General features: G+C 40.0%; 2 protein-coding genes across 9 annotated transcripts; both read right to left on the reverse strand.

Annotated features, from left to right (window-relative positions):
- Window positions 1–17191: 17191 nt before the first annotated feature.
- OSBPL8 (oxysterol binding protein like 8) lies at window positions 17192–110903 on the reverse strand. 8 transcript variants are annotated; one of them, XM_050982248.1, is made up of 25 exons: window positions 82261–82364; window positions 76850–76886; window positions 73830–73922; window positions 72954–73088; window positions 62047–62289; window positions 56385–56452; window positions 53006–53086; window positions 52124–52225; window positions 51246–51449; window positions 47520–47604; window positions 46249–46420; window positions 42580–42814; window positions 41127–41311; window positions 40349–40430; window positions 39537–39635; window positions 39016–39112; window positions 38569–38667; window positions 37739–37836; window positions 36983–37072; window positions 36284–36420; window positions 35752–35937; window positions 33382–33469; window positions 32894–32996; window positions 32244–32349; window positions 27899–32019 (listed from the first exon to the last, which is right to left on the reverse strand). In XM_050982248.1, the coding sequence occupies exons 5-25, from the start codon at window positions 62186–62188 to the stop codon at window positions 31884–31886; spliced, it is 2595 nt and encodes an 864-aa protein (XP_050838205.1). In that variant the 5' UTR covers window positions 62189–62289; window positions 72954–73088; window positions 73830–73922; window positions 76850–76886; window positions 82261–82364; the 3' UTR covers window positions 27899–31883. The 8 variants fall into 8 exon arrangements, with proteins under 8 accessions (XP_050838218.1, XP_050838205.1, XP_050838201.1 ...); XM_050982244.1 differs by lacking the exons at window positions 73830–73922; window positions 76850–76886 and adding an exon at window positions 110730–110903; XM_050982239.1 differs by lacking the exons at window positions 62047–62289; window positions 73830–73922 and adding an exon at window positions 110730–110902.
- On the reverse strand, window positions 25674–27822 carry BBS10 (Bardet-Biedl syndrome 10). The gene is made up of 2 exons (XM_050982266.1): window positions 27532–27822; window positions 25674–27462 (listed from the first exon to the last, which is right to left on the reverse strand). Exons 1-2 carry the CDS (start codon window positions 27717–27719, stop codon window positions 25701–25703), a joined length of 1950 nt encoding a protein of 649 aa, XP_050838223.1. The 5' UTR covers window positions 27720–27822; the 3' UTR covers window positions 25674–25700.
- Window positions 110904–144179: the final 33276 nt, after the last annotated feature.

Genomic DNA, 144179 nt, shown 5'->3' on the forward strand with positions numbered 1-144179 from the left:
GAAAGATGACACGGAGTGATGCACTTCACTCAAGTGTCCTTGAAAATACATTTTATCTCATCACTTTCATGTCAAGAAAGTGCTGCAAGCACTGAGGGAAAAAAATTCAGTATGCAATGTGCTTTCTGAGAGCTTTCCAGCAAACATACAGGAGTGCAGAAAAAGCCTCTATTTTTATTTTAATATTTGCATACAACTCTTCATCAGAAACCCAGATGTGCTGGGACTAGCAAGCTCCAGAAGGGCTGTGGCCAGCTAGCAAAAGGGAGAACATTCCCCAGTGCAAAAAAAAACCCACTGCTTTCAATCTTGCAAAAAACATAGTAGACCCTTTAGCTGGTCAAAAAGCCAGAAAAAGGGCTGGATGCTTTCCTCAGTATTTCTCCTGGGAAATCCATGAATCAAGGGCTAGGGCATCATGTGCAACATCTCCATGGGTTATGAGCTTGTGGTTACGTGGGGAAAATTTCCATCCAAAGGTGAGTGGGATCTTCCTCTGTAGCTCTGTGGGGATGCTGCAAAGCTCCTCTGTGAATGTCAGTTTGAAAATTGGTTGCTTCAGCCTCTGCTCATCATGACCCATGTCAGGGCTGCTATTTCCAACAGGCTGTTTTCTTTCCTTCTATGATTCAGGTTCCATTTTGTGTCATTTCTGAGTCTCACCTGAGCAAGAGAAATATAAAAATCTCCTTTGTCAAGAAAATTATTTTAATTAGCAGTAATTTACTAAAGAGTTCTCATGTGAACAATGAGAAAGATTAACATTACACATTGAAAATACATCCAAGTGACAAATATGTTTCTTTTACAAGACAACGTTTGACTCACTTCAATTTCAGTGGGTACTGAGAGATTAGTTTTTAGTAAATATGGTCCTGATCCAAAGCTATCTTGCTGAAGGGGGCAACTGTCTGTTCATCCAAGTGAAATGCTGATTCCTCTGACAAATGCTAAGCTCACCTGAAATCTCAATCATCTGAACTGATTTCTACAGCAAAGTTAGAGTGACGAAATCCAGATCAAAGGACTAGATTGCCATACTAGATGTCTCTGAAGCCAAGCCACCACACACTGGCTCTGCAGAAAGCTAAAATGTGGGCATTTTCATCCCGTTTTCTGTGCCAGTGATCAGAAAAACTTGGAGAAATTTCTGAGAGTACTGCTTATAGTGAGGGGAGCACAGGGTCAAAAGCAGAGGTTGATGATTTTGATGAGCTATTTACATGGGTTTTGTTTGCTGTTGATCAAAGCATGTACTCAGGTGGTGTGAAGAACAATGTGCATATGTTAATGTGTGCTCTCATATATATAACCTGTGGAGGAGCTTGGTTGTCTGTGTGAACAATTAGTCAGGGTCAGGCTTCAGGAGGGGTTGGGTGGGGTAGCAGCAGACTGCAGAGCGGCCTCAAACAACAGTTTGTACCTGATACAAGGAGCTGCTGTGTCCCTTGAAGGCAGAGAGGCCCTGCAGAGAGACCTTCACAAATTAGAGGGCTGGGCAATCACCAGACACATGCAGTTCAACAAGGGAATGTGCCGAATTCTGCACCCGGGACAGGACAACCCTGGATGTAAGGACAGAGTGGGGAATGAGATGCTGGAGAGCAGTGCCATGGAAAGGGGTCCTAGTCGATGGAAAGTTGAACATGACTCAACAGTGCCTGGCAGCCAGGAGGGCCAACCTTGTCCTGGGGGACATCAAGCACAGCATCACCAGCTGGGCAAGGGACGGGATTGTCCTGCTCTGCTCTCACTGGGGCAGCCTCACCTTGAATATTGTGTGAAGTTTTGGTCACTGCCATATAAGAAAGATGTTAAAGTATTAAAGAGTGCCCAAAGGAGGACAACAAGGATGGTGAAGGGCATTGAGGTGAAGTTGTGTGAGGAGTGGTTGAGCATGCGACCTTGTTCAGCCTGGAGGAGACCAAGGGGAGACCACATTGAAGTCTACAACTTCCTCATGAGGAGAAGAGGAGGGGCTCCTCTCCTCTCTTCTCTGTGGTGACCAGTGACAGGACCCAAGGGAATGGCCTGAAGATGTGTCAGGGGAGGTTTAGGCTAGTTAAGGAAAGTTTCTGCACCCAGAGTGTGGCTGGGCACTGGAACAGGCTCGCTGGGGAAGTGGTCACAGCACCGAGCCTGTCTGAATTCAAGAAGTTTTGAACAACACTCTTGGGCACATGGTGTGATTCTTGATGATGGTCCTATCCAGGGCCACGAGTTGGACTCAATAATGCTTGTGGGTCCCTTCCAATTCAGCATATTCTGTGATTCTGTGAATATCTGCTTGTCAGTGATAGAAGTCAAGGAGAACAAAATGCCACAGTCTTGAGCGAGGACAGCCCAGCTGTTTAGGCTTAATGCTGCTTAGCTCAGGGCAGGACTGGAATCATCATTATGGACAAAAAGAAACCTCAGTTGTTGTTGGAAGCTTTCAGAACAAAAGCAGGCTCGGAGCACAGCCAGTATCCTTCTTCTGGCTGTGTTCTCCCCCAAGATATAGTTGGAAAGGCACAAAAAAGTGGGACTTTATTTTTTTACTTAGTTACAATGGTGTTTCCCCTCCATCTCACTTGTCCTCTTCAGAGCACTTGTTGGTGCCCACCATTTTTGTTCATTACTATATTTCTATGAAGAAGGACACAATGCTAAGAAAGTTTTTGCCACTGCCATGGTTTAAGGTCAGAGGAGAGGCAAGATTTGCAAGGAGGAGTCATGTCTTTTAGACCAAACAATACACTCAGAAAAAAATGGAGACACCCAAATGTCCCAAAACTTGCTTGGTCTTTCCTCCTGCCTGTGTCCAATGGCCTAATAAAAGCTATGAGCTCTCCTGACAGAGCCTGTCTCCTGATGCCAAGGGATGTTCACTTTGCTCTAACACTTTTGGTGAGCATAGAGACTGCAGGGTGCTTTGTCCCTGCATTCAGGAGTCCCATGAGAGCCTTCCCACATTCTTTGGTGGGTGCATATCAACAACTCCAAAACAGGAAAGATCTCCCTGTTGTGCAAAGCAGTCCTTTGCATAGTCAAACACCCTGAGAGCACTGAGCCACCTGGGCAGCTAATTGTCTCCAAATGCTTTCCAGCATGTATAGACTCCAGAGAAAGGAAGCACAGTATTTAGTCATGTGCTGTGAGAAACACACAACCAGCCAGCTGCCTTTGTCCCCACCAGCCAGCCACGCCAGCCAATATCTCTAAGCTGAGCCTGTTTCATCCTTGATGGTATTTAATGAGTGATCTCTCTCCCTGTCCTTATCTCAACTCATGAACCCTTCATTAAACTTTCTCTTCTCTGTCCAGCTGCAGAGGGGAGGGAGCGAGAAGCTTTCATGTGTGCCTGGCATCTGGCCAGCATCAAACCACAAGAGTGGAGTTCCAGGCATGAAAATTGCATTGTTGGGTTGGAAGAGCCCTCACTACACAGGCTGGTTTAAGTGCAGAGGACCAGGTCTGCAGGGAGCTGTGTTTTTTTTCTACCCCAGAGCTATCCTGATTTGGGCTGTGCAGGTCAAACTGGACTCTGGTGAACAGGGGCTGGTGTTTCCTTGGCCAGGTGCTCCTCACCCTGAGAACCAGGTGGCTGCTTGCTGCCCTGGGGAGAGGGGCCACCAGCAGGAGCAGCTGAATGCAGGGGATCTGAGGGATGAGACAGTATCCTGCTTTGCACTTTTGGGGTTCCTGGGAGTCTGGGCCCTGCAGCTGGGTTCTGAGTACTGAGGAAAGAGTAATTTCTCCTTCTGCCCTAAAGAGAGGGCAGAATGGTTTCAGGTCCCTGCTGGTGCTGCTGACACACCTTGAAGCAGCCACAGCTGAAAATGCTTGTTTCCTTGAGCAAGAATTAAATAACTCACCAAATAAGATTGTTGTGGTTTCTGACTTATTTCAGTTTTGCAAAAATTTTAAAAGAGGGTAAAACCAGGGAAAGAGTTCACTTCCTCTTATATTCAGATTATTCTTTGGAAGCAGTGGCAGTAATGACCACTCATCCCTGAGCTACCTTCCCTCTCTCCGTGTCCTGGCTGAATGGGGTGGGACATGGGCAGCAAGGCAGCTCCTTTTGTGTACTCAATTTTCACATAAGCAGTTTCCTTTCACCTGTGGTCACATCATTCCATCTGGTATTTTACCAAAATTATGCAAATTGATGCCCCTCCTCTCCCAAGCAGTCTGAACTCTGGAAACTCATTTGATTACTTCTTTTAATGCATGATGTTTGCTTCCGTTCTGAAACCAAATAACGATGAGAAAACTGCAGAGGTCTGCTAGACAGAAAGAGTTGAATTCATCTTTTTTCCAGCGTGACAGGAAAAGGCCAGTATAAGCAATCTTGGAGGAGACATACTCCAAGGACAAGGACAAGAGCTGGCAGGGACAGTGGGTGGCCTTGGCAAACGACCCTGCAGTGAAACCCAAGAGAAACCACAGCTCTGCTTTAACTTCAACCTTGCCTGTTCACCCTTCAACCAAACTGTTCACCCTTCAACCTTGCCTGAGGGAGGAGCCCAGAAACACTACACATATCCCATACTCCCCTCCTTGTGGTCTGGTTTTTTTTGTTTCCATGTGCCAAAGCGAAACAGGCAGCCAGCAATTCCCAGGGCCTTTCCTCTTACAGACAGGGGATATTTTTGGAGATGGATTAGGTGGACTTTTTTGGTTGGCTTTTGCTTGTCTCGCACTGGATCAGATACCAGCAGCTCATCTCCCAGGAGCAGAGAGCCTGGCAGCTAGTGTGCCAGTAGACATGGCTTAGCTGGCTTTCCTCTCCTTGGGCAAATTGCCTCTCTGCATAATGATGGCCATATCCTCGGGGCTGGCATGTGCCAGGTAATCACACTGCAGGATGACTCTGCTCCAGAGGGCCTGAGAGATGCACTAAAGCCATCAGCACTTGGGCAGTCAGTCAGGAGATGCAGCAGCCTCAGTAACCTCCAATTCCAGCCAGGAGATGTCCTGAAGGAACCTGACCTCCAGATACCTTTAATTTTAGTCTGTACTGAGCTTCAGAAGGGTAAAATGAGAATCACTGTGGGTGACTCACCACTCCAAGAGCATGACGGACAGTACCTGTGGCCACTGCCCTTTGCTGTGGATGGTGCCACGTGGTGTCTGGGGGGGGACCTGAAGCCCCCTGGCCCTGGGCAAGCAGCTGTGAGCCACGCCAGCCACAACACCACAAGCTCCTGGAGCAGCCACTCTGGGTCAAGGGGCTGCATGCTGCAGGAGGTGATTGCTCTCTCTGATGGCAAAGGACCCACAGCAGCCAAGGGCACACAGACAGAGAGCAGCAGCAGAGCTGAGACTGGGGAAGACACCCCCGTAGGGTCTGATGCTGCATCAACATCATCAGAGCACATCACAGGCTGTGATGTCAAAGAATAAGCCACTTGAATCAGAAGATCCACATCCCTCCTGAAAGCCCAAAAGGCATAACAAGACTGGTGTGACATTCCCATTTTCAAGTTCTGGGGACAGAAACATCTTGATAGTGGAGGCCTTGTGTGGCACTAACAGCATAGGCAGCTGCTTTTGCCTGATATGGTTGGGGCTAAAGGCAAATGTCCTGTGGGCTCTTTTTCCCAGCAAATGAGGGTATTCAAGATGATTTTTAAGCATTTGGGCAGCAGCAGTAGCACAAGAGTAATTCTTTAGAGATAAGGGAGAGAAAGAAACAAAGAAAAATTGGCAATGGTAAACATCATTGGGAGGGCATCTTGTCAAAACAAAGCAAGAGTCAGCTGGGTCTCAGGACAGATGGGCTGCTTTGGCTCAGCTGTGATTTTGTTGTTTATGCAGCCTCTGAAGCCAGGCTAGGTCACTGGTCTCAGCTGTCCAGGACCACGAGCCCTTGCTCAGAAGAGTTCAGAGGAGGCTGCTCTCAGGCCAGCACAGACACACTTCTGCAACACGAGGCAGACAGAGATTTGGTGTTAGGTGTTATTTCTTCTAGACCAGCCTCCCAAGCAAGGGCTCAGCTGCCAAATACCCCCATTTAGGCATTCCATCTGTGTCCCTCATGCAGTTTCTTGGTGACCAGGTTGATAGCTCTTGAGGTTAGAGTCAAAGCTGCTCCAGAACTCCTGTTTACCAAGCTGGAGTCAGACACACTGAGGCTTTGCTGGAGCTTCACAACTGCCATGGTGCAGTGATATCACTTACTAAGCAGAAAGTGAATGTAGTCTGTGTGAGCCAAACCTACTTTGGTCACCTGTGTGTCCTCACCTACAGAAGATGCAAAATGAAAACTTCCCACACAGCACACCTGACCTCCCAAATCACTTTCCCACTGCCAGTTTTTAGTCTCCAACTGACCAGCAATGGGAAATGAGAGATTAACAGTATTCAAATGGCTGTATAGGACTCCTCACAACACCATGGCACTCCTGCTGCTTGTTTACAGTCCAAAACAAGTCACTAGCCTAGCACAGGTCTCCAGATGGCTGTGCGGCCCCTGCTGAACATTTTCCTGCGCTGACTGTCCATCTTTGCATCCCTACCTCAGCCCACCTGGTACCAGTCCTCTCCCCAAACCTGCCTCTGTGCAGCAGGGGAGCTGCTCATTGGGACTGAGGGCACTGACCTGCATAGTCAGTTTAGCTGCTATTACACATAAGTGTACATACACACACCTGTACCTGTGTGCTTGTGCACATACATACACACAGGGGCACACATGCACTCCTCCTGTGTGTGGTCCAGAGTGAGCAGAGAACCTTGTGCCCAGAGGAGGAGGCTTTGTGCACACACACTGCTTGCACAGGGCCCGTTAGACCCTGATGGGTGCCAAGCCTTTCTTGTGTCAACATGGTGCTCCAGAGGTGCAGAAACAGGGAGAGCTGCAGCACCAAGCCATGAGACAGCTGCACCCCACAAGGTCCCTCTCCATTGCCTTGGGCAAACACGCTGAGTCTGGGTGCAGCATCCCTGGGGAGAGCAGGTGGCATGCCTTTGTGCCCCATGGCCAAAGCATAGGCGTTCTCTGGCTAATTTAGCAGTGCCCACTGAAATCAGGCCTGCTCCCCCTCTTGGGCTGCTGGGCCCGCTGAAGTATCCCAGGGCGACCCAGCTGCCCATGAGCCAGGACGGGCTGGCAGGGCTGGGCTGGGCTGGGCTGGCAGGGCTGGGCTGGGCTGGGCTGGGCTGGGCTGGGCTGGGCTGGGCTGGGCTGGCAGGGCAGGGCCGACAGGGCCGGGGTGGCGGCCTGCCCGAGCACAGCGTGTCCTGCCCCCCGCCAGGCCGCAGCTCCCTCTGGCAGCCAATTCTCCGGCAAAGCTGCGGTGACACAGCAGAAAGAGCAGTGTTCACTTGCAGAATCATTGCACGGCCCAAGCTGGAAGGGACCTTAAAGATCACCTCACGCCATGCCACTGCTGTGAGCAGGAGCACCTTGCTCCTACTACACCAGGCTGTGCTAGACCCCATCCAGCCAGGCCTTGAGCACTTTCAGATGAATCTCCTTCCCTTTCTGGGAGGCAGAGGGAAGGAGATTCCAAGCTGGATGTTCAGCTGTGTGATTAGACACCCGGAGCCATGCACGGGCACCATGCAGGCAAGACTGGCAGGCAGAGGTCTCCTGGAGCCTGCCTGAAACACTCCAGGTCAGTTCTAGGGGAGCTGAACCAGCCAGGAGCTCATTCAGATCAGGCACCCACGAGCTGTGCAGCAGTTTCTGCCTGAGCACTAATGCCTGTGCCACCACTGTGGCCTGAATTTGCAGGGGAAAGGAACTCTGCATTGAAGCAATCCCACAAATACACATTTCAGTGCATTCACAAGTGTTCTTCAGAAACTGTCTCAGGGAAAAGATGCTTTTATTATGTGCAGATGGGTACAGGTGTTAAAACTGACACAAGTACAGGGTAGGACAGGTCTGTACCCATGCACGAAGAACAGGAAAATTTGCTGCGAAAGACTGCTGTGGGAGAGCTCCCTTGCAGTTGTCCTTCCCAGGTGTAAGTGACAAGATTTACTCAAACCCAGGTGAATTAGGTTTTTGGTACCTGCAGCAGCCTTCCTGTGGAGACCTGTGCAAGAGGTGCAGGTGGGCTGGGGGAGGCCACCCATCTGCACCTGCATTCCTCCTTTGAGACCAAAGCTGTTGCTTTGGGCCATGCAAAGAGTGGAAACACCTCAGGAGGAGATGCCAGTGAGCAGGCAGCCTGTTACAAGAACTGGGCAGCTGGCCCTGGCCAGCCTGTGGTACTCTGGGCACAGAACCCTTTGCAAATGTGGAGGCAAGCACTGTCTGGGTAATGCATGTTGCCCTGGGTTTGTTACAACCAAAACATGCCAGCAGGCAAGCCATGACTGAATGGATTTACCCCATCTGAGGTAGAGGAGTTGCTCACCTGGGACTACTCCTGCAAGGACTTTGCACATGCACTCCTCTGTGGTGTTTTTTTCCAGATTCAGTTTCATGGGAGGAAAAACTTGTTGCAACAGAAGAGCTGACAATGCATAATATCTTGCATCTCAGGGATGCAAGATATTATGCATTGCTTGTCATCTCATGGATGTATGAAGGAAGGAGAGAGAAAGAGTTGTAGGCGCAGAAGGCAAGGGAAAGAGAAGGCAGAAAAAAGGGAAAGAGACAAAAACAAAAGCAGCCAAGATGAAAACAAAACAAAACAAAACAAAAAAAAAAAAAAAAGCCAAAAATACCCCATCCCCAATTAAGCCAGTCAATCTGCCTCTCTTTTAAGCCAGTCAATTCCTCTCTTTCACAGCTGATTTCTCACTTGCTTGATGCCAATTGCTCAGGCAGGAATTACCTAATTAGAGGTTGAGTTTTTCTGGAGTTTGCCTTAGTACTCAACTGTGCATGATTCCCTGGCAGCTGTGCCAGCAGCTACTGTTGGCAGTCTTTGTATCTGGTAAGTGTGCTGCCTCTCTACAGGAGAGGCATGAGAAGGTTGCTCCCACTTTTCAGGAAGATTTTTGGTTGCAGGCCACACAGGGCTGATAGCTCATGATTCCTGCTGTTGTCTTACAGTCAGGAGAAAATGGATAGTGAGATTGACTTCTTTCACTTTGTTTTCTTAATTATTTTCTATTTACTTAACATGGGTAACAATGTTCATTCTGTAACATTTATTAAAGGCAAGGGAGAAAAAGCATTATAATGATTCATTCACGCAGAGCAATTTTTACAGGAAGGTTTCATTTCTTTGTTGAGAAGAGGATTCAATTAAAACCAGAAGGGAAAAAGCCAAAATTAAGAAGAAAACCCCAAAAAACACCAACAGAGGTAGGCTGGGAAGGGGTAATCAGAAGACACTGGGAAGGTGAGGCACAGCAAGGCATCTGTTGTCAGCCATCAAAGATAAATTGGATTGCATCACTGAGTTACATTGATTACATCATTCACACATACCTGAGGAGGCTGCTGCTGCTTCATCCATGGCTTTACCAGAAGAAAGATTGGAGGTTTCAGTAGCAACCCCATCCCTGTGCTTTTCTAATGCCAAGGGTTGCTGTGGCACAGCAACAAGCCCAATGCCCACCACACCAGCTGCTTTCTCATCAGCCCAGAGGGTGAAGCACAGGGAAAAGCAGGGTCAGTGTTTGGCAGGAGACAGCAGTGCCAGCAGGGGTTGGTGGCCAGATTGCCAGCCTAATTCCTCCTTCAGGCCCAGATCCTGATGGCAGCTGAGTCCAGGTGAGATTTTCATCCTGCACCACTTCCCTCAATGGATTTACAGACACAGGATTATCAACAGATTAGTGCACAAGTATTGTAAAGATTTTTTCCTAACAAGTTAAAAATAGAAATGTGAAAACATGCCCTTAGCTTTCCAAAGTTAAAGCTGCTGTCCCGGGTACACCAAGGACAAGCCCACACTTTTTGGATGGGCAAAGGTGCCTTTTTCATTTGTATTAGCATAACAGGAGTTGGCAGATGAGGATACAATAAACAAGCAAATATATTTTCATATGTTTGTGGTTTGGATCTCTAACAGACATCAGAAAAGTATCTCTTTTTGCAGTGAAGAAAAGGCCAGAGAGAGACATATTTACAGCAATAACTTGCTTGGACTGGGTAAAGAAAGGCCTAGTCTGTACCCTGCTGTTCAGTAACAGCTCATTTCTAGGTCTCTGACTCACTTGGAGCACAGCAGCCATGTACATTGTTTACTGAACTGCAGCAAAACTGTGCAGTGCTTACAGATAATGCCTGATGCTTTGTAGTGTGGCAGGCAGCAAATGCCTGCTGTGGGTGATTTATATCTGAAGCAAAGCAGAGGTACAAAATGAAACTCAAAGTTGCAAGGACTTGGGCTACTTCTGTAAGGGGAGAGAAGCAGCAAACACATGAACTCCTCCTATCCACAGCCATGGGAGTACAGCTGGACCAACTTCTTCTTTTCCAGAAGCATGACTGGGCAGGCATAAATGGCAGGTTGTGCTCAAAGAAGTCAGCTGGGGAGAACAAACCAAAGCGGCATCAGGGAAAGGGCCAATTCTGAGGATACAACACGCAATACTTTAAGATGGTGAGTAGGAGTGCATTGGTTGGGTAATTCACGTTACCTCTGTTGGGAAGGTCAGCAATTCCTGCTCAAGCTACCATGTTACTTTATGACAATGCAGCAAAAACATGCCTTCAGTATGACTCTCAAAATCTGGAGATATGCCAGTCATTTAAAGGCTATTTGATCCCATAGCTTACCCAATAATTTCTGGACATTTGAGGCTGGCTGCAGCTTTGCTGGCACTGGGAGTACTATACAGACAGCAAGATGTGAAGGCAGTTGCAGCATTTGAGTGCCACATGCCATGGTGACATTTGCCTGGTGTTCCTGTTCACAAGGGTTTGGAGTGTGCTCTGCCATCCTTGCTCAGAGCCACTGCCATCGCTCACCTCAATAGCCTGGAGTCCCTGCAGCAGCTGACACACCAGTGCACCTTCCTCTGCCAGAAACACGGGACACAGCCTGCCAGGGAGCACTGCTCTGCTCTGCTTCCCATACCTGCCCAGGGCATCAAGCCTAAAATGCTCCCTTTCCAAATGAGGAGCTGCGGTCCCTGCAACCCAGTCCTGAGATCTATTTTAAAAGAAAACCATGCAAAAATGATCAACTGCTAAGAAATACCATAGTCTTAATGGGTTGTTTGTAGTCACAGCGTACCACCTCTCAGAACAGGCTGGCAGGGATTTAAAACACTGACCATTAAACAAAATCCATGGATTTTGGTAGGACTTTTCAAAAAGTATTTTTTGAGCAAAGCCTTGTGACAGAACACAGCTTCATTTTCAACAACTCCTAGCACTTTTGAGATTTAATTAATTATTTTTCAGTCTTTTAAAATCTGGGTTTCAACTTATTTCTTAGCTATTATTCAGTGTTTTCATTACTGTTAACTAAATCTGGGGAGCTTTTGGAGTTTTAGTCTGAATTAAGCCTTTATTCCGCATTGTTTTAAATGCGTGGAAGTCAACCGAGTTGTTTTGTTTGATATTTTCCATGCCACAGTGAATTCTGTGCTGGTAGGACTGTAAATGGGCCATGTTGTTCATGAATTACTAATCCCTGTCACTCCCATTTTCTGGGGAACACACGCTATATTTAGTCTACATATTTGGAAAAATAAAGCTGGAGAACTCTGAGGCTTTTTTTCCTCATTAGGAGTCTTTAGAATATTCTCTAAAAATGATAATTCAAGTCAGATAATTCAGTCACCAAGTATAAGTGTTCTTCATTAACCATGGTGGAAATTAGACCCTTGAATTGAGAGGCTAATTAAGATAATTATATCTAAAGCCTGAAAGGAAACTATACAGACATTTCTTAAAATCTCATTTGTCCTTATGTAAATCTGGACCAACTCCACTGTCATTTTCTGGATTTACACCCAAGTAATTGAAAGCACTATTGAGCTCTTCTAAGCTCTCAATATCAGCAAAAGGCATTGAAGTAAAACAATTAACAGTCAGGCTGTGCTTTTCCCTGTAACTTTTAGATGAACTTAATATCACAGTGCTCTTCTTTCCAAAGGTATTTTGCTATTCTGATGGATTACTTATTTAAGAAAAAAACAAACCAAAACCCGTGATGTCTTTAGAGGGCTGTCACCAATTTAAATAGCTGCCAACTTTGACAACATTAGCAAATGAAGAGAGTTGAAAAGTTCCAGTGTTAACTACTGCCTCCTCCTGGGGTGATGTTATTTCTAATATGTTTTTCCTGTGAAAGGAACTTTCTCCTCTGCTCTTTCTTGTGACTGCCAACTGCACAGAGACCACCACTTAGTAAAATCCACTAAGTGAATGCTGTATATGAACCAAGTAGGAAAGTGGATAAAGTGAGTGAAGAACACCATTTAATCATACACAGTTATGAATTTTAGCAGTGTACATTCATGTGCAGTCACCTTCCATGCAGTCATCAGGAAGGCAAGCCTTTCTTGACTTATATTTAGTAGGAGGGCTAGGCAGATTTCTGATCACATGATGTGCTTTTCTGTCCCCCAGCCCATCCCATCAGTTATATCAGCTGTAGGCAGAGCTGTGCCAGTCTGTCCTACACGGAGCAAATGTGAACTGAAAGGCAGCCTGCCTAGACAGCTATGAAACACCAAGCCCTGCCATCTGCTTATCTCTTATATACAAAACCTGTCATGAAAAAGGGGGAGAGCTCACAGTTCTCTCTGACCCAGCTCACCTAAGACAATTCCAGGAGGCACATACCCTCACATCTAAACGGTACAGACAGGCAGGCATTAAAAAAGCTGAAGATCCAAACCTTGTCCATCACCAAAAATAGCATGTTATTCCATGTTTTGGATCTGGTTTTCTTCTCAACCTCAAAGGACTGGAGGAAGAACAAGAAGCAGCCTGGAGGAGAGTGGATGCTTCAGTTGCATACAGTTTACAAAAATACATTAACAGGAAAGAAAGAAAGAAGGGGATGGAAAGAAGGGCACCGTAAGATAACAGCAGGACCACCAGATCAGCCCAAGGTGCTCTCCAGTCTTTCAACCTGCTGGCTGACACCTACCATGCAAATACTAGCAAAGCTTCTTGGGATTCCTGGTTCTTCCATCATCTTTTCAAGCAGACACACGATGGAGGGAGTGTACAAAACCTTTACCTCTTTTCACAGGCAGTGTCTGGGATAGGAGGAAGCCCTTCTGGGAAAGAGAAAAGAAAGAGGCTTCCTTTCATCTGGGTCAAAAAAGAGATAGAGGGGAGCCAGGTTCATTTAGTAGAAAAGTACCTAAACTGCTTTTGCATACAGGTCTGAAGAGTATCCAGGATACCTGAAGCAGATGTGGCATCTGAGGCCAACAGTTGTTCTCATTACTGATACAAAGTGTTATTTCTTTTTAAAAAATTCTCTTCTTTGGAAGGTTTTCTAGTGCCACACACAGCAGTCAGACAGAGACTGCCAACCTCGGCAAGGGAGGCTGCTGCATCTCAGGGAATGTTAGTTCGCCTTTGGAAGACGGCCAGTTCTGTCTCCTGCAGTTCTGGCATCTCAGCAGGAACTGAGAGTCATTGCCTTGCAGACAGCAGATATCCTCGGCTCGATAAACATGCAGGATGCTCTCAGTGAAACTGGAGACGAATGCAAATAGGCCCCCTTCCATCCAATCCCTAACTCACATTCCCTTTTCATAGCACTTGCAGTCTGAATTCAAATTGGGGGAGTCCATGCAAACATTCCATCTCTGGAGTTCAGCATCAGCCCTTCCCAAATGTCCCTTGCCTTATAAACCTAAAACCTTCAAGTTGCCATCGTGTGAGAACCCAGGTTCTGTAGAGTATCTTGAATTTAGGAAACAAAAGAGGTCTCCATTTCACCAAATGCAAAGGGGATTCAAGCTCCAGGACTGTACGCTCTGTTTTGGGGGGCTTTTTTTTCCATTTGTACTTGGGAATTTGATTTTTATATATTAGGGCAAATCACTGCAAGTGATTTCTTTCAGCAGCAGTAAGGCAAGGCAGCTTTCCACAGCCCAGGCCATTAAACCAGTCTGCCCCTCCATGGCACAGCAAAGCCAAAAAACCTTCCCCCCCCATTCCCAGTTCCATCTGACATTTATTGTCACCCATGCACTGGTGGGATTGGGCTTCTCCAGTCAATCTCCTTTGCAGCAGCAGTCAGATTTTAATCAAAATCTGTTGCTTGTTTTATGAGCAACAATAGACATCAACCTTCTTTTTTTTTTTTAACATAAAATTGGGGTTTCAGTTGCTAATGACATATGAATCAGTTCTCTCTGACTTTCCCATATAACCTTGAGGATAATTAATCAGCTTTTTAACACAATCACGCCTCTCTGTCCTTGTCTTCACTGTTAGGATGTTCTGTCAAGGTACCTGTAGAAGTTCAAGTTCAAAGTCAGAGCACCATAACAACCTGGCTACAATTAACATATGTAATTCTTTGAATAAATATCTAATACTCTATACATTCAGAGTACACTAATTGCTATAGAAATGGCATTCTGTGAATTATTATACAGTGGACTCCCAAACAACCCAAACCATCTTTCATAACACTCAAAAAATGTTGCTTTTGGTGCATTAGAACAAATCTCAGCAAAATTACTTCTTTCTCTTTTGTAGATTAGGTCTGAAGGTTTTAAATGGGGATTAGGATCCCAGATTAGTACCTAATTTTGACCTAGAGGTTTGTGTTGAGCTGTTATCAGTGTAAAGTTCTAAATTATATAACTTAGTTATAAGTTTCTAATATTATTTTTTAAACATCATCTCCAGTATCTATGGAGAAAAAAGCTAAAGGTAAATGATAAATATGTAGGCATTGGACTCACTATTTTAATGGCAGTAGTAAGTCTTCCAAAGTGTAGATTATTTCATAAAGACTGTTGAAGTTTAGTAGTGAAAAGAGAATGAATGGCAAGACATTTTTATTGTGCTAGTGATTAACAGAAGCAAATATTGGAATGATGTGATGAGCATAACCCAGTAAATAGCCTCCATCTCCATGTTTCATCCTAATGTAATCACCCAGTGTTACACAGGTAGTCTGCTGTATGCTTAACTCAGGCTCCTAGCAAACCAAGCGACACACTACTTAACAATTTGTTGTCCCCTAAAAAGTTAGACCTGGACTTGGATTAAGGAACAAATAAATTAAAGATCTGGCTGCAAGGGGAGAAGAGAGAGTTTCCCAGGCAGTGATTTTCCATACGCCTTTCCGCCGCTGCTTTTAGGAGACAGAGCTGGTGCCAGGCAGTATGGCAATACCCCTGGTTGGCTGACCATGGAGAAGGTCATATCATTGACCTGGACATCATTATACCACACACAGGCCATGCCAGCTCCAGAAGGGAGGCAGCTTGCCCTTGAAGGCCGGCTCAGCTAGGGATACCAGGGCTTCCTTAGCACCTTTTGGAAGTCACTGCAACCTGTCCTGAGTCGGCTATGCAGCACATTTCCTGATTTTCACAGAATCACAGAATCACATTTTCAATTGTTCCAAGATGCTTGGAGTTCAAATCACAAGCAATGGCTCAGAGAAATACAGAAAAAAAGTATGGAGCTGCAGTATGAGAAAGGGAAGGCTCATTAAAACCATTGTATTTTAAACATTTCTCTGTACTGCATGCAGAAATCCTTTACATGTGAGGGAGCTGTTTTTTTATTGGAAGGGAAAGGAAAGTAGGAAATGGTGCCTGCTTCCTCATTAGCAACTCAGTTTTCCTACAGCAGTCATGGGTAAAGGAATACAATATGCAATATCTGCAATCCTGGTAGAAACAGTTTTCTTCACTGTATAAAAAGATAATTGAGAAAATGAGAGGATATCTAATATATTACTTTTCTTTCTTCTTTTTTTTTTTTCAAACAGACAATGATTGCCCTTGCATCTCTCCCCACCATTTAAAGCATAGTCTTAAACCTTTATGAATGTGAAGCCCCCTAGTATCTTATGATGAAAAATTAATCACATGGGCATTAACTGACTTACTCCAGGCTATGCAGTAAATCAGTGCCAGCAATGATAAAACCCTGGGGTCTTAAACTCTGCCTCCTCCTCTAGCTGATTATTGTCACTCCATGGTATTTAATAGCTATTTCAGTAGAAGACCAACAGTTGGTTTGTTATTTTTACAAAAAATGCCTGTTATTGTGAAAAGTTTGAAAAGTCCTTAGCATTTGCTTTCTTTAAATTGAATATTCATATCTTCTGTTCTCTATTGAATCATTCAATGACTCTTAAACATCATTTCTGAATAGGGTGATTAAAAAATGTGAACAGATAAATAGTAAGTCGAGAGAAATTCTGACATCTAAGATTTTAACAAAACATGACAACTCTCAACCTTGAGGAAAGAATATGGATAAGGAATGGTCAGTGTCTCATGGCACATAAAAACAGTGCCAGGGAGGAAAATTATGGAGAGAAAACACATGTCACATTATGGAAACTAAAGAAAGGTACATGCACACATTTCTTCCTACAGACGTGGGTGTTTTTACGAGTGGAGCAAATTTATTCCAAGTTCAAAACTGGAGCATTTGGAAAGCTCACGATGAAAAGTGCAACACCATTAGGAGCTCTAGATGCAGCATTTCAAGGCACTAGCATTTATTCTACCTTCTGACGTGAACACCCACTCATTCTGACAACAGGAATCCAGAGGGAATAATGATGAGAAATTTATTTCTCTGAATTCCGATTCAGACTTCGTTATAAACTTAAGCAATGTCAAAATGTAAAGGTACATATGTTAAAAAGCTGCACAGTTCATGAGATCCTAGATGCCATTTGCAGATGCTGTTGGTTCAGGATCCAATCCTAACCTCAGGCACAAATTGTTATAAAACTCCAGAAGAAAAAGTCCACTAGTTTCCCCCAGTGGTTCATGGGGTCAGATTTCCAAGATATTCAGAGATGTTTCCTACATTTTTATTATAATTTGATCTTGTTAAAATGCTACAGCCAAAGTCAGTCAGTTACTGAATCAATAAAAAGCTTTTGAAATCATATATTAATCATATTTACAAAGCCCTAGAGACACCACAGAATAAATGGTTAAAACTCAAAATATATTAAATACAATAGCAAGAAAATGATTGATGATCTTGTTCATGCATTTTAATTCAACCTTTTTTTTTTTTTTTTAGCAGGAAAAGCAATGTGAACTATTATTAAAAAAAAATCTGGTATCAATCATCTTCTGCTCTAAAGTGCTGGGCAATTAATTTTACTGGTCTGGTACTCTGTCAATTCAGTATCTTCTGTTTATAATCACTTGAATACATTTGGATTAGAGGTTTGGGGTCTGAATATGCGCAGGCTGAAACTTGCTGTTTTCAGCAGGACAGACGTTTTTCATAAGTGCTAGCTATTAAACAAACAAGATGCTACCAATACTGGATTGTTATTGGAGATGCTGGAAACCTATTACTTTTACAAGAATCATTTATCTTAAAATGTTTCAGTCTTATGAGAAGACAGAACTACACAAGAAAATTAATTTTTCCCCACAATTCAATGAGGAGGCTAAAAGCACTGAACTCCTGCTTTTCATATTTCACTATGAAAAGTAAGCTTGGAGGTCCTAGACAGTCTTTCTATGCTTTAACACAAATAAATTTAGATCCATTATCTAAGGCCTAGCAGATGGCAAATTTATCAGCTGATGATTTATGGCTTAAATAAGAGTTCATACAATTATTTTCAAAGCAGTAAACCCAGCAACTTCCCACTACAGCCTTGTTATTCACCGGGTGCCCTGAAACACAAACCTGTGCAGGTTCCCCAGGCACAAGACACCACTAAAGCTCAAGCCCTGAGCCCCTCATGGCTTGAGGCTGGGGAGCCAAACTCTTCACTGCTGATACCAGCCTGTACCTTCGAAAGACCTAAGGATCAAAGCACATTCCAGAGGCTCAGGACAGTGAGGACAAGATGTGCTATCTAAATAAATGTAATCCACACCCACTCATTTCTTACCCACTCCTTACCCACTCCTAGACACAGCTTCAGGAACAGAAATGTGAATCTTTGTCTCAGGCTGTTGCAAGTTTACAGCCCAGGACACCTTGAGATATGTAGACAGACTGTCTCCACAGCTCCGAACGCTTTCCAAGGCAGCTACTCCCCTACACCAGGACAGGAGAAAATCCGTTTTATGCATTTTATCTTTTTCCACTTGGCAACTACAATCTACCAGTCTTCCAAGGGGAGAGAAGAACTTAATGTCTTCCCTTTGCTCCTGCTTCTCCAGGGAGAAAGGTGTCAAAGCTGGGGCTGGTTCTCCCCATTCACTAATCTGAGAGTCCATATTCTTCCTTCTACACAACAGTCCTGTTGGGAGGCCGCAGGGTTTGCGACCCCGAGCTGTGTTAAAAGCCTCTGTTTCAGCCCGCGCATTCAAAGGATCAGTCAAAGCTCTGCAGTTTTTCGTTCTCAAGGTTGTTTATTGTATCTTATCTATAAAATTTTCTTCCTGCCCAGCCGAGGTCCGTTCAGCAGGACAGCCAGAGGCACTCTGCCTGCCCCCAGGGTGGTGTTATCTTTATGTACTAAAAACTACGTATAACATGTTTACAGTTATTTTCCAATACTTATCACCTATGTTAGACAGTGAGCTTCTACTCTAAACCAATTTAAAAGTGCCAACATCACCAGTGAAGATGGAGGTAGAGAAGAAGAAGAAAGGCTAGACAAGCCCAAAACCCTCTTGTTCCCAAAAACTGCCATACTAAAAATCCTAAAACCTACATTTGCACCCTGTGACTACTTTATTCTTACACTATTTAAACTGCTGTGGTTTTTATATCTTCATTTAAAGGTGGCAATTTGCTCCATGGTTTGTAATCGAACCTGCTGGTGTTCTGGGCTGTGTGCCAGGGTCTCCAAGCCCCCTGGCAAGGGTCCCGGCAACTCCAGATTCCCAAAGGGATGTCCTGAGTTCCAACACAGTCCTTTTCTATGTTCTATTCATCAATCAGCCTTCATCTTTCCTCCCTCTTCTTTCTGAACTGGGCCTTCTTATCTCCTGTCTTCTTCTCTCCACCCACATACCCCTGGAGTTATTACCATATTTCACTGCCTTATGAGCTCTTACAGTCAAGCAGAAAGAAAAAGCAATGACACAGGAGGGGAAAAATTCCTGCTTTCTGCATGATTACACATTGGCTCCTCTTATAACTTCCGCAGCACTTAGGATTATAGCCCAGGTGGCAAACTTTTTAACAGAGGGGAGTCCTAGAACAAAATGATCCTGATACTACTTGCTAATTACTGCCAAGTCTTAAAACGTGTCTCACTGAAAAATTCTGCAAGGTGACAAAAATGTCTCAGATTACAGGGAATGTAATTTCCGATACTTGCTGCATTATAAGCACTGGTTGTTTGGAAATGCCAAAAAACCCCCTCTGCTCACCTATACCACAGCCTGCAAGATTTACTGAGCTGCTGAAATTCAATCCTAAACACCCTGGTAAGGTGAACTGTACCACATCTAATCTTGGCACCATAGGACCTGTCTTTGTGTGACTGCTGGAGTGCAAGGGCAGAGCTACCTCCAGTGCCAACAGGAATGGCAGCAGCAGCCCTGCTGTGGGGCACAGCTCCTCAGGGTTATACTTCTAACACTAGGACGTTAAAAAACCCTCATGCCAATAACACCTCCAGTACAGTCAACACTGGTAACAGATTTAAATTGTTTCAGCACTTTGTGACCATTTTGTACTTTTTCAGAACTGCATCAGTAATTAAAAGTCTCGGAGTATTTCTGATTTTAGGTAAAAGTTCCCAAGCAGTTTATTTCCTCCATGAATATAATCCAGCAGTTTCTACAAACACTTTCAGTGCTCCAAAAGCAGCGGCATATAAATATAATCCTTATACATGATACCAGACATGTACCAAATCTGAAATTAATATCTCAGTGGATGTTACTCTAATCTGGAGCTGCCTGTACCCCCACATACACAAAGAAAGCCCTGCTGTGTATTTCCTCTCTGCATCCCCATTTTAAGGTAATATTTAATCAGATGCCTAGCCTGCAAAATGAAGACATCCACTGAAAGTAGGTCATGATTCTTATCAAAAGCAAGATCACCATGCTGGATTGTTTTACCAGGAATCTCAAAATAAGAACAGATTCAAAAATCTGTTCAGTAAAACAGTACCTTTTTTTAAATACCTTTAATGGAAATTTTATCTTTTATAGTGATTTCTGCTGTGGATGGCTTAGGACGCAGACATGCACGACAGAGCATTACTGATGTGCCCTTAATCCCACACTGGACCAAAGCCTCAGTGTAACAGCTCTTTTATCTGCTGGTGACTTTGTGAGAAACAAGCTGAACCAGCACAAATGGCGTCCCTATGGAAAATTGTTTTGTTTTCTTTTTGTCAGGACTGTTTTTAAAAAAAGTACACTGCTTGATCTATTACAGGAATGAACATCGCTTACAAAGTCTGGTCCTTTATTGAACCATATCATAAAGAAGGAGCTACTCTGTATTACATCTATTACATTTTTGCTATTGTTTTAAATTTTGGAATGCAAAAATTAGAATTCTTACTCCTGGAAGTAATTATTAGCTTAATACTCTATTCTATTAAGGGAGAAGTCATTTGCATAATCCTAGATCTAAACATCTATTTCTAGCCTCGTTAACAGAATGCAAACAACACTCTACACAAAATGATATTGCAAAACTATAATCGTGTTAATTACAGCCAATGCATTTCCTAAGTGACTGATGTTAAATTCATTACTCTCTTGTGTTGTTCAGTTTTGATAGCAATAATGGGATAAGTAAATACTAAATAAGTAAATAGAACAACTATTAAATATTTGAGTTTACAAGTGACAAAACCATAGTTTCTTAGGTTTCAAGATCAAAATTAAACTAAACCTGGCTACAATTAACTTATGTAATTCTATATAAATAAATATTTAATACTCTATACATTCAGAGTACACTAATTGCTATAGAAATGGCATTCTGTGAATTATTATACAACTGAACATTGAAAGTTTTGCAACTGAACATTGAAAGTTTCTCTCCCTTAACATGAGATTTAAAAGCACCTGACTAAAAAACAATATGCAAGAGGATAGATTAACCTAAACAAGTATAGAAATAATTCAGCATTGAAATCAGAAGTTTCTACCACTAATAGCAGATATGTCATGTAACAAAAGGGAAATTTGGAACAGATGAATACAATTCTAGTGAAGTCCAGGAGACATATGCAAGTGAAGAATTTAATCTTCCTTAATCTTCTCACATGGTGTGATTAATCCCCTACCTTTGGGCTCTGGAAGATGACTTACCTCTATTCAGAAACAACAGACACAACATAATTTTTCTGCATATGAAATATACAGAAAAATATAAAATATGCCACTCTACAGTAATGTTCCTAAAAAAATGTTGCATTCTCCTATCCCCTCTTACAAATGTGATTCAGCAGCATGAGATTTGTGGCACAACAGAACAATATTCTTTGTTGTGTCTGGCTCCTTTTTAACGATGCTCTCTGTATAGCTGCCAAAGATGCTGAAGGTCAGCTAAGCATGGATGAAAATGTAAGGCCACACTCAGGTTGCATAACTTCCACTAAAGAAGTTAAGCCATACCTGTCTGGTAACCAGGGAGAGCAGTGAGCACGGCCAGGGAAGGTGCTGAGCAGTGAGGAGCTGGCAGGGTCAGCAATGGGGACAGCGGCTCCAGGACAGCTAGGGAACAGAGGCTGCCTCAGTGTGGTCCCAGCACCTGCAAACCTCTATTCAGACTTGACCCCCACACAAATCAACAAATAAACACCAGTGTGTTCCTGTCATGTAAATAGATTATTCCTATTCTCAAGTACTGCATGCAGGAGGCAGTTTCAACCTAGTCTCACTGCACATTACTAGACACATATATTAAAACCGGGGTTTTTAAAATGTAAGAAAAAAGAGAAACTACCTGCCTGTATATGTGAATCTGCTACCTAACAAATAGGATTACCTTGCTTAAAATATACCTACGAGTCCTTGTGGGTGGGGTGAATGCCTTCAAAATATTCTGATAAATTTCATGTGGGGCAGAATCTAAGATTGCTAAGGGCTGCAGAAAGGAGAGTTAAACATCAAGATGTTTTAAAAGCCATTCTTTTAATCTTAGGCTATTGATGCCTAGAGAGGCTACGTGGAACAGAGGCTAGACAGAGTTAAAGGAATAAAGTAGGTATTTATTAAAAGGCCTTCAGAGGATGTACCTTGAAGAGGTGGTACAAGAGCTGTGACTCTACCCAAGATGGATGCAAGATAGAGACAAGATGGGTGTCCAGTCATGAGTTTTCACACTTTTATAAGTTTTGGTCCATTAGTATATTGGGGTTAAATGTCCAATTACAGCTTCAGGTTATGAAGTCCCATCCTCCCAGACTGCTCTCCTCAATTTGCTGTTGTTTCTACTTTTTGGGCCTGAAGCTGCAATGGTGTTCTTGGGTCTCAGGCTGAAAAAGGATTGTTTTGTCTAACTAAACTGTGAAGAGAACTTGCTAACACTTTATATGAAGTTCACAGTTACACACTAAGGGAGTACAGAATCTGCAAAATTTGAAAAAAAACTTAGAGCATCACTATTAGCATCAGTATCCCTAAACTTTTATGGCGTATTTCAAGACCGGATCAGAGCTGAAACATGTCCATGTGTACCTAACTTCCACTAGAATAATGGGAAAAATATAAATAATCTCTGTGAAACAGTGCATGAAGAAAAAGCCATAGGCTGTTACAACCCCAGTGAATGCCCCAACACACTGGTCCCTGTGGTTTTGAGTGAGTAAACATGTTGTCACAAGCTGTCCCAGGTAACCTCTTTGGTCCTTGTCAAGAGACCACTTGTCCCCCTGCCAAAGGGTAAGATATAGCTAGGGACAGCTTTAAAAATTGGGATAGCTGCCAGATGTCATGAGCTACTGCATACCTAAGGCTTAGGCACCAAGGAACACTAACAGCCCAAGCAGCCTCTGCAATGCGGGGCTGCTGCTGAAGCAGGTCAGAAACATCAGCAGAGCAGAAATGGTAGTGACAGCACCCAAGGCAGAGCCCAGAAGACAGACTGAGCTGCTTCTCAGGGCTATAAACAGCCTTTCTCTTAAGGGGTAGATGGGATAGCAGTGAACCCAAAATATTTTCTAAGATAGATCATGTTTACATCCAGGCTAATTACTGGAGAAGATTCCTAAGGATAATGAAGAGCTGAATCCAGCAGTAAATCTGTTCTTCTTTCCAAAGACTAAGTTAATGCCATTTTTTTTTTCCCTTGAGCTGGTGCACATCTTGTAATAAGCTTAGACTCCAGGACTGGAACCAAACAGCCAAATCCTGAGCAAGCATCCACTTCTGCAGACTAGGACAAAGAACGAAGGGACATTCCTCTCCAAGGGAAAAGCCTGTCATGATCCCCGTTCTGCAGACAGAACAGGGAAACAGTGGTTCAAAATGGAAAACAGATAAGTCATAAAATATAAAAGGACAGAGAAGTCATAGAAATATAGTTCCTGCCTCAATCAATCTTCAGACTCAAAAGGTTTCACCAAAAACAGGTCAAAAATAATTTTTATATAACTGTCATTTTAAAATTCTCCTTTGTATCTCTGGCATGCAAAAGTAAAAGTTCTATATATGATAAAATTTCTGGACTTTCTTCTTCCCAGTAAGAATGACACAATTTAAATCAAATGACCAGAAGGCTGTTCATGTAACAAAATATTTTTAACCTTTCAAAGAAACTGCAGTAAATCTGAAAGTAACCAGATGTGCAAATGGTATAAAGTAATGTGAAATGACACAGTACTCTCTTTATTTAGACAGCACCTTGATTCGGAATACAAAAGCTGCAGAGAACCCCTGCTGCTGCCAGGCTTCACGTGTTCTATGCCACAGTGGTTAGACTACCACAGAGCAAATCACTCCTCTCAGGCCAGCAAGTTGGTCAGTGGTTTGGAGAGAATTGCAGAAACTTGAGCAAGAGCAAAACCGTCTCATCAGCTCATTACAGCAGTAAAATGCAGACCCAAATGGCTGCTGAAGTGCCAGGGCTGGTGAGAGCTCCTGACGCCGTCCAGGCAGAACAGGGCACACAGCTCTGGAACATTCCACAAGAGAGATTTCTCTAGGCTCATACTAGACCTGTCATATTAAGCAGCTTCCAGCAGCACATGGCAGCAAGGATGGGATTCTCTTTCCTCCCTGTTTAATTCTTCGCCACCCTGCACCTGACAAAAGATTCTAACAAAAACAATTACTGTCCTCAGTTCTTTATTAAAGAAATCACTCTAGTGAGCCCTGAGTTTCACTATTATTCATCTGCACATGTCTGTAAGGGTGTATTCGTCAGGAAAAAAAAATATTACCATGTTTTATATTACCAGGAATATATGTAAAATGTCAATGGAAAGTTGCAAACGAAGCATTGCTGACTAAACACCTGAAAGAACTTCGATAGTTTGAGTCTTCTGAAGAAACTGAAAAAGCCTAAATTAATGGAGGGGAAAAAAAATCTCTTTTCTAATTGTAACCAACTCAGGTATAGCAGGTAAATGATTTATGTCTATGGTTTTAAACAGCCCCAATAAATTTTATTTAATAGATTAAAAAAAAAAAAAAAGCCATTACTCTCAGTATTATGCAACACTGGGAAATGCACAGAGAACTAATTTGATACCATTATCAGCTGCAGCTGGTTAATTTACTCAAAAGCCTCCTCCATCAAACCTGAATTATTTAGGACCCAGCAGAAAGGGAGGTACACATGCAGGTGCTTCTGGGCTTAAAGCAAATATTATTACAGTGAAAATTCATGAAAAAAGAGTTAGGGAAAAACAGAACCAACCAAAAAACAAACCCAGAATAAAATCACTAATGATCAAAAACTGAACTGTCTCAGGTTTTTCAAACACAACTCCTTTAGTGCCTGGGTAAACTTTTCCTCTAAGTACACAGCCTTCTATACCAGGACCACAACTCAACCTATTGTAGTTAAAATTAAGAGTTGTACTAAGCAATGTCATATAAACTAATTTTCCAGAGAAACTGACAGAAAGTCATGGTATGAAATTATATTTAACTCTTGTAGTTCAACTGAAATGAACTCAATGGAAGATAAAAATGCTGCAACTCCTATCAGAAAATTCTTCATTGGGATACACCACATTGGTTTACTGCTGCCTGCCCCAGTGCTGAACAGGCTAACAGTTAATATTTTCCCCTTTATAGTAAAAATCATGATGTGTACAAAATATTTTTGTTAAAGAAAACAAAAAAACCCCATTTAATCTAGCTGATTATGAAGGCTACAAAATCCACCACTTAGTTTGTAACTTGCAAGTTCAGTGGCTCGTGTCATACTGGAAACTTTTAACAAGCCAAAAAAACAAATTACATCTAGCTTGTGAAAACATTCAATCCACCAAAAAAGGCAAAGCTGACCCCTGGCTTGAACGTAGACAGGATCCTCAGCACGTGGATGGAGACTGCACTGCACATCTTCTGCAGTGGAAATTGGCTACAGTTCCTCATGCTCAAAATGTCAATCTCATATTGTTCACAACCCCGTTTTCCACAGTCTCAGCTGGTTAGCCTTTATCTTCTAAGAGAAGAAGCATCTTTTAGTCTCTAGCACAGACTTTTGAGGGTGTCCATTTGACAAGAAGACACAAGGACACAACACATATAAAAATAATTCTTTATTAATTATTTCAAGTGTCATCTTCTGAATCACGATCCTCAATTTTTTGGAGCGGCCGCCTAATACCAATTACTAAGTCTATGGAGAGAAGCTCTGTAACACAATGAAGAACTGAAATGACTAAGTGGTATTTGCAATACACTGACTCTAAGCCTTCATCGTTTACAGGCAGTGGCTGACTTTTTTGGAGTAAATTAATGGCTTCAAGATAGAATTTGGTAAAGCCATTTCGTTCTGCTGTCTGGTACAAGGCCTTGGGAATACTTAGCAAAGCATCAGCAACCACATTAGATACAATGGTTACCTCTGACTGCTGACACTGTTTTGCATAATCCTGAATATAATAATGTAACAGGATTTCAAAGTAACCTCCTACTGGCAAAACTGATCCTGCTTCTATGAGGCAGTTGGAATAATCCTGTGCAATACCTGCACAACTCTCCTCCTGTTTAAATGGAACTATATGGCAACATGTTTTCTTTAGACCTTTGCCAACATCCAGGCACTCACACACAGTGACTGTATCAGTGTTATGTGCCACTAACACTGGAGTGCTGTGGTTCTTTTGATTGAGGACCAGCAGATCACTTTTATCAGGGTCGAAAATCTTCCTCTCTGTTGTGTCACTAAGTGCATTCAGCTGACATTCAGAAACCTGGTTAGCATTACAAATATTTTCTATTACCAATTGTTTCTGAGTAGCTGAAGAATGCCAAGTGTAAACATCTGAGGCTTTACTCCGGCTTTCACGTTCCGCTTTCCATTCCCCCCTCTGATCAACTGTTTTAAACAGCTGCTGCAGCATTGTGAACGCCTCTTGCAGAGCAGCAGCATGTTGCTCATTAACGCCATCGACCGGCCCGCACAGGATCAGGCAATGGGGCTGGAAGGCACACACACTGGCCAAGCCAATGTGGACACACCTCTTGGAAACGAGCAGCAAGGGCTGGCAAAACGTTACCACTGCAGTTTCGGTTATTTCTCTGTCCGTGTTATCACCAAAAGGCACGTAAGGGGAGACCCCAGTGATTTCACTGATAAGGGCCATTTCTTCCGAGGATAAGCACTCTACCACAGACACACCATATAATTTGGCATAGTAGATAACTGCATCTTCTTGCTTCACACTCGACAGTAACAGCTTAACGTTGTTACTCTGCAAGTGTTTCATTAAGGCTTCTGTCCTCTTAGCGATCCAGCGAAGACAAGCCTGATACTGACCTTCCGAGTCCACAACAAACTCCACACCGGGGGCCGTCAGCGCGGGCCGAAGGGGCTCGGTGACGAGCAGGGCCCGCAGCTCCCCGTCCGTCGGGCAGTAGGCAGCGAAGTCCCTGCGGAGGACGATGCCGGGCAGGACCCTGGAGCTCGCCAGAGGCAGGCCGGGCACGGCGGCGTGCAGCTCCGCGAACCGCCGGCCGAGGAGCCGCAGCACCTGCGGCCGTGCGGCGCTGGCCGGGGCGCAGCGCCAGCACATCTCGGCGCAGAGCCGCGCCAGGCGCCGCCGCTCACCGGGGCCCAGCCGGCCGGCCAGGTACGGCTCCAGCAGCGGCTCCAGCGACCCGGGCGGCGCCGGCCGCAGGTGCCGCCGCAGCCCCCGCGCCGCCGCCCGCTCCAGCACTTGCGTCTCGAAGTCCCGCAGCACCCGCCGCAGCTCGGCGCCGCAGCCCGCCGCCCGCAGCCCGCCCAGCACGGCCGCCAACAGCACCACAAAGCTCTTGGCGCCGTCCCCCGTCGCGGCGCGGTGGCTGCAGGCGCGGGCCGCCATCACCCTGCGGGGACACGGCCAGCGTTAGGGAGCCGCCGCCGCCGGCCTCGCCCGGCCCCCCCCGCCGCGGTACCTGGCCGCGGGCGCCTCCACGCTCAGCGCCTCCAGCAGCCGCCGCCCGTCCCGCGTCGGCATCGCCTCGCCCGTGGGCCGCAGCAGCAGAGCCCGCCCGCCCCGCGGCCCCAGCGCGCCGCGCACCGCGCCCGCCAGCGCCGCCGCCTCCTGCCACAGCCGCAGCCGCTCCGGCCCGGCCGCCGCCATCGCCGCCACGCCCGGGCCGCCCCTTCCTTCCTTCCTTCCTTCCTTCCTTCCGCCCGCCGAGCGTCAGGGCCGCACCCGGGCAGCGGCGGAGGGGCGGGACAGGGGAACCCGGGGAGCGGGAGCTGCGCGGGAGGGACGGAGGAGCGGGAGAGAGAGCGGCGCACAGAGGCCAGAGAGGCGGAGGTGCGACACATCTTTATTGGAGGCGGGCCGTAACAGTTGAGATCCTCACACAAAGCGGCGATCCCGGGTGTCGGACAGGGCGGCACACGCGGGACGGGGAAGCGGGCGCTGTGTCCTGAGGGCTAATCTTCCCGCTTGGCAGAGCGAAAAGCCGGGGTAGGACATAAAGGAGAAAAAGTTAAGGAGAAAAAGTTTCATAATCGCAGCCCGAAGTTACATCGTTCGAGCTATTTCTGTATTAGCACAAAGTAGTGCAGCTTCACTGTAAACATCCCAAATCTTTCAGTTTCGGCTCACCAGCCAGAAAGAAGAAATAGTGAAATGTTTTAACAGCTGATTTTTTTCCCCCCAGAGACTGACTAAGCAGGAACATCAGTTCTCAAACACAACAGCCCTCACAAAAGATCTGATATTATATATGGCACAAATTTGACAAATCTTTACATGTCTCCAAACAGCATAGAAACCCATCAAGAAGGCACTGTTTACAATACTTGAATATCTGCTAAATTTTCAGTGATTTGCGGGTACTCCTGAAATAAAAATAATTAAAACTTAGAGATGTACAGATTTTTTTGTTACACATTATTTACACAAACAATGGTAATAGCTAAAATAACAGCCTTTAAGAAACACTGAATTACAAGTCCGTTTCATAAACATGAATCTAGGAAGAAAAAAATTGCCAAAGGCACAGAAGGGCAGCAAACAACAAAGAAAAAAAGAAGAAACCACAACCATTACATTTTACAGGACAAGCTTGCAAATAATTAGTGAGATTTCACAAGTGGGAGGAAGGACACGAAAACCGGACTATACACCCTCATCAAGTGATATCAACTATTTAAAAGGAATCAACACATGAAATATAAGAAACATCATCTACTGAAATTGATACTTGTATTTCACATGGCATATTTACTTTTTCTTAGCTTAGGTTATCTGTACCCAATTAGGTAACCTGTACCTAAATGGCAAATTAAAGGCATAGAGTGCATCTGAAAACAAACAAATCAACCCAACAAAACCACATGGCAAATTCTGCAGATATTTCCTGTACAAGGAAAAAAACCCAAACAAAACAGGAATTGGAAATCAAATGTGAAAACAAGTGCTGTCAAAAACTTTAAAAACTAGAAGGCCACAGCCCTCAAGCATCAAGCATCTGCAAACTGTACAATCAATTTTTATATAAGTGCAGAGCTCAGTCTTAAGCAGTTAGTAGTCAAGATCTGCTGTACATCATGGCTAAAGAGGACAATGGTGACACACTAAAAAAAGGATCCATACATGTCTGTGACCAACTGTACAGTAAAAAATAGGGAAGAAGTTTCTTTGTTCTATTCAAATGAAGGAACATACAAAATCCAGCAAAATAAGAAATCACTAGGTTTTCACTGTACTTTTAAGAATTTATCTAATCATAAAGTCTCACAGAAGTCTGCAATTTTACTTTTCAAGAAGTTTTACCACATATCCTTTTCCTTTCCAGATCATCACTAAAAGCACTTTTTCAACAAAATTCAACTCTAAAAAATAAACTGAAAAGGAAAATAAGTGCAAGGATTTTGTTTTGCTCTGTTCAAGTCTTTCACTCATCTTGAGCTAAGCATGAACTTCAGCTATGGATTATCTTTTTAGTCTGACATTGCCCAACACTGCCAGCCAGCCAGCTGGCTGGGTCAAATCCAGTCACTACCATGTGGTCCATGTAAAAATGCATGCAGACTGTGATATTCACTGCTCTTGAAGTGATTGAAAAAAATCAGCATGAAAAGGCATAAGGACATTTCTATTTACAGGGATGATAAAAGCTTGAAACTATCAGTCAAGAGTTTCAGCACCACAAATTTAGCAGAATTTATTTTAGGGGATTGAAGTTATTGCCTAAATCTCACTCATTGGATTATTCTCATGTTCAGAGGCTTGTAATGGATCTTAAGACAGGTGAAGCTTTGACATCTGGATGCAATAATGAACAGCCACATTCCAGGCTAAGAATGTTAAAGTGAGTGCTGTAATACTCTGCTTTCTTAATGCCATTTCATACATAGGTAACTTCAGTTTCCATTTAGAGACTGAGGCGTTTGTAATTATTTTGTTTATGAAGGGACTTTCTATGTTCACAAATTTTGCCCCTGTTAAATCAGCTGTAGATTTAATAGAAGTCCAACCAGGTTTGGTCTTGCTCATGGCTACAAGATCTGGTTAACGTAACACGTTCCAGAAAAATTATTCAAGACCAAGCCATGCTAATGTGAAGCTGTAGGAAATAAGCTGAAGTTCTCTGCTTACACAATAGACTTTCACACAGCTGAGGCCCACAGAAGAGGAAGGGTAAAAGAGAGGAGGAGGTGCATGGAAGTGTCAGCCACAGAAATATATAAGCTGGACAGATAAAGGAGTAAACAGGATTTTTACTAAATACTAGTGAGACTGATGCAGAAGAGAAAGGCAGATCACATGGAGAGTCAGGCAGGCTGCCCAAGGCAGAGGCATAACCTGGCCATGGCAAAAAGCCAAACATGACCTTCAAACTGTTCCACTGTACAGGATGGATTTGGTTCCTGAGAGGATCCTCTGAAAACAAACTTGGCCGTCCTTCACATGGTGCCACTCCTCCTCCTGTTGTCTCACCTGGGGTACTGAAAATACTTTTTCATTTCTACAGCCCCTTTTTTGCCTTGGTATGCTTGACTGGCACAGGGAACTCACCAGATAAATACCAGCACTACATTTTTTGCTGGAATTTTACAAATTCTATACATGCATACATTTCTTCAAATAAAAAAATGTTAGAAAACCTGGTTTTGAATTTAAACTTAAGCTTTGCATGAATTTGTATGGCTACAGCATACTAAGAAGGTGCATCCATGTATTCTGGTAGGTAGTATATACTTGCAGTACAGAGGGATTTCAAACACTTGGATTTTCCTCTTACTTGTTTTGAAATATGTGGTGTTAGCCATCACACAACTTCTGAGCTTTCCCTGTGTAAACACTCAGATTTTCATTTGCAACTCTACTCATGACAGTGCCTGAATCCTATTCTCCACTGCCTTTTGGAAGATTCAGCTCAAGCTATAACCTAAGCATACCCCTTGACATTTTGTTTCAAAAATACCCATGAGTCCTGGCATCAGCAGTCTGTCTGCTTACCATGACATGGCCATAAACAAATGCAAATCCAAACCTGTAGAGTTTTCAAGACTTCCAAACATACCAGAAATCCTTGACATTTGCAATTCATGAGTAGACCAAAACAGTACCTGGCTGCTGTACTGCTAAAAATGTGCTCTGTACAGTAGATGTGGGAATGTTTTTAAGATGAATCTTAAGTTTTAAAACTACAAAACAGCTGGCTTACAAACCTACAGTAATTCAGGATAAAAACCTCATACTTCCAAAACTAATCAAGGACATTATATTGCAGATTTCCCAATGACTTTAGCTTTTTACTTGCCATTTCCTAACACACACAATTTTTCCTATAATAATGTATTTGTTTGACCTTAAAAGTTTACTTCCAAACACCCAATGCCATTTACAAAAGCTGTTGGCTACTTCAAAAGTTTTTGTTACAAAAATGATAAGTTCATATGTAATGAAGTATGCCTGTTTATCATTCTACCATAATAGGAATCACATCCTACCTATAGGGTCTGAGCTCAGTGTTGAACTCGATCTATTCTGTGGTGAAGATTCATCAGTGTGACGCAATATAAACACAAGGCTGATGTCGTATGACTGTGAGACAGAGGCACACACCAGGAGCAAGAGTGTACTGGCACTTACACAGTTCTTACTGCAACTGGGTAGACACAAGTATGATTCTGAACCATGAATGCTGAGGCAAAGTTCTGTAAGTTGCTGCTACACAGTTCTTTTACGTAATATTGCATCATTTAAAGTCCAGCTTAAAATATGGTCCCCAGTGACAGTTTGATCATTCCAGTTCAAGAAGGCCCTTGTTCACACTTCTTATTTGAACAAGACATTAATGATAAGCTGTAGCAGAACCATAAGTACAATGAAGACATAGTGCTTAAACTGCAAGGAATGGTAGTCCCAGGGTGATGAATTAGAAGTGACTCTATTTCGTAGTGCCATGATCTCCCTGTAAGATAGAAAACAATATCCTGTAAATTGCAGACTAGACAATTTGACATTTTCTACTATGCTAGGGTTCCCTACAGAAGGCAGCTTTAGAGGAAAACTTTGAAACATCAATGAGCAATCAATATTTGAGAAGAGTAAAGATACATACCAGCCTCTAAGGGAAAAAAATCCTATGAGATTACTATTCTCTAAATAATTTTAAAGCATTTTAATTAGTACTACCTTTTAATGTCTTCCTGTGTGTCCTTTATAGACTCAATGGCACTATGCAGTTCACCAAGGTCTGCCCCTTTTTTCCTTATTCTTGTATTATGCTTCATAAGTTGTGCTAGAAGGATACAAAAGCCAGATGTAACAGACTGAAGTGACTGCTGCCACAAAAGGAATAAAGTATGAATGACAAACTAAACCTGTAGCAAAAATGAGGAGAAAATTTTTTAACTAGAAAACTTTATTTCAGTCACCTATACCACAGGACAGCAACTTAAGTGCTTGAAATATCTTTTAGACATTTGTCCTATTGTTTAGCTTCTGCAAACATTATCAACAACAAAAACCTACCCTCTATCCACATACTAATCTAAAAATTAAAGTAATTAACCTTTTAAGAAAGAGACCAGATTATGAGCACCATTCTTTTTCCCTCAATATTAAATATGTGCAGCACTTAAGCCTACCTACGCTGCATTTAAAAAGACAGGAAAATGTGCAATCAAAACCATGAGCCATTCTGCTCCTTTGTTTTCCAGAACATGCTTCACATTGGATAAAGCATCGTAAAAACATTGTGATAAGAAGAGTATGCATGACACTGAACTCTTCAGTTGTCAAATAAATTTTTTATTTCTGTAAGTAAATGTATCTTTTTGTACCTTCACTCCCAGAGGAATCCTGGTTATCAGGCTCTGGGGATGAGAAACCACACTCTCCTTTCTTCAGACTGGATGGCTTTCGCTTGATTTTTGGAACAGTAACCTAAAATTGATAAATTTATGTGTTATTTCCAGAGAACCAGAACTGTAGCAAAGAAGCACATTCCAACAATGGCAGTTAAAAGCATAATATCTAAGAGAAGTCCAAGTTAAAATTTTTGATGTATTAGCAGTCTGAATTTTGTGCATCTTCCCATTTAAACTGCTGAGCTCAAGTCTGCACATTTTATATTCCTATCCAATCAAGTAACTTCTACTGCTTAGGATGAAACACAGAAGTGAAAGACTTTGTATATTGTGTGTAAACAACATTTTTGTAGGCTAATAGCATTTCCCATTAATCCCAATGCTCCAATGATCTTTATTACATAATGTATAAGATGTCCAAGTTCCTGGATCGTGCATGTGCTGTCAGAACTGGAACATACCATTGGTGTCCGATGTCGGACTTTTGTCTGGATTGCGCCATCTTTTTCAAACTGGATCATATCATTCAAAGGGTCCCATGGTCTGGTACTAGACAAAGTAAATATTATTAACACTTCAGCAAATTTAAATAAGAAATTCTTTCTTTCTCAGAAACTACTCAGTATGAAGAGGATAAAGCTCTCCCTATATAGAAATCAGATATGGCATCATGATCTTATCTTCTACTTATGGTCCAGTTTTAACCTGCAGGGCCAAGAGAGCTAAAAAATGAACTTCATGTCCAGATCAAACCCCCAGCCAGTGACAGGAGTACAAACTATTACATTAACCGACAATACCATAATGAATTTTTTTTGCCAATCATATGTTATTGAATCATGAAAGATTTCCTGCTTCAGATACAGTTATTATTTTAGAACTACAGGGAAATTAGGGGAATTGAAAAATATTTAGACTGCTTTTTGTTGAGCTTTCTTTTTTTCCTTTTAAAAGATGCCTATGAAGGAGAGTTTAAGAATCAGTTACCTCAAACCCGCTTTCATCCCAAAGTGGCTAGTGGTAATCAAGACTGGTTTCATGAGATGCTAACAAGCTATGCACAGTTTTCTTGTTCTGATTTTTTTGAAGTGCTTTTCCAATTACAGTCTGATACAGAATTTAAAAAAACCACAACAGCATAAGACACATAACTCACTGGAGAACAAGAAGCAGCCAAAGGAAAACACCAACGTCACCACCGATTACAGAGCTTTCAGGACAGAAGCTGCAAGCGAGCTGCAGGAAGGATGTTCTGATGCAGAGCTTTAGCAAGAGTACATTAAGCATGGATTTCCTTTTGTGTCCTTCTGCATGCCTTTTAAATAGCTGTAGCTGCTTCAGATGTTGTGAACACAGACCTGCACTTACGTCTTAGCTTAACCTGACTTGAATTAAATGTCATCTGAGGTAACTGGGCTAAGAACTAAGCATTGCTCTCTTCTCTATTTGTAATCCAGATGCCTAAATCCATAATCCAGATGCCTGAACAAATGCTCCAGCTCACTGAACACATCTTTCACACTAAGTGTAGAAGACTGCTCTCTACATTGACCAGGTGGTGAGCCAGCATTATATGCTTGAAAGGAGAGAGGCTTTTTCCAGGGAATGCCATCAGTGCAGAGTGCCTTTTGATACATAGCAAAATTTCTGTGACTCATCCTTGAACCACAAGGCCTCAAGGACATTGGAAATAACACAGATTTACAAGATAGGTCTTAAGTCTAACAGATTTCCATTAGTTCTCTTCCTAATGGTTTTGCACAGCGTTCAAGAGTATGGGCAGTCCATTCAGCTGGGCTGTTCACAACTCTTCCCAGCAGGAAGAGGCATCAACAGCACTAGAGGATTCAAACCAAGAGAGGGTGCTTCACTGAGCATTTAGTCTAGTTGGGGAATTTCCCTGCTGCAGTTGTGAAAGTCTGCACAAACTTAATAAGAAGCCAATGAAATTCATGGGAAAATAATTTACTGAGAGTTGTTAAATACACAGATTCCTTGTTTGGTTCCAGGAAACCTCCAAGTTCCAAATTTGCTGGCGATACGTAGAGTACTCAGGATTCTTGTACTCTTCCCTGTACATACACTTAGGCTATGACCTCAATATCATCATTTTGGTACAGAAAGGTAAAGGCCTCCCACGTTTAGCCATGGGAATATGCTTCCAGCATCCATGGATTCACAGTTACTTAACTTTGTGTGTATCATCACTGGCTATTTAACTTTTACAATCCCTACAGTACAGAAGCATGCTGGGTACTGAAAAAAAAATCAACAGAACATGGGTGCTCTGTGAAAACCATCACTAATAAAGGGCTCAGCTTCAAGTTGACTTTTGCAACATTGGTGATGACACAGAATGCATCCTTCCAGCAGTCAGGGAGACAGCTGCATCTTCAGCTTCTGACTCAGAGCATCACACAAAGAGATTCACAGACGCTCATGTGCAGGACAGATTTGACAGCCAGGCAGAGCCACCTGGTCCCAGCATTAACTATTGATGTAAAGCTGCTATTCTCAGTTATTTTAATATATAACAAATTAAATGGCTCAATCCAACTATGCACAGCCTTCTCTGATTTTCAGACACTAGATTTTCTGATTTCCAGCTGGTATGCCCATATGTACCATTATTTTCCAGTTTGGGAAAATCTGCATAGATGTCAGTCTAGTGGGAAAAAAGAGAGGACAAACCCCAAACTGCCATGTCCCAATAAACCTAGAACATAGCACAGCTATGTTGTTATACTTAAATAAGCTATATGTATCAGCCCTTTTGCTGCTGGAACCCCAGGAAGAGGATCAGCAACATTACCAAGCACTCCAGGACTCACTCAGCGTATTTATAGTGCCATTCTCCTGTGACTGAATCCTGATCAAACAGCTTGCATGTCCACTCTTCATCCTTAAGTTTCCTCTCTTTAGCACTCTTTCTCTGAGCTTCTTCCAGAATATATTTCTCCTGAGTAGCTTCTGTTTGGTCTTTATTATTTATTGCTTTTGTCACTTGTTGCCAAAGCCTGACAAATGAACAATATACACAATCACCAGAGTCACAATCCGGTTGACAGAAATAACTGCAAACAATTTCCTCAAGTATCGTATCGTATTGTATCGTATGTAAATGGACCACCCTCCAAAGAGAATATTACCATTTTAATAGAAGTTTTATCTACATTTCTATCAAGATTTCCCTGATTGTAAGCTATATAAATAATGATCTTATATTTAACAGTGTTACTTTCTTTTATCATCAAAGGCTAGTATCATCAAATACGGGAAAGTAATGATAATTTGCTTCTATTTTGGAGAAGATTATGAGTTTTATTTTGGAAAAATAAATACATGGTTCTTTAGTGGACTTACTTCTCTGACTCAAAGTCATCTTGCTCTTCAAACTTCACAGTGTATCTATGTAATCTACGCTGCTTCATCTCAGATGTTGGGTTCCAGAATGTCTCTGAAACACCTGTCTTCTTGTCACTAATAATAACTTCACTGTCCTGTAACAGATATGATTGGTTTCTTAATTCTAATTATCTCAAAGAGTGCCAAAATAAGAACAAAGCAAGGCATAAGCCTTTTTTTTTGGTAATAAGAATTTCTTTTCTTTAGAATGCATGTAGTTAAGAATAATTAGATATGCTAACTTGAAAATTCAATTTCTGCCCTCTGTGCTAGGTTCTAGCTTGGAACAGAGATGCAATGGAATTATTTCCACATTCAAAAATGAGTGATGCCATGTCACCTCACCAGATCTGAAACAACCTTAAATATTTCATGCTGGTGCCATAAAAGTTCTTCATAGTAATAATGCATATACCAAAATATTTCACAAGATTCATGGGTGAAGGAACATTTCACTTTCTTCATAAACTACTTAAACTTTTCCACCTTTTAAGAGCTGGAAATAGAACAATGTTGATTCTATACATCCTGGAATACTTTCTGCAAAAGCAGTACTTCACTTTTTTAAAAACATGAGTCTTTTTTGTATTTAAGTGCTGTTTTCACCTGTCTCAACCGTCAGCCAGGATTTATAAAAGAGTATCACTCACTACTTACCCAGTGACCCTCTAAAACAGCCAGAACTTCTTTGCCAAGCTTAATTCTCCCTGATATTTGGTTAACACTGTCATTGTTACCCAAAAATGGCTGCAAAACAAAAACAAATGGTTTCGTGTTTATGTTAATAACATATTATTTTTGTTTATATATTTAGTCTTAAGGAAAAATGTCAATTTATGAAATGTCCTGTAAACAGGCCTGGTATCTTTAATACTGTATCTTCTACTTATTAATCTTAAAGAAGTCTGAAACCAGAGTATGTTGTTTCTTCTCTCTTTCTTAAAAGATTTTCTGAGTAAAAGTGTTGTCTAGCAGATGTTGAAAGAAAACAGAAAATAAGGCATAAAACAGTGACACAATATCCCGAAGGACACAGTCATTTGCTACATTAATTGCACAGCTTTGCCAAGGACCATTTGTTACTAGAGATTATCTTTTGTAAAAACAACAACGATTGCCAGGGATATTCTTTGGCCTTTTGACAGGCTGCACATGTATCCTGTGGACTGGCAAGGCAAATCAGTTAACACAGCCTCCCAACTTCAATGTTTCCCCTATAATTTCAACTGAATACAATTTCCCTCTCCATGTGCACACTTCTTGAAAATGGTTTTTTTATCAGTTTCCACCTCAAGGAAGGCAACTGCATTTTTCAGAAGCCATCTAGAAGTAGTTCAGAAACCTTTGTTTAGCTTATGCAAGTGGACATTATGTTCATTCTCCTTCTTGTGCCTGCTCACAGTGTTCACGAACCTTGAGTTTGAATTCAATTGTTGCGCTGTAGCCAGTTTTCTCACAGGTGATATTGACTATTCCTCCAAGCTCTAAGGTCATTGTTCCATAAAGAATTCCTGCAAGAGAAAAAAAAACCAAAAACAAAACAAAAACCCCCAGCTTAAACAAATGTTTCAATTGAACAAAACAAAACCCCTAAGTTACTTGGGTACAATTCCTAGAGTAAACATGCTCGTGCCAGAGGAAAAATTGTATTTTCAGATGACCTTTACTGTGTGATTCTTTGTATCCTGAAAGGGAAATCTGGAGTATATGGGTAGACAATACTGAGTAAGTTACAGCTTAAAAATGAGCAATTCTGGAAGCTATTTTGTGCTATTACTGACCTTCCAGAAAACCTTACAAAGCACTGACCCATTTCCCATAGTGAAACTGAGGAAATGTTCATAATTTAAAATCAAATCACACTGTGGTGTATATACTACATTGGCTTTTATGATTAAAAGAGGAAAATAGTGGAAAAGCTCAAAGCTGCTCTAATAAAAGACAACTCAAATAGTAAATTAATATCATGTACTGACAGATAACTATACATGTGATTTTACTATTTCTTACTAGTTATAAAAAAATTTTTCCTGTGTCAAAAATGAAAACATGGCTTAAACAACAGATGAAATTTTCTCCTGATAAAATATGTGGAAGCCTAGAGTCACCAATCTTCAGAACACTCTCCTCCAGATGACAGGCTTGAATCCAACACAGCACATTATTTTGAATAATGAACTATTTAGAATAACAAACTTATTTTCTCATAAGTTTGCCATCTAGAGAATTAAAAGAGCCACTACCTTTACAATGGGCATATGGCATTGTCATTACATAATCTTCTCCCCTATTTAGAAACGTTAGCCGTCCTTCTCCATCTAGTATGGCAGATAATGAATTCCCTGAAATTCAAAGACAGACAGTCACATTTCTCCCCCTGCAAGACAACAGCCAACACTCCCTAATAATTAAGCAATACAATTAAGAACATCAGTATATTTAGCACTGCAACCTATCCTCTCTAGTGGAGCCACTATAATACACAGTGTCTCCAATTAAATATTAAGACACTTCAAAAATAGAAATTCAGATTCTGAAGACCAGTAGCAAAAACTTTGTATGGAAATGACAATACAACAACCAAAACACTGACCCTTCTAACAGCCTTCTTTCATCTACAAAACACAACTCACGTGCACCAATTTTGCATCCCTCAATGCACATACAACCAATAAACCCCCATGATTTACCATAGAATTTTGATTTGGCCAGAATGCTACCACTAAGGCAAAACCCGTCCTTGCGGTTGCTAACATAGAAGGCAGATATTGGAGGATGATGTGACACCTGTTGGGAAAAAACCCATATTTGAGACAAACAAAAACAAGCAATACAGTAAATATAGTATAAACTTTGAGCTAATAATGACAATGCAAAATTCAGGCTGCACATATTAGAATGCAGTTAATATACGTGAAGTTTGACTAAAATCTTTAGAGATAAAGATCAAGCAATGACCTACTGAATTTCAAGAATTAAGAAAATCAGCAGTTGACTTGTTCCAGGGGAAGAGGAACAGAAATATTGGAAACACCTTCCTCCCTCTCTCTCTTTAGGAAGGCACACTTTAAACAGACAACTGTAAGAAAACTATGCTCAGCAGGAGTTTTAGGATACTACCCTTCAATACATTTTCTGAAACTACCATAGCACTTAACTAGCACAAATGTACAATACATTTATTTTTCTTAAAATTATTTTTTCCATTTACCTGTTCTGCAATATAAAAAGTCTTGCTGTTTGTCCTTGGATGAATCCACATGCAGCGGAAAAACTCTCCAAGTATAGGATTGTACGGCTTTTTTAGTCCCTAAGCAAAAATTTAATAGAGAGTAACCACACTGTGCAGGTACACAAGTCACAAAACATCTTATCAGTCTATCACTGAAGATAATACACACAGGAAAAAAAATTATCATAATATATATGCTGAAGTACATGGTACTTGATTTCATCATTTGAATAGTATGCTCCGTTAGTCTGCTCTTCACTCTAAGGAAATTATCATTCATTCAGTATATCCACTAAACTATTCTACACGTAAGAACACAAAGAGTGTAAGATTTGTTTTGGGTTTTTTATTGGGGTTTTTTTCAGAATTATTACAGAGCTTTCATCTGAAGTTAGGTAGTAGTAAGGACTTTCTGTCAATATTATTTCCCAACAATATGACGGTGAAGAGTATTTAGTGCAAAGCTCAGTGAAGTGGTAGAAATATTAGTCCTCCAATTTCAGACTGTTATCACTGAAGAATGGTAAATACAGAACTGGCTCAATTATATAAAAAATATTTAGTTCAATTTCTACTCCAAGGGACAAATGGAATAGAATATAGTCTATTTTAAGCATGGCTAAGGACCAAAAATTTCCATGTTGTGTTTGAGTAAGGAATGAAAACATAACTTTGCTTTTTTAAAAAATGCATTAAAATATAAATTCAAAAAGAAAAACTTACTCCAGCATATCCCTAAGTCCTCAAACTAGACACAGTGACTGAGGACAAAATAACATGTGAAAGTCTACCTTTGGCTTTTTGTAGAATCCTGACAAATACCACTTCACTACTTTTTTCATGCGGTTGTAAGCATTTTCTTCAAGAGCAGCTCTGTGAAACAGAACACACAGAATCAAGTACCAGTATTGCATTGCATCATTTATAACATGCTATCAATTGTTGTGACATATCTTGAATCTGTGAGCTGACTAAAGCAGGTCTGTGATTTGCACTGCTGTAAAACTTTCAGCCTGACCTCACCAAATTTAAAGTTTTCAAATATTTGTTTCAAAATTGAAGTCAAACTAAAATGCCAGAAATGATATTTCCATATTTGAGTCTGTTCTTTGCAACATTAAATTCTGTCCCACCCCCACTCAAGTTCTTCCATTTATAGGTTACTACTTTGGTATCTTTTTACTACCAGCCTACTTATATGCAGAGCTCCGAGCTGAATAATATTTCAATTTACAGTCTTCAATTTATTAGCTACATTTGAGCTGGCAACTCAAAAATCTGGATAGAACTAAACACTGTATTAAAAAATTAACTAGTATTGGTTTCTCTTTTTAAATATGCTTCTTGGAGAAAAAAACTAAACTAATTTTCAGAAGTCTTTCAACCAGTCTTCAGAAGCTAAACCAGAAATGCCTGCAACACGACTGCTATTAAATTATAAGAGGGGGCCAGACTTCAAGATGTACCATATGAGCTCTCAAGGCAGTTAGCTTTTGGAAAAGGGCAATATCTGACACTGTTACTCTATTTTAATTTTAAAAATGGTAAGAATGAAAACCAGAGACTTACTCAGACAGAAAGTCTGCATGGTAGTAGTAATCAGAGAGCTTGTCCAGGAAAGAGCGAGGCTCCAAAATAAATGTAGGCAGTACAACCTTGGACAAGTCCATTCCTGGCCGGACTTGCTTCAGTAGTGTCCAGATCAAACTTTTGTTTTCCTCTGACACTTCTTCTGTCTGAGCAGCCTCACCTGCCTAGGATGAACCAAAAAACTGCTTAGAGAGAGGAGAAAGCAAACAATGCTCCAGAAGACAGGTCAACACATTCTAAGGCTGCAGTAAGAATGGGAAATGGATACTTAAAATAAACCATTCTGTGATGCTGAAACAACTATGGAAGTGATATCCAGTTTCTATAAATACACTTATGATACATCTCTAATGAAGTATGATAGAGCATCACCTGCATTACTCTCTTCTCAAATGCAGGACTTAGACACCAAAGGGCTGTTAATTCTACTGGCTTTTCCCAACCATAAAAGCTGACATATCTATGCTTTTCACTGCCTTCAATCAGTCATCAGTGGTTATTCTTAAAGAAAATAGACCACTTAGGGGTAACTGAGCAAAACCAGCAGCCACATTCCATTGGCTCTTTCCTGTCCAAGAAGAAGGGAGATATTATTCCATATAGTTTCTGAAATCAAGAGCAATGGTTGTAGGAAAAGCAAGGAAAGGCATCCCTTTTTCCAGAACAGTTCTAAAATGCATTCTCAAAAATGTGTGACTTAAAACTCCTCAGCTTTTCCTAAAACACTGCTTTGTCCACACGTTTTACTAGAAAGCACTAAAGCATAAGATATTCAAGTTCCATGAGCATAAAAAAAAATCTTAGTAATTTCTCTTAATTAGAAAGAGGAGATTTCTGAAAAGACTTATTTCAATTTCTGTTAACAAGAGTTTTGGTTTACAAATCCCTGTCATATTTGCCTGTATAGGCAAATACATAAAACAACCTGCAGAAGTGGAATAGCAGCTCTGGGGAATCATTAGAATGCAAGCTGACATCAGAAGCACAGCAAGCCTTCCACTAAATTCTGCAGACTAAAATTGCTTAACTTTTCTCTTGCAGGAGAAAAAAAAAGAAGCGTCAGGTTGTATTCAAACCTTCAACTCGAAGATTTTACTTGAAGAAAAAAACAGGACTAAGTTAATAAAACCCAAACAGAAGTAACAACAAAAGAACAAGTAGTTATGATGAACCTCTGCTGCACGAGGTCCTTTCTGTACTTTCTGTCTGAGCAATATGCCAGGTAATTCCATTAGCTCTGTTAAAATCTCATACATGAGCACAAGAATGGCAAAGCAGAGCAGAATATGGGTGAGCAGAACCTTTTCTATACATTATTGCTGAAATATGAAAGCCAATCCTGTAAGTCAGCTTTCAAGTGTAGCCTGACCTTTAAAATATCAGCTTACTATTTGGAGAAGCTGCTTGCTCAGTACATCAACAGCACTTTTACCTCCCCAAGTTCTTCATGACTCTGTTCTAAGTAAGTGGTTTCCTTGATATCAATTGGTTCTGGATCAACATAAGAATCATCCTGTCGCTCTGATGTGTCACTGTCGCTTTCTTCACTTTTTCCCAGCCCATCGTTATCAGATTCCTCGTGGTCATGGTCATTTTCCTTATCAGACTTGTCAGAGTATGTATCTTGATCTTTGAAGTGATGCCTCTCAATTTCACTGTCATTTAACCTATTAAAAAACAAAGGCTAAATGAATCTTCAACTTCACACAATCATTTCATTGTTTCCAAACCAGGATCTTAATAAAATACACACCAAAACTGCCAGTATCAAGCCTGAGGTGGCAGCAGTGTCAAACTAGCCTTGCTGGAAACATATAGGATGTATACTCTTCTCACCAAAATGTCAACTGACACTGAGCAGCCTGGGACATCAACCACCTCTCTAGGAAGCCTGTTCCAGTGTCTGACCATACACTTGGTAAAAAAATGCTCCCTAATGTCCAGTCTAAACCTCTTCTGATGATACTTTAAACCATTTCCATGCTTCTATACCAGGGAGAAGAATTCAGCACCTCCCTTTCCAATTCCCCTCCTCAAAAAGCTGCAAGAGAGTTTGCATCTCAGCCTACTTTTCTCAAAACTAGACAAACAAAGTTCTCAGTCCCTCCTCACAGGCCATGCCTTCCAGCTCTGTAACAAGATTTGTTGCTCCTCCTCCCCACCAGTCACCTCAGGCCACCGTGAGGGCAGGGCTGTCCCAACCCACTCCTCTGCCAATTCATTCTTGTGCCTGGCATTACCCTGCCCAGTGCCTGATTCTGAGGTGCAGAATCAGGCACTGGGACTTCTTTAATTCCACGCCATTGATGATTGCCCAACTCTCCAATCTATGCATATCCCTCTGCAAGGCCTCTCATCCCCTGAGAGAGTCAGCAGCACCTCCCTGTTTGGTATTGTCAGCAAACTTGCTAAGAGTGCATTCAACTCTTACATCCACAGATCACTGATTAAAACACTGAACAGAACAGGCCCATGACTGAGCCCTGAGGGACATTGCTGGTGTCACCAGCCAGATGCAGCCCCACTCACCACACCCCTTTGAGTCCTGTCATTCACCCAGTTCTTCAACCAGCACATTGCAACCCTGCTCATCTCACAGCTGAATAATTTATCCAAAATGATCCTGTGAGGGACAATATCAAAAGCCTTATAAAATCTAGAAAAAACTACATCCACTGCTTTACCTTCACCCAGTAGGCAACTGACCTTATCTTATGAAGGGTATCTTATTAGCTAAATGTGACTTTCCCTGTGCTGACTGTGCCTGGTGATTCATTGTTTTTAAATGTCTTTCAACAGAACACAGAATTTTTCCATCTATCTCCACAATTTTTCCATCTACTGAGGTTAGTCTCACAGGTCTATAGGTTCCTGGGTCTTTCCAGGCCTTTCTTGTAAATCTGAATACTGTTGGTAAGTTTCCAGTCAGCGGGGACCTCCTCAGACTCCCCAGACCCTTGGCAGACAACTGAGAGGTGCCCTGTCATAACATCCACTAGCTCCTCCAACTACTCTGTGATGAATCACATCAGACTACGTGGACTTACAAACATTCAGTTGATACAGCTGGTCTCTTACAATTTCAGTCCCCACAAATGGAAAATCACTGATCCTGCATTCACAGGCCTCCAAATCAAGGAGATCAGGCAGCCCATTAATATTATTGGTATTAATGACTGATGCAAAAAAAAAAGAAAGCAGTGAACATGCCTGCTCTTTTTTCATCCCTATTGGATGGTCAGGTGACCATCTTCAACAAGTATCTGTCCAAGGTTTTCCTTGGACCTTCTCTTGCTATTAACCTACTTTAAAAAGCTCTCTCTCAGCTGAAGCTAAAATTGCTTTCACCTTTCTTCTCCCTCTTCTGCCACCCAATTAAAGCTATACCTGCCAGTTTTGCTCCTTAGACAGTTAAGCACACTGAATACTCTAAGAACATGCTATACCAGAAGATGTACTTAATTAAAGCATTAGTCTTAATTAGACTTAACAGCTGTAGCTAATTGCTGTGATTGTAATCTTGGCCAGCAGTTGATATAAAACTACTATTCTGGAGTGCAGATCTCCAGCTGAATTGTAAACAGCAGTTACATTGTTCCTATGAGTGAAAAGAAGGCACTAAACTGCAGCTGAGCCAAGACTGGTCATCTGGATAGGGTCTTTAATTGTTGCAGGGGGCAAGCATTTACCTTTTTTGTGCTTTTCTCAGACCATCTATGAATTGCATAAAAAGAATTGCATTTCTCCTAGTCCAGGTCTCGCTGTGGGACAGCATACTCCTAACAGCAGTACAAAATTCCTGCCTACCAAGAAAAGATAAATGGACAGCTAAATCTTCACAAAGTATATTGAACTGGTGGAAAATTACTGAGGTGAATGCCTGAGAGGAGGCTGTAAACCCATGGGAGGCCTGTGCTGGAGCAGGCTCCTTGCAGGGACCTGCAGACCTGTTGGGAGAGGAACCAATGCTGGAGCAGTGTCCTGGTAGGACCTGTGACCCTGTGGGAGACCCATGCTACAGCAGGCTGTGCCTGAAAAACTGCCCCTGGGGAAGAGGGACCCACGTGGCAGCAGTTGTGGAGAACTGTTGCCCATGGAGGAACTCATGCTGGAGAAGTTCAGAGAACTATCTCCTGTGGGAGGGACCCAGGGTGGACTCCTCTCCCTGAGCAGCAGCTGGAAACCCCCACTACCTGTCTGTGCCTCTGGGGAAGGAGGGAGGGGTAGGGCAGAGGTGTTTTTTAAGGTCTTATTTTACATTTCATTATTCAGCTCTGATTTTGTTAGTAATAACTTCAGTTAATATCTCTAACTTAAGCCTGTTTTGCCCATGATGGCATTTAGTGAGTGACTTCTTCTGGTCCTTATCTCAACTCATGAACCCTTTGTTAAATTTTCTCTTCCTATCCAGCTGCACAGGGTAGTGAGAGAGAGGCTTTGGTGGGTGCCTGGCATCCAGCCACAGTCAACCCACTACAGCCATTCATTCACTACACTTAATAATTTATTTTCACAGAAGCTTGTGCTCACAAAAACATGGCTGAAAGTATTTATTAAAATAATCAGAGAGTAATTGAAGGGCTCTCAGACATTAGATATCAGGTGATAAGACAATTTTAACTTTAATGCATTTAATCATAAGGTGACTGAATTATTATTCATCCATCTGATTATTCATGCTGAAATAATTTAAATAAAGGATTATTCATTTCTTTAACTAAAGAACAGCAACTTTAATTCACATCTACTGACTTTTGTCACGTGTACTAAGCTTCAGATTTTCCACTGAAGCTAACAAGGGACACCAACATAAAATTTTCTTTTTTTTTTTAATTTTGAACAGCTTAACCGAGTAATTAAACTTGCTGATGCAATACTCCAAGTTCCTTGGGCCAAATTTCCCCTGTATCCACTTCGCTTAAAAAAGGATTCTTTCATTTTATATGCAGGGTGTAAAACATACTGCAATTAAGGCATGAAAAGAGAACTCAGGAGCAAAAAAAAAAAAAAAAAAAAAAAGCAGCCTTAGCCTCCCTGTGGCAAAATTATCACTACAAGGTTCTGCCCAAAAGCAATCATATTTAGTAATTAATTCACTTACGGCAAGTTTTCTCCACTGTGCAAGTTGTTAGCACGGATCAGACCATAGAAAGAGACATGAGTACTGTCAGCTGAGGAGTTCAAATCGTGCTCTTTACCTTCCCTAATCATTGTACGCTTTAGCAGACTTGAACATTTCAGTGCCAGCTCCAAAGCATCCATCCAACACCTGCCTAAAGATAAATTTAGTATTAGACCAAAACTTAAGGATTTAACAGAACTATAGCACTTCTGTTTGCTAACTAGGAAAATCAGCCCTCTGGGCCTGCTTGCACTGCTTTTGAGGACACACATCAGAGCTGTTCCATGTTACATGTATTGGATTTTACGGTCTGGTAGGGACATAAAAACAACTCACAACCACCCAGCTTCAGTGTAAGGAATGCTTCAGAGAAGGAAAGCAAGGTAAATAATGATTTTGTTAGAGCATATTCCAGCATTTCCTCCTTAATGCAAGTCTGGTTCCACCCAAACCATGACTATGGAATGCCCCCAGAGTTGCCTGCAGCCCTGCTCTAATTATGAAGACTAAGTAATCACATCATTTGGCAAAATTTGCCCAAGCAATATGATAATAGTGTGGGAAAATAGCTATAATGATAGCTTATTTTTTGCAAAAAGTAACTGAACAAATTTGTCTATTTTTTCCCTTTCTTACTTCTTCTTTTCCATGTATCTAATCCATTTCTCAATACAGAAGGCAGAGAGAGTCCTATCTCTAAAGTCTGCAGGGGTATGCCTAATTAACCAGTAGATGAAAAGCACTTGCTAGAAACAGCTACATAACAGTCTTAATTTTTTCCACATCATAACTTTAGAGGGTAGTTGCACTGATCACCACCTTCCCAGTGACAGGTGTTTACAGAACTACATTTTGAAGAAATTTTTAGTAGTAGAACTCTGTGCAACTGATGCACTTAACACAGAAATGCTTTAATAAGACTACAACCACGTTAGCAGTTACAAAGGCATTTGATATTTATAGCTTGATATTTAGACATACATTAATATAGCTAAAACACAGATAACCCTTTTCCCCCTCCTCTACCCTGTCAACAAAAGGCAACTGCAAGCAGTTCAATAACTTTTCCTTTAGATTGATATTCTCCTTTAATAACCATGAAAAAGTACTAATACCAACATTACTGCATGCTCTAAATTAAAGGAGAACCTTAACAACAATTAAACTGCAATCAAAGTGCTGTAACAGACATGATAAGACAATTGAAACCATCTTTCTCACTGCTGAAAATCAATCAAGTGTCTATTTACCATCTGATTCTGAAGCAGCTCGGATGATCAAGTAACTGCTGGGCAATGGCAGAGTTATAGCACCAACTGCTTCACCTTTAGGACCCTTAAAACACACAAAACAAGAAACAGCATCAGATATTTTAATTCAGTTTTACGGTTTATCATTCAGTGTAGTAAGAAGCTAACACACTGCAGGGCTATTTACTGTCACTCAGCAACATCTAATGAAGACATGAATGGAAAGATGGACAGCCCTCTTTCACTAGATTTCTTCTTCAAAGACTTCATTCTAAGTATGGGACCCAATTCACGCCCACTTTTCAAAAGAATGGTCTTTGTGATTAAAAAAAAATTTAGTTTGGTTGGGGATTTTTGGTTTTAGTTTGGGTGCAGTTTTTTATCTTTTTTTTAGGTGGAGGGGTCGGTTTTTTGGTGTATAAATCAGACTTGGCTAAAGTTTTATTTTCTATTTACTGTGAAGTTTTTCACACTTCATATAAAAAAAAAATTAAAAGACTTTTCCATTTCTGTCAACTTTCATTTTGGAATAAAATGTTAAATAACCATTATGAAGTTCCTTCCAAAAATTTATGTATGATAACTTTAAACAACTGATAGGCAAAGAGGGCTGTATTAAACATACTTGAAGCTATTGCTGAAAGCTGGGTTAAGCCTGCCTAACTGATGAAAACATATTTTGATCTTACTGATTTCCCCCAGAGAAGCCTAATGGAAAGCCAATATAAGGCTTAGAAGAGGGAACTGGACAGCCAGCAGAAGTTTTGAGCAAAAGCAGATAAAGGCAGGTAATTTTAGAAGCAAGCAAATGAAACAGCCAGAACGTTTCTGAGGGCGAGAAGCGGGTTAAGGAGTAGTCTTGGTGGCTCTTAAATACCAATACAGACTAGCTAGTGCTGGTGTAAATGATGGTCAGAACCTCCTGAGGAGTCAGTATAGAGTAACAGCAACTGGGTGCTAGAAACAAGACTCCAAACCTTGGTCTCCCTCTGAGAGAAAGGAGAGGTGTGCCTAGAAAAAGCCTTTGGTGAGGCAGCAAAGGTATCAGGAGTTAGTGGGTAGCAAGAACCAAGAGGGACAACCCCAGTGCATGACCACTCCTCACCCCAAGGATGGGAAGGCATGGAAGAAGCCCAGTGTCCCCTGAGGAGGGGAGAGCACCACCACACCAGGCTGGGGTGGCAGAGATGCTGGGGGGCAAAGGCCTCAGCCACCAGAAGGCCTCGGAATTCTTGGGTGACAGGATACTAGAGCAGTCTAAGGGCAGATTTCTGCTCATGAAATCTGCCCTTTGGGTTTATACAGTGGGCACTTCAGGGTATGCTACTTACTCTGTACTAAACAACTACAATTTAGAGATGAAGTGTGGTTTTGTGTCTGGTTTTGCCTTTTTTTTTAATGCAAGAAAGTTACACTCCCTAAGTGTTTTAACAATATATTGATTAAAACCAAGTGAGTAATTTTTAGTCAAATAAGTATTTAAGTAAGTTGACTTATTTTATATAACTGCTCATGGATCTTGATTTCCTCTAACTGGCTACAGTTCCAACAGCACAGGATTCTTTCCTTTGGTATCACCCACTATGGTTTCAAAACCAATTTCCAGTAGTTAGTGATCTGTACAAGAGGAACATTCATTTCTGTTTGCTGGGTGACTTTATTTGGATTGTCTCTGTTTCTCATGGATAGTGCTACTACTCCAAGCCAATGGTCAAGGTAAAAATTCCATTAGATTAAAAAAGTTTACTTCTTACAGAATATTCAAATGCCATGAACATTGTTTTAAAGACAACAATGAAAAGTGATATGCAGTCAACCCTGACTAAATTTACACAGAAAAAAATACTTGCATTAACTTTTCTAATTAATAATTTCAGAAAACTGAAATGGCATCAGGAGCAGGCACACAAGGAAGATAATCAAGGTACAGTGCATTGGCTACCTCAGACTGTAGGAGGAACATCAAAGCAACAGGCTTAAGGGAGCATGTGAAGTGACTGGCCACAAACTACTGCAGAAGAGAATTTGCAGTCTGCCAGAAGGAGACACCATAGGGAGTGTGCTCAAGTGAGAAAATCTCCCACAGTACTTATAGCTCCATTTAAGATTTTTGCAATGCTGCCTTTCTGCACTAACTGCAAACTCTGCCTTGGACTTGAGGCTCTTTGTGGTAAGTTTGCCTCATGATAATAAATCTGTAACTAGGACATTTTGATTGACTAGGTAAACAAGGCAGAAAAGGGTTTCAAACTTAAAGGCCTATCATCTAATGGAGTCCAGGAATTCTCAACTGCAAATAGCCATAACAAAATGAACAAACGCCACTCCAGCTCTCAGCACATTTAGAATGGACAATATCAACTTGTTCAGGTTCAAAATTTGACCTACCTTAAAAAAGTAAAAATCTGGTAGGGCATGTCCTCTAAATTCTAAATATCTAGTTAAAAAAACAAACAAATCCATTTCTCATTGCCAAGCAAAAAAGAAATATAAGACTGATTTGTGATCTTCTGCAGACAGGCCACCACTTTGCAATGCATGTATATATATCATAAAAAAGCACATTAACACCAAATGCTATAGCTTTGGAAAAGGATATGGAGTTTGTGTTCTGCAAATGTGAGATCACCACTAGTCACTGAAAGGTTTGCCTAAGCAACAATTAAATAAAATTATTCAAAAGAAACTACAAGTGATTTGATCTAAGTTCGGTAAATTTAGATAACACTGATAAATGATCACAATCCAGAATAACCACAAGCATCAGGAATTATAGTGACTGCCTTAAGAAAAGGATGACAAATTTAACACAGTGTATTCTACAGATGGGACAATTCAGAAGATAGCTACTAATTGTGAGATTGTAAGATGTATATTTTAGAGGGTATAATTAATTAATTATAACAAGGGTCCTAATATTGTACAGTAATTTCATCTAAAGCAAGACATTATTTTAGAAGGAAAATATGTTCACCTGTGCTGTGCTTCCACATCCCCTCTCCACATGTAAACACAAAACAACGACTAAAATAGTTTATCAGATTATAAACAAGAAGTAAGAGCAAGCATTTAAGACCCTTACAAGATACTGAAACCAACCTTTGCTCTGCAGAACACACCTGTGCTTTTCAGCACAGGTAAGAGCTGCTCACAGTATTATGCCATGTGTGACAAGGCAAACAGACATCAGAACTGAATGAAAACACTTATCACCATAACATCATAACAAAAAGGAACAGACTTGGCTAACAAGTTGCAATGTGAGCCATTATTGGACAAGCAAATAATCTGCTTTTTGACTCTTACAAGCAAATTGAACTAAGGTGACACTTTACTACATGAATATAGAGTTGGACACAAGAAATGTTTATAACAACACTCTTTCATTTTGGCAAATCTCACCTTAATTTCTGAGATATGACTGATGTAAAATATAATGTTAAACATGCATTCCTTTAATTTGTGTGATTGCCAGTGATGGCATCAACCTTTTTAATGGCAACCCTTTGTACACCACGCTTCTGAAGCTCTTTAAGTACACAGAGCAGCATAAATCAAATACTTTTTCTGATGAATGGGACTAGATGTTGAGGGCTTATATTCAGAATCAACACAAACCACTGAAGTTGAAACAGAAAACACAGTTCCACTTTTGATTGAGGTTGTCTTTACTCATAGCTGATTAATGCTAGTCATCCCTTAAGAACCATGCATGCCACCACTAACCTTTGTAGCCCATATGGTTTGCTCCAAAGGATGAAAAAGTTTGAAACAAAAGCCATCTTTTTTAGAAGGCCTCTCGATGAGTTCACAAACATTCAGCAGCACTGTTCCTACCCACTGGTCATTTTTGGGAGTTTTGTAAAGAAGCAACACTCCTGGTTTCAGTACACACCACAGTTTGGTCCAGCTTTTCAAGGTACCACGAATCTGGAAGATAAATAGTTACACTTATATCTCAATACCAAACCATCCCCCTTACCAAATTAGAACTGAAAATTATTAGCTTTTATTTCAAAGCAAAGTTTATCAGGTCTTTCAAAAGTTTACCCAGGTTTATTAAAGAATGTAAAGGTATGCTTGTTCTTCTGTCTTGATGAATACTCAGTTCTACAAAAGGGTATGCACACATCCTGTTACGGGAAGTATGACAATTCAACTGCACTACTGTTGATAATATGAACTGCTGTCTTCAAGGTAGAAGTGCCAGCTAGCTCTTTAGAGAGGTAAGGAAAATTACCAGAAATACACAAAGAAACCAGATATTCAAATATCTGGCTGAATTACTTTTGCAATTGTTATATACGTAACAGAGCCACTTCAAAGTGTAAAATGAGAAGGACAAAATGAGGATTGTAAAGGCAAGTCATCCCAAATTGATGGCTATGCACACAAGAATAATGTGACAAGGGTGACTGCAGTAAGTTCCTTTATTAGTCCCCTGGGATTTGAGCACAGAGACCTGGGGATGCAATTAGTGGCTGCTGTGCCTGTAGGAAAACATTAACAGCAAGTAAAAGATTGAGCCTTTTCTATTCTGGTCAGAAAGCAGCAAGCAACTAACTGCTCCATCTTCAACTCGGGTTTCACACTTGGATTCTGACCTTCAACCAGTCAGCCATAACAATAACTGAGGGGTCCGTGATTGTGCTGAGTAATTCTTTCGTGGCTCTCTTCTTTTCTTCTCTGTAGTTTTTCTTTTGAACCTGTAAAAAATAATAAAAATGTTTACAATGTCATGGCCAGTTATCAGCGCAAAAAACGTATCAGCCATTACAAGCTGAGGAAAAACCAGCTAAATTCAATTTGCAATACAGATATAGAAAAACAGCTTTAAAACAGAGTATTTGACTTCAAAGTGCCAACAATTACTTCAAGAGCAGCTGTGACGTAGCCAATTTCAGATTCTTCTGCAATTTTCTCTAGAAACTGAGGACCTTGAAGCTCCTCTTAGAATCAAAGGAGAGGAATAACCAACCAAACCAAATTCCAATATACAGGTACATTATCTGATCTGTGGTCTTTACCCACCAGTTATGTTTCTCCTTAGGAAAAATTTGCAGGCCTCATTTAAAGCCGAATAATTTTACATTTCTCTTGAAATGGTATCTACCAAACAGTGGAGTTTGGTCTTGCTACAGTCCAGAGGGAAGAAGACAGTAGAAATGCATTCAAATTGCTATTTGGATAATTCAATTTGTCATTTCATTGCATGTAGATGTCCTGAGGTCCCTGCCAATCTGAAATCATCGATCATCTGAGTAATTCTACAATATTGTGCCATTTTAAAGACAGCATTATAGAAGCTATTATTCAAGTGAAAAACCAGTAAAATTTGAAGAGACTCAACAGCACAACTTCTCACAATACTTAAATATTCTCTAAGTCTAATTGTTACTTGGCATTTTTGTCTTCTCATCAGAGAATAAGGAAAAACTATGGGAATGCATTTATAGTCCATGAAGAGATACTAGGAAATTATTCACCTTGAGAGATTCCTTTTTTGTAAGTTTGCTTGAAGACTGAGAGATATCCTTTTCAGAGCCATTGAAAAGCTTGGATTCAGACTGAAATTCACAACACACATATTAAATAAATGACAATGACAGATACGAGAATATATTACTGATTGAAGTGCAATTACATTTGTAAGGTTCCCATTCCCTCTCACTTCCCTACTGCTTCCCCCTTAAAAAAACTCAAACCAATGAACCACTTCTTGTAACGTGAGCTGTTCACCACCTATTCACAGAGTGTCTTTTTGTAAGGGTTTTATGGGAAAGAAGTCTAAGGCTCCTTTGGAAGCAGCTGACCCATACACAGCAAATATTTAGCTCATGTAGACTGTTAATAGACAGAGCATGCTTGAATAGTTAGGTATTATTTTAGCAGAAAGAGAATGTTCTAGGAGAATCCAGGTGTTTTAACACAGGAGCCATTCCCAGGATTTATGAATCAGAATATAGAATCAGCTGTCTTCATCCACAACTTGACAGCTTCTCCAACAAGACTGCTATAGAGGCACTTACCCTGTGACTCATGAAGGAAAATACAGCCTCTTCAGTCTAGGATTCAGTGCTGTGTAAATCATCAGAGTACAACTGCCCACTAATGGCACCTGTTCTGCTCCTTGAACCCTAATTCCACGCTCTGATTACTTTGCAAGTCATCTTCAAGGAGCTCACAGTGGCATCAGGCAGGAGCAGGAGCCAGGTTTGTTCGTGACACCCAAGTCTCGTTCGTGCAGGACAACCAGCTGCCTCAGCACCACATGATTTCTCCCCCTGCCTCCCCCCATGTCTTGTAAGGTTCAAAGTTTGCACTTGGAGGTTTGCTGCCTACTAGTTACAAGGGAACTGAAGCCAACAAATATTCACTTTCACTTTGGGAACAGCACTCTTTAGAGAAAAAAAAAAGGGGAAAAGGAGGAGCCTAAGAGGAGTCTGTGGTAGAGTTTTCATACTATTCCTATTGGAGGTCAGAAAACACTGAGTAGGTATTCATTAAATACAGACTTCAAATAAATTAGAGAGTTGTATTTCTTTGTGTACTGAAACATAAGCCTGGTAGACCCAAAACTGCTGCATTCTCAAAAAAAGAAACAAAAAAACCCAAACCAAAATAATTTAACATTTTAAACCGAGTATTCAACTCAAATTCAAGGACATTTTATCAAAACTGACCCTTAAGATGTTCCACATTTCAAATCTCAAATGACAGTGCAAAGTCTATTCACTGAATTTGTGTTTTGGAATACTATAAAATGACAGTCCAAAAATATGCAAGCCTGGACTAAAACTCACAGCTATAAGAAAAACAGTGCACTTCAGCATTCTCTTAACTCACAGGTTGCTCAAAGAAAAGAAACAAAGCCTAAAGAGTCACAATCTGTACAGAACTATTTAACCTGGATTCTACTTTACATCTTTAATTCAGAACTAAGACTCTACAGGAGTCTACTTAGGTACTGTAAAAAGGTATGTGCAATAACTGGCAAAAAGTAGTTTTAGCTCACAATTATTTTAATGATAAGTAAATGTTCTTTAACTTCTGTATCTATCTTGGAAAAATACAGGAAACAGCTTGTAATAAATGTATGTTCTTGACACTCAAAATTTAGCCTTAAGATGAGCGCACAACTTGAAATTAAATTCCTCTCTCTAGAAATTAAAGGAAATACAGTACTTTAAATGTAGTAACAGAAGAGGGGAAAAATGATTATCACTGTCACATAAGAAGAGGTAATGAACTCATTATGCAAGCTATAATGGAACAACTTAAGCAAAACCTTCATAAATATTCTAGTTGCTCACCAATAGAAAGCTAAGGCAATCTAAAGGTCATGCATAGAAAAGCCCCAAACCAATAAGTTTCCCTACTTAAAAAACTAATTTTCTCATTGTCTCAGTTTTAAAGCTCATTAATATGACACTGAGTAAAGGTTTACATTTAGCTGTTCAATATTATGAGACAGGTCAGTGATCTGTGTGTATATTTTTAAGCCAGTAACCTTCTCACTGTTATATCCACACAAAGCCGATGGGATAAAAACTTCAGAAGAAAACACTTTAAAAGAACCTGCTGTAACTCCCAGCAAGGTACATGCAGTACCAGATTCCAGGCAACTCCCATCACTGCTTTCCATTCTCCCTTAGGAAGAAAGGCTGCTATTTCACTTCCATTAGTAAAATCAAGCCCCACATGCAGCAATTTAAAAAAAAGGGTGAAGAAAAGCATGTATTAGCAGAAGTAGGAATATTGGTATCATCTTTGACAGAAAGACACAAAAAAATGTAATAGCAAAGAGCCCAAAGACTTAAGATCCTGTTAAGACAACAGCTAAGAAAAAATAAGTATAAGGGAGAGGAAAAGGAAATTGGATAGTCAAAGATATATGATTCTTGAGAGTCTGGAATAAATCCAAGTCAAAAGAGATCGTATTAACTTGATGTCCAAGTCAAACTGATTTGGAGGTTTCTGGACCAACATAAATATTTTGATCACAAGAAAACTGGATGGTAAATATGCTTCCTTGATATTCCTGACAAGTGAGGCTCTAGGATGCAGTAAAGCAAAAAGATAGAAAGTTTTGTGATTCCAAGTCCTGTGTAAGACACCAACAGTTTGAAATGCTTAGCTACACACCACAAAACTGCAACATCACCTGCAGACACTAAACTGCTTATCCCACTGCAATTTCAATGACACTATTTAAGCCTGGAAATGCTACTATAATCTTTAAGCTTCTTCATTTTCCTTCAGTATCTTTGTAATATTTGTCTTTATGGCTCTGATACATCAAATACCACAGAAAAATTTGTGTCAAAACCTCGAGGGCAAACTCTATCTCCAAGGGGTGTGGCTGCCTGTGCCCAGGACAGAGTGCTGTGGGAACAGCTGTGTGCAAAAGCAGCAAAAAGCAAGAATTTCCCCCTTTCACCTGGGAGCTAGCTGTCACCTTCCAGAGCAACCCACCCCTGCTGCAACTCAACAATCTCTTTAAGTGGCTGTTACCACATTTGCCTCTTTAAAAAGACAGTGGATATCCTAGCAGAAAATAGAACACCACACAGCTGGGTAAGTTAGACCCTTTAAACTCTACGGCAAGGCAATATTCTACTCTGAGACAGCCACAAGAAGACTTCATATTTAATTTCCACTACTTTGAACCCCAGATTTGGATGTGATGTCATCCTGGGAACTATATTAAGAGATTCCCTTTAATCTTTATCTATTGCTGAATCTGAAGAGTAATCTTCAAGATTATCTACAACAAAAGTTAAATACATTTGCTTTTAATTAAAAATGTTTAACTTCTTTACACACCAACATTTTTCAGACAGGTTAGGAGGTGGTGTTCCTTACCTTGCTTTTTGACATAGAATATGCTGCATCGTCTTTTTGTGACGCATCGTCCTTCCCTTTGTCAGAACCTTAAAGGAAAAACAGCATGGTTGCAAATTATTTAAATTCATTATTAAAATTTATATGAACTAGCTTTTGAAATAAATTTGCCAATGTGTTTAGCATAAAAAAGTACAAGTAAATAAAATTTTCAAATAGCATATACATACCAATCTATCTCATTAGCTGAAAACATACCAGCTACTATCATATACACTAATTTAATACTTGCCATTAAGAGGCAAGAACAGTCCAGTGTATTTGGATAATGCTGTACCTGATCCAATAACCCGATGAAATGTAAATATAACATGCCAACTTTTGTCCTTTTATTTTCTCATTCTACCCTACCTGCATACATGCAGGCACAGAGAAGAGTACTAAACAAAGCCTTTTTTTGTTTGCTCATTTCTGAACCTTCTGTAGCTAGATAATTGTTAAATACCACCTACACGAAAGCAAATCTGATTAAAATCACCAGTCAGGATTTTTTTGCAAGACAACAGAAAAAGTTCCTTACATTAGCCTTGAATTTATACTTTCAACTTGACACTCAAGAAGCGTAACTACAAGGCCTTTTACTAAAACAGTTGTCAAAATCCCATCTTTCTCTTTTGTGACAAACCCCACACTTCCCCAGTATCCAGAATGCAAAGTAAGTTAGTGTCTGTGTGACAATGGAAAACAGGGACACAACTGGTATGGGTGCTGCCACACAGCTGCTCTGTGCCACAGAACATATACTGAGAACCTGGCACCCTCTCACAGAAAAATTGCCTCCTGTGCTTACAAGACAACATCTCACTCGTTGATCAGTTTAATCCAGCAGAACAGTGCACCCTCAGACACCACACCAGACATGGCAACAGCAGGCACACTGCACCCATGGACACCACCAGTGCTTTGGAGCATCCCTCTGGGCATGGTCCTGACTTCAAAACAGAAATCAGCATTCTGATCCCTGAAATGAGAAGACTTACCAGAGAAACTCCTTGAATTCACATTCTTCAGGGGAATGTGTGTATGTAAGGGGAAACTATGAGCTTTGAAGGAATTTTTAACTTTCTGTAGCAGTGTTGGGTAGTTTGTCCATAGTAGGAATTTTTTTTTTTTTTTTTTTTTTTTTTTTGTTATTATTATCTTCAGCCTTCCACAACTTATAATACCTAGAAACTCTAAGACAGAACTGATTCATTTGTCACAATTACACATCTTGGGAAGATTCATGGAGTTAAAGGGGCATTAAGTTGATCTCCAGGTTACATGAAAAATCTTAAGATTCCTCTTGATTTTGGTCTGGTAATCAGTCTTTTGGGGATTTTTCTCCCTTTATATTTATTACTTTGTGCAGATATTCCTTTGTAAGACCAGATTTTTAAAAATTATATACTGCAGTACAATATCCCATTTTACGTTCACAGAAAGGAAGCCCTACATGCTTTCACAAACTTTAACATCCTTAAAAGCCCCACCTGGGCATAGCTCATTAAATCCTTCATTTTTAAATTCCTCCAACACATCCACAAGAGACTTGTTCAGCTAATGAAAACTAGGAGACCATATGTAGGAATGTAGGAGACCATATGACAACAGGAAAGGAGTACCTTGACAGGCAGAAGATTTGTAGTACTAGGGAATTCACAAAAAATCTAGACACCAGAAGCTACATTTCCTAGATAATACCAAGAGCAAAAGCACATTTTCTACAGCACTAGTTATCAGGCATGAAACAAAACAAAAGTTGTCTAAAGCCTCAGAGGCTACTCTTGCCTTGGTTTATTGAGAAGTTACTGGATTCAATGCCAGTCTTAGGCAGTCAGACACACACCACAACCATAGCAGAGGCATTCTCCTCAACCAGTGCCCAAAAGAAAAGGAATCAAATCCCACTGAAAATGCAATGCAGGCATTTTCTAATGGCTTTCCCATTTTTGTTTATTTAATGGCACATACAGAAGCCTTAGTGAGGGGGAATCAGCAAGGAAGTGCTAAGTCAGGATTGTTCTTACAAAAGAGAAGCTATAATTCCAAGCTTGCTTTCTGAAGCACAACAATTTTATGGACTTTACACACCCTTATTCAACAGACATAGATTTTTTTTATTTTCACAAACAAGCTTTGCATCAGTACCACCACGAAGAAATGAAACCAGAAAGAACTGTTCTGTCTTAAAGAACTGGACACGGAGACCAAAGTTCAGTTGCACTTCCATGAATTTCACCTCCTTGCTTTCAGTCTCCAGCTGCAGAGGTGTTTGTGCCAGCTGATTCATGAACTTACCCACCACACAGATTGTTCCCCTCCTCACCCACAGCACAGAAAAGGGCTCTCTCAGGGGTTCAATAGCAAAGCCAAGTCAGGGTGGTGCACCTCTTGGAACTTGCACTGCCCCATGTTGGTCTGTGAGGAAACCCAGTCATGCAGCTTTGCATCCCCCACCATCCTACCGCTGACCTCCCTCTGTGTAGAGGGACAGGCTCACAATAGAGACAGCTGTCTGGAGCAGAGACTGCCAGAGCACAAGAGGCTAAAAGCAGGATACAATAAAAATAAAGTGTTTCAAGTTTTTCAATATTTATCAGCAGTGGTTTGGGCCTAATATTTTAGCTTACTTGTTCTTTCCCACCTTGTAATTCAATCAGCAGCTCCTTAACAAAATAACCTGAGCCCACATTTCACAATTTAGAAATTCAGGTGTTGAAGACAGTCCCTTTCTGTAATTTCCTGTCTATTGAATCCTTTGCATTTATGCATCATTTTCCACCTACAATCCTGAAAGCAATCTTTAGAGTTAGGAGCAGCACTACCGTACTCTCTAAAGCAGTTCTGAGCATCGGCGATCGCGTTCAAAGCAACACTACACCTGAACAGGCTTTCTCCAGTGTGACCTTCCTTATCTTAACAGCTCAGGTGCCATGGGCTCTGAAAGCTGATCCCAGTGCCAGTGCAGTCAGCCAAGTTCATGGTATGACCTCAGAAGCCAAGGGAAACTGTCCATTAGTGCATTCCTGCTGTGACCACTTAGCTCGTTCTTCCAAAACTTGCAGGTAAAAATCTACATTAAAACTCATTAGGAGCTTTCAGAGAGATTTCAGAGCCTGACAGAGGAACCACAACCCTTGCATACAAGAGATTAATGAAACAAAATCAACAGTGCTGCTTTAGAGACTGAGACAGACTGTGTAGTCAATAACAAAAACCAACCAAACAAAAAACCAACCAAACAACCCCCCACCACCACCACAAAACAAAACAAAAAAATCTTCAAACACTGTTGTTGACAAAAGGCTACATACACTGCAAAATTAAAGACCATTTAGGATAAAGACTGTGGCAGGGTACAGTTTCAAAAAAAAAAACCAACCTGTCTAGATAATAGATTTCAATTTTCCAAGCACAACATATACTTTTTGAAGTTGCACCCACAATCCATCCCTTCAGTCAATTTTGAAGGAAGGGAAAAACCAAAACCAACCACATAACTCTCACATCTCGAATACTGGCTTTGTGCTTCTCAATAAATGCCATCTGCAATTATGACACATGAGAAAAATACATCAGAAAATAAGCATGTTACTTTTTAATGTCAGATCTATTTTATTCATAAAAGAAATAATTACTATCCACTGGAGGCTCTTTTTCAAACATACAGAAAAAACAGTAGAAAAGCAATGCAATGCATGAAAAGATCACAAATAGCAATCCAAGCAACAGTATTACTGACTTCCAAGTGAAAAGAAAGGAACAGCCTGATTTGATTACTGGTGTGCATGTGTAATTTTGAGGAACAAATACTTCAGCTGGAAAATGCTTCTGGAAGAACTATGAGCTGTACTTAGTGGGAATTATCAATACTGGTGCCATATAATAAACACATCAGAAAAAAAAAGGAAAAATCTTTTTAAAGAGTTGAACACAGGGAACCATAGTCCGTAACTGACTGACTTGCAAAAGCTTATTGACAACCAGATTTAGGAGAACAATCCCATATTAACTAATTCAGATTCCTCCATGGACTTTGAAAGCAAAAATAATCAGAAAAGTAAGCAAAGTCCTTTAATACATTTTTTAACAGTAGTGTTCCCTTCTGTAAAGCACCACATAAAATAAAAAAATACCCAAAGACTATCATCACTGTAACTATACATGAGTATATTTAAAACAGACAATTACTCTTTGCCTAAACCAATCTGAAAGAGCACATAAAGAACATTCATTAAGCATGTTAGGAATGTTGAAACTCTTCAGAGATATATGCAAGATTCCAAAAGAGCAAGCATTTTTTAATTCTATGTACACACTTGAATTTTTTCATTAAAAACTGCTTTCCATTTGTTCTGCATTTTAAGTACTCATTCATTGTCTGCTTATGAACAGTGATCAGCTTTAGCTGCAGAATCCTATACAGAAAGGAAGCAAATACAAAATGAGATCCCTTTTTTCCCCACTAATCACCAGACTACACATACTTATTTTAAAGGTAGGAAGCACCTATCTAGTTGCCAACCCCATGCTTTCAAGCTTTGAGATCTTTTATTTTGTAAGCAGCTTGAATAAAACTCAGTGTTAGATGGTTGGTAGAAGGCTAATCATTTCCTGAAACAGAGTGAAAGGAAACATTCCAGGATAAAAATGTTCAATAAAACATGGTGTCTGCAACCTCCCCCATGGTCTGCACCCAGCTCTGCTCTGGGACTTCAGAACCAGGGCTTACAAATTCAGTGAGCCATGCTGTAGGAGGCAGGCAATAGAAAGTGAAATCTATTTTATTCCCCCCTTTCCTTCCCCCCCAACATCCTGTGTAGTCTGCAGGACTACACAATAAAGTGCATTCTGCGCATGCACAAGACAAGTCACACATCCAGAGCAATTCTGGAAAGAATGCACAGTTTGTACTATGTCCCCCTTCAGGAATGGGTGACCTTGTAACACATTTTCAAGTACTGAGGCTTCCTGAAATAAACTGCTGAATTTCAGGTACCTACATCAGAAGTGCACATTATGAACAATGACATGCAATGACCACCAAATTCATTTCAATATTCCAGTACTGATTTTCAGGAAACAACAAATCTGCGCAAAAGAAGATTAAAGCCCTTTCAGAGGTTTTAGTATTCAAAATCTTGCACTACAGAGTTTAGCAAAGCTATGTTTTTAGCCCTCATTTTCTATCTTGTCATTTTATGTCAAACCTGCAGATTTTCCAGAAGTTACAGCTAAATGAAAACCTTCTGCTGTACCTTACAATTTTAAAGCAGATCCATTTATGGGGGGGGGACGGGGGGGGGGGGCAGTGGAAAGTACAAGAAAGAAAGGCATTTGTAAACCACATCACAGAACCTCAGTCCTAAAAGCCCAAACAACCAAAACAAACATTCCAGTCAGTCTCAAATACACCAATGCATTTTAAAGTGAGATTTGTGGCACTGTGAAAGCTAACTTATTCCTTTCCCTGTCTGCAAATCTAGCCACTACAAAGAGCTGTTATCGAAATGCATACACACAGTACTCTTTCTGATTTCTACCCACATCTCAGTACATTACTTTCATTCAAGCATGAACATTTGAGGTAGAAATTAGATTAGCTTCTGTACATTTTAAGAAATGCAAGACCAAAACAAACCTGGCAAAGCAGGAGAGAGCTCGTTATATCCGCCGAATGAAGCGTTCCGGACGAGCTTTCGGCCATCAGCTCTTGGAGAAAACACAGATGAAATCCCAGCACATGAAGAAAACCTACGTCGCACTGGACCTTCTTCCTTCATGAGTTAAGGTGTTTGTGTAAGGATTATGTTCTCTGTGAAAGCTGGTTAGCATAAGCTGCTTGGAGCAAGAGTGTTGCAGTAGCAGCCTTTTACCTCACATTCTGATGAGTAAGATACAAAAGAGGAAAAAAAAGAAACAAACGAAGGGCGCACATGAAAAATGCAGTGAAGAGACAGAGGCTGCCAAATCAGCAGCAAGCCAAGCAACACTATACTCCTCTCATCAAAGCTCTTAGGATGCTTAAAGTGGAATGGCTTTGCTTCAGCTCCTTTTTTCTGGGAAACACACCATATCTTATTTTTTACCTCTCAGTTTTAGTCCTACTCATTTCTAAGTACACAAAAATGGTATTTATGTTTTAAGGATTCCTTAAATTGAGTTCCTGTTAGTCTTTCATGTCCCAAATTTATACTGCACAAAGGACAACTCATGAGCTTTGTGGCTTCCCTGTTTGATACTGTGGTACGCTATGGGAATCAGAAAAGGGAGTCAATCGTTTGCATTATGCAGCCAAATTGAACTTTCCTGTTCAGGCACACACCTAACTAGTTTTTGCCAACTGACTACTATGGCCTCTACATCTTCATTTCTTATTTTTCTTTAAAAGGTGAGGCAATTGCTTTTTCTTCTTAAAACTCTCCCATATTTTTATAAACAAACCAGCCTGACTCATGGAAGAGCTGCCCTAAATAATCTCCACAAAAAAGGCTTTTTATTATTAATGCCCCAAATATTTTATTCAATGAATAAAACACTTAAATGGGCCAGCTTAAATTTTAAACACAAAAAGGATTCCAGTAAACTGTGATTCAAGACTAGAAATCTGCTGATCCAAACTCCTCCTGCTGGCAGCTACCATAATGAAGTCAAATAATCCCTCCCTAACCACCTTCATCCACTGCTCGTCACATCAGCAGCTTCTTTGCTGCAAGGACTAGTGTGCACAGGCACCCTCTTGCAAATGTGGAACTTCCTTCCCATTTGATGTTTCTCTGCTGGTCCCAGTTTCCCCATGAATCTTTACTTCTGACAAAACAGGTTTGTGAAAGCTTCTCTACTAAAAAACAGGACAACAGGACACCAAGATCTGCCTTGAAAATAAGAACCTGAATTCTTACCTTATTCCATACTCTCCTTTTGTTACAAAGTGAATCACATGCCATAAATTAAATCAATAGCAGCATGAACATGATTAACCCTCAAACAATACTGTTTACTCTATGGCCTTATACAAAGAAGTGTAGTTAACTTCCCAATATATGACAAGGTAAAAAGAGGTATCAGAAAAAGCAAAGATGAGGCACAGAGAGCCATCAATAGAAACCATTATATGCTATATGAAAAACACGATTCACTTAAGCACAGCAATAGGAAAAACTGGATAAGCATCAAGTATTCAGGCCTGTCTCCATTTATCCAATCCTGTGTCTCACTCTTCCTTCAGCTGAAACAATCCTTGTCCAGATGTCCCAGAAGGAACAGAAGAAGCAGCTAAAAAACTAAAGGAGTGGAGTGGAGGGGCAATGAGGAAATGCAAGGAGGGAGAACACAAGTTTTTTTCCTGTTTGGTTTTGTTTTGGTTTTCTTTTGTTTTAATAAACACAGCTTCATATCACTTCTCCAGATCTGTCCTAACTACAAAACAGAGCAAATACCGTGGTTCAAATCTATTCGTAACACGCATTTTGGTTTTTTTTCCTAATTAAAATCAAGAGAAAGCTGCAGTAGAACTCCTCTTACACAGAGCAGGAACTGTATCCTCTCATTACAGACCTACCTTGCCCAGTTAATGGGGCTGTTATCTCCTGTTTCAGAGCCAGGGCTGTGACCCTGCCCAGAGCACTCTGCTGACACTGGTATCCAGCCGTGTCCATGTCTCTCGTTCTGGAATGGCTCACACAGATCGAAGGGGGGAGGCTCCTCCATCAGACACCTGCACCATCTGCATCTGCCTCCAGCCCTGGGCCCTACCTGCCAGCCCACCAGCTTGCTTCACAGCTGGGTCTTCTCTGCCACCTTCTGTTCACCTTCCTAAGGAGCAGCTGCATTTCCAGGGGTTTCAGGAAACAACATAATCCTGAAGGCCTTTCCCTTACTTCTCTCCATGAACTCTCAGGTCCCTTGACACTGCTCTTGTAGTCAAACTGTAAACAGGAACAGATTAAAATACCTCTTTCTCCTTCCTATGCCCTTTTCTCCATTTAGAACTGAAACTGAATTCTTTGGGGGGATAAAATTAAGAATTTCAATACAGACAATGTTACATTTCCCCTCTCTGAGGCTCTCTCCAATCAAGGAAGCTGTTATCCAGGGATTCTAAGCACCTTCTGCTTTAACTCAACAGCAACAAAGGAAAGGCAGGCTCTGAGTCTTTTACCAAAATATGACTCTCACCACTACAGCCGAGGAGGAAAAGAAAAAATCTAATTTAAGCTTCCTCCTTCATCTCCTCACCCCTCCCCCTGCAAAGACCAAAAAATCCCATAAATGCTTTTTCTTCCTCTCTCCTTCCTGATAATAAATTCAGGCAGAATAGGTTCATCTACTGATCAAATCAGACTTTGTGATCTTGGACTGACGTTCCAGGCAGCTTTCTATCCTTTTGATATTAGTTTTGAATGTGTTAAGAATTGATATACTTAGAAAATGCACTCTCATACACAGCTTAGAAGTTTATACAGTTTCAGGTACTCACAAACAGAGCTACAGCCAACTGCAGAAGTCAGACATGGCAGGGAGGTATCAGCTCAAAAGCATTAAGTCCATGACACAGTGTATCTATGCATGAATACATGAGCTTTTTAATAATAAAAGTTTAAGTCACCACAGGAGACACTAGACTAAGTATGCCACTGAAACAGAAAAAAATTTTCCCGGTTTCTCTGTTTTATAAAACACTTGTATCAGTAAGAACACAAAAATTCCTACATGACTGAAATATTTAGTTCATGTATCTTGGGGCAGGAGGGCAGGGGGGAGCACAAGAATCCATTCTCAGCCAATCTCTTTAGAGGAGCAAAACTTATTTAATGTATATATTTTTCGAAAGGAGAGAATGCATTTCTCCCATCAGATATTGAATCAGGACTTCAACAGTAAATAGTAAATACTGGCTGAAAAACCAATCCTAATCCCTTGCTTAAAACATTCTTCCAGGATATTGCCTGGAGCAAAATGTAAAATCTCATTGTACAAAACAAAGTCAAATAGAAGATATGTGGAGTTCTGACAACTTGTGAACACTTTTGACAACATCTGGGTTTAGTTTTAAAACATTTCTCCTGGAAATGTTTTAAAACTGGAAAAATATTTACAGCTGAAAAAACCAGTCTTAACAAAAAAGATCTCTCTGAATTGTAAAGGCATGAATTCAAAAAAATTGAACTCAAATCAAATCTATCTGGACTATCCAAATAAGGAATTTTCACTATAATAATCCTTTTTATAGAGATTTTAGAAGTTTAGAATAACTAACACATTCTAAAACCTAATATTGATGCAGTAATACAGTAACTAGTAAGACTATGGATAGTGATGCAAAGTAAAAAAAAAATCCTTTTCCCCTTATAGGTACCCAAGGAAAAGCTAAAATCTTCTTAACACCAAACTCTGTGAAAGCTAGAGAGAAAAGAAAGAAGAAGGAAAGTCTGGTGAAGTAGAGGAAAGCAGAAGTTTTTTCAGACTTGCCCTGCAATTTTGACAGTAATTTGCCCTGACATTTCAACATTACTACCTTTTCCAGTAGAATACTCCACCCAGTCCATGAAAAGGTCATATATAATTCTCTACATGCAGTAGAGAATTATTTTGTAGCATGCAGAAAACAGAAAAAGAAACAGGTAGAACAGAAAAAGAACAGGTAGACAATCATACCTAAGAAGGTTTTATCCAACAACTGATTTTCACATGTGGATTTGAAGTAAAAGTGGTTTTTTCCTATTTAATAAAAAGGGTATTAAAGATATACTTGCCTTCTGCACTGATATTTGATTCAGAAAAAAATTATACCTAAACCATGAGGCTACAAGTTGGAGAGTAGTTCAGAGAGGTAAATTTCTTTCACCAAATATTCTTCTGTTCTCTGGTATTTCCAAGTCCAGTGCAGTTTAGCTGAGGAGTAATTCCAGAGGCAAGCCTGAGAGTGGTGACCAACAAGCATCAAGACTCCCAACGCACTGCTGGCAACTGTACATGGCTGCACCTCCTTGCTTGCTGACAGCCTGCTCAGCTCCTCCCACACAGAGTAAATAGCTTTGCTCACTGCTCAGCTTTCAACATTGTCATCTCAACCCTTATGAAATTCTCTAAGTCACAGCTCAGGTTCAAGTAGGCCAGTCCTGCAGAGACTGACATGAAGAAAGAGAACTTGCTTGAGATGTTTCACATCAATCACTGCTGTGCCTTTTAAACCCAGTACCACTTTCATAAAGCTATAACCCACACAGAAAGCAGAATATGCAATTTACCCAAGCCACAAATACTGGGTGGAGCAGCATTTCAGAAATGGCAAGTTCTAATAAACACAATGACTTGCAGAGAGGAATGTGCCAGAGTACGCATGGCAGTAAGAAAGCAGGAGGTCAAGAGCATGTATTCAGGAGACTAACCACACACAGCAAAACTTAAAACATTTTACAGGAAATTCAGTTTTATAACACAGACTAAGATCAGATTATTTTGGGCTCAAGCTGCTTCCTCCTACCGTGACCAGTGCCTCACTCACATCCCATTTAAGACCAGCATCACTAAAGCTACTCCAAATAGGTTATACAGTTTTGTGGAACTGGGGCTTCACTTCCACGCTCTGTTGAAAAACTGAAAAGTGACCACCTGTGTCCCTAGGCTCAGGACCCTGCAGCAGGATTAACAGGCATTAATCCAGTGCCACCTGAGGAACAACCAGTGCCCATGGCTCCCACACACTGCTGATTACAAAATACTTCCTCATCATCAAAAGCACGGCAAGACAAATTAAAATGCCTCCTAATAAAACAAGAAAGACTAAGAGTCTCCAAGCATGAGGGTTTGCAAGGTTTTAGAAAAAATTCTTATGTGGCAGGAGAAAGCAACATCTTAACATATTTCTAAGACATTAAATGCATTTAACTCTGCAGAGAAGACGCCTTACTTCAGAAGCAACACTTACTGTTAATATTGAAGTATTAAGAAAAAAGCTTTTTGGAGAGCCTCAAGTAGAACTTTAACAGTTCTTCCTTAGCAGTGAGACAACTAGACACAGTTATGGGAAGATGAAGTGAAGTAGAAAGGATGACATGCTAAGCAAATTTTTCTTACTGTGTCAAGATAGTAAGTTATTTAGCCATTCTTAGCTTTTTTATTCAAAGAACAGACACAGTGAAGGGAAGAAAGAGACTGCATGAAGTCACTCCATGACTAAGTCTGCCTACATGTAGAAAGTAAATACATAGGAAATGTAAAAAGAAAACCAGAAATCACTATTAAATACAAAATATAGCCCATCTATCCAGGAAACAGCTTGGTTTGGAACCAAATGGATTAACAGGATTTTGCCATCTGCAGGCCAAATACTCTCATCGACAAGGATTACTAACACACTGAAAGCACTAGCTGAAAAAAAAAAAAATACCAGCCCATACTAGCATTTTAGCAGTGATAACTCCCAGTGGAGTTACAATCTCAGCTGTGCTCAATGCATCCATCTGCTGTAATTATGGGCAGCCCCAGCTCCAAGGCAGTTCCCCACTGCTGTGGCTTCAGCCTCATGCATCCATATGAAAGAACCTTTGGCAGAAATGTGTCCAGAGCACCACAGCCAAGTGACTGTCTCAGGTAGAGCTGCTAATACTTCAAAAAAGGCTTTGAGTTCACTGTCACAGGGCTGCATCTTTCCTTCTACTGGTCCACAGTAACTTGTCTTCCACTGACAGCTGGTTAAGAGGAGATGCATTGCTGTATCTCCAGGGCAGGCAGCAACATCTGAGTTTGATATTTTCTGGGTCATTAAGGCTCCAAAGGCATCTCATCCCTTCAACAGCTAATAACTATTCTTTAGGACCTACTCCTTGAAAATGCCTGTTCTTCGCTTTCCACCTTCTCACATACAAAAATAGTTAAATTCCTATTCTCTCCAAAAATGCAGCACCCTGTGGATTAAAATCCTAGCACTAGCATATCCTTTAAATGTTTCCTCTGGAGTTGTTTAAAGTACAAGTTCAGCACAGCCAAAAATGCCTGCACTCTTCCCCAAAATCACCTTAACTTCCTTCCAGTTCATGGTCATCATCACTAGCAGATGTAATTTTGTTTCACTGTCAACCCTCCTCCCTGCATCTAAACCACTTCTGTTTCTCAGTCATGTAACACAATATATTTTTAATTGCATTGCTAAATCAAATTTAATCAACAACTGCTAGTGCTCCGCTGGAAAAGAAAGGCAGATCCTGTTTCTTATCTCCTGTCAGGCTCCTTCTGGACACACACATCCACAAGGACACATTTTCACCTCATCTGCATCTCACTGATGTTTTAAATAAAGACAGGAAAAATACAGAAAAGTCTGACATTTTCAAGCATTCTATTACAGAATTTTTAATAATACTATCTTAAATAGATTTCTTTATTTACCACAAATATTGCTATTTAAGCATCTGTGATGTCTTCATAAAAAGTTTGAAATATGTTTTAAGAAAATATTGCTAAGTTAAATACATTATTAATAATTTATAAGGAGACTGCTGACTTTTTAAACAAATTTTATGTGATCACTATTTCTGCATTATTTCATTTTATCAAAGAAATAAATCAGTATGCTTGAGTTAATAAGATTTACAAGAATTCACTTTACCAGGGATAATTTGACATAAACAGATGACATCAGCAAGCAGAGTTCTGCTCTACAACTTTTGAAAATGCAGTCTTGTACTTGGTGTTTTCAATGTTAATTTTTCAACTGCAACAAAATAATTTTGTCAATTATTCCTTTTGGCCACATGCTAGGTCAAAAAAGGAAACTTTCCAAAAGCAAGTTCGATAAAAGTTTAATTGTTTTTTTCATTAATAGTTAATAATATTTTTAACCACTGAATGCAAACATGGAATATGAGCTAAATTAGCACCATACTATCTGTGTGTCAGCTGCTAGAACTGAGAGGTGATTTAGCAATACTAATATTTATATGACTACACTTAAAAAAATATGGTCTTGGTGAGTTGGAAAGGCCATGCTGCCCACTGGGGCCTAGGGACACACCATCCTACAAACATAAGCAAAGCTTCATAGATAAATTTAACTCCCCAAAATCATTACAGTTTCCATAAAAAGGCTACTGAATTATTTAGATTCTACTCCAAGTCTGACAAGTCTAAAAATATTGAGCAAAAAAACATAATATAATAATTTAGTCTGTTTAAGACACATTAGTTGGAGCATTATGATCAGGATTAGGCTATTCTGATGCTCTAGTTAACTACTTGATGGACAAGGCAGGAATAAATTAAATCCACAAAAATTAAAATTAAAAGCCCATCTCAGGATCAATGCTATACATGGGTGAGTTAGGGTTTGGCCTCTAAAATTCTAAACTTTCTATATAAAAAAGTTAAAATCTTTTTTTTTTTCCAATAAAACTGGAAAAATCTCTACCATCCCTTATTTTAATACATTTCCATCAAAGAACCTTGCTAAAGCTTCCTATGGAAGTGAGTGTGACCTCCACACCTACACATGTAACCCACAGGTAAGCTACTTCAGCCTCAGAATAAAGGACAGTTTAGCTTCAAGGATCTTGAAAATATTTTGTAAAACAGTGCAAAGCTTACATAGAACAGTGACATTTTAAATAGACTTTTGCTGAACAGCCACTAGACAATGCTGCCAGATCAAACTGTACCCTACATTTATAAAATAAATCTGTATTGGACTCCAAGAGGATCCCCATCTCTGTCTCAGACAACATACTAAGCTCCATCTCACAAGAGCGACAGGAGTGAGGGAGGAGGAAGACATGTCTTAAACTAAGAAACCAAGTACAGGAAAATAGAAGCTTTCTGAAATCCAGAGCAATGGTCAGAAATGAAAACAAAGTACTTATACACAGCAGCACCTAAAATTATAAAATACATACCACTTACAACTTTACATTGACATATTACATGGTTCTCTTTGTTCCAAATAAGAGGTGAGTGGCTCAAACTGATGTTAAATGTTCACCTCCCTTCCCTTGCTTTAAGACTCATAGTTTTAACCATATTTGTAATTCTTGTCATTAGGATCTTATTTAAAACACAAGCAGATGACACAAATTAAGCATGTTACAGTAGATTTTCCAAACAACAGTCACTGAGCATATCTGTCCCTAGACAGTTGCTGGACAGCCATGGTGGTTTCCCCATTAACACCAAAGTTAGTGCTGGTTGTTCCAGAGACTGCCCCATCACAGGCTTGGTTTCATTCCAACTCACCTGGTTTTGAGCTACAGGTTCTATGCCTAAGCAGCCTTGCAACACAGGTGCTTTTTATTCAGGCAGAGGGAAACAGCCCAGGTAAAAGTGGCCAAACAGCACTGCACAACATCCAACTGCCCAGCAGCAAAAGCCTGTGCCACAGTTCTCCCTTAGAAATATATATCAGTTCTTTGTAATGGTATCATACATTTTTCTGTTTTGATTCTCTGTTATTCTGTGCCTAGCATGATACTGAATAGTTTATTTCCATTACTCATCTCCTAAGGATGACTTCAGATGTCAGTGACTAAAAGTATTTCCATTTAGTTCCTTTAAATGACTTCAAATTCTGTATCTAAACATTTCCTATCTCATTATACCGTACCACAGGCACATTGTAAAGACCTTGGTTAACTGGATTTCAGTTACAACAGCCTCTCTCCATCATATTAAGCTCTGTTCTACTTCATATTTTTCAAGCTTCCACTACATCTCTTTTTCTCCAATGTAATAAGCCTACATTTTTGCCAGCACTGTACTATTGCCATAGGAATAACTGCCATCGAATATTCACCTGATTTTTAAATGTTGGTCAATCCACTCAAAAAAAATCAGCTCCCAAGCTGTAGACAGGCTACAAGACAGTAATTGTGGGTTGCTGAAGCCTAGCCCACATTGTACAATTTCTCTACTAAAACTGAATACAAGCCAAATTTCTTGTCTCATTAAAGTACAGCCTTATATCCAGTAGTGCTCCTGGAAAACTAAGTCAGTAATGACTGATGCTAAAAAAGGCACAAATATATTTAACTGGCTTAAATTCACTTATATAAGCCCTGAAATATTCAGAAAAAAAAATACGTGGAGAGAAAACTCAGTGTCTGCAAGGAGCTTGATGTAGAACAATCAAGGGCTTTTCGAGCCCATTTTAATCATTTTCCTATGAGTGAAAGTCATGAAGAAACACTACAGTTTGACTTTATAACTTAGTGGGAACATCAATATTAAAAGGAAGAGTTTATTAGAATTTTCAAATACACTTACATAACACCAGCAATCGTCTAATAAAGGATACACACAACACAGTACAGAAAGAAAATAACCAAAAGTTCTTTCAACATAATAAAAATTACAAACAAGTTTTATTTATATTATACAGAAAATATTTCTAGACTAAGCTTGACATAAGCCAGAGGACATCAAGTCCTGTTCCAGTGCAGTAACACCAGGCATTAGAAAATATATCCGAGCTAGCTGTGTGTAGTACCAAAAATACTACCAGAATAACTTTAAAATACACTGAAATACTACCAGATTCAGCACAGTAACAACTGTCTTTGTTTCAGAGTTTTTTTCTTGTCTAATAGAACTGAATGAGACAACAGGAATATGATTCAAAGTTACCTAAGACACTGCCTTTATTACTCTGAAACACTAGTATCATTACTTTGAGAAAGCAAGCTATGGCAGTTAGGGAGACTCATACCAAAACCAGTTAAAAATATAAAACCATGTCAGGAACACTATTCATGAAAAAAACTAAAGGAAAGCATGGATGACTATCATGGCTGCCAACAGTAAAAGGGAAGAAAATATTAATTTTTAAAGCCTGAAGTTTTCACTATGAACTTCACACACCCCAAGAAAGATGTCCAATGATTTCCTGAGCAACAAATGCAAGTAGTTTCAAATGCAAATAAGCACAAGGAGACCAACTATTGCTTGGTTTTTTTGTTTCTTAAATAGTCTATCAGCATGTCAGGTCTACTAATCAGTTTCACTTTCCATCCAGTCAGTTCTCATGGATACACAGAGTTTGTTTTCAACAGGTTTAGCAAGGCAGAGGGACCACTTGAAAGCTGGCAAAAAAATGTGTCAAGACTTTTCTTTTTTTTTTTTTTTTCTTTTTCTAAAGAGAAGGATCTCTCAGTAGAAGTAACTGAATTACTTCTTTATTATTGAATTAATTTGATGCATTTTTCCACAAAAGTTCCACTTATGATACATCATAACACTGCTGCATAAAGACACAACTGGAATACTGAGAAAAGAACATTACTGTGGGTTTTACAGGACTGCACAAACACTCATTTATCATGTGAACTGCTCTCCCATCAAACAAATCATAGCATGCCTTAATAAACTAGTGCATCACGTAATGCATTTTTTCTGTTTCAGATTAACACAAAGATACAAATAATTACATACAAATTTTCAACATGCTTCCTTCCTTACCTGTTTATTGTAAAAGGCAATGATTTTGAACCAATATTTGGAACATATAACTAATGTTAGAATTTAAGTTCTTTAAAACCTCTGTAAAGAATAACTTTGTCTTACCATGACTATGGGCACTTCCTGGACTGAGACATGGTTGAAGTAACTCTTTGGTTGGAGTAAAATAGCCTTCTTTCCCCTGGTGCTGGTTCATTTTTCCTGGAGTTACAGGCTGCTCATCACTGTTTGTTACCACCGCTGAAATACAAAATGGATGCTCATTCAAAGATGTTATGTGCTTGTGCATAGATTTCTATTAAGAACTTCACTGCTGTTTATGAAACTGGTATTCAACTGTTCTGTTGCAAAACATTTCATTCTAAAACTGAGGTTTTCAAACCAGATATTTGCTTTGGAGAGGATGGCAGAAAGAAGCCAGTAAGACTGGTCTAAGACATGAGGCAAAAGATGGAAACAAAAATTAGCATGAGGTTGGAAAGGCTGATACTCAATAAAGATACAGCATTGAGCTGTTTCTTATCTTCTGAAATACTTCTTTTCTTTGCTACTTTGAGATAGCTTTTGGTTTAACTAGCCTCAACTCAGCCAACCCGCGGAAACAGCTTGCCAGATCAAGTGTACCAACATTCCAGAAAGCTAAGATCAGTGTCTGTATATACACAAGAAACAAGTTTTAACAATACAAATCATGTACAAATTCTGTCAAGGCAAAGGCCTAAATCAGAAGAATTACTCTCCTTGAACCTCATCAGTCTGAAAGACTTGTCTGGTGTCTTCCTACCTATTTCTAGGACCACCTGGCCAGCCATCCTGTTTTATAGTTTCTGTACATTTTGTTAACCTGCAGACAACAAAACTGTACCTTTTTCATAGTCAAAGAATGACTCTGTAACACCTGTTGTGTGAAAACAGATATACTGACAACGTGTTCAAAGAGGGAAACAAGCAATATTTACTAAAGAAAAGACTGGAACTTACAACACAGATGATTTTAAGAGTTCCCAAGCTTTCCTTAAAAGTTCAGCAGAAGATTTGAGTCAAACCAAACAAGTTCTATTCTCTGGATGGACTCTGCAAAGTACAAAGGCCTTCTTAGCTTTATCACTACTCTTATTACAGTAGTGGAAACATTTTGCAGCAAAACCTGGAATGAACACAAAGTGGTATGAAAAAATAAAAAGGTGCCTGAGTGTCCAGAGAAGGGCAAGGAAGATAGTGAAGGGTCCAGAGCACAAGTCTGATGAGGATGGCTGAGGGAGCTGGGGTTTTTTAGCCTGGAGAAAAGGGGATTCAGGGTAGACTTTACTGCTCCCTACCACTACCTGAAAAGTGGCTTCTTCCACGTAACAAGTGACAGGACAAGAGGAAACAGCCTCAAGTTGTGGCATGAGAGGTTTAGACTATCCAGTCTAAACATTAGAAAACATTTCTTCACCACAAGGCTTCTCAAGCATTGGAAGAGGCTGCCCGTGGAAGTGTCACCAAACCCAGAGGTATTTAAACAATGTGTAAACTGTGGCACTTGGGGACATGCTTTAGTAGTGGACTTGGAAATGCTGGGTTAACAGCAGGACTTGATGATTCTTAAATGTGTTTTCCATCCTAAATGATTCTATGAAGAATGCAAGGATTGCAGTACACCCACCTGTATTATTTTTCTACATCAGATAAGCATCTAAAGCTCTGCTCCAGACAAACTATTCTCTATGTGAACTGCTGCTGAGGAAAAATATGTGAGGAAATGGACAAGGGAGGCAACGAGCTCATTTTACCAGTTCAGACTTCAAGTCCATCATCAGTGCCAGAAGCTGAATTTCAAAGTAGTGTCTGATTTTGCTTTTCCATTCATGCCAAACTAGCTGTTTATTGTTCTGCAACTACAAGTAAGGGAAAGGGGGAGCAAGGCACTTGCTGAAGTCTTGAGAAGAGACCATACCACAGGTCTTGTATGTGAAAACAAAAGGGGGTAAGAAAACAGCTGCTTCACAGGTTTGCACAAAATGGGTCGCTGCAAGGAGAGTGAGCTATACTCGTTTTAAAGATTTAAGGTGTACAGTGCACTAAAGGAAGACCAGCTTTCACCCAACTAGCTAAAAACTCCTTTTGACAAGCCACTGGCCACTCAGCTTCTTCAGGGATGGGATTTCTCAGCCTACTGTGCTCTGCAGGTGCCCCTACCAGCCCCTATGCCACCGCAGCAGGTGACACCGTGGGCTCCACAGCAGGAACTGCACTAGCAACCCTCTCCTGAGTAACCTGTGCAGAAGGATTATTTGTGAATAGGCACCATGCAGCACTGCTAACTCTTTTTTAAGCTTTGGGAATTCCAAAGGTTTCTTAAAGCTGTCACAATACAGTAGTTTCTCAGGCAGAAGTTTTCAGTAACCTGCAGCATAAGCAAGCTCTGCACATGAGTGTTACTAAAGCATGATTTACATTCAGCAGTGGGGACTCAGTCATACTAATGGGACTACAAGCTTCAAGCTCACTGTAAAATTCATATTCCTTCATTAGGAGTCAATTAGGTCCTGCAACAACTCCTAGAACTGTCAGAAAGGCTCTTTTCCTACCAAACAGAGTTTATGTATCACCTAATATAGAATACCATATGGCAAGCACTTCATATGCCCAGGTATTCAAGGTGAACTTCTTAAACCAAGTGGGTTTTTCAGAAATCCCACCTAAAAAGCTGAAGAATGATTGGCAGGAGAGTTTTAAAATCTCCTTTTTAAACAAAGAAGCATAAAAGTACTAAACAAATGGAAATAAATCAGTTAAGAACATAACTATTTATTCACACCATAGCAGCCACTAGTAGGAAGTTGTCCCCCCTCTTGCAAAATGCCTCATCCTAATGTTCAGACATTTGCTCTGAGGTGAGGGAGAAGACAAGGCATTATTTTAGAGAAGAAACAACAAATAGTAATAATCAAAGCCTCCTCGTGACTCTTTAGAGGTCACATTTCAATACCAACAGAACTGTTGAGAGTTGAGAAGACATACTTTGTTCATATTCATCATACTGGTCATCAAATTACTAATACAAAAGTTTGTCAGTACAAGTCATACCTTAGAAGAAATATAAATTGGGGTCTTTACAGCCCCTGAATTTATTTCAGGTAAAGCTATGAAAAAAAATCTGGAGAGTCAGATTGCCACTTCTGTTTCTATAAAGAGCCTGTGAAAGTGCCTATACCACTGAAAATAGCACAAGGACATCATATACGGGAAAATGTTTATTACAACTCAATTCAACACTGTTTTTTAATGTCTGTTATAAGGTATATCAGCTAAAACCACAGCTTCTGCACAGATTTCTCATAGAAAAAATAAACAATTTGTACCTGCACCATTCCTTTTCCCACATAGACAAACTCTTAATCCCAGGCAAAATTACTCTGCCATACTATCATACTAATGCTCACAAACCAATGGCACCAATAAGTCTTTGGCTGCATGTAAGCACATACACACATCTGAAGTTTTCCCTAGCACCTCACCAGATCCAATCCTGAAGAATTATAGTATATATACACTCCTGTTCAATTCTGAATATGTAAAATTATTGAAATTAAGGGAACCACCCATAGCACTAGAAATCGACACGCTCAAAAATAAAACCTTTTTCTGAGCCATTATTTTCATATCTTTACTATCTGTACTACAATAGCATTTGAAAGTTTCATTTCAAACTGATAAAAATAGCTTTTATTTTCCTTCCAGATAAATAATATACAATATTTTTTTTCCTGGCCATGACTGGGAGAGGTGAAGAATAAACTTTTCCCACTAAAAAAATAAAGGCTATGGTAGGGAAACTTTTGGATGAGTGGTATGCCAGGCAAAATACTTTTCCAACAGCAAATTTTCATCACACTTCAACTTCTCAAGTATGATACAGAAGAAAACCTATTTATCCCAGCAACTATATGTAAAGATATGTGCTAACTACTACGAACATATGTGCAAACATAATGTAGGAGAGAGGAGTCACTTACTTGATAGTCCAGGAGAGTCTCTGTTCTCACCATGATGCTGTGTACACATACAATTGAGGAATGAAGAACAGCAAACATAAAAATCCAGGCCAGGAAGAAGCAAGTGCACAAAAAGCAGCAGCAGCAGCGGGAAAGAAGGACAATGAAAACAGTGTTAGTTCATAACTAAAACACAACATGCACCTCAATGCCAAAGGCAAGACCTCAAGAGACTCCGCAGTTCAGAAAAGTTGAGGCAACAAATCTGACAAATATGCCTATAGAAAAGCCAGAGGCAACAAATCTGACAAATATGCCTATAGAAAAGCCATTATTAGAAGCCATCATTAGTAAACAGCAACTGCCTCAGCCACTTGTTCTGAGTGGAATCTCTCCAGCAGCAATTTAGTGCTCGTATGACTTGATACACAGCATTTTTAAATTAATTTTAAGCTGGAGAGGTTTCAAAAGACTGAAGCACTGAAGAAAGCTGAAATAACACAAAATGTTTCCAAAACCACTCCACTTTCAGAAAAGTGTTTTGGAAGGAAAAAAAACTTTAAAGCCATAAGTAATGTGCAAGCACCTGCTAATGCTAGATCCAAGCCTAACTGCTTTTGCATACAAACACAAATTTAGAAGGCACAGATTCAGCTCATCTACAAACACAGGTAACATTTGAAATTGCTTAAGAAACAAGACAAACCATGGAGTTTTAAATTTAAGAGGATATTTTATATCTGAGTATTTCCATAGAATCAAGTTGCACAGAATTTCTCTCCCCCTGCATCCATCAAATATAGGCACTAAAGGAGGGTAACTACACAGTAATATCCTGTAAGCCTTTCTGATATTTGATCTGGAATATTTTTAAAATCCTTGCTAACAAAGACCACAATCAAGGCTATGATCCCACTGTACTCAGCCATGTACAGATAAAAGGCAAATTCCACTTATGTCTTTAAGGATTTACTGCATTTGAAATCTGTGAATAGTAGAAAAGGAAAAAACAAGAATACTGATCAGCATGAACATTTCCTCCCTAAAAATAAAATAAATCCAAACACGACATATCTTCTATATGTCAAATAAAAAAATTGTGCTCCATAAAGTAGTGAAATCCTTGCTCTGCTTTAAAGAGGATCCAATCTTGCCTCTCTAACCAGGACTTAACAGCAGGAAATGTAAAAAAGAAAAATCATAATCAAAATCTTTGCAAGCAGCAATCTTGTCTTGCACTCCTGACCTCAGAACACTGATTATTTTTTTTAATCCCTCACATCTGCCTAAGGGTGTTGAATTGTAAATTGACAGTGCAATGTGCAAATGCGAAGCACTGTAATGAATGTACAGCAATTGCAGCACACGTCATTGGAAAGGTGAGGGAACCCTTCTTTCACAATTCTGCACTTTCTGGAACAGGACTTGACTGATTGGGAAAAACCGAAATAAAAAACAAGCACACTTGGCAAATAACCTTCTATTCCTGCCAGAGACTAAATTCAGGTCAAAGAGTGAAACCCATGAACTCATCAGACAGGTTTGAGTAGTAGAACATGAAATGTATTCAAGAATTCAATGGCTTTCAAGGCAAAGCGTTTATTCTTAATGTACAGATAACATACTGCAGACTAGGAAACAGTTTATGTTCAGACTGGAACTGTCCTACCCTATGCTGATTTTAGATTCAAGAGACCAGTGGCTGACAAGAGAACAAGAAGCCTGCAACTATGCAGAGATCCAGCAACTGACTGAATGGCTGGGAGCACAGAGCTGCTTTAGTGGTCACTGGGAGTTGGACAGCAAGAGAATGGAACTGGAGAAATACACTGTGAACAGACACACAGATCAGAGGTACCTGAGCTCAGCCAGATGCCCACTCACAGTGCATTACTTACGTGTGCAGGAAACAAGAGGGGAAAAGGCACCGCAGCAGGTCCTGTCTCACTGCCTGCCCTGCAAGCAGCCCTGGCCAAGCTACAAGGTGACACCAGAGAGCAGGGCAGCCTGTCACCCGAGATGGCAATGCAGGGGCTTTTCATGTAAATATTTTAGCATTGCATGATTAATCCTATGAACTGGTACAAACAGCTCCTATGCCAGAGGCTGAAACACAAGCCTGTCTAATTCTGTCCTCTATCTTCTCCAACTGACATTCTGTTTACACACCAAACTCCCTCTGTTGCTGGCCAACCCCCTCTCTTCATCAGAGGTACTTGGGTCTGTGTATTTACCTAAAACCTGCAGAATATATATTTCTAATCATTGGTGCCAGATATTAAGGCACTGCAATGAGACTGTTTTGGCCAAAAAGACCTCTTCATTTTCCAATGCCCTGTTGCCCTCTATCACCAGCAATTCATATTACTGCAGACTGGGGTTCCAAACAGGTACAGGAACAAAACAAGACCATTTTACTACTTCAGGGTTTTCTCTGAAAAGAATGCTCTCAGGACATTCCTGTCCATCACCACCCACAATTCTTATTCTAAACTGACAAAATTAAGAGAAACATACACATATTCCCAGAGGCACAGCCTAGCCTTATTTTCACATTATATAATTGATGACTTTGATTACAGAACAAGTCCTCTGGCTTGTTCTCAACACTACATGATCGATTTCATTTCTACAGAGGCACAATTACTTTAAAATTTTGCTACCAAAATACATGAAGCCTAGTCCTCCTCCCAGTAAAGGTTTTGACTAAGACTTAGAAGTAAAACCAGCAATATAAATTCAGCAATATAAAGCATCACATGAGACAGCAGCTGTAATTGTTTTTATACAAAGGCAGCTTAAGAGCTTCAAAAGAGCACTATTTTTAGACGTTCATTTGTCAGAAATAAAGCTTATAACAACTGCTGCTAAACTTTAAGTTATATCTGTTAAGTTTTTCTGAAAAACAAAATCCTTTTTATGTTGAATATTAGGGTAAAAGCAAAAGCATTTGTCACACTAGCATGTGTGAATCTCTCATCGCAAAAGTTTTTTTAAGAAAATATTTTTACAATCAAAACATACAGCTAAATTTTTAATAGTTTAAATGAACATTCTAAAGCCAAGTTTGAGTTTTCACGTTGCTGAATACAGATTGTCCCTGAAGGCAGTCTCTGATACATGTAAACTTTTGAAATTAATCCAGTTAGATTAAATTCAGGACCACTGACCCAACCTACAAATCTGATCAATAAAAACGATTCAATGCTTCAAGAAAAAAAGGTACTTTTATGTCTGTTGATGTGTTAAGTAACAAGGACTGATACTGACTGTACAAGTTCTATCACAGGCAAATTATTTATTAAATGTATGTCTCAGCAAAAATTAGAAGTGACTAAAAATTGCTAAAAAAATATTTCAGAAAAGAATGGTTTATACCATATATTTCCATGTTCTATGTTCTGGTGAAGTGAGAATTGATTAAATTATTATTTTATAGAAAAGTAGACAAAAAACTGTTCTCAAACAAGAATTCAGAGCATCTGTTATTATGCACTGTTTTAATGGTGTCAGACTACAAAAATAGTTTGCTGAGCTGTCACAGCCTTTGTCTTCAAATTTATATTCAGTACGTATCAACCTAATTGTTAGACAGGAAGAACATTTAATATGAGACTTTTCTCTGTATACTGATTCTGGAAAGGAAAAAGCACAGCATTCAGGCCTGTGATCTCCTCATCTTTTGTTCTTTAATAAGCCACCTAAAAAAGCAAATTAGAAAGCTGACACCTCTAAAAAAGCCTTTTTCAGATAACTCCTAGAAACATCCCAGAGGACTTCAAAATGGAGAAAAATTTTGGTCAGTATTCCTTATGCACATTACAACACATGCGTTTCATTAATTTTATTGTGACAATGAAACTTTTAAAAAAGAAAAAACCCAAACAAACCGATTGCACCTAAAAGTCTGGAATACTGAAAAAATTTAAACATGATTTCAAAAAATATTAAGTTTCTGGGAAGTGTCAGGATTTGCATTGACTAAAGGTCTTCAAAACTACTGGGTCAATCTCTCTTAAAATGCACACTGTATTTTTAATATTCAATTTTCACTTCTTTTACTATGATATACTCTAGGCTGTTTATTAGACTACCAAATAAGCTTTCAAAAATGTTTTAAACACCTGTAGTGCAACACACAAAACTTGACATTGTAACTGCAATTTAGACAGACAATTACCCCACTGGTTGATATTTACATAAGAAATGCTTAGAGCAGCCTATTACAATACACCACCAGTTTAAAAAAAATTATTCTGAGATGACACTTCAGAAGCACATAGGATGAAAGGCAATCTATCCTTACACTTAGCATTCTTCCAAATCAGTCTTGGTAAAACAGACTCATTTTGAGGTACCTCCTTAAGATCATGCTATTCTGAAGGAATGTCACAAAAAGAAAAGTAGCATATCTTACATTACTTTGAAGCATTTTGTAAACTGGTACATTTTTATATATTTTGAGGAAACAAGGAGCACAGCAACTGAACTGACAGCATATTTTTTAAAAATGAAAATACCCTACTGCACGGTTGGCAGTTGATACTCCTAAGTATTCTGCATCTGAGACATAAATGCAGGGGCCACACAGCAAACCAATGAATTTGTTTATTACAGAAAAAAACCAAGAATTTTCTTAAGACACTGCAAAACAGTTTGTCTCCAAACTCACCACTTAAGACAAAAACAGTAATAAAACACTGGATCAAGTTAATAGCTCCATGTAATGGTTGAGTATCACAAATAAAGTTTGTCAGTAATGAGGTGTTAAAATTGACCATCACCTCAGTTACAGAAAAACACATCCTATTTTGCCTTTGGGAGGCAGTGCTTTGGAAACTATAAAACATTTCCTTCTTCAGCTGTTAAAGTTCTTCTACCTGACACAGCTTGTGGAAAAACTAAACTCTTAAATAATTTCAACATTTATGATGATAATGATGAAGCTCAATAGTACACACTAGCCTTTCCTGTTTTTAAATTGTGATTAGAAAGAGCTTCATTGCCTCAGAAATTTTATAATCAATACACATTATCAACTCTTATACCTCAGATTACTCTGATAACATTCAATTATCACTTTCTTCTGTCTTTTCTGCTCCTCATTCCACGAAGAACTACATTATTTTTCTATTGTCCATAGTCACTAACTAGCAAAGTGCCAGTTAGACTGAGAGGGACACCTTTTTCATTCAGGACTCTGAGACAAAATCCGAAAATCAAATCCAAAGTCTAAAAGTTTTTTGACACTCAGCCTTCCTGCCATGAGAATCTAGTAAATGATACATGATACTACATAATATTCCAAATGCATTCACCAGCAAAGTATCAATTCAAAGCAAAAGGGAACAGATTCAGGCCATTTAACCCTCTCCCTGCAAAAGCATCTTCACATTCATCTCATTGCACAAGGGTACACTTAAGTTACTCACTGAATTTCTATCCAGCTCCCCATCAACCGGAACGTTCTCCATGTTGAGAGGGCCTGTTCTCTGTCTCTATCAGTTAGAGTTCTTCCATCCTGCTACTCAAGATCCTAGAGAAGAAAAGAAAAATGGAATAATTTAATTCCAAGGGCTGAAATCCAGTTTTAAGAGGCTAAATAGTCTCACATGGTAACAACGCCTGCGTTTTACAGTACCTGAACATTTACCCAGAGAAATCAGCTTCGGAATGGAGAGAATAGTTTCAGATAAAATGACCAAAACAAAAAGTACTCACAGAGACAAGCACTTACTTCTACAAATAAGGAAGAGTTACGCAAAAAAAAGAAACCCACAGGTTTTGCCCTGTACTTCCCGTTGTTCCAGAGTTCCCAGCAGCACACCGCTCCGCCCTACAGGCATGTGCACACCAACTGTTTGGGTACAAAACAAAGCTATTCTGGAGCAGCTGGAGTTGAGGTCTTCCCAGCATAACTCCAGAAACAGCCATGTATTGCTTTGCAGAACCAAAACACAAAAATTAAATAATATGTGCAAGCCAGCACCTTCTGTGGCACAGCAGGCACTCCTCTGGGAGTCACCACACACAGCGAGAAAGCAATGCCTCATGCTCTAGGCATTTCCTATTTACTTTTTTTTGCAAGAGAATGAAACCTACAATGAATCTTAGTATTCACAGCATATTTAAAGTCATTAGCGAGACAAGCACACACCCTGGAATCAAGCAAAACTTGATGGAAAAGAAGTCCTTTAACCATTGATTTGTTAAGCAAGTTTCAGTAGAGGTGCAGATCAAACTGGGATGCCTACTGAGGTGTCCAGCTACAGCCCATAGCTCTGTCTCTGTCCAAGACCTCCATCCAACAGGACAGCAGGGGATGAGGGGGCTGTGCTTACCTGTTCAGGATGGCGCAGCTGGCATCGTGCAGGGACAAAACCCTGCACTCCCACCCTCCACAGAGCCGCGCTCACTCTGCCCTTCCCGCCAGCCACAGCAAGTGCTTCAGCACAGAATTAGCCCAAGGACAATTTTCTTCTTTCCTTTTGTCTTGGGTGGGGTGAGGGGGCAGGAAGCAGCTAAATTACAAGCTCAATTGCTAAACCAACACTTGTGCAAGAGCAGGGGTAGCACGGAGATGGTGGGGTTTTTTTTTTTACTCTATAATGTTTGCATATTGTGCTTAGTCTGTGCATCAACGTAATGACAAATTTCAGTAAAAAACATATTAACAGAAGACAGAAGGGTGAGGTGGGAAGACACATCACAGTCCCTGCAAGGAACCTGAGGAACATCCTGAATGCAGGAGGATGCGAGAAAGGCAAACAGATAACCAGAATGCACAGGATCTTCTGGTTCAAAGTCTGTCTCAGGAAACAGACACTCATGAAAACAAATCTCACTAAAAAGAATAACCATTTATTCTACCGCCTTCTATGTTTTATTATAATTGGTTTTTGGGTTTGTATTATGTAAAGCAAGTTAGAATTTTCCCTCAGGAAAAAAACATACAGTATTAATACACTCTAGATAATTACTATAACATATGCCAGTAAACCACAAAAGGAACCATTAAAAAACAGTTTATAAAATGACTGTGTGCTAACAAAATTACAAAGTCTGAAGTTTTCTATGACTTAGTCCAATGAACTGAGGAGGACCTTGCTCAAGCAACTTAGTGATTAACTGAAGTGGCACATAATTGGGAAGCATGGTGCTCTCACATAAATTAGAAACAGTAGACATCTGAAAGGAGATGACTACAAGTTATTATTTTGCATTAATAAAAGGAAAGATGCCATTAGCACAGAAAGAGGAATTCCTCTTAAAGCTCTGTTTCCCAGAGCAGCAGGCACTGTGACCCTTACCTTCCACAACCAAACATGAGATGCAGACCTGGGTGATGATTTCTGATGTCTGTACTTGTCATCTCTCCCCCACACACCCATTTTAGGTTCTCTTCTTAGTAGGAAATTCAGCAACACCAGACTGCATGCATATTCAATTTGCAGAAACACCAAATTCTTTTAAACAGGATGAAAAATGACTGGCATTACAAACAGATGCAAGCACTGCTATTTAAAGCAGGTTTTCAGCTTTTTTTAGTCACACAAACTTGTAACCATACTCAAGTTATCAGAATGAACAGATCTTTGCCGACAGGAACATTCAGACTAAAACACTTTTAACCCATTTTTATATTTAACATTGTTTAACTCTTTATTTTTCTTGTCAATGCTCCTGGTGTATTCTGCTCCTCCATCTGCTCACGTGATAACAGCCTTCCTTATCTTCATCTCATGAGCAACAGCATCAGACAGGTACCCTATGGTCTAATTCTTAGCATTCATGATCACTTGTGGTCCCAAAGACTCAATGCAGCATGCTCCTAAAGGCTGCAGAAAAGTTTTCCGGGAAAAGGAAGGAAAAAATCCTACCTGCTGCTGTTTAAACAGTAAAGCAGGTGCAGAAATGGTTAAGGACTACCTTCCCCCAAGCTGTTTAGCTTATGAGTAGACAGCCAGCTTGCCTTATTTTTCTTGGCAAAATGAAGGCTGAAAGTGAACAATATTGCTTCTGTTATATGCCAAAATAAATATAAAGGAAGGAAAAGGGCTCTCTCAGCAAAATGATACTGCCAAAGAGTCAAGTAAGTATGAAATTGGAGAACAGATTTATTTTGAAAATTACAAAATACTTGTAACCATCTGAGCCCCAAGGCTTTGAAACAATTTTCCAACCAATGCAGGGAAGGGGAATTTTATTTGTAAATGCAACCAGGTTACTATGAAGGACCTTTTCTACTTTAGCTAATCCAACCATTAGATTTGAAGACACAACCCCAAATGTATCATTTTATTGATCTAAGGGTTTTTCTAGCTTTTGGGGAATGTTCATTACATGCTTTTGCTGCTCTGTGTTACGTTCACAAGTGTTTGCAGTTTGGTCAGCTTGAGGTTTTAATTAACAAATGCTCCTTCACAATCTTAATTCTTAAAAGTTTAAGTGTTCAGGAGGGTACACACAAAATGAAATTATTTGAAAATAACTCTATAATGGCAGCCAGCTAGCCAGCTATTTTTCCTTTACAGACATTGGATACAATCAGGCACACACAAAGGTATTACTTTCTTTAGAGCACTGTACCAATCAGACAAATCCTGCCACAAAATAAGGTCTTTCTCTCCAACTGTGAAGAAAGCTGAACAAGTCAAAAACACATCTTCAAAGAAGAAGGGAAATGTTTTCCTCTTATCACACAATCCACAACCTGTCCTGTTAACATTTGTAGTCCATCTTATTTTTGCTGATGACACCAAACTGTGTGGTGCAGCTGACAAGCTGGAGAGAAGTGGTGCCATCCAGAGGACCTTGGCGCACTTCAGAGTTGGGTCTGTGTGAACCTCAGGACATCAGCTCAACAAGGCCAGGTGCAAGGTCCTGCACCTGAGCTGGGGCTATCCCCAGGACAAATACTTGCAAGCACAAATACCCAAGGCTGGGTGGAGAATGGGTTGAGAATTTCCTTTTCCTGAGGAAAAGGTATTGGGGATACTGGTGGATGAAAACTAGACGACTCAGCAACATCTGCTTGCAACCCAAAAGACAATGTATCCTGGGCTGCATCAAAAGAAGTGTGGTCAGCAGGTCAGTCCACCAGGTCATTCACAGATCTACTTCACTTTCACAATGTTTATATTTGATATTAGATATTAAAAAGAAATTGTTTACTGTGGGGTGGTGAGGCACTGCAACATTGCCCAGAGAAGCTGTGGATGCCCCATCCCTGGAAATGTTCAAGGCCAGGTTGGATGGGGCTTTGAGCAACATGGTCTAGTGAAAGATACCCCTGTCCATGGCAGGGAGATTGGAGCTAGATCATCTTTAAAGGCCTTTCTAACCCAAACCATTCTGGGGTTCCATGGTTTTAACAGATTGCTTCAGTTATTGGTAGTTTTTGTAACAATTTGGTTTTCAGTTCATTGGACCTTGAGAATAGGAAAATTCTCCTTAGGTCTCCCACAGAAGGAAAGAAAAACATGCATCAATGAAAGCTACTACTCTGCATGAACAGGATCTTTTTTAACTATCAACACACATGCATGCTGAAAAGTCCTGTGAGAAGAGGTAAGAAGACAACTCCCATCATTAAAACAATAATTTCCAAAGCCATAAATTGGATGTCTCAGTACTATGCTGTTACCCAATATTCTATTAGATATAGCTACACAAACCACAGATCAAAAAGCAGGACAACTTAGGTGCCTTGGCCATGAGAGAAACTGTGGTAGCAAGCTTTTGTTCAGTCCTGTAGAGATCAGTGAAGTGGATATGGCAGTGTTCTGCATTGACTTACATTCTCTGTGTTAACCAGATTACATAAACTTTTATTGCAGGGTATGTTTAACTAGATAAAGGGGTTACTAGGCAATGCAAGGCCCTTCTTCTGGCAGCATAACAAGAGTTCATCACCAAACATGATATTTGTTCTAGGCAGAAGAGAGTTTAGCCCTGACACTGTGGCAGTAATACCCTACTGGTGGTATATTTATAACATTAAATTATAATCCAATTCACAAATCCAATTCCTCCCCTTCTCCCACACAAGATTAGCTTCAATTCAAACACTTCACTAAATCTGGAGAGTTTCATCAAGAGTCGCCACTCTCCGCACAAATTCCTGAATTTCAGCCAAGGTGCAGCCACAAAGTGCAAGTGGTAGAGATGACTCTTGAATCTAATACATTTTCTCCTAAGTCAATGACCAAGTTACTTGAACACCTGCACAGTGTGGTGTTCAAGTAACTTGAGGCAGGTTTTAGCTATCTTCCTAAGGAGCATCACCTAGGGTCCTTAGACCAGGCAGGTGCACTGCAGTACTGTTTTGTGACCCATTATAGTATCACAGAACCCTCCTGTACTCCAGCCCCAAACCTCAGGGCAAGCCCAGCCTCACTGTGCCCTGCCACTGGCTGCTGCCTCCTGACCCAGCCTTTCCAGAGGGGAAGTGCTCTCCTGGGCTCTGACCTCCAAACTGACCTAAGCTCTGCTGGATGCCTGCCTTCTTTCCCTAAAGCCTAAAAGAAGTAGAAGCATTTAAATTGCACAAGACGAGTATCAGATAAGAATATATTGTAATTTATTTTTTTTTTAAGATGACACAAGCATAACAATACATTGACTTTAAGGATCAATGTGGCAGCAAGCAAAGGCAAGGCACACTAGGAGAAAAGAAAACTAGCTGTTTACACTGATGTCAAGAAGGATAAAAATGCACCTAGGTCATTGCTGGAAAGCAGAGTCACAACAGCACCAAAGAAATGCTATTCCACAGGAAATCAGAGAATGGTCCAGGTTAGGAAAAGACCTCTGAAGGTCATCTTGCCCAAGTCTCCCCTTTGCAGAAGGATGTCTAGACAGCTTTTGAATATATGCAAGGATGAGGACTACATAAACACCCTGGCCAACCTGTGCCAGTGCTTGGTCACCCTTCCAAGTCAAAAAGTGCTCCTGGTGCTGGGATGGCAGTTCTAGAAGGTCCACGAGGAAGTTTAAGGTAACACTCTTGACAAAGGTATCTAAGTGCTAATACAAACCAAAAAGAACAAGTTTCCTATATATTAAGATGTAACTGTAACAGTTATAGCTAGCTATAACTCCTAACAGGTATAGGATCAGTTTCAAGAGATTAGAGGAAATCTGTACCCTAAATCTAACTATGGTGATCAAACCAAGGCTCTCAAAAAATCTAAGTGTCTTTCAGGTTGTTTTGTGACTGCTGAAGGCACTTTCACTTTGCTCCATGCAGCAGGGGAGCAGCAATAGCACAGAAGGTGATTGAGGTAGTCTGCCTTACTTTTAGTGCACCAGAGGAAGAGAAGCCTTCTGGTTGTAGCACAAGGCCACAGATGATCTTTCTCAGCTAACAAGTCTGCACACCAAGTACATTTCATTATCAGGCTAAGATCAGGCCAGCTTCTTGCACATGACACAGTGCCACTGCATGCCAAGTACCCTGTGTTTGTTGAGATCAGTTCCAAGAAAGTAGAAACTGAAGCAAAGTTACCAGTAAAAATGGAGGAGAGGCAACAGGGTCAAAAAACCAGTGAAAGATCTGGTAAACAAAGAAATCACAAGTTTTTCTCGACTCTCAAATTAACATTCTTAACTAACAAGAACTCAGAAGAATTAGGAACTGGTTGTATTCTGCAATTCTAGAAAAGAAATCTGAGAAAATCTCTAGGTTCAATTCCTACTACTGTAAAGTCAGTCCAAACAGGAGAGCTTGACAAAACCAGTAATTATATAGAAATCATAGACGGCCAACTGCACAGTTACATTAACTCTGAATTGCAATGTCTGAATGCTCAAAAGTCTGCTACAAATATAAACACAGCAGAATCAACAACTGCCTCAAGTTCCCCAAGTACACTGTGATCACTTGAAGCTATCACCCACCAAATCTACCCTTATGAAACACTTCCTTCCACCCTGAGTTTCATCACCTGCCTTCTCATTTCCTGAATAAACAGTCCACATGCAGAGCAAGTTGTTTCCTCTGTTTCTGTATTGCTGCTTTCAGAAGGGGAAAAAAAAAATCAAATACCAAACTACAAAAAAAAAAAAAAAAAACAAAAACAAAAAAAAAACCCAGAAAAACAGGAAAGCTGAAATGTTTAAGAACAGGACTTGAAAACATCTCTCATCTGGAAAAAACCTGGCAGATACCTCAGCTATCTTTTGAGAGAGTTAGATGGCAAGGAAGGCCAAGGAAAGCATAACAAAACTTCTGAATACCCACTGCAACTTCAATAATTACTACCTTAAACTGGGTTCCACAAACAAACTAGTCCTGAAAAAAAATGAAGGCATACAGAAGATATGGCAAGAGTCACACACAGGTAGTAAATCCCAACATTCTCTCTAAAAGCTTAAGTTCCTAGGGTTCTGGAGCCCTTTGCCATTGAAATGTGCTTCAAAGCTCCCAAACTTATCCAGGTCTTCATGATAAGGAATGTGCAAGACTGTTCCCATGACTCAAATGAGTTGCTGGTCTTAATGGTAAAATGTCTATTTCTTCACTTAAAGGTGTTCTGGTTACCTGAAGCATTATAGCTCACCTACAGTTCACCTCCATGAGCCATTTTTACCTAGGGCTCAGTCTAACTTTGGAGTATAAAAATAAGAGAGGCAATAAACCATTGATTTTGTTCATTTAAGAGAGAACCTATGAAGCTTCATAAAACATTCAGATGATTTTTTTTGTTTCCTTGTGAAGTATGCAAAGAAGATTTATTCAAACCTTACCAAATCTAGCATTGTATTTTTACTTTTTTGTTACTTTGCTACAGTACTAACCATCAAAATAACTAAGTGGGCATCATACACAACCATACAAGGTTAAATTGGCCAATGACAGTTTTGATTTTGAAGAAAAAAAGATGGACTAAAACGAAGTGGTTAGAGACAATGGCAAACCATATTCCTTTCAGAACTCTACCCTCTGATTTTCTTCCACATCTGTAAAGTTACTAATAATAGTCTCTCACATGGTACTCTGTCTTTCTCATCTCCCATTTTGGCAGCTGTATGAAGAGGCAGTGTGACACACTCTGCTACAGACAGCTGGAAGGGATTAGGAGATTACCAGTCCTCCACACCTGGTCCTTACCACCTCTTTCCACACTGTGGCTGAGGTTTTGAGGTTTTCTGAGCTGCCTGTGGACCTGTCTGTGTAGGTGCTCCCTAACCTTCTCCTGTCAAGAGGAATCCCCACTATCGCAAAAATGATTTTAAACAGACACCCACAAAATGTGAATCATTTAATCTGGGCTTGGTCATGGGACTTTTGCAGGCCTGGCACTGCAGGGGTGAGGAAAAGCTGAGGGACACCACTCACCTGCACTCCAAGCAAAACAGCCTGGGTAAGCACACACTGTTACAGCTACAGACTCCCCCAACACCAACTGCAAACTACTTCAGGAAATGAAGGGAATCATGCCAAGGCAAAAGGAAAAGCAATGTTGTTGTTAGGGTTTTTTTTGAAATGAAAAAGTAAGATGAGTCAGCAGAGATGTTTCCACAGACAAGATGGATAGGTGGCAGAACAAATCCTTCTGATGCTGATGCCAAAACGGAATCAGTTGCCCTCCTGCAAGAGCAAATAGACCTGGATGTCTTCTGCATAGAACTTTCCAAAACAAAACACAAGACTATGAAAAACATATAAAGAATATCAGAATTAATTCATTGTGCAGAAAAAGCCTCAATAAGAGGATCTTAAAAGTCTACTTTAGTACATCAAATGATGTATCTAAACATTTTAGTTATAATGAGATCACTGATACAGAAATATTTAAAGTCTCATCTGCAGGTCAAGAATACAATCTACTCCATAAGGAATGAAGTTTCAGAAAGCTATTCTGAGAGTATTTATAAATGATTACAAGTAATCCTACTATTACAGATCAATGAATTATTAACTGCTAGATAAGCTAAATGTGACTAGGTGAATACTTCTTACCTACTGCAAATGAAGTAAAAACATGAGCTTAAACTACCACAGTTTCTGTGTCTCAGAGGCTGCAGTGATTTTGCTTGGCCAAACAGGCACCAACACACAGACAACTCACTGCCACATCAGGTGCTATTGCAGCCAACTTCCCTAATGAATCCATAAGATTCATTAAATGAATATATCCCTCCAAAACTGAGCCAGTGCAAAGACCAATTTTCTAATGGCAATTCTACTAGGTTTTTAGTCCTTCCTTCGCACTATGTATTTTGCCACCACTGAGAACTGAAAGGAATGCCCAACCTATTTTCAAGGGTGAAAGAGACCTTAGGCCCTTTTTTAAACTCTTAAAGTAATTGAAAGGACACTCTGTCAGATCTTCCAAAGACCTACCAGTACAGAACCACTTTTCTGTATGCCAGTGGTTGTTCCAGCAAAGTAAGAACTGAAATTACCTCTAAAATGAGCATCATGGATACACTTCACAGGAACTCAGTTAAGAGAGTAACTACAATCCTAATTTCTGCTCTAACCTGAAATAAATAAAATAGAAAAATCAATTCAAGTTCCAAGAATAAAAATAAAAGAAGTCTTAAATTAGAAAAAAAAGTTTCAGTTGAGCTGTGTTGGCTGTAATACAGTTATGTTGTGTGGGAGGTTTCTAAAAATGGGCTTTCTGCAGGCTTAAATGCAGATATTTCAAACAGGAACCTTATGTTTATTCTCATGTACAATTTAATTTTCTTATTTTAGCAGCAGTGTCTCTTCTTCATAATAAATAGAGTTGATGACATAATAAATGGCCTTTATTTCTTTTGGCAAGTGCTAAAAGGTAGTTTATACAAGTTCAAGATACAGGATATCTGTAGAAGAATTTAAGAACAAAAGGTCGGAGTAGCCTACTGCAATAGGAAAAACCCTAGAAATCCTAACTTAAAGCAGCAGCAGGTTCAAACAGGCAGCAATAGTATCTGGTTTACACATCATGGTTTATTAAAAAGCTTTAGAAAGTCTAATTTAGATTTCCATTGGATATGCCAAGTTTGTTTTTTTTCACTCTAACACTAAAGGAAAACAAGCTGATGAACCCAACTTTACTTTTTAGATGTCAGTGCTGTTCTACCTGATCACAATTCAGGATCTTTCATAGGATTTCTGGCAGGGTTGTTTTTTTCATTTGTGTTTGTTTATGGTTTGTGAGATTTTTGGGGGGATTCTAGGGAGGAAAGTTGGAGGTTTTCTGGGAGGCTTTTCACTGTTGTTCTGTGGGGGTTTTTTAAATACAGGAGAAAAGTATTACAAATAGACTTCATACAGGCTCAACAAGAACTAATGCTTTTAGCACAAAACATCCAAGCTTGTCTTCTGAAGCTACTGAGTAACTGCTGATCAACTTCGATTTGGAACTGCTGCAACAATCTTGCATAGCTTTTAGTTTAACAGGATGAACCAATAATACTTAACAATATATCCACAGGGACTGTGCAATATTATTCCATTGCAGATTTGGCAAGTGACTTAACAATAAAGCTCTTTTACCTACCCATTTCTATGTAACAAATTACAAGCTCCTGTGTGACATTTCTTTGGGCAATGAGAAGAACCTGGCCTGCCACAACAAACAGCTGTGGACAAATCACAAGCATCATCAAGTGACAACTTATCTGCAATTCACAGCCCTCAGAAATCAGGTCAACATCACTGCCTAATGTAAGTCAGGCCACTGCTCACACTATTTGCAACAAACAAGCAACTTACATAAAAATTATTTTTGACAGAGATGAAAATAGAAGTCAAGCCTTTGAAACATTACAGACAGCCCTCAAGAACAGAATTTAAACATATTTATTTGCCAAGCTATCCCATTTCTGATGAGCAGAATGCTTTTGCTCCCAGTACTGCAAGGAGACACCAAGACTTTTTATAGCAAGAACCACTTATTATGAGGGTACTTTCAATGTTCTGCTTCAGGGACCAATATAGAAGATTCTATTTTTTCTGCTTCAATCACTTGAGAACGTGTCACGGTTGGGATAAAGGGTTCTGCTCCTTGACAACCAGGGAGTGATGATAAGCACAGACAGGAAAAAGTCTTGACACTTCCTGGGAAGTTCTTTGAAATGCTTCAGAGAAGAAAACAAAGAGAGAAAAAAATTACATCCTAAGCAAAGCATTGTTCTGTTCAAGGCTAAACAAATATTTAATGGACAAGGAACCTGCTCCTGCTCTTCTACCCAGTCTACCTCAAGTATTGGGAATTCTCTTTCCCCTAAAATGGTTTAATCAGGCCATCAGATAGCTTGAGCACCTGATTTAAAATGAATACAATCCTCTCAGCTGTGCAATCCCATAGGACTGTGTGATAGGAAATTTGAATCCTGCTTCCCCCACCATCCTCTCCAGCCCCTCAACAATCAGCAAGTTAGAGGAGGTAGTTAAGGGACAAGATCCATCACATAGTTCAGGAATGCAAAAGACAGACACAAATGCTGGAAAGGAAGGATGCAATACTTTTAAGCTCAAACAAATTCAATTGCTATTTTGATGATAAATAAGGGAAAGAATAGTTCCAAGAGGGAACGTATTTCTTTTTTTAAAGACCTACATCCTTGCCTTTCACAGCATTACAACATTCCAATGTTGTCCCCCAAACTGACAAGAATTATCAGTTAACAGCATTTCATAAATTACTTTCATGTTTAAAATCACACACAACACCAAGATAACACAAGCTTAACGACCAAGATAATATTAGCATAAAGCAATTCAATACCCTGTATCTCTGCCAAGGCAGTTAACTACACCTCTGTGTATAATGTTACACATTTTATTCCCTTGAAGGCAGCTCACACTTGTATTTCCAAGTCTAATGTGTAGGAAAAGAACTAAGCACTAATTTCCATGCTTCACAAAGTAAATTAAGCCAGGCAGCAATAGCTCAGAAGCTGTCACTGGACAAAAAAGCACGTCCCAACCTACCCAGAGAGTAGGAGTGTGCTCCTGGGGCACCTTCCTTCTCTGACACTCACTTTCACACATTGCCCTGAGATGTCAGAAGGAAGAAAAGTGCAGGTACCCATTTAGACTCCCTGCAGGAGCAGCTGTAAAAGTGCCAGCACATGCTTCCAACCATGTGCAGTGCTAAAAGGGGTGACTGGAGGAACCTTGAGTCCAGCACTTTCAATCGATCACTAAGTATCCAAAAACAGCTGATACAAACCAGTCAACCTCAGCACCTATAGCGTAGTTACAACTAGAGCCTTTAACTTTTAAAAACTATGATTTGTCCAAGAAATCTTATAATGAACATGTAGGAGAGTAAAAATTTATTAGTTAGGGTAATTTTTTTACCAAAATTGTAAAGCTAAAGCCCAAGTAAAACTGATTTTAATGACAGCAACAAGCATGCAGAGCCTCTAATCTAAAAACCAGCTTGGCACACATAATCTTTCACATGAGAAAGGATTTTGTTCCTTCATTTTCTAGCCCTCAACAGAATTCAGGAGGATCAGCATCTCTTTTTGATGATCACAACCTGAGAAAGCATACCATATGCCAGTAGTTCTTAATACAGTGGCACGTTTTACACTCCCATGATGGCTTCGAAAAAGTCTGTGAAATTCACAACTTCAGCTTTTCATATCTAAATTGTCTGCAACAGACATGCAATATGAAATTAAGGCTTGTAACTCTAGGAGTGCTATTAACTGAATAAAATCCAGATTAAAAGTGTACAGTGAATAGCCAGCTAGATATTTCAAAGCCATTTATAAGCACCAAACTGCAAAGTAACTGAGACACCCACCAAAATCACCTAACCAAGACAAGCACACAAACATTCCAGTTACAACATGAAGTAATAAGCAATTTCCCCCCAAGAAAAAAGCACTATGCCAACACTTCACACACAATGAGAATTGACTGTTCCCAAATGTTGATAAGTATAATTAACCTTCTAACCCTGTCCATGGCCTTGAACATTAAACCTCAATTCATCTTGAAAACCAATTAAAACGCTAAGCAGTCTGTCTACTTTGGGACTGGAGAATAGCATTCAATTAAAAAAAAAAAAAAAACCAACCAAAAAACCATAGCACAATTGTCTCCTTAGACACCTTCAAGGATCTGTTAGCTGTAAATAAATCACATTTTAACAAGAACTGAAAAATTCTTCAGTTCTTCATAAAGATCCTGAAACATTTAAGGTCTATGAAGGCAAAATTGAAGGTTTAACAGAAAAAATAGCCACAGAGAAAAAAAGATAAAGATGATCTAGGCAGGCTACGACTTATGATTTTGCCTTTTCATGCTATCTTTAACAACAGATATTAATTGTACAATACAGTTCCCATTCAAAGAGCTTAACTTCTCTCTCTCTCATTCATTCTGCCTTTTAGATTGCCTACTAACAAGGAAATCTACTTATAATTTATGTCACCCAACCTGCTTTTTTTATGTCTGCCATTTTGAAAATAGCAGAACAACTAGACAGGCAGAAGGAGCTAGAATTCTCTTTTTTCTTTCTAACTTCTTTCCCACATCATAGATATTTCCTCTTACAAAAAAAAAAATCATGCCTACTTGCTATGAAATTTAGGTGCACGTGACTCTGTGATGATCATGTTTCTTCTCATAACTTTACTTCAACAGAAGAAAAAGCAGGTAAAGTGATTTCTGATTTTCTAGTGAATCTGAGCTGATGAGCACCATTTTATAGTTACTACTCAGTTTTAACACCAAAATTTTGTTTCCAGTGATATATTCCAGTGTTATATTTTAGTATAACTTCATTCACTGCTGGAGTTCAGAGTGGCAATAATTACTTTTTCTTCCCAATTTTTAGCATTTATTTTTAAATATACACAATCTATCTGCTTACCAAGCATCTGCTCCAGTATTTCAACAAGCCTAAATTAGCTCTTCATTTTGAAAACAGGTCTTTTATGAAGTGGCAGAAAGTCAGAATCATCTTCATGATACATTTCATGCCCTGTAACTTCCAGGGAGCTCTCTCGATGCTGTTCTGTTACCCTGGACAGTGCTGTAGATGGCAGTATTTCACAGAGCTCACCGCCCTGCCCTAACCTGCAGCTAAGGACTGCCATACAGGGAATACTCTCGAAGGGCGCTTCAACAATCTTCAGGCATTTCCACAACAGACCACACACGGTAAGAAAGTACACAAACTGCTTTAATTTGAAGAGCAACCTTGTCAGATGCCTAAAGTAATGTACCATAATGCCAGTCAAACAAAAATGTTATCACAGGTGCAATCATCCTTCAAACAGAGATCCACAATAAACTGCTCCCATGTATGGGATTTGAGCACACTCAGACATTTTGTTTCAGATTACCAGAAGAAAAATCAAGTTTTCCATAGTGACCTCATATTTCTGACTACAAAGTGCTGTTCTAGTGCAGGTGTACATCCGGATTGTGTGGACTTTCACTTTACTTGAAATTGAGGCACTTTTAGAAAGTAATTGCCTGCACAGAAAACATCTCAATTTCATGCTAAAATACAGGTCTAGTCTGTGAGCAACACATTTTCCATGCATAACCCCCCAAAAGCAATCACTTTGGAAGCTGGCTGTTCACCTCATGGCATGCATGGCATGAGCTTCACAGGAATGAACTACCACTCACTCCTAGAAAACATAAGTAACATGAATCCAAGTATATATTGCTTTGACTTCCAATTCCATCTCTTCCTAAAATTTTATCAGGAGTTGAAAAAAGCAAAATATGCTATATCCTATTGCTACAGCTTTTATGTCTTCTGCCACACATGCCAGAAGCAGACTGAAGGGCAAACTGTGCAAATCCCATACCACCATCATGGCTTCTACCCATTTCATTATGGGTAGAAAAAGGACTCCATAACAGTAAGTCAGTAGCTTTAGGAACCACCTCAACAGCAATTCCAGTGCTCCCCCAGATAAAATCCATCTCCAAGCTGTCAGCCTCATTATGCATCTCAAGCAAAGTACAAAACACCAGCTCCCAGGACACCAAGCATGCCAGCTTGTCTTTGTAATGCTCACAAATTGCAGTCCATAGGAGTCTGACACTTCTATTCCTTATAAGGAAGGACAGCCTGCTGAAGATCAAAATTACTGTCACTGCTACTCAGCAAAACATTTGCTGGCAACTAGAAGATGCATGAGATAAGAGAAACAGTGTTGAAGGAGGAGCAGAAGCCAAGACAGCTATATCATCCTCATTAAGTCAGGAAACAAAGTCCAAGGCTGTCATGGAGAGCAGACTGATACCACTGCATTTCACCAGAGTATCAGCAGTAGGGCTCCTACACGTGCTGGTCAGAGCAAATAAACTTATGCTGATAACAACCTCCCTGGACTCAGTATTGGGATGAGTGCAGTGTTACTAATTTTGCTTCATAGCTTATGCTTGCAGTAATTTGTTTGAGGAGGGAGGAGACATTGACATAGGCACCTGAACTGCAGCTTCTCCCACACTGTTACAATAGCATGATCTTTGCAAGGTAAGCAGCAAAGTCTGTCATGCATGGGATTCAAGCAGAGACATTTAAAATTTCACAACTGCAAAATATTCATGCATCATGCAAGCTTCCATCAATAAATACCTGTATTGTTCTCCAGAGACAGTGAAGCAAAGCACAAGAACACAGAAGAATGCTGCTAGGTTTCTGAATTGCTAAGACAGGAAGCACAGCAGCAAAGAAAAAACAAATATGCTGCTGTGTGTTTAAATGAAAGGAGAGAGGTGTGTGAGGCTAAAGATACAACTTTTATGGACACAGAATAAAGCTGGGATGGAGAAAAGATGTTGAGAAGAGTCAGACAATTATAACCAAAGCAGTTAATGACACAGGGCCATCACCTAAAAGAGGACTACAGCAAGACAAATATGGAGATAAATGTATTTTTTTTAAATCATAGAACAAATTTCAAGCAAACATGTCCCTGCAACAGGATGGCAGCTAAGGCTGCCAGAGTTCAAGTGGGCTTTTGTTCAGTACTGATGGCAGTAGCTGTGTCACAAGAAGAGGACAGATGCTAAGCAGAGTTGGAAAATTGTACCTATTATACCTGTGAGTGGTAATAAAAAAGCCTCATCCTTTTTTCTCCCTCACCACACAACTCTTGGGACCCTTGACACTGGAGAAGGGAGTGAGGATTCAGTGAGAGCTTTCAGACTGAAAGGTAAAACCCTGAAAACATATGCACACCTTCCTTCACTTGGGTCCTTTTTTTTAAGACTTCCCTTGAATTGCTAAACTTATTTAGCAATTACTTTTCACTCCTCCACAATTTCCCCTGTCTGGGCTGTCCTGCTGCAGAACACGCTGTGCAGATTGCAGGTGGTCAGCTATAGCAAGTTACAAGTCATTAAAACACCATCTGCTCCCTGACAAAAACAACAACAAGAAATGAAAAAACACCAAAAAATCCCCCACATCCCTTTCTTCCTTCCCTCCACCCAAAAGGTGACAGGCAGAGGTGCAAAATCAAACACCATCTCTATGAAGGCACAAAACATTCAGAAAATTATTCTATGAGCCAAGAGCTTGCTTCCACAACATTTCCCCCAACACCTTAAAGCCAAATGAATCACAACAGATGCTACTCATTTGGCAAGAAAGACAACCCAAGCTTCTTAAAATCTGCATTTGTAAGACAGAAATATCTGCTAAGCAAGCAGTTTATGTTTTAATCACTTACAAGAAACTAACAGTCAAAAAAACCCAACCAAACCATGCCACCAGAAAAAGACCAAGCTGTTTAAATGAAATTGTTAGCTAACACTGGAAACTAAAGCATTTTTTTAAGCCCACAGAAATGTCTACAAAATGCCTACAATGAATCACAGTTGAAATTTACCTGCAATACCCCAGACATGTTTCAACCATCACTTTTGAGCATTATACATGGAAATTAACACCAGGTCTCTCTCCCTCTAATTTCCCTTTCCTTTTCCTGGGCTGCCAGCACAAATGCTTTTTTACATATTAAATTAACAGAAGGTCTACTGCCAGACAATATTCCACATACAGAATTAAAAGGAAAAACAAATTAAAACTCATTGTCTTTAGCTCTTAAGAACAATACACACTGAAGTTACACGTAACACTGTTTTCTTAAAATGCAACAAGCCTCAGCTTCCTGAAGTTTAAAATCCAACCCAAAAGAGCCAGCAGTTTGAGAAGCCTGAGCCTCCTGCTGCTACACAGCAATACCAAGTGTCCATGCTGTTACAGAAAAATTACTGGTTTCTTCTTCCACAAGCAGACTAAGCCATCTAATTTTTCTGCTGGATCTTCATCAGCCTGATGCATAATACTCTGTTGCAAATTCTGATCAAGAAGACAGGAAGATTTGATTTTTAACTGTTCTCAGCATGAGAAATGTCATGCTGGTAAGTATTCAGATGCATAATGAATTCCTGTACCTGTAATAAGAGGAAAAAGTAGTCCACAAATTATTATCCAGAATAATTAAGGAACGGATTTCAGAAATAAATCCATGTAAGGAAACAAAGAATGAAAATGCAGGAAGACAAGCAAAGCTACATCTGCAATATACTTGTCAGAGATTCCTACTGGCAAATATTTAATCTATATAGGATGTAGTGATAAATAATTTCTTCTCTTTTGAATGAAAGCCTACAGGTGATACTTTGAAGCATTCACAGAATACAGTAACTGAAACAGTACAGCTCAATGTTGACTTTTGCCTTATCCTGTTCATGCCTCAATTCCATCTATGCTGCTAATATTCCAATTAATAAGATGGAAGTTATTTCAGTATATTTACCTTAAGAGATAACACAAGTCCTGTTCATAAGTAGGTTATATTTACAAAAACAATCTGTCAATCACAGAGGAAGATAAGCAAAAAACCAGTTTTCTTCATTCCATAAAGAAGGATGAAATACAATTCAATAATTGGTAAAATAAACAGCTAAAATCTGTATTGAAGTTCTTCTTGGTCAATTAGTAACAAAAAATAAATATTTATACTCAATAAATGGTACAGCATGCAGTCATCGATTTGTTACGCTTGAAAAATCCCCACCATCTACCAGATATTTAATCTTCTTTTTGACATAAATCAAGCTCTGTTTAGGAATAAGGTAGAAATCAACAATAAGATATACAAGGAAACTTTTTAAGTCTACTGAAGACAAATATTTATATATAAATATATATACATAGCTGTTTATAAGCCAAAACCAGATGGAAAGTCCAAAGCTTGTTTTAATTCAGTAAGGTCTCAGAACACCAAAGAAGCACAACTTGTAATGTGATCTGACAGTGACCAGAGCAGAGGTCTTCTACAAATTTAAAAAGAAAGCAAAGCAAAACTACCAAAACCCATGCCCTCTCAGACCACAGGCCTCATTTCCTTACACTGTTTCTTAGTTCAGTTGAGAAGAAAGTATGTTTCCCTGCTCTAAGCTGGCAGCCAAACAGAGCTGATGACACTGAAAAAAACCTGATTATTGAGCTTCAAAGAAAAATATTCTTGTTAGTGCATGGAGAAGAATATTGAGCGGTGTTCTTTGAAGCACTGACAGTAAGTGGGTATAGTTAATATTTAATTCAAGTAGCTGCCATGGTACAGATCCATCTGTACACTCAGGTTTATTTCTCGCCAGTTTCTCCTTCACTTTATAGGGCAGCTCACTGCTCACAGCATTCTACCTTGATTAGAACCTATAAGCCTTCTGCTCAGTGCTCCTTGGCCTTAGCAGATTGGTTTGTTTTTAATCAAAGAGGAACAATTCTCATGAAGGAAGGACATTTATTCGTGTTAATGATTTCACAATAGTGTCTTAAAAATTCTGCTTGTGCTCAGTAATTTTGTGTCCTATTTAAATAGATGGAATTGTCATTTTGGCAGGGGAATTGCTTTCTGCTTGCCAGTATCACAGGCCTCAAATCCATGCTTTCCTCTGATGACTTTCTTTCCCAGGTATTTTAATGTAGCTGTTTGCATTAAGGTTTATCCTGACCATTTTCAAGGCAGCACAGGTTTGTAACAGTTAACTACAATCTTGTTTGCAAGCTAGAATCAAGGTACTGTTTTTAAAAACAGCAAGCAGTAAATCTTTGGAGGTAGCTTGGTGTGGGGTCCTTAATCCTGTGTACAAAACAAGATCCAAACGTTAGCTTATGGGCTTTTCTGCACAATCAAAGAGTATATTTTAATTACTGATGAGAAATTACAGAATTGTGATTTCAGCAGAGGAAATGTGTATTGTAACATAAATCTTCCAGCCTCCAAGAGATCATAACAGACAGCCCAGCAAGACCCTTAGTGTTAGAATTGTAACTTTTTATGTATTGTGCAGATTCAATTTAGATTTTTTTAAGACACTAATTGAAGCAGAGATACCTTCAAAGTCTGCAATTTCCATCATACAGATAAGCAAACTTGCTTGACTTACCTATACCAAAACCAACTTTTTTTCCTAAAGTAATTAGCAAATAAAATGAAGGACTGCAGATCACAGCTGTTGTGCTAGGCTGAAGACCTAGCTGGAAGCCCTGCACTGAGAATTGCCAGCTCACAATTTACAGGAGGTTATCTCCTTCTAATGTAGTGCTAGAACACTCTTACCTATGCAAATATATACATGCACACATGCAAATTCTACAGGTTCAGCAAGTCCTTGCAGCAAAGCAGATTCTACATAGGCCCTGTATCACATCCAGAGAGCACACATACTGACGAAGTAACACGGGCAAGCACATCACTTAAGGAAAAAAAAAATAAATGAACCCTCCTGCAGCTAGTAGTCTTCCACAGTGTCTGATGCATCTGGAGAGAATGTAAGGGTATTGTCATGCCCTCTTCTAAAACTGTGATCTCCTGAAAAACAGCTAAAGCCACAGTCAGTCAGATGGTGCCTAGAGCTACAAGAAATCAGACAGAAAATTCCCTTCAGCCCTTTAATGGTGATTTTTGTAGGAGACCAAGGCAGAGGACAGATGGTAAGTATCCAGTGAAATCGGAACAGATAATGTAGTTGGAACTGCAGATGAAGTAGACAGGCCATATGTCACACAAAAAAGCAGCAATCCCAGATGTCTTCTCCTCAATAAAGCTAACAGAAGGAGGTCCTCACCATCCTACTAACACAGACAAAAACAGAAGAGAAGCAAAAAGACCACCTCAACATTGGCAGAGCAGCTGCTATTAGGTTAGGAAAGTGATGCAAGTGGTCTTCACTCAAAAAAGATTCACTCCATTAGTAATGGGCACATGGCATCCACTTTAAGTATGTTAGACATCAGCTACAAAAGCATGGCCAGATGTTCAGTTACACTGAATTAATCCTATCTGCTACTTCAGGTAACAATTTAAGTATTCTTCAATCCTCCTCCTTTCCCTCCACTGCATATTACCATAACTTCAGTGACATTGCCTGAATTGGAAAAGTATATTATCAGGGACAAAAATCAGAAGCCAATTCAGCATTGTAAGGCTTCCCCATAAGAAATGGACAGCAGCAAATTTCTTATTCAGAGAATCAATCACGATCAGCCATCTAGAGAGCTGGAAAATATGCAAGTCTAAAACCTAATATAGATATGGAAATTTCTCTTGGTAGACCTTGTACTTTGGCTGTCCAATACAAGACCTAAATGAGTTCTGTTGCAGAGACCTCTCTCTTTGTCTCCCAAAATGGAAAGAGGGCATTAAGAATAAAGAGCATTAAGAGAGAAGAGCATGTTTGCATTATCTTCTGCTGCAGCATAGTCAGTTACTCAACTGTACAGTCATAAGAGCAATATCTAACATGTTTTGCAAAATTATATTGTCTGGCATACTACAGAATAAATGGGTGGTGGCTGTATAGTACACAAAACAAATCCACTGAGATGAGTCAAAGCCAAATTTTCCCTCCATTTGGCCCAGGTTTACAGTGCAGGCCATTAATCAAGTTTAGCTGGTGAACAACTTCTCTCTGTGCCAATATTGTTCAGAAGGGCAACAAGCTATTAGAACCAGTGAATTGACACTGAGCTGATATCAATTTGTGGCCCAAGTCTACAGAACTTTTCTTTTGCAATTTTCCCTCCAATCACACTAGCTGTTATTTGACATCTTCAACAAATATTTTTTAAGATTTTTTTTGTATTTCACTCTGTATCTAGACAAAATTTGTTTCCTCTACACTTGGATTAAGCACATTCATAATTATTTAAACATTCCTTGCTAAAAGAAGCAATAGCTCCTTAGAATGGTCTTTAGGGGCAATTTAAGTGCCACTTCCAAGTCTTGTAATTTTCATCTTGTTAATGTTTCAACTCAGATCCACTCCTCTATTTCTGGAAATGGCATACTAGAACAGTTAACACTTCCTTTAGGTACCAACCTGATGTCTTTGGCTACTTTATTCCATATTTATGCATGGAATATGTATTAATAAAATCATCATGTTCCAAGTACTTAAAGTATATATCTTTTTTTAAAGTACTCCATCTTCTTTATAAAAAAATCTAGTAATCTTGAGTGTCCAATAGTACCTCAAAATAGTACCAGCAGCTTCCAAGAAGTGGAAAAACAACAACACCAGCATTAGTCATATTAGAGTTTTCAACTTCTACCAAAAAAATTAAATTATACATCCATCTATTAGTGGAAAAAGAGCACTTGGTTGACTTCACAGGTACTCTTCACCTGAAAACGACCAAGGCCTGAAACAAAGAAGCTCTGGGGGGTTCGCACCATCTCCACTCAGTACCGCTCCTACAATTTACATCTAATTTAGCTCCCAGTTGTAACTCTGTGGAGCCAGTGTTCAGTACAGCACAGAACTGCAGTTTCACGTTCAGCAGCCATGGTGTGGGTGGCAAGAAGTCAGCATGACTGACATATTCTACACAGGAAGCACAGAGATTATTTGGGCCTGTCTACAAAGCAGGAGATGCACCAATGAAGAAATCAAGATGAGCTGCCTCATTAACATATGAAATGGAAAATTCCATATTGAACCCCCCCATGTGTGAGGGTGGGGTTAAGGAGAAGAAAAAGCTAAGTAGTTCCCTTTTAAAAGTCAGGCCCAAGTAACACCGACTGCATTATATGCATTGCCATAGTATCTGTTTAGACCAAACATTTTCCTTGCATTATGTAATCAATTGCACTACTCTAAATGGAGATCTGAACTGGCTCAGTTCCGTTCAGAGACACAAATATACTTGTTCTTGTGATTGCCTTCCACTGGAAAAAGTACTGAAAGAAATATCACAAGAGCTCTGATTACATCAAAAGCCTTCTAACAGAGCTCTTATTCGACAAAGGTAAAGTCATGCAAGGAAAGAGACTGAGACTGGTAACCTTCTACAGCCATGTTAAATATTTGTTTTTGTATTTGTTATGTATTGTGAGTTTCAGACTGAAACTCTAGCATGGTTCAGTCCTTCTCTTAGACTAGTTCTCCAGTGAGGAACAATAGGAAACCCACTCTCCTGGCACAGTATGGTGCTGCTGGATGTGAGTCCCAGAGCTGAGAAACAACGAACTTCAGTTTCTGCAGACCCACTGCTTTAATGCCTAAACAATATCCTAGCTATCTCTTCCGTGCTAAAGAACAATATTTGACTAATGCAGCACAAAGGTTCATAAGCTGTGCCAAAACCTCCACTGCAAATGAACTGCCTGCTCTTCTCCTGGCAGCACCAGCATCCCACCACATAAAGAACAAACCCCCCTGCCTGCTCCTCTCCACCACCCATCCCCACACATATTGCAGGGCTCTGGGGCAGCCACCTCTGAGACGAGACTGGAAGGAACAGCTCACACAGGCAGTGGCAAACTTGGGATTTATTCTGAAAGCTGCATGTGCTTGTGAACAGTATTTTTTCCTAACTCCAGTCATACACTACAGCATTTTCATGCCCTGCAGAAACAAACCACGATATGGCCTGCTTTAAAGAAAAAACAGTGACCCATAAGCAGTTATTTACATCAGAATGACATTATGCAAGAATAAAGAAAAAATATGCTATTTAATAGTGGAAAGGGTTTATATCTGTCAACATGTCACCATAACAAGTGATCTTTTCTACTACACTGCAACCAGACCAGGGAAAACTACTGTTTCAAGTTTCTCAATTCAGTGCCATTTAAGAAGTATCTATTCACATATTTAGAGCATTAACACAATAATTTTTAAAACCTGCAAAGATTGCAAGACCATAAAATATGAATATATTAGCTATAAAATTAGGTCAATGCAATATTGAAACAAACGCCACTCATCTTTTACCTAATGAAAGTATTCACTTTGCCCATAAAGGATGCTTTTTACTACCATGTCTTAGAAGTAATTAGAAAGAAATCCACATGAAACTTCAAGCATATGAACATGCTGTGTACCTGGCCAAGTGTTTCATGAATCTTAATACATCACATTTCAGCTGTAGAATAAAGGCAGGAATCTTTTATAATTCATGAACTTGACACCAACTTAATCTATAATTTACTTTCACAAATCTTGTATCAACAATATGGCTCTCTTTTTAAGTATCACCATTCAGCTGTAAGTAATAAATTGTCTTAACTCTCCAAATCATCTGTAACAAATACAACATCTAAAGAACATTTCTGAGGAAAAATGTGCCAATCACTGAGACACAGCCCTCATAGGTAGTTAGAAAAATACCTACTGTACATGAGACAAAGCCAGGTTTGGAATGATGCTTCTTCTACTTAAAGAATCACATAAACCATTCATGGGTGTTATTAATTACTTTGAGGTGGAATGAGAGGTGAAAAGTACCCTTTAATTTATTAAGCCTTGGGAATGCTTAGGAATAGATAAATAATACCCAAGCCACAGTCAAGGACCCAACTTGGTTTACTAGATCACCTGCTTAAAGTCTATCAGCTTTAAACATGTGAATTCTAAAAAATCCCACTTATTTTCTCATGTGTAATTCTTTAAATAGTTAAAACTGTCAACCAAAAAAGTCTCTCTACAATACACATTTCTCTAAGCTAAGCAAGAACACTAAATAAATTACTTTTTTATTTTTAAATAACCAGTATTATACCTGCACTTAAAAGTCCAAGCCTATTCAAAAGAAACTCACTGGTATTTTGAAATAACCTTCAAAATAGCATGGCTTCCGTTTGCAGGCAAGAAAAAGATAACTCTGGAAGGGAACATGCTGGTTTTCCTTATCTCAACTCAATAGTCATATTAACAGCTTCTGCAGCCCTGCAGCACAAACACTGGGTGACAGGATTAATGCACTGGCAAATGGCTGACCATACAGATAGCATATGAACTAGCTCAAGCTTGGCTGCAATGAGGACTCTTTCAAATGGATAAATGAATGGTTAAATGAAAAACGAGAAAAAAAGAAAAGGAAGATCAGATACACACATTCCCATATGGTGTCAAAGTCACTGTAACCTTAAGAACTTCTTGAGAGACAGATGTAGCATTTTCAGTGGATGAATGACAAGTGCTGTACCCTGTGCTGAGGAACAAGCTGAGATAAAACCTGGCATCCACAATTAAGAGTGTGAAGAAAATTACGTTTATTTATTCCTCTCCTAGCACCAGAAGTCCAAGCTATTTCCTCAAAGTGAAAATCTTACTTCCCAAATGCCTCCTACCATCTGTCAAACAGTTTTAGCTGTTCTCAAGAAGCTTCTTATGCTACTATACACATTACATCTGCAACAGATTTCCTTCTTGTACAGTACAGATGGGATTAAACACTGTTTTATAACAAATATAGCAAAATACTGCTCCAGATTTCAACTGTGTACTATCCAGAACCAGTTACTCTAAATAAAACACTTTTAACATATCTGATACTAATCAAAGGCCTATTATGAGCACTGGTTCCCAAACGTCACTTGCTGCATTTATAGAGTTCACTCTATACAGGCCTTCCTTTTAAAAGCCAATGTCAGCCATCACAACATCAAGCTCCACCATGGTCTGAAATTACCAAAATGAGACACATCACCAGAAAAGCATGCAATTTGCTGTTTCCACAAGATGGACAAGCATATGTTTTAAGACAAAGCTACATAGAGCTGCTTCTACTGCACCTAAACTGATGGCAGTTTCTTAGGCATAGAAACTACCTCCTTCATCAGAAGCAAATTTATAAAAACATACCCAAATCAATGCAGATTCTTTAAGTCCAAGGTCCACATTAATCCACAAGGAAGCAACAATAGATCTCCTCTACTAGTTATCAATACCATGAAGTATTTTTCAAAGTCAATAATGCATTTTTTTCTAGTTTTTTGGTTACTAGGCCTTCTAGCACCTAGAAAACTTGTGCAAGTCACACTTGTCTCAATATTTGTTCACACATTCTCAAGAGAAGCAAGAGCCTTACAAAGCCCATCACGTTGCTCCAGCTTTAAACTCAGAGCATGATTCTCCACTTTGTATTAGTGGGAGAGGTGTAGGCAGCAGATGGAAGGAAGGGAACTGTTTACCAGCTCAGAGGATATCAACTTTCCCCGAAAGACAGGAGAACAGCAAAATAATCACTCAAGCAAAATTCAGAAACAGTCCTCTAAAATGAATCAAGGCATTGGGAAAAACATTTTTTGCCAGGTTTTTTGTTGAAACTTTTTTTTTAAACAAAAATGACCAAGACTGTGCCCATCATTTCTTCTGTCTTAAATAAGATTTACTTCTGAACTGTATTATCATCAACAGAAGGTGACGGTTCTAATAGAAGGTGATTATTACTGCTGTCTAACAAACCAGAAAAAGATTAACTAATTCAACATCATTATGACCACATCAGAAAAATGAGGTGGGGCGGGGGGGAAGAAAACTGCACAGTAAATGCAGTTCACTCAGGAAATCATCTGAAGAATTATTTCCCACTTAGAAGCAGTATTTTTAACTTCCACACCAATTCACCAAAACAGCCTAGGCAATGAACTACACTGTTTCACCCCTCCTGTGAAAACAGTGACTATACAAACACCTCCCTCAAAAAGCTTTCTGCCACTGCTCCTCCACTTCCCAACCATACATCTGCCATAGAAGCAAGATCCTCATTAACAGCATAGTCTATTATGAAACACAATTTACCTGACCAAGATGTTCACATCACAGTTCAGAGAATAGGATCAGAACCATCTGTGTTTATGCTACTTTAATTACATTGCATAGACTGGAGAAAAACCCACACACGTTGTGAGTAAGACTATGCTGTTTTCTACAGCTATCACTATTTCCTCACTGAAGGTCTTTTTTTTTGTTTTCCCTCTTAATTCTACCTTTTGTTGAACAATAAAAACTGTTCTTCTGTGTTCAATCATAAATTTGAGTAATGTAGACTTTGATGCATGTTCATTAAAAAGAAACTTACAGAACTAAACGAAACCACATTGCTTGGTGCATTAGGAAGTTTTATGTATATGACATTAAGTAAATTCTCCAACAAATTTACCTTCTTTTCTGAAGCAGAAGACCAAGAGACTAAGAGACAAGTTTTCTGACAGCCTAAAGCAAGAGGAACAGCACAGGAAGGGAGAAGGGAGAAAAGGCCCTTAGAACACTGCTGCATGCTTCAGGAAACAGAATGTGGGAAATGCAGTGGGGAGGGAGGTGGTAAAGCAGTAATCAGTGAAGAGATGAAAGCCTAATAATTGACTCAACACAGTTCATTAAAACTTGGCTGAGTGCTCTATGCAAAGATTTACTGGACAGAGAGGAGGCTGGAACACAACTTCACGGAATACAAAGCATAGTTTCTTTACTAGGTAGTTGCACAAGCCTTTATTTGAAAGTGTAACAGCAGACCAGACAAAAGAAAATGGGTAAATGCCACATTGCCTCAGACCCTTCTCAATCATGTCAACAGAATTTAAGAAAAGGCCATCTAAAAATGAGCCATCTTCAATAAACTTCCCTTCCTCCCAAATTATTTTCCTTTCATTTCTGCATCTTATTTCTCTTTGGAACAAAACCTGAGATAATGCAGCGAGCATTATTAAAAGAACAGGACCACTGAAGTCCGACTTTCTGTCCCAGTTCACTTCCCCATAAAAAGTGTCCGAGTCCAACATTGTTTCCTGCAACATCAGAAAATTCTTCCTTCTATTGTAAAAGTTAACAAACATCAACAAGCATTTATAGAACAGAGTTTGAGGTACTCTGGGGGCTTACACATGCAGCAGAGATATGAGCTAGACAGACCTTTACTAAAAAGTCATTTTTTAACTAATTTGACAAAGCAGCATGCTTAAAAGGAGTTCTTTTCCCTGACCCATGATTAAAGTAGGAAAAGGATTATGTCTTGCTAGGTCTAAACTACAACAGCCTCAAAATATTTGGTTTACTTATAACATGATTTTTAGAGTCTTTTCCAGACTAAATGATTCTCAGATCTTCACAACTCTAGAATAAAAAAAAAAGAGGCAAAAACACAAAAACAAAAAACACAAAACAAAACAAAAAAACAGGAGCCAAAGGGTCCACAAGTGACCACAATCACACATCTCTTTTTTTCCCCCAGCTAGTTTCAATTCTGAAGTAGACACATCAAATCAGCATCTGGAAAGGAGGGTTCTACGGCCAGGTTTTGGAAAGTTGTACAATCACAAAACACATTACTTCAAAGCTCAGGAGTTTTGACTAAAAACTATTCCTTAGCTAAAACAACAAATGACCTCAGAAGTTTGCAGGGAATTCGAAAATGAAACAGCACACAGAAAATTTCACCAGTCCCTTCTACAGTTACTTGATAGCCAACAATGCAACTATGTTCTTCTCTTCTCATATTTTCTGCATCACTGAAAACCAGAACTGTATCAACTCTAAACTCTCACTCAACAGACCTGACAAAGACAAGCGGGAAGCCCTGCTCTTTACACAGTTCTGTTGCTGCCCATTATGCCCACTGTAGACCAACAACTCGGTACTAACTCCTGTCTTTTCCAAACTACAAAACTGAGGTTGATAATTAACGAGCATTAGCAGGTCCCAACTGCAGTAATACTTAGTGAGATCAAATAGATTTATATTTCCTGTGATTAAGTTGAAATGACTAGTAATACTTAGTGAGATCAAATAGATTTATATTTCCTGTGATTAAGTTGAAATGACTGAAGTTATGAAAGCTGTCAGACGAAAATCAACTCTTTTTAAAGGGTATCCTGATCTCAGTCCCAATAACTCTGTTTAGGACAGTGGCAGCACAAAACACATTAGAAACAGCGACACGCTGAATTGATGGCTTTCCTCCTTTCAGGAGACGAATTCAACAGCGCACTGCTATAACACACAATTTGTGAACATCACTATTTCAAGCAACTGTGTGACCCTCATCTGAACGATCTCCGCGTTCATTGAGCAGGACGCCCTTGGAGCCCAGGCTCTTTAGGAAGCGAGCAATTTGCAAGGCCTGCTAACAGAGATGCAAAAGCGCGGCTGGCAGCGCCGCGGGACTGGGGACAGTAACTAGGTTTCGCTCCCCAGGGCACGGCCGCAGCCCAAGCTTATTTTCCCAGTGCGAGGGGAAGGAGGTTACCGGCAGCCACAGCAGCTACATTTTAACTGCATTTAACGCGACCGGTTTCAACGGCGGCGGGCGGGCCTGGGATGCGCGCCCGGCACTGGCAACAGCCGGCCCGAGGCTGCGGAGCCCCCGGCCGCTGTGCCCGGCTCCGCGGGGCCGTGCTGGCGGCCCGACACCGCACCGAGCTGCCGCAGCCCGCTCAGCCTCGCCCGCGGGACCCAGCCCGGCCGGCGCCCAGCAACACCCACCGGGCCCGGCGCTACCGGAGACCCCCGGCGGCTCCCAGCGACCTCCTCCCGCCCGGAAGTCGGGGAAGGCGGCACGCACGGCGGCGCGGCGCCGGCGGGGACCCGGGTGGCACCGTGGCACACGCCCCCCACCTCCCGTCCGCAGCCGCGGTCGCAGCGGCGCTGCCCCGGAGCCGCCGCTGCCCTCACCTCTGCCAGCAGCAGGTCCGGCGGGAGGCGCGGAGGGGCGCCCGGGCGGCGGCCGGGCCCCCTCCCCTGCCGTGCCCTGCAGGCGCGGGCTGCGCTGCCCCGCGCGGCACGGAGCGCTCCCGCTGCCCCGCTCCCGCTGCTGCCTCCGCGGCCCCGCCCGGTCGCCGCCTGATCCGCTCATCCGCCGCGGCGGGAGGCGCACGCGCAGGCGCGGGAGGCGGTGGTGGCTCCGCCCCCCGGGGCTGGGCGTGGGCGCGCGGGCGGGCGCGGTGTGAGGGGCCCGGGAGGCGCCGAAGGAAATCCCGTCTGGGTCGGGCTGGCCCTGCCGCTGGGGACCGCGACCTCCCCAGGGTGCGGGGTAAACACGGCTCGGGTGGCACGCTGGCGCTGTAACATCACCCAGCCTGGTGTTACGGGATAACTTAGGCAGCGGAAAATAGTAACTGGAAATAAAATGCGGTCTGAAGCATGGCCGAAAAACTGCAAGACGTGGTCTCGGATGAACATGACAACGGGAACCCCGCATTGTTTTTTTTACCTTTTTTTAGTCATCTCAAAATGTTAGGTCTCAGAATCACAGAATCAATTAGGTTGGAAAAGACCTCTGACATCACCGAAATCCAACCTCTGACCCAACACCGCCGTGTCAATCAGACCACGGCACTAAGTGCCACATGCGCTCTTTTCTTAAACACCTCCTCGGGCGGACTGTGGCTCCCATGTCTAATCACCCTCTCTATGAAGAAATCCTTCCTAGTCCCCAACTTAAACCTTCACTGCTGCAGCTCAAGGCTGTGTCTTTTGTCTTGTTGCTGGCTGCCTGGGTGGAGAGACTGACCCTCACCTGGCTACAGCCTCCTTTCAGGGAGTGGGAGTCAGCAATAATGTCACCCCGAGCCTCTTCTTCTCCTAGCACTTTCAAACACATCCTCGGTAATAAGAACCACCATGAGCAGCTTACATATATTACTGGATTTCAAGTAACATCAGCATGTACCTCACGTTGTTATCAACCTGCCAGTTGACAGTGCTGAAAACAGTTGCTAAATGCAGAACATCTTCACTTTCTTCAAGGGAAAGTACTGTCAGTGCATTCAGAAGATATCTGGCACCTTCAGCACTGACCCCCAACGAATGACGCAGAAAAGTTGACACTTTGGATTAATGTTCCCAGCTCCAGAAATAAATCTTTTTGCTCCATCCAATTTTCATAAAATCATCTGCTGTATCTCAATTATGCAGCAGTGTGACTAGGAGTCCATTATCTTGGGCTAATGTGCCACTCACAATATCTTCATTCTGTTCCTTGGAACCAGAATTAATCAAAAGGCTGACTGTTCTTTCCTCAGTACTTTTCAGTGCTTCTGTAGAAAGATGTGTATAAATTCCTGGCTGAGGAAGATTGCTGAGAAGACAAAGCAATGTGGTATAAAATGTTGAATAATACAGAGAACACATCTAATGATGAAAACAAAATTGAAGTTTCTTTGTACAAAGCTTTTTATAATTAAACAATACTTCTTCCAAAGGAGGGCTCTGGAATGAGATAATTCACTCTGACAAGAGCCACTCACCCAGCCTCTCTTACTGTGGAGCTTCAATTCACAAGGGTGGTTGCAGTCTACAGAACAGACTGAGCCTAGCTTTGGGAAGCAGTCCTGTGCCTGTGTGCAATTCATGACTCATTTATGCCTTGCCTTGTGGCAGAGGAATGCTTTCAAAGCTACTTTCAAGGACACCATATTTCACACTTTAGCACTTCAAGAGCTCCACAAAAAACATGGAGTTCTTCAAATCATGCTAAATACTCAGGGAGGGGTCACAGTTTCAGATACACAAAGTATGTGATATCAGGCTGTTTTGTGCAACTGAGTGGGTATACCAGCTGAATTCACACTGTTTTTTGCTTCTGGAGGGCACTGGTAAACTCTTGTTACTTATTCCTCAGAGTGCTTTCCTAGCTTTACAGAGTTCCTGTATTCTTGTCTGAGACAGAATTGGGAGGGAGGCAATGCACCAGAGTAACAAGAGTTTATGGAGACCTCAGGCCTCTCCTCACAGGGCTTACACTGAATCATAGGCATGCTGGTGCTTTCATGGGTTGCACAATGCTGAATTATGCCTCAGAAATTTTTCATCAAAGGATCTCTAATAGGGAAAATAGGGGTGCAATCTCCTTCAAGTATCACAGCTTCAAATCTGAGGACACAGAGAACTGATGAGCAGTGGATTGTCAGGTGGAAAAATACTTAACTACCACCACAAATACAGAGCATCATAGATGGTTTTAGGTTAGAAGGGATCTTCAAAGGTCATCTAGCCCATACTCCCTGCCAAGTGCAGGGATACTTCCACCTAGACTAGGTTGCTCACAGCCCCATCCAACGTGGTCTTGAATGCTTACAGAAATGAGACATCAGCCACCTCTCTGGACAGCCTGTTCCAGTCTTTTACCACCCTTCATTATAAGGGATTTCTTCCTTATAGCTAGTCTGATTCTGCCCTCATTCAGTTTAAATCTATTCCTCTTTATCCTATCACCACACACTCTTGTAAAAAGTCTTTTTCTTGCTTTCTTGTTGGTCCCCTTTAGGTACTGTAAGGTTCCATAAGGTCTCCTGAGCCTTCTCTTCTCCATGCTGAACAGCCCCAGCTCTCACAGCCTTGCAGGAGATGTGCTCCATGCCTCTGATCCTCTTTGTGGCCTTCCTCTGGACTTTTTTCAGCAGATCCAGATCCTTTTTATGCTGCAGATCCCAGAGCTGGATGCTCTGGACTAGGGAAAGCATTGGCTTGCACTGTATACATCTGTAACCAGGAACAAACAAACAGGAAGCCCACAGCTAGCAGAATAAAGGAATGATCTATTTTTTTTCCTGTAGAAACAACTACCAATCTTGTTAATATGAGGTTCAGAAAAAGGAGGAAGACTGCTCCATGAAAGGGGAGAAGCTGTTTTCCATCTTTGATATAGGCTTTTAATTAGGACATATTTCCAACCCATTTAAATTAGCAGGGATTAAAGTAACTTAAAGGAGGATCTGATGTTTGAGACAGTCACAGTCAGCCAGAAGTCCAGATCATAAGACAACATCATAATGAAGAGAGAAATGCAAGGTGAAGCCAGCAGCAAAACCCCTTAGTTGTGTTTAGGATGAGGTCCAGCAACCACCAAGGCAGCAAGACCAGGCTGATGTCAAGTCAGGCCAGAGGCTGAAGCTTGAATCCAGACTTAACTCGTGTATCTCACAGACTGCATACTTTTCAAACAGAGCTCAAGTAAGGGGCAAGGGCCCAGGGCTGTGCTTAAATAGAGCTCTTGGGCCTATGGGTATAGGTAGAAGCTGCAGATGAGGCTGCTTGGAGCCATTAAGGCTTATTAGTACACTCAGGACCACAAAAGTTCATCTGGTCCCTTTTTTTCCTTACAGGATAAAATTTGCAAGAATATGTTGAAGCTTTTCACCCAGCTATTCACAGCTGCCCCTTTCTGACTCAGCTCTTGTGAAAGGAGGGGTGAACTGGTGACATAAGAGCTGTGTGCTAGACATGAAGCTGAGCCACAGGAAGAACAGCTTCCACCTGGAGTGTGGGAGCTTCTGGCAGTGCTGCCTTCTCAAGGCTCCTTCCCAAGAGCATCTGTTCTCAGAAAACAAGATAAAATACTTCAGAGTTGAAGGTGAAAAACAAAAAGGCAGAGTGTTTTGTTTTGTGGTTGTGCATATCTTTGATTATGATATGCACATGATTAGAGCTGGTAGATGCTATAGGAACACAAACAAGTTCTGTTCAAAAAGAAGATAAGAAAATTTGCATTATTCTTAGATAACCTGCTTGCAGAGTTGATAGAGGATATTCATTGTAATCCTGCTGGGTGTTGTCTTATTATCTAGTGTTAGCAGACACCACATGGGGCTTTACTGGTAAAGGAAAACAAAGACTAAAAGCAACAGCAGAGTCTGAAGTAAAGTGAGAATTCTGCAGCCCTGGCAAGGGAGACTTCTGCACACATTCACTGTATTTTTTGGTTCTTCTGAAGTGGATAGTAGTTTTTTGCTACATCTAGAGGTGTAGAGAGCTCTGAAAATATAAGGAAAATAAACAAAACCAGAAAAAAAGAACCCTAGAAGTATTGTATTAAAATATTAAGAGGAAAAATACAGAAGTTTTGTGTTTTCAGGGAAGCTGTCTTCCCTGCTCTTCCTGGAAGTTTCAGCTTCCAACATCTGTCAAAGAGAATAGAGGCTCTAGTTCTTAGCTTAAAAAAAAATCCTTTTTAGTTAAAGTTAAAATTGGGACCTTCATTCTAATTAACAAAGCTTGGTTTTAATTAAAAAGCAGCAGGGGGTTGGCAGAGAAGCAAAAAGCTTTGTAGGTAAATGCTCACTTAGAGTGGTTCTAGCCTGTTCTATTGGAAAGAAGCTCAGTTCTGGGTCCCTCCTTTGTCGGGGAGCCTTAGTGCTGCTGACAGAGCCATCAGCTCTGTGGCCTCTGAGCTCTTCTGGCCTCACTGCACAGCTTCGTGTTTTGGCGCAATTATCCGCATTCTGACATTAGTGAAATTGGAATTTTAATTAAAATTAGAAAGGATTATTGCTGGGTGGTAAGTACATAGTACGTGGTAGGAAACAATGTTTACAGTAGGCTTTTTATCATTGGGTTTGGTAATGCACAGTTGGCTTAGAACAAATGTTTTAAAGCTTTTAAACCACTGACATTGCTAATGATTTGAGTCTCTAATTTAAAGTCAGCTTGTTTATGCTAATTAAAAATGAGATGAAAATATTTCCACTTTGATTCTAAAAGATGTATGGCAGGTATCTGAAGTATTTCTTATTTACAGTGCAGTAATTCTCACTGTCTTCAATTTCTTCACAGTTATGAACGCCATCCTTAGGAAATTACTTTTGCTGCAGCAATCCATCCTTTACCCCTGTCATTCATGGGGCTAACATAAAAGAAGTCAAACTTAGTTTTCCACTGTTAGATCACATTTTTGTTTTATTAGATGCAGAGCTACTCACTCTGTCATAGACCTTGGCACTGCAGAATGTTCCTCTCTCCTTTAGATCTAAGCTTGTCAGAGCTTAGACATATGAGCTATGTCAGTCCTGATTTCCTGCATTATATTTAGTTATTTAGGACATGATGTTACAGGATTTTTAATTCAACTCAGGCATTTTTCAAGTACCCGCATATTTTTATTCTTTTGCATCACCAGTTCAAGTATTCTTAGCTCTGATCTGGTTTGTCATTTCTGCAGTTTTCAGTATGCTCTTGTCTGACAAGTCCTCTTTAAATATCTGCTGTATCAGCTCCTCTTCTGTCTTGGAGAAGCTCCTTCCCCCCTTGTGTCTGTTTTTAGCCTCCAACTTTCATGTGGAGAACTTCACATTTCTCCTGTACAGTGAACAGAGCTTGATAGGATTATATTTAGCTGTATCAGTAGGATTTTAATCCAGTAATCCTGTTGAGAAGGAGTTCTTCTCGCAAGGAGACCTAATGCACCTGTTTCACCTGCCACTTGGCTTAAACACCTTTGCAGTCAGTTTTCTCAGAACCCTTTGTATTAGTTTTGGTATTCTGAAGAAATAGAAAACAGCAATGCATCAACTCTTGCACTAAATGCTAACCAGGAAGGACATAAAACACATTGTACAGAATGTCAGTTCTTTCTGCCTGCTGCTGGGAAGCAGTGAATGAATTCCTTATTTTGCTTTGCTTATATGCATGGGGTTTTTTGCCCTATTAAAATCTCTTTATCTCAACCCACAGGTTTTCTCATTTTCACCTTTTGGATTCTCTCCCCATCCTACAGGGGGGTTGTGGGGTGTAGAGTGAGCAGTTGCATGGGGCCTAGCTGGGGATAACCTGTTGGCCAAGAGGCTAGCTGGGGATAACCAGTTGGCACAATTCCTTTACCACATGCAAATTTTTTTTAGGAAGGAAGAAGATATTCACACATTAAGATCAGCATGCTCCAGGTTGAACCTTCTTTACCAGAGTTTCTTGCTGATGTGTTGTGTTTTCATCAGTTACAAAATGGAATAAATATACTTAAAATCATAAACCTGTCTTTCAAAAGGACAGAGCCTGCTTGTGGTGGGAGGAAGGGACCTCCATAGCTGTGAGGCTTCTTTCTGCTCCCTTGTCAAGTCAGTGGGCAACATCTGCTGGTCCCTCCATTACAAACTTTTTATCAAGGCTCTCTTCTGTTTCCTTTTGTGAGTCTTATTGTTCCTTGGGATGATTCTTGCACCATTTTTTTTAATAATTCTCTTCTAGATCAGATGCAATACCATTCTATAGCCTAAATTTGGAGAAACAAAGTTCATTTAATTCAGAGTGAGTCCAGGCCCTCCCTTTTCTCAGACATCTTTTGGATTGCTGGCTATGCAAGCCCATTCAGCTGCCCCACAACATGTACAAATATGGTCCCCCTGAGACAAGCTGTTGAGATTGATGCCTCAGTTGAAGCAACAACTGCAATTGGTCCTTAGCAGATGCTGGGTCTCTGTAAACCTCCCTCCTGACCCTTGGCTGCCAGCTTGATTCATACCCTTAATGTACGTAGGTTTTACTGTATATCTTTAATGCATAGTCCTCAATACACATTCTATTTCCAGGCCTCATCTTAACCTGAAGCAGTGCTGGTCATGTCTCAGTTCCTTCATTTTTTTTGGCAGATAGCTGTGTTCAGTTAGCTTGCAAATGCTTGGTCTCCAGCACATCATTACTGAAAACAAAACACATATTCACCTTTCAGAGTAGCTAAATAGCCAGTGCTTGGGGGATTTTGTCAAAGAAAATGTACTGTCACATTTGATTTCCTCTCACAGACAAACAGTCATTAATTCAGTGTAAAGCACAGACATCTCTCAGAGTCTTGTTTGGATTTTATTTAGCAGTAGGGCAATTGAATCAAGACTTCATCCACATCTGCAAATGTGTGTTGTGATTACATGGTCTCCAGCCTGTCAGAAGCTTATGAAACATTTTCTAATCAGGGAAAGGCAACTCAAGCAATTTTCTCTCTTTCAGCTCTTGTACCACACAGCTCCTGTGTTATCTGACCCTTTGTTGATATCATAAGAAAGCCATAGAGAAAACTATGTAAAAGTAACAACACCCCATGTGTTTTCAGGTCCTTTCCATGTCATGCAATTTTTCATCCTTCATCCTGTTTTTCTTATCTTCTTAATACAAAATGCCAGTGTCTCACATCTGGTTCTTGACAGGCTGATCCTGATATGCTGAGAACTGTTTATGGATGTAAACATCACAAATGAAATATGATGTGGATACTAACCATTGCCTCAGCTACAGGAAACTTCTTGTCATTCCTCTTTGCTTATAGCCTTGCTGTCTGCAAATCTGGTTGGAAGTTGCCTACATGACTCTGCATTTCAGTCTTAAGAAACATCTGAGCTGTCTTCTCCTCTTAGCTTTTATTTGTGTGTGTGCAGTTGTCATGAAACTTGTCCATGAGCAACAGCCTGAGTCCTGAGCTCTTTATTTATTTGCAGAAGAGAATATACATTTTCAAGGATGAGGGAAATTCTAGAGGCTTGTGAAAAGGAAATCACAGTGGCCACCTTTGAAAGGATGGAAGGGGAGAAGTAAACAACCAAAGAAAATACACTTAACTGCTTTTCCCTTCCTAGAAACAGCCCAGCATAATTCATCTTTATGTAACCCCTAGAAGATAAAGAGGCCATGAGCAACAGCTGGCATTCCACAAATCATGTGGAATTACCCTCCTTTTTGCTACTGTAGGAATTTTCTGAACGGGACAAAGTCAATGTGATATATTTTAAATCTAGTAATACCTTAGACGATTGAAAGAAAGAAGGAAAAGAAAAAGAAAGACGACGAACGAATGAAAGAAAGAAGAGAACGAAAAAAGGAAGACAACGAACGAATGAAAGAAAAAGGGAACGAAAAAAGGAATACGACGAACTAATAAAAGAGAGAAGGGAACGAAAAAATAAAGACGACGAACGAATGAAACAAAGAAGGGAACGAAAAAAGGAAGACGACGAACGAATGAAAGAAAGAAGGGAACGAAAAAAGGAAGACGACGAACAAATGAAGGAAAGAATGGAACGAAAAAAGAAAGACGACGAACGAATGAAAGAACGAAGGGAACCAATAAAGGAAGACGACAAACAAATGAAAGGAAGAAGGGAACGAAAAAAGGAAGACGACGAAAGAATGAAAGAAAGAAGGGAACGAAAAAAACAATGACGACGAACGAATGAAAGAAAGAAGGGAACGAATAAAGGAAGACGACGAACAAATGAAAGAAAAAGGGAACGAAAAAAGGAAGACGACGAACGAATGAAAGGAAGAAGGGAACGAAAAAAGAAAGACGACGAACGAATGAAAGGAAGAATGGAACGAAAAAGAAAGACGACGAACGAAAGAAAGGAAGAAGGGAACGAAAAAAGAAAGACGACGAACGAATGAAAGGAAGAAGGGAACGGAAAAAGAAAGGGGACGAACGAATGAAAGGAAGAAGGGAACGAAAAAAGAAAGGCGACGAACGAATGAAAGGAAGAAGGGAACGAAAAAAGAAAGACGATGAACGAATGAAAGAAGAAGGGACGAGAAAGAAGACGACGAATGAAAGAGAAGGAAGAGAAAGAAAGACGAACGAATGAAGGAAGAGGGAACGGAAACAGAAAGACGAACAATGAAAGGAAGAAGGGAACGAGAAAAGAAAGACGGACGAACGAATGAAAGGAAGAAGGGAACGAAAAAGAAGACGACGAACGAATGAAAGAAAGAAGGGAACGAGAAAAGAAAGGATGACACGAATGAAAGAAGAAGGGAACGAAAAAGGAAGACGACGAACGAATGAAAGAAAGAAGGGAACGAAAAAGAAAGACGACGAACGAATGAAAGGAAGAAGGGAACGAAAAAGAAAGACGACGAACGAATGAAAGAGAAGAAGGGAACGAGAAAAGAAAGACGACGAACGAATGAAAGAAGAAGGGAACGAGAAAAGAAAGACGACGAACGAATGAAAGGAAGAAGGGAACGAGAAAGAAAGACGACGAACGAATGAAAGGAAGAAGGGAACGAGAAAAGAAAGACGACGAACGAATGAAAGGAAGAAGGGAACGAGAAAAGGAAAGACGATGAACGAATGAAAGGAAAGAAGGGAACGAGAAAAGAAAGACGACGAACGAATGAAAGGAAGAAGGGAACGAGAAAAGAAAGACGACGAACGAATGAAAGAAGAAGGGAACGAGAAAAGAAAGACGACGAACGAATGAAAGGAAGAAGGGAACGAAAAAGAAAGACGACGAACGAATGAAAGGAAGAAGGGAACGAGAAAAGAAAGACGACGAACGAATGAAAGGAAGAAGGGAACGAAAAAAGAAAGACGACGAACGAATGAAAGGAAGAAGGGAACGAGAAAAGAAAGACGACGAACGAATGAAAGGAAGAAGGGAACGAGAAAGAAAGACGACGAACGAATAAAAGAAGGGAACGAGAAAAGAAAGACGACGAACAAATGAAAGGAAGAAGGGAACGAAAAAAGAAAGACGACGAACGAATGAAAGAAAGAAGGGAACGAAAAAAGAAAGACGACGAACGAATGAAAGGAAGAAGGGAACGAAAAAAGAGAGACGAGGAACGAATGAAAGAAAGAAGGGAACGAAAAAAGAAAGACGACGAACAAATGAAAGAAGAAGGGAACGAGAAAAGGAAGACGAGACGAATGAAAGGAAGAAGGGAACGAGAAAAGAAAGACGACGAACGAATGAAAGAAGAAGGGAACGAAAAAAGAAAGACGACGAACGAATGAAAGGAAGAAGGGAACGAAAAAAGAAAGACGACGAAAGAATGAAAGAAAGAAGGGAACGAAAAAAGAAAGACGACGAACGAATGAAAGGAAGAAGGGAACGAAAAAAGGAAGACGACGAACGAATGAAAGGAAGACGACGAACGAATGAAAGGAAGACGACGAACGAATGAAAGGAAGGAGGGAACGAAAAAAGAAGACGACGAACGAATGAAAGGAAGAAGGGAACGAAAAAAGAAAGACGACGAACGAATGAAAGAAGGGAACGAGAAAAGACAGACGACGAACGAATACAAGGAAGAAGGGAATGAGAAAAGAAAGACGACGAACGAATGAAACGAAGAAGGGAACGAGAAAATGAAAAGGATGAATGAATGAAAGGAAGAAGGGAACGAGAAAAGAAAGACGACGAACGAATGAAAGAAGGGAACGAGAAAAGGAAAAGGACGAACGAATGAAAGGAAGAAGGGAACGAGAAAACGAAAACGACGAACGAATGAAAGGAAGAAGGGAACGAGAAAAGAAAGACGACGAACGAATGAAAGGAAGAAGGGAACGAGAAAAGGAAAAGGATGAACGAATGAAAGGAAGAAGGGAACGAGAAAAGAAAGACGATGAAGGAATGAAAGGAAGAAGGGAACGAGAAAAGCAAGACGACGAACGAATGAAAGGAAGAAGGGAACGAGAAAAGGAAAAGGACGAACGAATGAAAGGAAGAAGGGAACGAGAAAGAAAGACGACGAACGAATGAAAGGAAGAAGGGAACGAGAAAAGAAAAGACGAACGAAACGAATGAAAGGAAGAAGGGAACGAGAAAAGAAGAAGACGAACGAATGAAAGGAAGAAGGGAACGAGAAAAGAAAGACGACGAACGAATGAAAGGAAGAAGGGAACGAGAAAAGAAAGACGAACGAATGAAAGGAAGAAGGGAACGAGAAAAGAAAGGATGAACGAATGAAAGGAAGAAGGGAACGAAAAAGAAAAGACGAACGAATGAAAGGAAGAAGGGAACGAGAAAAGAAAGACGACGAACGAATGAAAGGAAGAAGGGAACGAGAAAAGAAAGACGACGAACGAATGAAAGGAAGAAGGGAACGAGAAAAAGAAAACGACGAACGAATGAAAGGAAGAAGGGAACGAGAAAAGAAAGACGACGAACGAATGAAAGGAAGAAGGGAACGAGAAAAGAAAGACGACGAACGAATGAAAGGAAGAAGGGAACGAGAAAAGAAAGACGACGAACGAATGAAAGGAAGAAGGGAACGAGAAAAGAAAGACGACGAAGGAATGAAAGGAAGAAGGGAACGACAAAAGAAAGACGACGAACGAATTAAAGGAAGAAGGGAACGAGAAAAGAAAGACGACGAACGAATACAAGGAAGAAGGGAACGAGAAAATGAAAAGGATGAATGAATGAAAGAAAGAAGGGAACGAGAAAAGGAAAAGGATGAATGAATGAAAGGAAGAAGGGAACGAGAAAAGAAAGACGACGAACGAATAAAAGGAAGAAAGGAACGAGAAAAGAAAGACGACGAACGAATGAAAGGAAGAAGGAACGAGAAAAGAAAGACGACGAACGAATGAAAGGAAGAAGGGAACGAGAAAAGAAAGACGACGAACGAATGAAAGGAAGAAGGGAACGAGAAAAGAAAAACTACGAAAGAATGAAAGGAAGAAGGGAACGAGAAAAGAAAGAGACGAACGAATGAAAGGAAGAAGGGAACGAGAAAAAGAAAGACGACGAACGAATGAAAGGAAGAAGGGAACGAGAAAAGAAAAGAGACGAACGAATGAAAGGAAGAAGGGAAACGAGAAGAAAAGGAAAGGAGAACGAAAAGGACGAACGAATGAAAGGAAAGAAGGGAACGAGAAAAGAAAGACGACGAACGAATGAAAGGAAGAAGGGAACGAGAAAGGAAAAGGATGAATGAATGAAAGGAAGAAGGGAACGAGAAAAGAAAGTGGACGAACTAATGAAAGGAAGAAAGGAACGAGAAAAGGAAAAGGAGGAACGAATGAAAGGAAGAAGGGAACGAGAAAAGAAAGACAACGAACGAATGAAAGGAAGAAGGGAACGAGAAAAGAAAAGGATGAACGAATGAAAGGAAGAAGGGAACGAGAAAAGAAAGACGACGAACGAATGAAAGGAAGAAAGGAACGAGAAAAGGAAAAGGAGGAACGAATGAACGGAAGAAGGGAACGAGAAAAGAAAGAAAGGAAGAAGGGAACGAGAAAAGAAAGACGACGAACGAATGAAAGGAAGAAGGGAACGAGAAAATGAAAAACGCGAACGAATGAAAGGAAGAAGGGAACGAGAAAAGAAAAACGACGAACGAATGAAAGGAAGAAGGGAACGAGAAAAGAAAGACGACGAACGAATGAAAGGAAGAAGGGAATGCGAAAAGGAAAAGGATGAACGAATGAAAGGAAGAAGGGAACGAGAAAAGAAAGACGACGAACAAATAAAAGAAGTCAACGAGAAAAGAAAGACGACGAACGAATGAAAGGAAGAAGGGAACGAGAAAAGAAAGACGACGAACGAATGAAAGGAAGAAGGGAACGAGAAAAGAAAGACGACGAACGAATGCAAGGAAGAAGGGAATGAGAAAAGAAAGACGACGAACGAATGAAAGGAAGAAGGGAACGAGAAAAGAAAGGCGATGAACGAATCCAAGGAAGAAGGGAACGAGAAAAAGAAAGAAGACGAACAAGTGAAAGGAGAAAAGGGAACGAGAAAAAAAAGACGACGAACAAATGAAAGAAGGGAACGAGAAAAGAAAGATGACGAACGAATGAAAGGAAGAAGGGAACGAGAAAAGAAAGACGACGAACGAAATAAAGGAAGAAGGGAACGAGAAAAGAAAGACGACGAACGAATTAAAGGAAGAAGGGAACGAGAAAAGAAAGACGACGAACGAATTAAAGGAAGAAGGGCACGAGAAAAGAAAGACGACGAACGAATACCAGGAAGAAGGGAACGAGAAAAGAAAGACGACGAACGAATGCAAGGAAGAAGGGCACGAGAAAAGAAAGACGACGAACGAATGAAAGGAAGAAGGGAACGAGAAAAGGAAAGGGATGAACGAATGAAAGGAAGAAGGGAACGAGAAAAGGAAAGACGACGAACGAATGAAAGGAAGAAGGGAACGAGAAAAAGAAAAGGATGAACGAATGAAAGGAAGAAGGGAACGAGAAAAGAAAGACGACGAACGAATGAAAGGAAGAAGGGAACGAGAAAAGAAAAGACGACGAACGAATGAAAGGAAGAAGGGAACGAGAAAAGAAAGACGACATCTTTTGGGATGTGCTGGCTATGCACGCCCTATTCAGGCTGCCCCACAACCTGTGACAAATGTGGTCCCCCCCCCTGAGACAGCGGTTGAGACTTGATGCCTCAGTTGAAGCAACAACTGCACTTGGGCCGTTAGGCAGATCAGCTGGGTTGCTCATGTAAACCGCCCCTCCTGACCCTTGGCTCCCAGCTTGATTCATACCCTTAAGTACGTCGGTTTTACTGTATATCTTTAATGCATAGTCCTCAATACACATTCTCTCTATTTCCAGGCCTCATCTTAACCTGAAGCAGTGCTGGTCATGTCTCAGTTCCTTCATTTTTTTGGCAGATAGCTGTGTTCAGTTAGCTTGCAAATGCGTGGTCTCCAGCACATCATTACTGAAAACAAACACATATGTCACCTTTCAGAGTAGCTAAATAGCCAGTGCTTGGGGGATTTTGTCAAAGAAAATGTACTGTCACATTGTGATTTCCTCTCACAGACAAACATCATTAATTCAGTGTAAAGCACAGACAATCTCTCAGAGTCTTGTTTGGATTTTATTTAGCAGTAGGGCAATTGAATCAAGACTTCATCCACATCTGCAAATGTGTGTTGTGATTACATGGTCTCCACCCTGTCAGAAGCTTATGAAACATTTTCTAATCAGGGAAAGGCAACTCACGCATTTTTCTCTCTTGTCAGCTCTTGTACCACACAGCTCCTGTGTTATCTGACCCTTTGTTGATATCATAATAAAGCCATAGAGAAAACTATGTAAAGTAACAACACCCCATGTGTTTTTCAGGTCCTTTCCATGTCATAGCAATTTTTCATCCTTCATCCTGTTTTTCTTATCTTCTTAATACAAATGCCAGTGTCTCACATCTGTTTCTTGACAGGCTGATCCTGATATGCTGAGAACTGTTTTATGGATGTAAACATCACAAATGAAATATGATGTGGATACTAACCATATGCCTCAGCTACAGAAACTTCTTGTCATTCCTCTTGCTTATAGCCTTGCTGTCTGCAAATCTGGTTGGAAGTTGCCTACATGACTCTGCCTTTCGTCTTAAGAAACATCTGAGCTATCTTCTTCCTCTTAGCTTTTATTTGTTGTGCTGCATTGTCATGAACTTGTCCATGAGCAACAGCCTGAGTCCTGAGCTCTTTATTTATTTGCAGAAGAGAATCTACATTTTCAAGTGATGAGGAAATTCTAGAGGCTTGTGAAAGGAACTCACAGTGGCCACCTTGAAAGGTATGGAAGGGGAGAAGTAAACAACCAAAGAAAATACACTTAACTCTAACTGCTTTTTCCCTTCCTAGAACCGCCCAGCATAATTCCATCTTTATGTACGACCCCTAGAAGATAAAGAGGCCATGAGCAACTAGCTGGCATTCCACAAATCAGGTGGAATTCCCCTCCTTTTTGCTACTGGTAGGAATTTTCTGAACGGGACAAAGTCATGTGATATATTTTTAAATCTAGTAATACCTTAGACGATTGAAAGAAGAAGGAAAGAAAAAGAAAGACGACGAACTGAAAGAAAGAAGAGAACGAAACAAGGAAGACAACGAACGAATGAAGAAAAAGGGAACGAACAAAGGAATAAGACGAACGAATAAAAGGACAGAAGGGAACGAAAAAAGAAGACGACGAACGAATGAAAGAAAGAAGGAACGAAAAAAGCAGACAACGAACAAATGAAAGAAGAAGGGAACGAAAAAAGAGAAGACGACGACGAAAAGAAAGAATGGACGAAAAAAGAAGACGACGAACGAATGAAAGAAAGAGGAACGAAAAATGAAGACGACGAACGAATGAAAGAAGAATGGAACGAAAAAGAAAGACGACGAAGAATGAAAGGAAGAAGGGAACGAAAAAACAAGACGACGAACGAATGAAAGAAAGGGAACGAGAAAGAAAACGACGAACGAATGAAAGAAAGAAGGAACGAGAAAATAAGACGACGAACGAATGAAAGAAGAAGGGAACGAGAAAAGAAAGACGACGAACGAATGAAAGGAAGAAAGGAACGAAAAAGAACGACACGAAATGAAAGGAAGAAGGAACGAAAAAGAAAGACGACGAACTGAATAGAAAAAGGAACGAGAACGAAAAAGAATGACACGAATGAAAGTAGAAGGAACGAAAAAAAACGACGAACGATGAAAGAAGAAGGAACGAAAAAAAAGACGATGAACGATGAAAGAAAGAATGGAACGAGAAAGAATAACGACGAACGATGAAAGAAGAAGGAAGCGAAAAAGAAGACGAAGATGAATGAAAGAAGAGAACTGAAAAGAAAAACACGAACGATGATAAGAAAGAAGGAACGAGAAAATAAACGACTAACTAGTGAAAGAAAAAGGAACGAAAATAAAAACGACGAACGAGTGAAAGAAAGAAGGGAACGAAAAAGAAAACGACGAACGAGTGAAAGAAGAGGGAACTAGAAAAGAAACACTAACGAATGAAAGAAGAAGGGAACGAGAAAATGAAGACGACGAACGAATGAAAGAAGAAGATGAACGAAAAAGAAGACGACTAACGAATGAAAGAATAAGTGAACGAGAAAAGAAAGAACGACGAACGAATGAAAGAAAGAAAGGAACGAAAAATAAGACGACGAACGAGTGAAGAAAGAAAGTAACGAGAAAATAAAACACGAACGATGAAAGAAAGAAGGCGAAAAAATAAAACGACGAACGAGTGAAAGAAAGAAGGAACGAAAAATAAACGACGAACGAGTGAAAGGAAAGAAAGGAACGAAAAGAAAAACGACGAACGATGAAAGAAAGAAAGGAACGAGAAAAAGAAGACGACTAACGATGAAAGAAAGAAGGAACGAAAAATAAAAAACGACAACGATGAAAGAAAGAAAGGAACGAGAAAAGAAAACGACGACGAGTGAAGAAGAAAGGAACGAGAAAAGAAAACGACAACGAGTGAAAGAAGAAAGGAACGAAAAAGAAAGACGACGACGTAATGAAAGAAAGGAACGAGAAAATAAAAACGACGAACGATGAAAGAAAGAAGGAACGAAAAAAAACGACGAACGAGTGAAAGAAGAAAGGAACGAGAAAATAAAAACGACGAACGATTGAAAGAAAGAATGAACGAAAATAAAACGACGAACGAGTAAGAAGAAGAAAGGAACTAGAAAAAAAACGACGAACTGAAGGAAGAAATGGAACGAAAAGAAAAATGACGAACGAATGAAAGAAAGAAGGAACGAAAAAACAAACGACGAACGAGTGAAAGAAGAAGGTAACGAAAAAAGAAAACGACGAACGAATGAAAGAAGAAGACACAAAAGAAAAGACTAACGAATGAAGAAAAGGAACGAAGAAAAAGACGAAGAGAATGAAAGAAAGACGGAACGAAAAAGAAGACATGACACTATGAAAGAAAGAAGGAACGTGAAAAATGAGACGACGAATGAATGAAAGAAAGTAGGAACTGAAAATAGACTGACGAACGAATGAAAGAAAGAAGGGAACGAAAAAGAGAAGACTATGACTGAATGAAGAAAGAATGTAACTGAAAGAGAACGACGAACGAATTGAAAGGAAAAATGAACGAAAAAAGAAGACTGACGAACTAGTAAGAAAGAAGGGAATAAATGAAAAAGAAAGACTGACGAACGAATTAACTGAAAGAATGTGAACTAAAAAAGAACAACGACGAAATGAAAGAAAGAATTGAACGAAAAAATAGGACGACTAACGAATGTAAAGAAAGACAGGAACGAGAAATAGATGACGAAGGAATGAAAGAAAGAGAGGAACGAAAAAGAACACAACGAATGAAAGAACAAATGACAGAAATAAGACGACGAACAAAAGAATGATAATGAACTAAAAAGAAAACGACGACTAATGTAAAGAAAGAAGGAACAAAAAATGAGTACGATGAACGACGAAAAAATGAGGGAACGAAAAAGAAAAGACGACAAACGAATGAAAGAAAGAAGGGAACGATAAAGGAAGACGACGAACTATGAAAGAAAGAAAGGAACGAAAAAAGAAAGATGACGAAGTTGAATTAAGAATAATAATGAAAAAAGAAGACGACGAACGAACGAAAGAAAGAATAAGGACGAAAGAATAATACGACTCGAACGAATGAAAGTAAATGAACGAAATAAAGGACTAATGAATGAGAAAGAAGGGAATGGAAAATAAAGATGACGAGTAATTTCAGAAAGAAGGGAACGAAAAGCGAAACGACGAACGAATGAAAGAGAAGTGGAACGGAAAAAGGAAGACACGACGAACTGACGAAAGAAGGGAACGATAGAAAAAAAACGAACGACACTGAAGGAAAGGAAAGATAGAGAACGAAAAAAAACGACAGACGAATGAAAGAAGAAGAACTAAAAAAGAAGATGACGAACGAGTGAAAGAATAAGGGAACGAGAAAGGAGAACGACGACTAATGAAAGAAAGGAAAGACGAAACAGAAGACTAGACCGAATATGAAAGCGAATAAGGGAACGAAAAAAGGAAGACGACGAACGAATGAAGTAATAGGTTAAGTAAAAAGAATAGACGACGAACTCGAAAGGAAGAATGGAACGCAAAAAAGAAGACGACTAACGAATAAAAGAAAGAGGAACAGAAAATAAGACGACGAACGAATGAAAGGAAGAAGGGAACGAAAAAAGAAGACGACGAACGACTGAAAAAAGAAGGGAACGAAAAAAAAGACGACGAACGAATGAAAGAAGAAGGACGAAAAAGAATACGACGAACGAATAAAGAAAGAAGAAGGAACGAAAAATAAAGACGACGAACGAAGTAAAGGAAGGAATGGAAAACAAAACGAAGACGACGACTAAATGAAAGAAAGAATAACGAAAAAAGAAAGACTACGAACGAATGAAAGAAGAAAGGAACGAAAAAAGAAGACACGAGTGAAAGGAAGAAAGGAACGAAAAAAAACGACGACGAACGTAAGGAATAAGGGAACGAAAAAGAAAGACACGAACGAATGAAAGAAAGAAGGGAACGAAAAAAGAAAGACGACGAACGAATGAAAGAAGATGAACGAAAAAAGGAAGACGACGAACTAATGAAAGAAAGAAGGAACGAAAAAGGAAGACTACGAAACGAATGAAAGAAGAAGGGAACGAAAAAAGAAAGACGACGAACGAATGTAAAGAAGAGGAACGAAAAAATTAAAGACTACGAACGATGAAAGAAGAATGGAACTAAAAAGGAAGACACGAACGAATAAAGTAAAGAATGGAACGAAAAGAAGAAACGACGAACGCATGAAAGAAGAATGGAACGAAAAAAAAACGACGACACGAATGAAATGAAGAAAGGAACGAAAAATGAAACGACGAACGAATGAAAGAAAGAAAGGAACGAGAAAAAGGAAGACGTACGAACGAATGAAAGAAAAAGGGAACGATAAATAAAACGACTAACGAATGAAAGAAAGAAGTGAACGAAAAAATGAAACGCGACGAACTGAAATGAGAAGGAAGAGAAAAAGAAGACGACGAACTAAAGGAAGAAGGAAACGAAAAATGAAGACGACGAACGAATGAAAGGAAAGAAGGGAAAGAAAAAATAAGACGACGAACTGAATGAAAGAAGAAGGAACGAAAAAGAAAGACGACGAACGATTGAAAGAAAGAAGGAACGAAAAAAGAAACGACGACGAATGAAAGAAGAAAGGGAACGAAAAAAGAAAAACGACGAACTGAAAAAAGAAAGGAACGAAAAAGAAGAACGACGAACGAATAAAGAAGAAGGGAACGAAAAAAGAAGACGACGAACAATGAAAGAAAGAAGGAACTAAAAATAGGAAACGACGAACGAATGAAAGAAAAGGAACGAAAAAGAAAACGACGAACGAATGTTAAAGAAAGAAAGAAGATAAAAAGAAAGACGACGAACTGAAAGAAAGAAAGGGAACGAAAAAAAGAAGACGACGAACTAATGAAAGAAGAAGGAACGAAAAGTAAAGACGACGTAACGAATGAAAGTAAAGGAACGAAAAACGAATACACACGAGTGAAAGAGAAGAAGGGGAACGAAAAAGAAGACGACGAACGAATGAAAGGAAGAAGGGAAAGAAAAGAAAGACGACGAACGAATGAAAGGAAGAGGGAAACGAAAAAAGAAAAACGACGAACGAATGAAAGGAAGAAGGGAACGAAAAAAGAAGACGACGAACAATCAAAAGGAAGAAGGGAACGAAAAAGAAAGACGACGAACGAATGAAAGAAAGAGAGGAGAAGGAAAATAGAAAGACGACGAACGTGAAAGAAAGAAGGGAACGAAAAAAAGGAAGACTACGAACGAATGAAAAGAAAGAAGGGAACGAAAAAGAAAGACGACGAACGATGAAAGTAAGAAGGAAGGAAGAAAAAAAAGACGACGAACGAATGAAAGGAAGAAGGAACAGAAAAGAAAGACGACGAACGAATGAAAGAAAGAAGGGAACGAAAAAAGGAAGACGAACACGAATGAAAGGAAAGGGAACGAGAAAAGGAAAACGACGAACGAATGAAAGAAGAAGGAACGAAAAAAGGAAGACGACGAACGAATGAAAGAAAGAAGGGAACGAAAAAAGAAAAGACGACGACGAATGAAAGGAACAGGGAACGAAAAAAGGAAGCCGACGAACGAATGAAAGGAAGAAGGGAACGAAAAAAGGAAGACGACGAAGAATGAAAGGAAGAAGGGAACGAAAAAAGAAGACGACGAACTAATGAAAGGAAGGAGGGAACGAAAAAATTAATACGATGAACGAATGAAAGGAAGAAGGGAACGAAAAAAGGAAGACGACGAACGAATGAAAGGAAGAAGGAAACGGAAAATGAAAGTACGACGAAAACGAATGAAAGGAACGAAGGAACAAAAAAGCACGGACGAACGAATGTCAGAGAAACGGAACGAAAAAAAAGGAAGACGACGAACGAATGAAAGAAAGAGGGAACAAAAAAAAAGGAAAGACAACGAACGATACAGAAGAAGAAGGTGAATGAAAAAGGAAAGACGACGAACGAATGAAGAAGAAGAGGGAACGAAAAAAGAAAGACGACGAACGAATGAAAGGAGAAAAGAACGAAAAAATAAAGATGACGAACGAATGAAAGGAAGAAGGGAACGAAAAAGAAAGAAGACGAACGAATAGAAAGAAGAATGGACGACGAAAAAGAAAGAGACGACGAACAATTGAAAGGAAGAGGAACGAAAAAAATAAGAACGAACGAACAATGAAAGAAGAAGGGAACGAAAAAAGGAAGACGACGAACGAATGAAAGGAAGAAGGAAACGGAAAATGAAAGTAAACGAACGAATGAAAGAAAGAAGGGAACGAAAAAAACCACGACGAACGAATGTCAGAAAGAAGGGAACGAAAAAAGGAAGACAACGAACGAATGACAGGAAGAAGGGAACGAAAAAAGAAAGACGACGAACAAATGAAAGGAAGAAGGGAACGAAAAAAGGAAGACGACGAACGAATGAAAGGAAGAAGGGAACGAAAAAAGAAGACGACGAACGAATGAAAGGAAGACGACGAACGAATGAATGGAAGAAGGAACGAAAAAAGGAAGACGACGAACGAATGAAAGGAAGAAGGGAACGAAAAAAGAAAGACGACGAACGAATGAAAGGAAGAAGGGAACGAAAAAAGAAAGACGACGAACGAATAAAAGGAAGGAGGGAACGAAAAAAGAAGACGACGGATGAATAAAAGGAAGGAGGGAACGAAAAAAAAGAGGACGAACGAATAAAAGGAAGAAGGGAACGAAAAAATTAAGACGACGAACGAATGAAAGAAAGAAGGGAAAGAAAAAAGAAAGACGACGAACGAAAGAAAGAAGGGAACGAAAAAAGGAAGACGACGAACGAATGAAAGAAAGAAGGGAACGAAAAAGGAAAGACGACGAACGAATGTAAGGAAGAAGGGAACGAAAAAAGAAAGGACGACGAACGAATGAAAGGAAGAAGGGAACGAAAAATAAAGACGATGAACGAATGAAAGGAAGAAGGGAACGAAAAAAGAAAGACGACGAACGAATGAAAGGAAGAAGGGAACGAAAAAATGAAGATGACGAACGAAAGAAAGAAAGAAGGGAACGAAAAAAGAAAGACGACAAACGAATGAAAGAAAGAAGGGAACGATAAAATGAGGAGGACGAACGAATGAAAGAAAGAAGGGAACGAAAAAATGAAGATGACGAACGAATGAAAGAAAGAAGGGAACGAAAAAAGAAAGAAGACAAACGAATGAAAGAAAGAAGGGAACGAAAAAGGAAGACCATGAATGAATGAAAGAAAGAAGGGAACATTAAAAGAAAGACGATGAAGGAATGAAAGAATCGTAAAAAAAAATAAAGACGACGAACGAATGAAAGAAAGAAGGGAACGAAGAAAGAAAGATGATGTACAAGGATACAGTATCTACTGTATGTAGACTGTATCCTTAGTAAGTACAAGGATACAGTCTACATACAGCATCTCTGAAGTGGATAAAAATATTATTTATATATTATATATATATATATATATATATATATATATATATGGAATTTTATTTTTCTTGTTTGAAAAGCAGAAAAGTTGACAGAAGCTCCTGTGGGTTTTAGAAAATGGTTAAAGGAAATAGAATAGTATCTTAATTCCATGTACTTTCTGAAATAAATGTGAAAGTTCATGAAGTCTAGCCAGTGTACAGATTTTATTTGCTGAAGGAAGCATTCACACAGTGTAAGTTTTCTTCATAACACATATGAACACATATGAGTGAAAAAACCCCAGTGCAATTGGACCCTTTATACATTATTCTCCAGTGGGCATTTCTGGCCTGATTCTGCACTGTGGTACTTTATACTACAGAAATGAATCTACCTCTTCCTAATGAGCATCACCAGAGGGAATTGGTGTGAATTTTAGCTTATTGCATCCTGAAACTGAAAAAACATAGTTTCAGGGTCTGTTTTTTTAATGAAAGTTTTAGCTTTGCAATAGTTCCATTAAATAATTCCTCTCATAAATAAAAATGGGTGAGTCTAAACCTAGATGGATACTTCTAATAAATAGTAGTGATTCTGAATTCAATCCTGTCTCCATGGGTAGGATTTCTGTAAAGTCAGTGGAGTGATCATTAAATATAAGTGTGAATATGACTAGAACTACCTGCTCCTTCCCCTTTTTTCATCAGAAAGGCACTGCTTGTTGGGAGAATGTGCTCTGAACTGCTGTACTTCATACAATGATACAACTGTGAAGTCTAGAATAAAAAAACAAACCAGCAGAGGGAGGCATACGAATAGGAACAGGGGAAAAAACCGTGGACTTGAGACCTGAAAGCAAATGAGAGGCAAAGAGAGAGCTTGAGGTGCAGTGGGATGGCTGTGCAAGTGGGAGATGGAGGGTAACTGCTGGTAGGTACCCCTGAGCCCTGAGAAACAAGCCTGTTGCTAGGATTAAGAAAAAGGTGGGGGGAGGCAATTTGAATTTCCTGGAATTCCAAGGAGGTGGGATTAACTGGGTTTGCGGTTTTTTTGCTCTTGTCCTGTTTCGGGTAGAACACTCTCAACTCAGAAAATTTTTACTTTGTTTATTCACAGGTAGCACCCAGCGACTGATCACTGATTCAGGTATTGGGTGGAAAAACGAGAACATAATTAAACACCTTAAGAACACCTTTCCTTCCTCAGGCTCTGCTTGGCCAAACACCTCTTCTGCTTCCTTCCTTGTCTCCTGTTTCACTCCAGGTCATGCATGGTCACCCTGGGGGAGGTAGTGTTGATTGTGTGATTCCTTCTCCTTCCCTTCAAGCCTCTCTGGAGCTGCATATCCCCAACATTTTACATGACATCTCAAGCTGTAAACGAGGTCTTAAACACCTTTTCTTTCTGGTAAATCCATGGTTTTCTCTGGTACTGCAAAAATGTCTAGGCAGCCATAGAATTGTTAGTACCACTATTCATATACATGCAAAATTCTAGGAAAAAAATGTTGCCTTTAAACAATTTTAAACTGAAAAATTCTGAAATGCTACTGACTAAATCCAAACCAAATCAGGTGAAATTGCATGGTTTTGACCCCAAATACCCTCCCTGTCTTCCATCAGATGCAATTTTTGTGTCTACTAAAAGCAGCCATCAGCCTATTGGTGATGGGAACGACTGCCTCTTACTAAACCTATCTGCAATGGGGCTCTATGTGGTGAAAACCAAAAACAAGGCAAAATAATGCCAGGTGCTCCATCCCTGCTAGTGCAAAACACTTGTGAACAATAATGTAATCTAATGGTAGCTAAGTTATTTTTGTCCCCAGAAGTCTAAGTTTTTTCTAGAAAAAGAAAGAAAGTTCTCACTTATGTGGTTTTTATGATCTCTGCAAATCATGTACTGGTGTGCAAACATTTGTTGTGATACCAGCCTGTGATGGCTGGATGGGTTGTGAAATGCCTTGCCTTCTTAAGCAATCATGATCTAAAGCTCAGAGGAACAAAGCTTTTCCTTCTATTCCTGTAGTTGCAGAGACCTTAGGTGAAGGGCAGTCTCAGAAATATTTTTCCCAAAAGTATATTTGAGGGTGTTATTCAGAATTGTGGTGTGGGGTATTTTTTTCCCCTTGCTAAGTTGGTATCTTATGCCGCAATGCCTTAATGCCACAGTGTTTGTATTTCTCTTCCTCAATGTCAGGATTGTCCCAACTGCTAAGAATTTGTCAAGAATATTGTCTTCATAAATGAAGATGTGTTTTATCTCTGGGCCATACCTTTGTGTTTGATTTATGGGACAAAATGTCTTTCTGATAAATTTCCATGTTTGCCCAGTGTTCTCCTGTAGCCCCATTTCTCTTCACAGAGGAAAAGCAAGGCACAACTTCCAAGAGTTTTTTCTGGGATTCACATTCTTGAACCTGAGAGAAGCAGAGAAAAAAATTATCAAAACAATTCTTATCTCATTTACGGTGTTGTTCCCAAGTGGAATGCATTGTGGAAGATGTTTACCTGAAGGAATTGGTGATGGATTCTGGTGTGAGTGTTTTGATTTATGACCAATTGAATCCATGTGTGTGTGTCGGGACTGTCAGCTGACAGTCACAAGATTCTGGGCAGTTGAGTGCTTGTGCAGATTTCAATTTAGATGTAGTGTAATATAGTATTGAATAATAATAATAAAGTAATTAATTAGCTTTCTGATATCCATGGAGTCCTTCTCATCATTTCTCCCCTCCATCAGGATTGCCCTGCATTCCAATATTTTCCAGCCTGAGTGAAAGAAAAGAAGGGACGGAGAAAATATGAGACGACGAACGAGTGAAAGAAAGAAGGGAACGAGAAAATGAAAAACGACGAACGAGTGAAAGAAAGAAAGGAACGAGAAAAGAAAAACGACGAAGGAATGAAAGAAAGAAAGGAACGAGAAAAGAAAAGACGACATGAATGAATGAAAGAAAGAAGGGAACATAAAAGAAAGACGATGAAGGAATGAAAGAATCGTAAAAAAAAAAAGACGACGAACGAATGAAAGAAAGAAGGGAACGAAGAAAGAAAGATGATGTACAAGGATACAGTATCTACTGTATGTAGACTGTATCCTTAGTAAGTACAAGGATACAGTCTACATACAGCATCTCTGAAGTGGATATAAAAATATATATATATATATATTATATATATATATTATATATATATATATATATATGGATTTTATTTTCTTGTTTGAAAAGCAGAAAAGTTGACAGAAGCTCCTGTGGGTTTTAGAAAATGGTTAAAGGAAATAGAATAGTATCCTTAATTCCATGTACTTTCTGAAATAAATGTGAAAGTTCATGAAGTCTAGCCAGTGTACAGATTTTATTTGCTGAAGGAAAGCATTCACACAGTGTAAGTTTTCTTCAATAACACATATGAACACATATGAGTGAAAAAACCCCAGTGCAATTGGACCCTTTATTACATTATTCTCCAGTGGGCATTTCTGGCCTGATTCTGCACTGTGGTACTTTTATACTACAGAAATGAATCTACCTCTTCCTAATGAGCATCACCAGAGGGAATTGGTGTGAATTTTAGCTTATTGCATCCTGAAAACTGAAAAACATAGTTTCAGGGTCTGTTTTTTTTAATGAAAGTTTTAGCTTTGCAAATAGTTCCATTAAATAATTCCTCTCATAAATAAAAATGGGTGAGTCTAAACCTAGATGGATACTTCTAATAAATAGTAGTGATTCTGAATTCAATCCTGTCTCCATGGGTAGGATTCTGTAAAGTCAGTGGAGTGATCATTAAAATATAAGTGTGAATATGACTAGAACTACCTGCTCCTTCCCCTTTTTTCATCAGAAAGGCACTGCTTGTTGGGAGAATGTGCTCTGAACTGCTGTACTTCATACAAATGATACAACTGTGAAGTCTAGAATAAAAAAACAAACCAGCAGAGGGAGGCATACGAATAGGAACAGGGGAAAAACCGTGGACTTGAGACCTGAAAGCAAATGAGAGGCAAAGAGAGAGCTTGAGGTGCAGTGGGATGGCTGTGCAAGTGGGAGATGGAGGGTAACTGCTGGTAGGTACCCCTGAGCCCCTGAGAAACAAGCCTGTTGCTAGGATTAAGAAAAAGGTGGGGGGAGGCAATTTTGAATTTCCTGGAATTCCAAGGAGGTGGGATAACTGGGTTTGCGGTTTTTTTGCTCTTTGTCCTGTTTCGGGTAGAACACTCTCAACTCAGAAAATTTTTACTTTGTTTATTCACAGGTAGCACCAGCGACTGATCACTGATTCAGGTATTGGGTGGAAAAAAGAGAACATAATTAAACACCTTAAGAAACACCTTTCCTTCCTCAGGCTCTGCTTTGGCCAAACACCTCTTCTGCTTCCTTCCTTGTCTCCTGTTTCACTCCAGGTCATGCATGGTCACCCTGGGGGAGGTAGTGTTTGATTGTGTGATTCCCTTCTCCTTCCCTTCAAGCCTCTCTGGAGCTGCATATCCCCAACATTTTACATGACATCTCAAGCTGTAACAGAGGTCTTAAACACCTTTTCTTTCTGGTAAATCCATGGTTTTCTCTGGTACTGCAAAAATGTCTAGGCAGGCCATAGAATTGTTAGTACCACTATTCATATACATGCAAAAATTCTAGGAAAAAAATGTTGCCTTTAAACAATTTTAAACTGAAAAATTCTGAAATGCTACTGACTAAATCCAAACCAAATCTAGGTGAAATTGCATGGTTTTGCCCCCAAATACCCTCCCCTGTCTTCCATCAGATGCAATTTTTGTGTCTACTAAAAGCAGCCATCAGCCTATTGGTGATGGGGAACGACTGCCTCTTACTAAACCTATCTGCAATGGGGCTCTATGTGGTGAAAACCAAAAACAAGGCAAAATAATGCCAGGTGCTCCATCCCTGCTAGTGCAAACACTTGTGAACAATAATGTAATCTAATGGTAGCTAAGTTATTTTTGTCCCCAGAAGTCTAAGTTTTTTCTAGAAAAAGAAAGAAAGTTCTCACTTATGTGGTTTTTATGATCTCTGCAAATCATGTACTGGTGCAAACATTTGTTGTGATACCAGCCTGTGATGGCTGGATGGGTTGTGAAATGCCTTGCCTTCTTAAGCAATCATAATCTAAAGCCTCAGAGGAACAAAGCTTTTTCCTTCTATTCCTGTATTTGCAGAGACCTTAGGTGAAGGGCAGTCTCAGAAATATTTTTCCCAAAAGTATATTCTGAGGGTGTTATTCAGAATTTGGTGTGGGGTATTTTTTCCCCTTGCTAAGTTGGTATCTTAATGCCGCAATGCCTTAATGCCACAGTGTTTGTATTTTCTCTTTTCCTCAATGTCAGGATTGTCCCAACTTGCTAAGAATTTGTCAAGAATATTTGTCTTCATAAATGAAGATGTGTTTTATCTCTGGGCCCTACCTTTGTGTTTGATTTATGGGACAAAATGTCTTTCTGATAAATTTCCATGTTTGCCTCAGTGTTCTCCTGTAGCCCCATTTCTCTTCACAGAGAAAAGCAAGGCACAACTTCCCAAGAGTTTTTTCTGGGATTCACATTCTCTGAACCTGAGAGAAGCAGAGAAAAAAATTATCAAAACAATTCTTATCTCATTTACTGTGTGTTGTTCCCAAGTGGAATGCATTGTGGAAGATTGTTTACCTGAAGGGAATTGGTGATTGGATTCTGGTGTGAGTGTTTTGATTTATTGACCAATTGAATCCATGTGTGTGTGTCGGGACTGTCAGCTGACAGTCACAAGATTCTGGGCAGTTGAGTGCTTGTGCAGATTCAATTTAGATGTAGTGTAATATAGTATTGAATAATATAATAAAGTAATTAATTAGCTTTCTGATATCCATGGAGTCCTTCTCATCATTTCTCCCCTCCATCAGGATTGCCCTGCATTCCAATATTTTCCAGCCTGTAGTTTCCAAGAGCTGTAGGGATACACTGCAATAGTCCTCTTGCTGCTTTAAGTCCCAAACATGATAGTGCTTACCCAGATCCACGAGCCAGGGGCTGAGGGATAACAAAAAGATGTTGTCAAACTTTCCATCCTGAAGCACTAAAATAGGAGCCCTGTCAGACTTCTGATTAAATTCCATGGGGCCAGGATTTCACCCTTATCTAAAAGCCATGGTGTTTCTCCTTCATGGTCAGTGTCTGGTTAAGTAGGTAGACCTGACCCTGAACTCCAAATCTAAACAACTAAGTCAAATGTTTTGGTACAGTGTGAGTCTTGTCTGAATTACTACAATTTGGGCTCATCTCTACTGTGCATAGGAAAAACAGTTTTGAAAAACATGCTTTGTGTGTCCCAAAAAATGGGCTGAGGGCTTTTCAGAAGCAATATGCATTGTATTTCACTGTAGAGTGCATTTGCATGTTAATATCAATATGGTAATATAGAAATATCTTCACAATATCTCCAAGAGCTGTGTCAAGTATCCTCTTTTTTTTCATAGATTGAAATATTGAAGTAGAAAGTCAAAAGATCTGACCCAAGTTCCAAAGAATAAACATGTCAGGATTTATGGCTGTTTCTCAAACAGAGCAAAACTTTACCCTGAAAAAGCTGTTATGTCTGTGAGTGATGCCTTGGGAGGCAGGAGCCTCCTGCCTCAGCAAGGCTGAGGTAAACTGCTCTTCCCAGAGAGCTAGAAATCCTCATTACAGCTGATCTCAGTTCACCTCCGCTGTAGTTCACAGCCCCCTGCGCGCTGCAGGCTCCTCTTGCTGGTGTCAAGCCCAAAGGAAACGAATGGACTGTGAGATCAGTGCATGAGGCTGCAGGCGGCTCCAATGAGCGCTCTCACTTATCCCCTGTGCCCGACAATGCATAAATCACTAGCACCATCTGCCTGCTATATCTATCAGCGCCTTGGGCATTTTAACTCATTAGGAGATGGCAGGGAATTCATCTCAAACAACAAGGAGTTTGCCAAAAAACACAAGACTTTCGACTCCCAGGAAGACCAATGCCTCACCACTTTGCTAGCACACTGTTGCAGGGAGAAATGCCTGCTCCATTTTATACTTTTATTGAGGCAGAGAACAGGCTGTTCAAAAGCCTGGGGTATCAGGCAGGAAATCCTCATTCCCTATTTTTCTGTGTTTTACAGTGAGAGGGAGTGATGAGAGGTTCATATCCTGGCAAATCTCACCATCATTCTGTTTGGCCTGGAGTCACTTGTAGTCACCCCTGTGCTTGCCTGCTTACTATAAATAACAAACAGTCAGAAAAAAAGAATTCACAGCTTCTTACTCTGTTGCTGGCAATAGGAAGCTATTTTCACAATGCTTGTTAAGTATTTTGGGCTTTGGCTTGGATTTCTACAATCATGTCTGTAAGAAAGCACATTAAAAGCAGATCAGTTGAGCTCTACGTTGAGTTTTGCTCAAGGAAGCTTTTACTTGAGAGGGTGAATGAGGGAGCAAGACACCAGATGAGGAGAGTATTTAAAATTGTCTCAGCTACAGAAAGGCAAGAAATGTGGGAGGATGCAGTCTGAGAGAGAAAAGGCTGTAGGAAAAAAGAAACCCTTGGGGTTTGTGAGGAAAAGAACTCATAGGTGAAAGGAAGCCATCTGTAGCTGGAGCATGACTAAACTGAGTGGCTGTGGGAGACAAGGACTCTAAATGACCAATTTGGTAAGGGAGGGCTCAGGTTAGAATTCTCATTTCTACTGGTGGGTGAAGGGGGTTTTATCTAATTAAAAATATTTACAAATTTTTCATGATGATGGCCTTCTTTAAAAGATTTGAACATTCTCAGTGTCTGAATGTTTTACTAGCATCTGCTACCTTTAAAATTATCCCTGTTTTGATCTCTGAAGGCACCTTTTACTCACTGCTTGTCCCCAGTGCAGGTACATTCCCTGGGCATGCATATTTCTCTAAGTTTGGTTTCCAGAATGGTGTAAACATTAGTAATGAATTCCTGAAAAGAGATTTTTGCTGTTTGGAGCACTACCCAGTATGATATTTCAAGTCTTGTCCATATACAGAATTCAATGACATTTTTAGAAATTGCTTAATTATACCAGTGCAGATCAAGATGTATATTGCCCTAAGTTGTTTTGTGTTGATTTTTATCAAGTTGATGATCCAAAGAAACAGCTGATAAAATCTGTGTGGGTGTCTGTAGAGGGATGTTACATCAGATAAACCTATTTAAGTCATAATTTACCTGGAGTAATACAGAGGTGTCTGAAAGCAAGATTCTAGATTCTAGTTTTGTGTTGATTTTTATCAAGTTGATGATCCAAAGAAACAGCTGATAAAATCTGTGTGGGTGTCTGTAGAAGGATGTTACATCAGATAAACCTATTTAAGTCATAATTTACCTGGAGTAATACAGAGGTGTCTGAAAGCAAGATTCTAGTGTGAATTTTCTGTCCTCACTTAAATGTCATAAGATTTAGCTGTACTGCTTCTTCCAGTTTTTCTTTTTACATCTTTTCTGCGTTTTCTTGCATATATGCATTTTAAATTATTCACAATGTTTCTTTCTGATACTCTCTGAGAAAATCCACTATGTTGTTGTTGAGAATACCTTAGGCACACCAAGGGACTAATTTTGGTGCAAGCTATTTTACTAGATTTTTTTTTTCAATTCTATATGTGGCTTTTCATCAGAAGGACCTATTCTACTTGAAACGTAAAGCATCAAGAGACTCCAGCATTATATTCTCACCTAGTTGTACAATGAAAGAAATTCTAATCTGCAGCAGTATCTTATAAAAAGGAAAATATCCTGCCTAATGCCCAGTGCATTTTAGTCAGACAGAAGTTTTATAGTAACTGCTGGATTGCTGCAAGTGCACAGAATAGAAATCAGTGGAGGCACATCTTGCAACGACTGCTCCAGGCTGTAACTTTGTAATAAAGTCTCTCAGAGCCCTCATTCCCTGCCAGCACGTGCTTGACTTCCATTTTGCAGAAAATTCCCTAGAACTCAATGATCTTCCAGAGTTAGATTATTCCATCTTTGGGTACACTGCAGAATACTTTTTTTTTTCCCTTTTCTTTTCTTATTTTATTCTTTTTTTTTTTTCCCCAGCTGTTTAGGAAGGTACAAGCAGTGCGCTGGATTAATTTTCACCTTTTCAAAGAGAGGATTTTGGATTTTTAGATAAATGTTCTTTTACATGATTCTGTTTTGTTATTCTAGGTATAACATGCACACAATGCGGAATGAAACCTACTATTTTCATTTATGTACTTGAGGAGAGAAATAATATATGAGATCAAAGATAGTTCAGCTACCTTCCTGGGTTTTCATGTGCTTATTTTTGTTTTACTGTTTCATTATGCAGACAGCTATATATTAGGCTATAAATAATTCTGCTTCTTTCGATGATGTTACTGCAGATGACTAAAGCAGAATAACTGTGTCCAAAATAGGAGTCACACTGCTTTTGGTTTTCTTGCTTTACACATGGTAGAAAGCAAGAAAACCAAAACCTGTGACTTGCAGAATTAGCAAAGAGTTTGGGTCTTAGATTGTACATCATTATAAATACTGTTTAAAAACTGGCAGTCTAGACAGGTATATGTTGGACATTGGAGTTACATGGTGTTGGACATTAGGGCTTAAATAGTGAAACTGAGGAAGAATAGAGGAAAAAGATCAAGCTTGAGGGCATGTATGTGTGCTTGCATTTAAGAGCTGATGTCTTGTGTTTAACACAGGGCACAAGCACCATGTGGCAGGGATGGCAAACATGCCAGCCTTCTGCCTTCTTTAATCAGGGTCTGCACTCACATGGACAGGAATGTCACTGTAATGTGTTCATCCTTCAGACAAATTGAACTGTGTTGAAACAGATACCAGGCTGGCAAGATGGACAAAGAGAAACTGTTACCATGCTTTAAATATGTAATGGGCACAGGTTCTGTGCTGGTTTGGGGTCTTGAAGAAGGCTGGCTGTGAAGAGGATCCAGTGAAAAGGATTATTGGTGAGATATCTTGTCCCCCAACACAGCCAGCCCGTGTTAGTCCTGCACAGCATTCCTTTTGCTGCAAGGAACAGGTAGTACATGGGTCAGCATTGCATTTATTGTGTACTTTAAGAAAAAAATAGTATCAAACCTCACTGCAGGTTATGGAGTTGAGAGGCTTCTCCTTGTTTTCAGTCTCAGATGGCCTTTAAAGTGTGAAGAGCATCTGCTGTGACAAGTGCTTTGTTCAAGTGGCTCAGTTCACCTGCAATACTGACCAGGATTTGAAGAGATGACTAGAGCCATTTCTGTTCCCAGAAAAAAGGCCCAGGTAGAATTGCTGGTCTTGCCTCCTAGGAATAAGCTAGTGGGAAATTGAAAAGTAATAAGTAAGGAGCTGTACTGCATTGGAGTGCTGCTATTGAGTTAACTTTCTTCTATTCTGTTCCAGTCAGCATGAAAACACTGCTTTTCAGAAACATACTAGATCAAGTCACCTTTTACCTCGAGAAGTAATAAACTATGCTGAAGTAAGCTTTTTTCCCCTGCATGCAGCTTCTAATTAGTACAAATGATGTTAGGCTATGTTTGCCTCACTGTGAAATAGAAGTTGGAATTAAAAAACAAAGTCAACGCCCAGGGTATTAACATGTGTTAATATCCTATTTAATGTTAACATGCACACAAATGACTAAGACAAATTTTTGTGAACACAGGATAATTAAATTGTCTTGAAATTTAAAATTTAAAAAAAAAAAAAAGTACTGAAACAGTGACAAGAGAACATGAGATGCAGGAAGAGGAGTAGTTACAGCTGCAGGACCCAGAGCGGATTTTCTTCTCTCCAGCAGATGGCAGAATTTTCTCAGCTACAAACAGGAAACAGCCGGTTGAATCACCTGAAACCTGATCTCTCAAGAAGAAACATCCAGCCTTTTTTGACTTTCAGATCCCTGAAAAATCTGGCGGAGTTAGGTGTTCAACAGATAACAAAGTAAATAATCTCATCTGATGGAAGAGATGTGGAAGTCACCGGGCAGCACTGCCGGCAATAGTCCATGTAGCTCAGATTCACTCTAGAGCTGAATGATCATACCTTATCCACAATACATAGGAAAGCCCACAGAGTTTTTCCACATAATGCTTTGACGTGCAGTTGAGGAAATTCAGACAAGCAAATGTGCTGAGTAGAAGGGTAGTAGAAGGATATTCCAGCTTTTGTTACAGCTCTCAACATCTATTTTCAGCCACTGATGAAGGTGGGATACTGGGCTAGATAGACCTTTGATATGACCTTTGATATCATGTGGTTACTCCTAGGATGCTTCACTATGCTACTTACTCCAGTAAATTGTTTAAATAATGTGAGAAAATAATATTTTGCTATAGATGTTTTTTAATTCCTTATTCACCACGATGTGGTAAAGCAGCTGCTGGGTAAGGCAGCAGGGTTTTAACCTCAGGCATCAATACCTTATTGTCTATACATCTTTTGGCAAGTCACTCATCAGTGAGTTTTACAACTTTCTAATTGAAGATTTGGTACAATGCCCTCAAGAGAAAAGGTTAAATTCTTTGGATGAATTTGTCTTTATTAGGTGCTCAGATACAACAGAGAAGAGCTAGAATGATGACTAGGAAGATGGACTGTAAGCATGAACTCTTGAGCTAAATACATCCTTTTAGCTAAACTTTGAAATAGTTCCTGAGATCTCATCTCCTAGCAAACACTGCATTTTACGTTTTTTAATGATAGCAATTAATTCTTGTTTTATTGTTAAAATTGTTTCTTGAGGGTTTAGAAACTTCTTTTTATAGCCCGAGTATGAAGGGTTTACTTTCACTGGGAACAGCAACTCATTCTGCTTGTGCCAAAATTGTTCTTTATTCTGTTGCTTGACTTTTTTTTTGATAAATA

The sequence above is a fragment of the Serinus canaria genome, chromosome 1A (assembly GCF_022539315.1).
Source record: "Serinus canaria isolate serCan28SL12 chromosome 1A, serCan2020, whole genome shotgun sequence".
NCBI classification, from domain to species: domain Eukaryota; kingdom Metazoa; phylum Chordata; class Aves; order Passeriformes; family Fringillidae; genus Serinus; species Serinus canaria.

Bases quoted from the DNA above. Each gene is read 5' to 3' on its own strand.
- BBS10 (XM_050982266.1), bottom strand. From the start codon at position 27,719: ATGGCGGCGGCCGGGCCGGAGCGGCTGCGGCTGTGGCAGGAGGCGGCG. The intron at 27,463-27,531 runs GTACCGCGGCGG...GTGTCCCCGCAG, and splicing joins GTGGAGGCGCCCGCGGCCAG to GGTGATGGCGGCCCGCGCCT.
- OSBPL8 (XM_050982239.1), bottom strand. From the start codon at position 82,302: ATGGAGAACGTTCCGGTTGATGGGGAGCTGGATAGAAATTCA. The intron at 36,421-36,982 runs GTAAGTAGTGAG...TATCTGTTACAG, and splicing joins CTGTTTTAGAGGGTCACTGG to GACAGTGAAGTTATTATTAG. The intron at 33,470-35,751 runs GTGAGTCCTGGA...TACTTTGTCTAG, and splicing joins TGGCACTATAAATACGCTGA to TACCAGACCATGGGACCCTT.